Source organism: Styela clava, chromosome 5 (genome assembly GCF_964204865.1).
Source record: "Styela clava chromosome 5, kaStyClav1.hap1.2, whole genome shotgun sequence".
NCBI classification, from domain to species: domain Eukaryota; kingdom Metazoa; phylum Chordata; class Ascidiacea; order Stolidobranchia; family Styelidae; genus Styela; species Styela clava.
Genome location: NC_135254.1, coordinates 12658112 through 12783336, shown reverse-complemented (window position 1 = coordinate 12783336; position 125225 = coordinate 12658112). Strand labels below are relative to the sequence as shown.

The 125225-nt window shown below is 34.5% G+C and overlaps 8 protein-coding genes and 1 long non-coding RNA gene across 11 annotated transcripts; 5 read left to right on the top strand and 4 right to left on the bottom strand.

Annotated features, from left to right (window-relative positions):
* Positions 1 to 8732: 8732 nt before the first annotated feature.
* LOC120344187 (sodium-coupled monocarboxylate transporter 1-like) lies at positions 8733 to 18208 on the bottom strand. The gene is made up of 12 exons (XM_039413297.2): positions 18077 to 18208; positions 17636 to 17739; positions 17038 to 17226; positions 12816 to 13001; positions 12542 to 12696; positions 11158 to 11298; positions 10612 to 10830; positions 10170 to 10282; positions 9798 to 9955; positions 9516 to 9721; positions 8980 to 9083; positions 8733 to 8899 (listed from the first exon to the last, which is right to left on the bottom strand). The coding sequence occupies exons 1-12, from the start codon at positions 18138 to 18140 to the stop codon at positions 8733 to 8735; spliced, it is 1806 nt and encodes a 601-aa protein (XP_039269231.2). The 5' UTR covers positions 18141 to 18208.
* A 7346-nt stretch (positions 18209 to 25554) lies between these two features.
* On the top strand, positions 25555 to 29831 carry LOC120344213 (WD repeat-containing protein 5). Its single transcript, XM_039413329.2, has 8 exons — positions 25555 to 25870; positions 26351 to 26424; positions 26540 to 26719; positions 27304 to 27387; positions 27937 to 28115; positions 28267 to 28300; positions 28832 to 28994; positions 29562 to 29831. The coding sequence occupies exons 1-8, from the start codon at positions 25603 to 25605 to the stop codon at positions 29660 to 29662; spliced, it is 1083 nt and encodes a 360-aa protein (XP_039269263.2). The 5' UTR covers positions 25555 to 25602; the 3' UTR covers positions 29663 to 29831.
* A 2965-nt stretch (positions 29832 to 32796) lies between these two features.
* LOC120344228 (ras-related protein Rab-14) lies at positions 32797 to 42211 on the top strand. The gene is made up of 7 exons (XM_039413347.2): positions 32797 to 32916; positions 33609 to 33662; positions 34093 to 34207; positions 35350 to 35479; positions 38623 to 38741; positions 39018 to 39086; positions 40476 to 42211. Exons 1-7 carry the CDS (start codon positions 32865 to 32867, stop codon positions 40582 to 40584), a joined length of 648 nt encoding a protein of 215 aa, XP_039269281.1. The 5' UTR covers positions 32797 to 32864; the 3' UTR covers positions 40585 to 42211.
* A 339-nt stretch (positions 42212 to 42550) lies between these two features.
* On the bottom strand, positions 42551 to 46449 carry LOC120344205 (tektin-like protein 1). The gene is made up of 6 exons (XM_039413322.2): positions 45865 to 46449; positions 45303 to 45407; positions 45092 to 45234; positions 44624 to 44846; positions 43578 to 43787; positions 42551 to 43014 (listed from the first exon to the last, which is right to left on the bottom strand). The coding sequence occupies exons 1-6, from the start codon at positions 46255 to 46257 to the stop codon at positions 42820 to 42822; spliced, it is 1269 nt and encodes a 422-aa protein (XP_039269256.1). The 5' UTR covers positions 46258 to 46449; the 3' UTR covers positions 42551 to 42819.
* A 6065-nt stretch (positions 46450 to 52514) lies between these two features.
* On the top strand, positions 52515 to 60269 carry LOC120344208 (nuclear receptor subfamily 2 group E member 1-like). The gene is made up of 9 exons (XM_039413324.2): positions 52515 to 52876; positions 52944 to 53077; positions 55891 to 56086; positions 56266 to 56431; positions 57181 to 57352; positions 57865 to 58018; positions 58582 to 58725; positions 58926 to 59010; positions 59686 to 60269. Exons 1-9 carry the CDS (start codon positions 52843 to 52845, stop codon positions 59816 to 59818), a joined length of 1218 nt encoding a protein of 405 aa, XP_039269258.2. The 5' UTR covers positions 52515 to 52842; the 3' UTR covers positions 59819 to 60269.
* A 361-nt stretch (positions 60270 to 60630) lies between these two features.
* LOC120344191 (kelch-like protein 23) lies at positions 60631 to 65244 on the top strand. The gene is made up of 7 exons (XM_039413305.2): positions 60631 to 61211; positions 61608 to 62258; positions 62985 to 63121; positions 63533 to 63685; positions 64106 to 64226; positions 64629 to 64720; positions 64969 to 65244. The coding sequence occupies exons 1-7, from the start codon at positions 60901 to 60903 to the stop codon at positions 65091 to 65093; spliced, it is 1590 nt and encodes a 529-aa protein (XP_039269239.2). The 5' UTR covers positions 60631 to 60900; the 3' UTR covers positions 65094 to 65244.
* Positions 65245 to 65824: 580 nt separating this feature from the next.
* LOC120344868 (phosphatidylinositol 4-kinase alpha-like) lies at positions 65825 to 99384 on the bottom strand. 2 transcript variants are annotated; one of them, XM_078112989.1, is made up of 47 exons: positions 99080 to 99384; positions 98609 to 98725; positions 97981 to 98071; positions 97071 to 97238; positions 96710 to 96928; positions 96012 to 96172; positions 94965 to 95130; positions 93886 to 94022; positions 91257 to 91415; positions 90374 to 90572; positions 89389 to 89497; positions 89199 to 89294; positions 88459 to 88549; positions 88283 to 88378; positions 87897 to 87988; positions 87309 to 87427; positions 87000 to 87187; positions 86554 to 86662; positions 85887 to 86032; positions 85417 to 85550; positions 84770 to 84911; positions 84253 to 84353; positions 83508 to 83613; positions 82237 to 82410; positions 81513 to 81686; positions 80657 to 80764; positions 79195 to 79295; positions 79017 to 79125; positions 78307 to 78435; positions 77570 to 77691; positions 77296 to 77436; positions 76780 to 76886; positions 75936 to 76043; positions 75603 to 75754; positions 75347 to 75505; positions 73936 to 74007; positions 72169 to 72312; positions 71588 to 71721; positions 71075 to 71182; positions 70601 to 70727; positions 69657 to 69851; positions 69062 to 69223; positions 68456 to 68590; positions 68025 to 68149; positions 67716 to 67836; positions 67194 to 67367; positions 65825 to 66749 (listed from the first exon to the last, which is right to left on the bottom strand). In XM_078112989.1, exons 1-47 carry the CDS (start codon positions 99155 to 99157, stop codon positions 66480 to 66482), a joined length of 6375 nt encoding a protein of 2124 aa, XP_077969115.1. In that variant the 5' UTR covers positions 99158 to 99384; the 3' UTR covers positions 65825 to 66479. The 2 variants fall into 2 exon arrangements, with proteins under 2 accessions (XP_077969115.1, XP_077969116.1); XM_078112990.1 differs by lacking the exon at positions 73936 to 74007 and having other exon boundaries at positions 99080 to 99383.
* A 12785-nt stretch (positions 99385 to 112169) lies between these two features.
* LOC120344233 (endothelial differentiation-related factor 1 homolog) lies at positions 112170 to 118659 on the top strand. The gene is made up of 6 exons (XM_039413353.2): positions 112170 to 112348; positions 116284 to 116335; positions 116802 to 116879; positions 117409 to 117491; positions 117577 to 117670; positions 118112 to 118659. The coding sequence occupies exons 1-6, from the start codon at positions 112268 to 112270 to the stop codon at positions 118171 to 118173; spliced, it is 450 nt and encodes a 149-aa protein (XP_039269287.1). The 5' UTR covers positions 112170 to 112267; the 3' UTR covers positions 118174 to 118659.
* Positions 118660 to 121824: 3165 nt separating this feature from the next.
* LOC120342988 (uncharacterized) lies at positions 121825 to 124126 on the bottom strand. 2 transcript variants are annotated; one of them, XR_013475490.1, is made up of 4 exons: positions 123683 to 124126; positions 123182 to 123382; positions 122806 to 122881; positions 121827 to 122210 (listed from the first exon to the last, which is right to left on the bottom strand). It is a non-coding gene; the product is annotated as an uncharacterized LOC120342988 (long non-coding RNA). The 2 variants fall into 2 exon arrangements; XR_013475489.1 differs by having other exon boundaries at positions 121825 to 122210; positions 123182 to 124126.
* Between the last annotated feature and the right edge of the window lie 1099 nt (positions 124127 to 125225).

Sequence of the window (125225 nt, the reverse complement as noted above, 5' to 3'; positions counted from 1 at the left end):
ACCATGCAATCAACTAACAGTCTAAACAGACATTGAAAGTAAAAATGAAAGTTGTTACTATGAGCATAGTTTAAATATTTTCAAAACTACTTTTATTGGATATAGAACATTCAGGCAAACAAATGAGAGAGAGTCTTAACATAGGTAAGCACATATCACGAAAAATATTGCAAATAATATTGAGTTGTTCTCGAATGGGATATTATGTCAAAAAAAAAAAACGAAATCCATGTTTTTTGTACACTTATATTCATTCCAAATACTTTCTAAAATGATTATCTCCGGCAGAGTATATTTTGAAATTTGGTCATTTTAAACTGAAAATCTGCACGAAACACTGGGTAATATAAAATTCACCTATTTTCTTAAGAAATAAATAAGGTATGCGAGGTAGATAAGGCATGAGTAAGGAAGTCTACGAATCTTCAATTCTGGAAAATATCTTAAATCAACTTTATACAATATCTATACAAATGTATTTTCGTATTTAGGGCAATTTAACCAACTGAAAACCCCCTGACATATTTTTATTCTATGCAGCATGACCTTGTATGATAATAATATTCCACACTTCATTCACAAAGCATATCCGTTCTTACATGATAGTTGAGAAGTATGCGTCTAGCTGGCAGATGTAAAAACTTAATAAGGATATTGTTGACTAAAAAAAAACAGTAACAAAACACCAATAGAAATGTCCAATTTATTTTAAACAGCAAAATAGACAGATGAATTGAAGTGAATCCACCAAATCATTCATAAAAACTCTTATCATGACTTTACTTCTTAGATAGCTGAGCAACTTAAAAAATTTTTTATTCAGATTTCTCTGTCAAAGCAAATAAATGGCTGGGTAACACAACAACAAGCTTTCACTATTAACAGTGGTATATATAGAGCAATTTACATATATAAGGCTCAATGACTGCGACAAAATCATCATAATTGTGAACATTGGTGATGGTACTGCGCTTTTAAAATAATGAAAACTATAAGAAATGGAAAATATTGTGCTGTTTAATCTAGAATACATTCCACATTCGAAATTGTTTTTAGATTGTTTCGGTAAAGGGAATTGCTGTCTGTGGTCAATACTCACAATCTGTGATTGGAACAACTGTAGAAATAGTCTTTCAGTGTTGCCATTTCTGAAGTCTTACTGGGTTTATAACCACATAATACAATGTAAAAATTTTACTCATCCTAATCAGTAATTTTGTCAGCGCACTATTTCCCCACTCAGAAAATAAACACACATAAAATTTTATTCATTTCAGTTAGATAAATACAAATAGATCAAGGCTTTAGCTTTTCAGACACTGCACATATGACGAGATTTATTAACAGTCTGAATAGTTTTTGATAGAGTGGGTCGAATACACACACCGCAGGACTAGCAATACAGACACTGTTATAGCTTTTCCGCTCAACATCAGACATTTCAACAACAAATGTCATTTTGTCTATTTATTACATAGTTCACAAAAAGTTTTTAATATAGTAAAAGTTGAAATTTGGCATTGCTTCAGGACTGCTTTAAGAAATTTAAGGCCACTCATATTCAAAACTTGTACCTTTTGCCAGGGATGGCCATAATCAAATAGACTATTTCGAATCTGGAATTCCGAATACATCCTAAAATGCCCCACATCATTTTCTAGAATCCAGGAACATAGGAATTAGGCTTTAATAATATTATCATTGTAAAGCAGTCATAAATACAAATGGCATGTGTGATATGATTGAAATTGGTGATTTTCTTGCTTCTAAGAAAAGAGATATTTCAGTGTTCAGTGTTTAAGTACCTACAATTAGTGGTGTATCTTGACAAGCACAGAAAATAAGCAGCAACTAGGTGCCCAGTGAAATGTTTGAAATCATACAGTAAAATCAAAGTCCTAACAGCATACTGACACAGCTAATTTTTGTTATAAGTTCTGACTGTTTATCGTCAGCATGAGCGTCATTTAATCCATCAACATAGATATTAAGTGTTGTAATACAACAGGCATTCATTTTTATTCTGATCACAAAACTATACGTTAGTTCAGAAAGACGCAAATGTTATAACGCGATCATCGTCATAATCAAATGAGTAAACCCGATTTGCCAATGAATGCGTATCAAGACTGAATATTGTGTTTTATTTTTCAAGCCAGCGCTGATTTAAATATTTCATATATGTCAGCTGGTATGCTTTTATTTTCGCCTATAAATTAATACCCCCAACCTAAACTGAACGATATTATCATTAGTAACGACGCCAGTCTAACGATGAAATCTGCGATAGATACTAAAAAATATTTAGGAGCTATTATATACGCTGTAAATTGCAAAAAAAATAAGGTTATGCTCGCTCACTATCAAAACTGAGAAAAAAACAATTAAATACGACGCGATTTTTTCACAGATTTATTGTTGTGGCAGCGCAGACTATCACCAAATATGCGATAATAATTGAAAAATATTTTTTGTTGTGTTATAAATACTTCTAGTCAGCGCTGATTGAAATCCTTTCATTTAGGCTGTAATTTATTGCCGCGGCCCGCGACGCAAGATTGCGATAAAACATGAACTAATTGTAAAATGTTTTCAATCAAAACTTGGACGGATATTCTTATAAACTATAAAGACGATATTCGAAAGTCGCGATATTCGAATACTAAATTCAAATTGGACATCCCTGCAATTTGCATTATAATATTTTTTTTCAATCTCAATAAACTCATACTTCTCAGATATTTAAATACATAGGTAAAACTGTTCTTTAGATATTGAGGTGTACTCCGACATAAGTTCTATTTGTCAGGAAAATTAACAGATACATGACATATCTTGAATAATGGAAGTTCAAACATGAAGATTTTTATTTGGTGTATGCATGTTCGTGTAACATTCGTTGCAGTCTAAATAAAATATCCTAAATCAAATAAATTCAACTACGCTTCTGAAAATCAGACTGTTTGAAGATTATAACAAATGGCTTCCAAAATAAATGACGGATGTGCTCTGTTTGGAAAAGTTCCCATTAAGTGAATATGACACTGAAAACATATAGAAGTAAAAAGAATGATTTCGTCGATTGATGTAACAAATGTCGAACAATATACCTTATCAAGTTTTGAATGGATGGTTTAATTTTAACCAATATATCTTATTGTGTCTCAGATAAAAAGTTATGTTTCATAATTTCACACATTCACGAAGATAGGAGACAAGAAATCAGATGAACCAGTGACAGAAAAATAGTAAATTCCAAAGATGGTACAGAATTTCAACTGTTCAACCACTTTACCCAGGTACGGTACTAAGTTAAGAATGACAATGTTGTGGAAGTCATTTGTCATTACACTCCATCCTGCCTTGAGATAAACAATTCACCGAAATCCAGATATCTGTACAATCCATATGTTTGCAGTCTATCTAGATTCATTCATTTTCGTGACATTTTATCCTTATTTACATGTCTCATGCAACAAAATATGCAAACTGACATAACAGCATACAGGCATAAGCAGGGCAGCAGGTTTGCTTTCTTTCAAGTCCTTGGCTGTTATACTTTCGTACCTGCATCCCACAGTGAAAGCAACAAACTTAAATTACACTAGCAAAGATTCAAAAATGTTCCTCTACTTTATCTGAAAATATTAAAATAAAATTATGAGACCAATGTTCATATTGGCATACAACCTGACAGAAGGGCAGATTACACACAGACACAAGAAAATCTTAAACATGTTTTGTATTTCATGTACAAGTGTACGATGTAAATCATCATAAATTCCTTATTAATTCCAGAATACTGGAATAGTTGCAGTCATATTTCAGTATTTCAAATTGCCAAAATAAAACTGACATGTTAACCCTACCAGAAGTTTATTACAGTCTGACAGTAATATTTTATTTCTGTGTTTTATCAGTTGATACAGTACGAGCAACTTATAGCCCACAATGTTGGTATAAAATTGCTGGAATTTTTAGGTGCGGTCCCGAACATACAAACGCCCACTCTGCACCTGAAATTACATAATTTACGGAAAAACTAAACTAGGCTCATCTGCCTATATTTGAAAAGAATATGAAAAACGGGTAGCCTTTTGATTTTGGCAATTAGCAGATTGCCAATAATGATCCCTTAGGTTATATATAACATTCCTGGCGACATCTGCCATACCTTCTGAAAAGCGAAAAAGCGCGCCGCTATTTGAGAAGCGAGCGTAATGGTCTAGTGATCGCGAGAACGCAGTATCGATTCCAGCTACAAGCCAAGCTGACGCTGAGAACTTACTACTCTGAATAAACTTTACCACATCCGATTTTTGTCGTAAAAAATAGCACAATCCATGTATAAGTTTTATTAGAATCATTTGATATAACTCAAATACGACGATGATTAACTAATTCCTCTAATCAAACGGATAACACCAAGCCTTTTTAATTTGTTGCGGCCGCGTACGAGAAAACGACCGAAGCGAAGCTCTATTTATACTGTCTCAAAAATCATTCGCGCGTGATTGGTGAAAAATAATCACGTGATGTAAAGCGCGTCACGAGATTGTTTTTCTCTCGAGTTCGATAACACGTCGCGTCATGATAGTGCGCGTAGCTTTTTTTGCGTAATACCTCCGCTCAAGCCAGATTGCGTGCCCGAACGATTATAAATTTTCTTTGAAAGCTCTTCAGTGCAACCAAACGACGCAAAGGTATATTCGCAACGTGAGCGAGAGCGGACGCGCTCACGTTTACGTTATTGCGTGTCTGAAGGACATTTGTAGTAGGAGAGTTACAACAATAACTAGCGCAAAGGTAAACGACATAATTAACTTAATCATAAGTTGGGAATCATTGTAATAGCGATTGATGATTTAGGCACGCGACATGCGCTTGCCCACTTAAAAATGCACATATTTGTTCATTAATTGCAGTGAGGGCCGATATTAGTGCATCGCAGATAAATATGAATTGCTCGTGGCAAAATTGTCATATACTAATTTACCGTTGCCAATCGTCTGCTACAGTTGCTCTCCATTCCAAGTGAGACTGGATATTTTGTACTGTCGAATACTCTTTTAATGTTCGTACCAGGTCAAGATAGGCTGAAGGTCAGGGCCCCCGACATTCAATATTGATTAATTTTAAGGGCGGTTTTAACTTTTAAGTCTTGTTCTTGACTAGATCTGTTAAAGTTTTTTAAAACAGATATTTGTTCGAATTTTTGATCAATTAAGTAAGTCTTTACCCCATTTACCCTTAAAAAGTATGCAAATTAATTAACAGTTTTATTTACCATAATAATATTGCTTCTTTTTTTTTAAGAAAAGGATCGATATATCCTATGTATATGGTATATATTATAGCTATGCTAATTTATCTATAAGCAATAACGAATCTGAAAATTATTACATTTTTTACTATGTTCGGATGTTTAATCGTAGACCCGTGTATTTAAAACAAATGGAATGGTAATTTTTATTCTATTCATCACTAATTGGGCCATGTCCCTCACCTCTCGCGACTAGAAACGGGTATTATAGGGTTTTGACTATCCTCTCTACTTGGATGATTAGCGTACGTAACTTTCTCGTAACTACAATTTCGTCTTTCGCGCTATTTAAAAAAAATATTTATGGCGTGAATACGAGAGACGTTACGAGTAGTAGTAGTAAGGGTGCGCTTTGGCTACCGAAATAAATGTAAATGGCAACCATTTCACTATAGAGAAACTAATATATGATTTACTTGGGTGAATAGCGTATGACGTATGATCTTGCACGTAACTATAACTTTGTATTTCACGCACACAATACGTAAAAACACATTTTATATAATCGCGAAAGATCCACTGTGACGTCATATTAGATTTCACGGATCGTCATTGTTAGGTGGGGCGGTTACAAATGGCATAGCCTAGGCCAGAGCTAGGCCCTATGGACGACCTCTGAAAGATTCTCCCTACACTCTATCATTGCAAAAATTTGGCGCTAACAAACATTAAACCACGCACCGCTTACTAGAGATGTACCGATACCACTTTTGTCGCCGATACCGATACCGATCCGATACCAGCTAAAAACGCCGATACCGATACTACAAAAAGGCCGATATTACCGATATTCCGATGCTATGTAATTATTACTTAATTAGGGGTGCTGTGTAGGGCAGACGGGTTAAAACAATGGTCTTTGAGCGTTGTTCATAGTACACATTATTTCAGATCGAAAAAAAGGATATATCACATAATATGAAATTAATATTTGGTGTTTGCTTTAACTGATTAATTTACATTGTACAGTAACGCTAGTAATCTCGGTGTTCAATTAGAAAACTCATAAGCCGGGATGTCCAATTTGAATTTAATGAATGTTAATATCGCGACCTTCGAATATCGTTATTCGTGTTTAAAAGAATATCGAATATCACCCACACATTCTAGCGCCGCCGTCCTACGTTCAAATTAAAAGCATTTTACAAATATTTTATTTCGTGGCTAATCGTAATCGTCGACGCAATAAGTCAAAGCCAACAGGAAAGAATATCAATCAGCACCGACAAAAAGAAGGCCTACCTATAACCGTCGAGGATGTTTTTTTACTTTATTATTTTATAATATTTTACAATTGCTATCATATATTTTGAGACAGTCTAGGGCTAGGCGGTCATATCAATATATCTATAAAGTAATTGTGTAGTTAAACAAAATTAAAATTAATACCTGCGTAGAGGGATAATTGTGTCGGAATTTAGTTTATCGATGTCGACGGCCTAAATGACACTCGGACTTGACGACAAACAGTCAGAATTTATACCCATGCCAAAAGTCTATGTGCCGTTAATAAGGACCCCAATTCCACTGTATGATTTAAAACTGGGCGCCTAATTGCTTTTCGTTATGTGCTGTGTTGATATATTTCTTCATAATTACTATGTAATATTAAAAATGTCAATATAAAAATTTGACAGCGAAAATAGCTAAATTAGTTGAGCTAGTTTGGCTGATAAATAGCTAAAAACACGTGATTCCTATTCTCTCGCGGGGGTGGGGACATGTATGACTCATAGCTCACGATCTCTCCAGACAAAAAATAAATTAAAAAGTAGCATTTCAACAAATTTTTTAAAACATTCTGAACCATATCAAAAAGTAAATATATCGGAAATATCGGCCTTAATCTAACCGATACCGATACATGACCGATACCGAAAAATGGCCGATATTACCGATACCCGATACATCTCTACCGCTTACGGGTACTGATAACGAAAGAAGTATCCAAGCGACGGCATGGATTGCAATTGTTACGTCATTACTGACTTATTGTGGATTTGTAATGTTACGGAAATAAACAACGAAATCGATGCTCGGGAAAACGTTCATTATTTTATATTTTCGGCCCTGTAGCCAAACAGAATGAAACACTCAACTTCCAACAAAGTTTTTTTGATTATAATCGTATGAAAAATAGTCGCATGCATATTCTTTGCCCCACCCAGGACAAAGCGTCCTACAACCAGTGCGGCAACCAATAACAGTTAGTGCGAAAGAGAATGTTACTTTATTATAGCGTTTATCGATCGACATTCTATTGGGCACCCAAAACTATAAAATTGTAGCATATTTTCTTCAATTTAAACTATGTTGATCTATAGCTTTACATGTTCTGCAACACGCCACCAGAAAATAGAATCAATATATATATAACTTTGTCAGAGGTTTGAGTTAAATTGAATTGTTGCGCGCAGTGGGTACTAACGTAACCGAACCAGAAATGCATCCATAATCAAAAATGAAACAGAACAAACCACGATTTCTCTTCCTGTATTCCATAATTGAATTCCAGATATTACTATCACATAAAATCCAACGCTGATGTATATCCTGACATATTATTTCCAAGAAATTGCCATCAAATGACTGCTTATGCATTGCGGTACTATACCGCATAGGGAGTTAAAACAACCAACTGTTGCGTAATTATTAAGATGTAGAAATGCTCATTTGGATTTGTTTACGTCAATTATAGCTTGAGTAGACCGAATAATCGGAACAACAATTTATAATTATACAACAGGTGCGCTCCGTGAGAAATATTATGCGGGAAATGCGCGCCCGTAGGACCTCATTACCACATCTACTGAGTCAATGGAAATTGCAATATAAACTTACCTCTTTGACTAGACGAGGAGTGCAAGAATCCTTAGAAAAGCAAAAGTCAAAATATTGCTCCACGTAAGACACTATATATATGTAATTTGTACAGACGTGTACAATAAGTTACAAGAAATACATTGGGAACATTTCAGAAACATGTAGATCAAATTTTGACAAGCTCTTTAGGCATTTCAATTAGATTTGCATATCCGTCCTTGCATTTCTAATACTGGATAAGACTTGTAATATTTTTTAGTTCAAAAAATAGGACAGACAGTTTCCACTCCAGTCAATACCGAGTGGCAAGCCTATCTGTAGAAAGATTTCAGTCGGAGCCCACTGACATGACAAGCCGGAGATATATGTTACTCCAACACAGCAGCAACGCGTACGAGTCGCAACTCAAGCACTATGTTGTTATTGATCATTTCTAATATAGTGACTAACTATTACGCAATGGTTTTCTTAATTAAAGCAGTAAGAACACACAGAAGAATTTCACTGATTGTAAGGGTTGCATGGTATTGAATGGCTCAAACAATAGTCGAATCAGGGGTGCATTGACCAATATTTTGTCCTTCTTCTAATCATCTACCACGCCATTCTTCTGTGACAATGAAATGTTCGCTTCATCACGTGAAAGTTCAGGTACACCGAAACGAAAGAATTTTCTAACTTTTATTGGCAGACATTTGTTGTCAACAATTGGGATAAAGTAATTAGGGTTCGCTTCACTTCCTGATGTGTGGCCTAAAATATATATTTTGAATTGTTGAAGAAAGTTTGTAATGAACGAATTTGTAAAATATTTGAATGTATAAAATACTTGCCCGTCAGAAATGACACCGACAACCCAACAACAAGAGAAACAAAACAGCCTACGAACATATGAATATTGAAATTTAGATTCAGTATATCCGAAAGAATGGAACGTCTGAAGATGAACAGGTTACAGATTAATAAAAAGAGGAATACCTTGAATAGATTAGTTTCAAATTTTTCAGATCTAAGAACTTATTGCTATTCATTCAATGTACATTGTTTTTGAATTCAATGGACACTTTATCCGTGAAATGTATTACTTTGTCGACTTATAAAATAATATGAAATATGAAGATACTATGAACTTATGAAATAATAAGAAATAAAGCAGAAAGATAAAGAAGAAAAAGTATTTGATATAATCGAGGTGAGTATCAGTACCAAAACACATACAAAAATAATTCAAAGATATAAATTTTAGAGTCAATTTAGACTTGAACGCTGTAATATCATTTCATAATTATAAGAATCAACTAACTTTTTTTATACAATTGTTTGTTAATAAATCTTACAGGATACATAAGAATGCTTGTGTTTTACTTACCCCTCTTCTGCATTTACCGAAATTGTCCCTGGCATCGCCATAGTGGTGAAGTTTAAAAGTTGTTGTTGATTCGTATTATTTGCTGAACACAGCTCAATAGTTCGAGGAGGAATATTCGCTGTGTATGGATCAATATTCCAAATATGGTTCCCGAAGAAAATAAAAGAAAGCAACGCAACTCCCGAAAATACACCAGCAAATGCTCCCTAGAAAAAAGTATAAAATAGTAATTGGCAAATGAGGTTGTTATAAGACTCATGCACAAGAATAAACAAATATTACGTATTTGTTCGCCCACGGAAAGAAAAATCCTAGAATATAAGCCCCATCCAGTGGTCCCTGTATCAGTCCTGAAAATCCATAGACCAGTTCTAGTGCGTTCGATCGTACAATTGAGATTAAAAGAGCTGTGATGATGCTGACAATGCCGATAGCCAAAACTAAAAAACAACAGAATATAGTGAAAATCAATAACTAAATCATCTGCGCTTATTTGCGAAAAGATGTAGTTAGAATGGTGGCATCGAAATTTGAAGATCTTGGTTCGAGCTAAAGACAGTCTACGACACACAGTCACAAGTGTGTTGTAAAATATCGTGTGTGCAAATCAGATATATTAAAAACAATCACCCACTCAAAAATGTACCATAATACCAATTGTTTTTCCGATTATTAATTTGATGGACTCTGATAGATTCGGCCATCGTTTTACAAAACAGTCTTCCAGTAAAACAACAGACAACGAGTTGAGGCAAGAAGAAACGGTGCTGTAGAATAAAATGTTTAAATTAGCAATCAGGACTACAGAATCGGAAAAACAATTCCATTTCACGAATAACTCAGGCTAACAATTTTGATAAATTTGGTGGTATGCAAGCTTTCTCATTTAAAATTGACTTCGGACTATAGTCTAATTTTTGTTTTATTCCATGTTAGAAAACTATCCAAGAGTCATCACTACCTATAACATATGAGTATATTAATACATGAAATTATCTATAATTTAGTATCTAGTATTTCACGTGCGCCGAATTCAAAAAAACTTTCTTGTTTCCAAATTGACTTGATTGATGCCTATTAAACCATTAAAATGTACCTGAGACTCGCGCTGAATATTGCTGATATGAAAAGTCCAGTCAACCCTGGGATATTTTCAAATAATTTCAACACCAGGTACGGTATACCTTGGTCAATTTTTTGAAGTATTCCCGACATTACAGGATCACAACCTTCAAAGTATGCGTACATTATAAATCCATTTACTGACATCAGCAAAGATATCAATATTGTTGGGAAGATGTAGATCAGCAAAGACCTTCAAACATAATTTTAAAATTTTCCAAGTACAATCTGGTATAGGCATTCCAATTTCCAAGACAACGAAACTACATTTATGCTATGTTTGCGGAGACCGGCTCTCCTGCTTACTAAATATTTTAACATTATAATATGGTTCATAGCATATAAATACCTTTTTATGATCATCTTTTATGATAAATCTAAGAGATAAATGACAATATCAAATCCTACAAATGTTCCTATCTTAAATGCTTCTATTTGTAATTTTTCTTTCGCACTCTTCCGGAGGTAATTTATTAAACAAAAGAACAACTATTTATACTAGCATCAAATTGTAACTTACAATTGTGCTTGTGTAGTACTTCTACAAGATAAATATCTTTGCATCACGGGCTGTGAAAAACACAATGTGTCCAAAGCAAAAACAAAATTGCCGACGAGTACAGCAGTTGGAGATATTCGGCTAAATATGCCATAATCAAATCTGTGAATAAAATGCATGCAACATCAAACATCCAAGAACTGTATTTTAAACCACAAACCACATGACCCTGATACAAGAGAGCGATGTTTAAATATACGGATACCAAGACCAAATAGAAGCAGTGATCTACCTTCCCTTTTAAATGATCGGTACCGACAAAAATTTCCGACTTTTACGTTGCAAGAGGTCGAAATACCGCTACAAATAATTTGTAACAATTTTCAATAGGTCATCAGTCATCACACGTTTTCGAATACATCACAAAATTTCGAATTAAAAACGGAACACATGGAGCCCCCAGAAAGTTTTGAAATAAGTAATAGCCTTCTAGAAAAAAATACAATCTTATACCACTAAAAATTGATTGTTCCGGTAACAACAACAATAAAAATACCATCAACATAATAACAAAACAAGAGAGCTATGCTCAATATATGGACACGTAGCGCCACCCAATGGCAATAATTTTGATGACGTCATAGCGAAAAAAAAGTAATAGCCTTCTGGAGAAAAAGTTTATCTTTATCCACTGAAAATTTCAAAGCAATTGGTCCAGTATTCGAAGAGAAAAGCGATTTTTTAAAATGATGGAGACAAATAATAACAATAACAACACAAGAGAGCTACGCCCAAATATATGGACACGTCTGGTCGCAGTACAGTACGGTTTACCGTACCGTCAGATCACAGTCTACAAATATATTCACACCAAGCAAAGAAGTACAGTAGGACACAAAATGGCGTCCGATGTCCGCAGAACGTTTAATGACGTCATAGCAAACAAAAACAAATCTCACAGAGCTAACAGAAATATTTAAAATGAATAAAAGTAATAGCCTTCTGGGGAAAATTTTATCTTCAACCACTAAAAATTTCAAAGCAATTGGTCCAGTATTCGAAGAGAAAAGCGATTTTTTTAAAAATGATGGAGACAAATAATGAAAATAACAATAACAACAAAATTTTGAAACGATCGTTATGTCCACTACGTGTCCAAAAATGATCCATAGGTCCACAAGAGAGCAATGGTCAAATGCATGTCATAGAACAATAACGCCAAAGGTCATATAAAGATATTTTTGCAGATATCACATGAGTGTATCATATAAGTGTTCCCACAAATTAAAATATATCGGGCCCCGTAAGTCTTCTTGTCAGTGGTCAAAAGCGCTACTGATAATAACAAAACGTAATTTAGCAAAATGATAAATATGTACACCTTGTGTCCAATAATGCTACTCACCTCAATTCAGTGTAACGTTCACCCCTTTCCAACGCAGCTCCCATTTCTCCAAACCCACCAATAGTTATTAATCCTTGAATTGTGACAGCAAACATTCCAATAAGCATAATGCTGGACTGGAACACATCACTCCATACGACGGCTTTCATTCCACCCTGAGAGTTGAATTTTCTTCTTTTAACTCGTTTCAAACTTTTTAGTGGTTATCAGGTTGCATTGAAAAGTTAAATATTTGTATAAAACTTGTCGAGAAAAATTCACAAAAGCCACATACCAGAGTCGTGTAAAGCGTGCAAATTCCTCCAGTTAATACGATGCTCAATGTCAATGGGATTGCAGTCACTGCGTTTAACGAAACAGCCGGAAGATATATTATCGTTCCCATGTAAAATACTGTAGCGATGCTATACATGAAACCAGCCAGTCTTGCCAGTTCAGCACTGAACCGAAATTCAAGATACTAGAAAATTAGACAAAAATAGATATTTGGGTAAACTTCTGAATAATAAAATATAGATGCTTGTACCAAATCAAACCCGCCGTCTATATCAGTGGTTCTCAACCACCGGTCCGCTTAATATATTCCAATACAAGAGAGCTATGCTCAAATATATGGACACGTAGCGCCACCCAATGGCAATAATTTTGATGACGTCATAGCGAAAAAAAAGTAATATTTTTCTGGAGAAAAATTTTATCTTTAACCACTGAAAATTTCAAAGCAATTAGTCCAGTATTCGAAGAGAAAAAGCAATTTTTTAAAAATGATGGATACAAATAACAATAACAACAAAATTTTGAAACGATCGTTATGTCCACTAAACGTGTCCAATAATATTCACTCATTGAGTATATATATATATATGTTGGTTTTCCCGCAAAAAAAATCATACACAAAACACAAACAATGAAAACACAGAAGATTGGGAAAATCGGGGAAACTGACAAAACCTTTATAAAGGTTTAATGCATGTAAATATACATGCGCCAGTTTACTCACAATATTAATATATTATAAGCAAATGGCAAAATACAAAGTATTGACGGCATGTCAATTTTGTGACTTTTTTGACTCGTAGTACCGATAGTCGTCTAACAACCAAACTTGGTGAGAGGTCCTCTGCCCATTTCAATCCCTGAACGGCTGGATGTCCGTTAAGTCCATGGCCCATAACGGCGATTAACGTTATAACGTAGGAGTTTGATAGCACATAGTACGGTACCTGATCGAGATCTTCGCAATTTGCACGTTCCGTAATTTGACAGTAGGCCTATAATTTAGCGAGGTTTGATAGTAAAATGAAGGCAAACAAACAGCAAAGTATTATCCAGTTCTTTCAAAAAAAAAAAACAGCGGTGAAACTGAAAACCAAGCTAGAGGTGTTAAAATGACAGAGGAAGAGACTGTTACTTCAACTTTACAACATGCCCCGAAACGACCTTGCAGCAAAGTTGATGTTCAAGTCAAGTTTATTTTATCCAACCAGCAAAAAACAAACACATACAATATTAAAAAAAAATAGTAATCATACAATTTTGCTTTGGAAGGGAAGTCGCGGGGAACCAATCCGGTTATCAAGCAGCGACACCCAAGGTTTTAATATCTAGTTGGACACGTAGTGGACATAGCGATCGTATCAATATTATGTTGTTGTTGTTCTTTGACACTATTTGGACACCTACGCTCTCATCTTTTTGTTACAGTTCTGATGTAAACAACATGAATTTTGTAGCCTACCTTATTTTTTTGTTTGATAAGAGGAAATGAATTGAGTTCTTATATGACAAGGAAGAACCGTTCTGCGAACAAATTTTAGGTAGGCCTACTGGTAAGTTACCGTACCGCATATGATTATCGGGGAATCGATATTTTCTTATTTTGCCCTGGTACCGTAATTGATAAGTGACTTGGATCACTTGGTATTTCAATTCACGTTGAAATTGGTAGCGGGACAAAACAGACTTCTAGTGGCCCGGAGTAGGCTACCTGTCAATCAAGTCATCGATCTAGTCACACTAGAGTGATTTTGGCGTTTAGAGGCCGTTAATATCCGTTCTCGGAGCGGGAAAGCGTTTGCCCGGGTAATGGGAATGTGTTCAAGTGGCATTGGGTGTGGGGGCAGTGCCTCCGCCCCCTCAGTGGTGAGAAAACGTGTGGAAAGCCACGCCTACTTGTTACATAATTCTAAAAAGTCGCTTTTCTCTTTAATTACTGGACCAATTGCTCTGAAATTTTCAGTGCTTGAAGATAAAAGTTTTCTTATAAGGCCATTCATTCACTTCAAACGTGTCCATATATTTGAGCATAGCTCTCTTGTTAAAAGATCAGGTAAATTAATTATAGAAATACTGTTATTGGCGCGAGTACCGTGAGGTTTTGCCGAATTATATAACTAAAATATCTCATTAGAAATAGATAATTATTAGATGCGAGATCCACAGATCGCAGACGAACGGGAAATTCCCCGTTGCGGCTGAATTACTTGGAACCAAAGTGACTACCGGTAGAAGTTTATAGTCACTTTGGAACAAACGTGCTTCATTCCTGAATAGTACCGGTTCTGAGGGGAATTTTGAAGATGACCTAGCCAGCCACTTGGTTACAATATGAAGTTTTGGCGATGCTCAGTGACGAAGAAGGCCAAGTAAAAAAATTCAGTTGACAATATACAATTAAAAATGTAAAAAAAAATTTCTACCGGTACATGACAACGGTGGCCCAGATAGGCTATCATCATGTACACGTCTGACATGTGCAGGTCTTTTAAAATGTGTTTATGCATAAAACAGTGTAACAGGTATCGGAATAAACCCACATTGTATTGATCAGCCCCCAAGCAGGCGCACAGTATGCAAATAGTCATAGATCAAGAAAGTGAATGACATGCCGAAAATATACAATGTACACACTATGGGTTGGAAATTAATAAGAGCATAGATATCCCCAAAACAAGTAAATGAACTGGTAAAGTAGGGCTAAAGTATCAGTAATAGAAGATCATCGATTAGGTGCAGTTAGAAATGAACAAAGCAAAAAACGAAAGGGAGATCCTATTAGGCAGTATGATAAGAAATATGTGGAGCTAGGTTTCACTATTGCTCCTAGCAGCGAAAAAGTACTTCCCATGTGCCTAGCCTACTTCAAAATTCTTTCAAACGACGCAATGCAACCCGAAATGCTAACAGGACATTTTCACTCACAGTATAGCAACCTCGTGGGAGAGCCTCTAGTAATGTATTTCATTGTACTTTAACTTTTGTCGTAATTGCATTCTTTTGATTATGTTTTGTGTTCATGACATTTTTAGTTAATTTTGAAGGTCCGCCGGTCCGCAAAATTTGTTTTGAAATTTTAACCGTCCTTGAACTGAAAAAGGTTGAGAACCAATGGTCTATATCAGTGTTTTCCAAACTGTGGGTCGCGACCCCGTCGCCTAATTTCTGTCAAACATGAGCACAGAAGTGAATGGGGTTTGAAATTGGAAAGTGGAATTTGTGCTGGTCGGCAAGTACCGTAAAATTATCCAACTTCGGCAATAACGCGACCATATATTGTCCAAACGGCGCCAAAATTGCTCGATTCCTAATATAGCTTTTTTGATCATGTTATTGACCCGCTGGTATGCGAATTGGATTTTTTGCCAGTCTGCAAGAAATTATGTTGGTTTGGTATTTTGTATCAGTGTAGCCGCTTGGTTATGGAATATACAAAGCAAAGTTGCTTTATTTGGCGATCGGTCCTTAATTAGGTGTTTGACAAGTTTGGTATTGATTACCAGGCAGTGTCTTTGCACTTAGGTTTTGATCCGTTGCGAAAGCGCTTCGTTAATTTGCGCACGTGTCCAAAATTTACGAGTCGGCTGACACTGATGGAATATACTGAATAAGATTTAAAATTTATGCATATTTAGAAGCATCTTACTATCTCCGAATTTTACTATTTCCGAAGTATCTTACGCTTCCTTACAATCTACCACATTTTATCAAGTCCGTCTATGTTTTGCCGAAGAACCGTTATAATTCTGATCGAAGAGATTTATAAACTGTGGTTTTCATACGATGCCATGTGTTATCAAATCGTCCGAGGTTTCCCCGTTTTCCCGCGCATTGCCGGACTCGTTCGTATATTTTTGGGCCAGTGCTTACCCTCAACGTCCATTTGCAGTCGATATACAAGTACATTGTTCCCATTGAGGTAATTAAACTGATACACAGTACTGATTTCTGAAGTTGCACAACGTTTCTAGTTGTGGGGTCGCGAGTATCTGTGGGCTTTGATTTTATGAAAATTGGGGTCGCGGAAAAGAAGTTTGGGAACCACTGGTCTATATGACAATCAATAGACTTCTACGGAATAGGCCATTCAAATGGAGCTTGGGGCCATATATCCAAATCCATCCCTACTGCAACTCAGCATGTGACAATCGCGACAAAAGCCAAGCCCTTTATTATTACAGATACAATACATTTACAGCCCCGGATCGGAAATATCCTACCTGAAAAATAGTATTCAGTTGCATCCTACGAAACGCAGGTATGAAGTATATCATGGTGATAAAAGATGTGAATATAGTCAAGAATTCCTCCCACAACACTGCAGTACCGGTAATGTATGCTTCTGCAGGACTGGCGATTACCGTTACGGCTGAACGGAAGGTAACGGCAATTGAAAGACCAACCGCAACCTGGATTATTTTTTTGTATTAGATTATATATATATATATATCTTTATTTTAAGTTAACTAAAATCTTCTTAATTTAAATACATCATCTCTAAGGGTAATTCATCTGTGAATACAATTCATATATGTTTCTACTGTTAGGATAGTATTTATACTTCCCACGTTATAAATTGTCTAAAATAAGTATCCACATTTCATTCGCATTAATAAAACGATAAAAATTGGATTGTTCCACCATACCCTGCCTTCATAGCATTGGCAAATCATTCATTATCATTGTAGTGCCACCCTGAATGTCGAATTCAAGCTAGCGAGTTGTAGGCTACACAATCAAACGTAGAGCACTTCTAGCTATCACTCTACCGTGGCAGTAGAATACACCCGACCACATATAAAAATTGACTTAGAATACCGCGTTCATTTTCCCTCCTCCATAATAATAATTATCTGTTGTAGAATTCTTTCTATCTTTGTATGCATAGTAAATTCCAATAGCACAAGACACAACAATTGAAACTGAAATAAAAATACCAATTAATAGAGGCGGGTGATCAGCTATTTGAGACGGGCAATATTCAGACAAAGGTAGGTGGCTGGAAATGCACTTGCATCTTTTTGTTTTGATGTTTCTAGATGCAATTTGGGCAATAAAATCAGGATATTAATAAAATAAACCTTAAACGTATTTTATTTCTCAATTCATTTGACCTATTTTATGGTATCAATGAAGAATTATTGGAAGATATCACAACCGTGTTACCAATACGACTATGGGTTGGCTATGAAGCCATTTTACTGATTTTCGTAATAGACCAAGCAAATATAAGCAATGTTGTGGTACGGATATACCTACATGCAAAGGTTGCAAGATCAGCCACTCCTAGCATATTCTTTGGGGTATAATCTTCATTATCCATTCGTAAATGCGGGTCTCATATGCCCTCAAAGCGCAAACTTGGTGCAGACAACAATGCTTATAAGTAGCCTACCTAGTACCTACCTACCGATATATATTAAAATGAATGTATATCGCTAATGTTTCGCAGAGAATGTTTATAAAAACAGACGTTGTTATATCTATAGGGAGTACTTTATTATTGTTCTGTTGTGTGGGAACGGCACGGCTTTCTCCACCATCCAAGTACATTCTCTTGAACCGATTAACTAATCTGGTTATCACATGAAAACTGGGTTCAGACCAGGCTTCACGTACCCATAACTACATAGTAAAAAAAAAACTAGAATGTGGCGAGTGCATTGGAACGTCACATCTTTAATATTGTTTCAGATTATAAGTTACGTTTCTTTAAATAACATAGGCGATACTAAAAATCCTTCTATTGCAAGTTCACAGCAATCGAAATTTCACAAAAACGCCCATATGACCGAATACATTGCAAATGAAAAGTATATTTTAGCACTTCATAAACACTACCATGCCCTTGCCGCCGCTCCGTGTTTTTACTGATTTACTGATTGAAAAAGAATTCCGTTGACTATTACGGTAGTTATTAGGGCACGTATAAGCAAAACAACCAACACATATATATATATATGTAGGGCGACTTGAAAGATTGATATCCGCGGTGACGAAATATACACGTGTGCCGGGACTGATTTCTACTTTTACCTATTGTTTTATTTGAATATATTATGTTGTATGGTAATATGAGAGGTTAGAGCCATGGTTTCGACTGACTGACTCACCTAAACAAACTTTTGTTAGAACCGATTCGGAAAAAATATTTAATAATACAGTATATTAATTTATATGCGACGGAAGAACACATTTCATACACTAATTCGACAAATTAGTTTATCACTGCAAACGTTTCAGCACTTCAAGTTTTCTAATTTAAGTGTTACATTGCAGAACTCTTTCTTGTTGTGTACTACTTATGAATTTATTCAGTATCTTTAGTGAATTGAAGAATCATAGCAGTGCGCCTACACATACAACAGAGTGTGTTCTTAAGTCGATGCTGCCAACATAGGAAAGTTTGTTAACTGAATATTTGCAGTAGTACTTTTGAATATGACACTGCAAGATATTCAATATTCTGTATTCAACTGGCTTTCGAAAATTACCGACAAGCACGAATCGCTTTTTCACGAGCATTCATCAAAGCCCTTCTAAAAGCAATAAAAAGTCTATATGAGGCGTTGATATATGCTGACTACAAACCTAAACTCATCACATTTTCTTTTTTAAAATCTTTAATTCAAATCCTTTCTAGTCTGTTACATCTTGATAAGCTTTAAACAGCTGCGAGCTTGTTACTGGAGATATTACGTAACACGATAGCTGGAACCTATCCAATCATGTTGCAACCAGTGGTGGGATTCAGCCGGTTTGCATCGGTTCTGTAGAACCGTCTCACGGAATTTTATGAGATTAGCGAACTGGTTAGCATTACCGGTAGATGAAAATACCAAGTGGCAAGCCTATTTGTAGAAAGATCTTAGTCGAAACCCACGGGCATGACGGGCCAGAGATATAGGTTAACCCAACACAGTTGCAACCCGTACAAGTCGCAACTCAAGAAGTAGGTTGTTTCTCACCATTTCTCATATAGTGACACAACTTTTACGCAATGGTTTGCTTAAAGCAGTAAAAACACACTAAAGATTTGCACTGATTGTAACGGTTGCATGGAATTGAACTGCTCAAACAATAGTTGTAGCCAAGAGTACGTTGGCCAATATTTTGTCTTTCTTCTAATCATCTACCACGCCATTCCTCTGTGACGATGAAGTTTTCGCTTCAGAACGTGAAAGTTCAGGCACATCGAAACGGAAGAATTTTCTAATTTTTTATTGGCAGACATTTGTTGTCTAAAATTGGGATAAAGTAATTTGAGTCCGTTTGCTGGTGTGTGGCTTAAAATATATATTTTAAATTGTTGAATAAAGTTTGTAACAAACAAATTATACGACCTTGTAAAATTTTTGAATGTATAACATACTTGCCTGTCAGAAATATCACCGCCAACCCAGCAGCAAGAGAAACAAAATAGCCTACGAACATATGAATATTGAAATTTAGATTCAGTATATCCGAAAGAATGGAACGTCTGAAGATGAACAGGTTACAGATTATTGAAAATAGGAATACGCTAAATAAATTAGATTTGAATTTTTCAGATCTAAGAACTAATTGATATTCATTGAAATGTACACTGTTTTTGAATTCATTAAATACTTTATCTTTGAAACTAGGTGGTAGGTTTCTTAGGAAATATCTTGCACAAAATCCATATTCTTCTGAGATGAAAAAGCGCTACGAAGCCTGGTATGCTCCAATTTTAACTGAAGGCAAGCTTGTGTACTACTGTGTTGATTTTAAGAAAAAAATGTTTTATTATTTTTGATAGGTAGAAAAATAATGAAGAAAAATCCTATATATATACACAGTTATACAGGTTTTTGATACACAGTTTGAGGATATAAATTATGAAATCAATTTAGACTCGAACGCTGGAAAATCATTAAAAGTATCAACTAACCCTTCGTGTACAATTGTTTGTTATTAATCTTCACAGAATACATAAAAATGCTTATGTTATACTCACCCTTCTTCTGCATTTACCGAAATTGTCTCTGGCATCGCCATAGTGATGAAGTTTAAAAATTGTTCTGGATTCGTATTATTTGCTGAACACAGCTCACTAGTTCGAGGAGGAATATTTTCTGAGTATGAATCAACATTCCAAATATGGTTCCCAAAGAAAAGAAAAAAGCTAATCCAGAAAGTACGCCAGCAAATGCTCCCTATAAAAAAAGTATAAAATGGTGATTGGCAAATGAGGTTGTTACAAGACTCATGCACAAGTATAAATAAATAATACGTATTTGTTCGCCCACGAAAAGAAAAATCCTAGAATATAAGCCCCATCCAGTGGTCCGTTTATTAGTCCCAAAAATCCATAGACCGGTTCAAGTGCGTTCGATCGTACAATTGAAATCAAAAGAGCTGTGATGATGCTGACAATGCCGATAGCCAAAACTAAAAAACAACAGAATATAGTGAAAATCAATGCCTGAATAATCTGCGCTTGTTTGCGAAAATATGTACTGTAGTTAGAATGGTGGCACCAGAATTTGAAGATCTTGGTTCGAGCTAAATACAGTGTATGACCCACAGAGAGAGAGAGAGAGAGAGAGAGATTTTTTCGTCAACCAAAAATAACAGTCATCGACCTCATCGTAATAATAATAAAAATAATAATAAAAAATGAATTAGTTTGGTATAGACAGAAGGGAGTGATATGACCAGACGGTCATCAAAGTCAACTCCCCCCTTTCAAGCTATTATGTTTTAGATCCACAGTCACAAGTGTGTTGTAAAATATCGTGTGGGCAAATCAGATATATATATTAAAAATTGTCATCCACTCAAAAATGTACCGTAAATCCAATTGTTTTTCCGATTATTAATTTGATGGACTCTGATAGATTCGGCCATCGTTTTACAAAACAGTCTTTCAGTAACACAACAGACAACGAGTTCAGGCAGGGTGCTCCCGAAGTATGCGAACCAAGATGGCGGACATCGGAACGTAACATAGGTAACAGGTTAGGGTTAGGCAATAATTTTTTTCCAATTTTCCTTATTTTAGTCCTATTATCAGTTCGAAGACTAACCAAGCGCCACCCGTAGTATTTATACCTGAAATTATGGCCTAACCCTAACCTAGTACACATATTACATTCCGATGTCCGCCATCTTGGTTCGCATGCTTCGGGAGCCCCCAGGCAAGAAGTACGGTGCTGTAGAATAAAATGTTTAAATTAGCGATCAAAACTATAGAATTGGATAAACAATTCCATTTCACAAATAACTCAGGCTGACGTCTGCAAAACAATTTCGATCGCGAAAATTTGGGCGTGTGCAAGCTTTCTTATTTAAAATTGACTTCGGACTATGGCCTAATTTTTGTTTTATTTCATGTTAGAAACTATCCAAGAGTCATAATTTCCTATAACATATGAGAATGCATGTGTGTTGCACGAGAAATTATGTATATATAATTTAGTAGAGAGTATTTCACGTGCGCCGAATTAAAAAAAAACTTCATTGTTTCCAAATTGACTTGATGCCCATTAACCGTTCCGAGCCTGTCAAACCCCTGTGCTACTCGGCATGCTCTAACCGAACCCCATCGTACTGAACGATTGAAATTTGGACCCCAATACTAACTTTATAAATGAGAAGCTAATTTCGTGCAAGGTTTTAGAAAATTACATTATGGTCTAACTATAGATACCAATACCCCGTGTGTAAATAGCTCTTGTTTTGTCACAATAGTGCCGTCGGCAGGGAAAGCTGATGTTTTTGTTGTATAAGTTATGCGTGTGAAAAGGCGCAAACCGGATAAAAAAATAGCAATTTTAAAAATCCAAAAGACGATAATATGCCTCAAAAACGTTGGTAGTTCAAGTCATTCGATTCTCAAACTTCAAACTGCATTGAAATGCAGATAAAAAATTTGCCAATTGTTTTATTTTACAGAAATAGAGATACGATATGACTCGGCGCCATATCGAGGATGTCTGGAACGGATGATGATAATTTCAAGCAAAGCTCTGCAATGAAGTATTCTTTGTCGCAAATTTACCACCTAGTGAAATTCAAACGCACCCTGATTTTGCATTCATTAACCGCCAATCTTTGATTTTTTCGTAAAACTGATTATAAATTTATTAGTACGTTATAATAGATAATCATAGATAAGTACAAACACTAAAGCGCGCGACATCTGTGAAAATATGAGTTTCCAATAAAACATACTAGAATCTAAAAACATCGACGGGTCTACTAAAACTTATATATGCGCGAAGCTTTACACACAGCTAAGCTAATTTATTGGATGTTGAACGTTTAAGTTTTATTATCTGCGATCAACTATAGTTATTTTTGTATAATTAGTGGACGAGGTAATGTAAAAGTTCCATAATATAAAATGTTTCCGAGGACCTTCGTCGAACCTCAGGAACAGCTCCACCGAACCCCATGGGTTCCATCGAACCCAAGTCAAGAACCACTGCATTAGTTGGACACATTCCAAGGAGTGGTAAGCGTCTAATTGAACTACTTCGCTGTTCAATCCGCATCGTCATACAAAGCTAACGCAGAGGCCAAGATTGTAGTTTATGTCAACAAAAACACGAACGACTCAAACGGCTAGTGACTGTCTCAATCCGCAACTTTGTGTAACATAAGCTGCTTGACCAGCGGATCGTATGACCCGTACATTCAACAGGTCAATGTAAAGTTCCGAATCGCCGTGAACACTGCCTTGTTGCCGTCAGAATTTTCAGCTGAGCCTAGAATGGGGAAATGCAGTAACCGACACCCAACAGGGGTCAACGTAACAATTTCAGCTCCCACTCAGACCGTGTTTTTGTTGGGGCAGATTTTCAATCGTGACTGTAAACATTAACTCGTTTTCGGAGTTTTGACGCTCATTTGTCAGTTTCTAGTTATGCGCCATAAATTTAGGTGAAACTAAAAGAGCATATTTTTAATTTTGTTTCTGATAAAGACTTCGTTTGATTACAAACAGGCCTCAATAAACTGAGATAGACAATGTTAATGTTAGCTGTCGGTAATTTTCCTTAGAAGTGGTTAAATATTTCAATCGAAGTAGCTTTTTTGAACATCGGGTTGATACGCTTACAAAAGCAGCAAATTTCTGAAAAACATCCAAACGTCATATTAAAATGCAAATTTTCAAATTTATACGGTCAGTAGCAAATGATAAATCTAACTTTATTCAATATTTGAAGATCAGAAAAGGCCGATTTGGTTCTTCAGATAGGATTTCCAACCTTGATGCATAAGTTCACTTCACAATTGCAATTTTAGACTCAATGCAACGCTACCCTACTTTGCTGACCGATGGCGCTGTTTTTATGAGATTTGTAGAAGTTAGGATAGGATAGGATAGGATTTACATATTTATCCCGGGGGAGAGGAAAGCCGATGAGACGGCTTATCCATATGGCGAACCACGGCCTCTCGTCCGGTTACCATTCCAAGTCGGGTATGGGATTAGTTTTTACTGTATTGTTTGTTTTCGAAAGCATGGACTTGGTGATGGAGGAAGCCGTAACCGACCAGCGGTTACGTGAACCACCCAACGACGGCGAGGAGTCCAGCAATCCTCTCGCACATAACCATCCCTACATGGGATTCGAACCTGCGAACCCACGCAGAGTAATTAGAGGTGCGGTGGCGAGCGTATTCCTAACGCTTAGCCCGTTGAGCCACACCGCCGCGCCCTTGAGCCACACCGCCTACGCGTGTTGATTGTCGTTTTTTGTGTGGCGCTTGTCAGTTTGTTACCGCATATCGTCGGATAATCTGTATCATTTGTGTACGTGAAATTAGGTGTAACTGAACTTTTTAACTGCTGCCTGCTGACCTAGAAAGTTGCAGCATATCGTTTGTTTTTGTACTGCTGTACTGGGAGGGTTGGAGAAGTTACGAATGCTGAAATGTGATCTCTTCTTGCAACACTGACTCGGCTCTATCACAATGCTGCCATTCAAGATTATTTTCAAAATGATAGTTTCCACATTCAGACCTCGTCAGTTCGTTCTAATATTACTGTATTAAGCGCTTAGCAAAGCAAAAAAGTAACCAAAAAGCTCACTAAGCTAAAAATTCATTTTTAAACTTTTTATTTTGTTCAGCAATTCATTCGTTTGATGTTCATTTCTGTTAATGAAAATCTGCTAACTGCTGGAAGGTTTCATGCATAACTGTATATCATAATGAAACATGATATCATTTTGGCCATTCTCCTAAATTCTGAAATTTGCTAGAATTTCTAGCTAACAACAGAACAGGGAATTAACTTACAGCTAGTACTGTAGTAGCATATGTCTGTATGTTGGAATCGCGTACCAGAGATTAGAGATAAATATTTCTATAATACTGTAATATTTTTTAATATCTAAGAGATGTCATAATTCTGTTTCATTGATTCCACATTTGCAAATTCAATTCCATTTCTTCCAACTCATTTTTTACAAAGCCAAACTCTTCTGACTGTCTGATGATTCTTTAAATGAATTTACTATCATCAACTAATATGAATACTGGAATACCTATAATTTTTGTTGTAATTTGATAGATACTTGTAAAATGCCTACTGCTCTAAATGTAACGGCGATGTGTGTTATGCCATATGCCCTATATTATTTTTTTTTCTTCTGAGTACAGGAGTAATTTACAGATGACTTTTCAAGAGATTTATTCATAGTCTGATAGGGATAGCAGGATAGTGTTTCATTAATAATCTTATCTTTGAAATTTTTAAATATGCTTTGTTTTTAAATAGTTTTTAATAGTATTGCTAACGTTTATATACAATGCCTGAGAATACCCCATCTGGCGATAACAACTCCAACCAGCCAAAGACTGAATCAACTTCAGTTCCACCTGCACCAAGCAACAATGCACCCGCAGAAGAAAACAGTGCTGTAAAAGCTTCTACAGCTCCCAAACCAGCATCAACAAGTTCATCGAAGTCTGTACAACCCAAGCCAAACTATACACTCAAATTTACACTTGCTGGTCATACCAAAGCAGTATCTTCTGTTAAATTCAGTCCAGATGGACAATGGCTTGCAAGCTCATGTGAGTTGGTAGTGGGTGTATAGTTGATGTGAACATACAGACTATATCTATTATTTTTAATAGTAACAATACCACCTCAATTTATATCTGATATTTGCCTTGTTTTACACTGTTATAGGTTTGCAATTGTTCGCTATTTCAGTTGACAACAGTGTTTTTATCCGAACATTCATTGACAAATTTAAAAATGTATGATTCAGCTAGAAATTGGAAATTTATTGTCTCTCAGTCTCAACTTGGATTCATCCTTTGATAAAAACTTTGACATCCTTTGACAGTTTAAGACTTGTCTTCTCTTTTTTAAAGATAGATTTGGTGGGATATCATACGCACTGTGTTTAAGCTTTTATATGTTTTCGACTCAGATGTTGGTATGAACTAAAGTATACCGTATTGATTGTTCCAATTCTTGTTGTCTTATAGTGCAAATTTGATTCATATATTATTTATATTTGACATGTTATATACTTTTTATCACAGCTGCAGACAAATTGATCAAAATATGGGGAGCATATGATGGTAAATTTGAAAAGACAATTTCTGGACATAAATTGGTAGGCATGTTTTCTATGTTTCAAATAAGACCTCTTTTAAAATATCTAATTTTTGGAAATTTTAAGATTTTTTCATTGTTGGATTATTGTATCAGTACCCTCTGTTTTGTTTCAGGGAATATCAGACGTTGCGTGGTCGTCAGATTCTCATTTACTTTGTTCAGCATCGGATGATAAATCATTAAAGATTTGGGACGCTGCCACAGGAAAATGTTCTAAAACTCTCAAAGGACACAGCAATTACGTATTTTGCTGTAATTTTAACCCTCAGTCAAATTTAATCGTATCAGGATCGGTGAGAAGTTTTCGAAAATTTCATTTATATTTGTGTCTTGTGGACCACAGCTAAGATATCCGAAATCTTGGTCATGCCAAATTCAAGAATGAATCAAACTGCAGTTTATGAATGTGAAGCTCATCTATTGAGTTTTGTTTATGAAACAAGTAATTAGAAGAAATTTTACTAAATGAGTAAAAGGCTGGTAGAACAGAATATTTTTACTGTCCTGCTTTCATCATTACTTATCGATCTTAAGATCGGTAAGTATGTTGATAGGTATTTGTCTGTCTGTCTGTTTGTATGTTTGTCTGTTAGATGAACGCGATATCTCACGAACGCGTGGTTGAATCTGCTCCAAATTGTGCATGTGCATGCATCTTACCTCGGACCAGAAGCCTATAGATTTTGGGTTAATTATGTCGTATAATTAGCGAGTTATTAACTAATTACCGATCTAAGATCGATAAGTCTTCGGTCTCCGACCGATATTCTCGTTCCGATTTTGGGATAAATTATTATTAATTACATATTTTGAAGTAGGGGTAATTGTAAAACTTGTAATTTTTATTTTCTGACATTAATTTATAAATTTTTTGCAGTTTGATGAAAGTGTGAGAATATGGGACGTAAAAACAGGAAAATGTTTGAAGACGTTACCAGCACATTCTGATCCTGTATCAGCAGTAAGTATTACGAGGTATTAATTCAACTCAATCAAATTGAATAAGAAATATGTATGAAAGTAATTTTGTCCAGGTTTCTGATTGCATTATGATTTAGTGAGATATGTATGTATGTTTATTCGTCTCGTAATAGTGATAAAAAAATAAATGAACGATTATTATTATGTAAGACGGGATGCATGCACAAGACCGTACTGGCCTAAAACACAAATGTGCGGCATGCACCCTTTTTAACAAATATAAAACAAAAAACATTAGATTAAATATGTATATTATGGTCCCTTATATAGACAGTTGTGCAAGGTGGGGCAATGGGTCGTTTGGTGTGGTGAAAGTGGTAAGGGTGGAGTATACAAAACTGTTTATACTGTTTATATACTTTTTGTGAAGCACATATATTAAATGTTTTAGCATAAGACAGTTAACTGTTATTCATTCAACTAATATAACATAAAATACACGGTTGAAACATATTCATTGCTGAGGATATTTGGGCATTTATTGTTTTATCTTTGTTAGAGGTCAATGTTAATACTGTTCCATACTCAGGTTCATTTTAATCGTGATGGTGCTTTGATTGTGTCCAGTAGTTATGATGGACTTTGCAGAATATGGGACACTGCATCTGGCCAATGCTTAAAAACTTTGATAGATGATGACAACCCACCAGTCTCCTTTGTTAAATTCTCACCAAATGGAAAATACATTCTTGCTGCAACTTTGGATAAGTATGATAGCTTGAAAGCAAAATTTTACATTCCTTTACAAATCAAATTCAGTATTTGAACTCTGTCAATTAATAAATCAGTCAACACATGGAATTACTTTCGATATGCAATTGTGTCATTTGTTTAATTTTTCCTTTGTTTTTAATTCCAGCACTTTAAAATTATGGGACTACACTAAAGGAAAGGTAAGTTGGTTCACTTTTATTAGTGTGTCAGTTCAGTGCCACTGTTTTAATAATAGCTGAAATGAATGGGTCTTTGTTCCTTATCAAATATACAAGCACAATAAGTTACCTTTAAATATCAACAAATTCTCCCTGTGAAGATTCACAAAGAAAACTCACCCATGAATGGCAGATTTCCTCTTGCGATGTTTAATTGCCTATCTTACCATATCTCATATCAAAAAAATAAAAAACCGTCTTGCTGCACACTAACACAAATATATATCTTTAACGATTCTTCTTCAGACATACATAACAACTACATATGTCTGAAGAAGTCTGACCTTGGTCAGACAAAACGTTACAGAAATATATTTGTGTTGGTGTGCAGCAAGACTCTTGAATCACTTAGGATAGTTATCTTTACTCTTGCTACAGCATCCTTGCAGTATATGCATACGGATCCACCGGCACAATACCATTGAAAAAAGATGAGTAGTTATTCTCGCAGAAACTAAATCATTAGCACACTTTACATATTTTTATTTTTAGTGCTTAAAAACATACACTGGTCACAAGAATGAGAAATATTGTATATTTGCAAACTTCTCGGTAACTGGTGGAAAATGGATCGTCAGTGGATCAGAGGATAATTTGATATATATATGGAACTTACAGACCAAGGAAATAGTACAGAAGTTACAGGGTCATACAGGTAACCAGTAGACTAGTGAGATGCTAGAATCGATTATCACCTTAAACATATCTATTCTACAAACAATTTTAGTAACAATAGTTTATCCAAAGTTTTGATATTCATCTGGGTTAACATATATCATAATACATAAACTATAATGCAAACACTGTCATATCTGCTTGACCTGAAAATTGATCAAGAGTTGCGAATCATGTTTCCAAAAAATATGTCTTTTGATGGAAAAAAATATAAAACTGGTTTTCAACTAGTTTTCTTGGCGTTGTGGAACATTGTGCTATACGTTAGCGTACCTCTGGTCACCTGCATCTTTTTGCCGCTGTAGGGTGGTTCACGTAAACGCTAGTTGGTTACAACTTTCTCCACCATCGAGGTCATGCATTTGAAACAAATCACTGGCTAGCTAATCCCATACCTGACATGGACTACGGGAGGTCATGGTTCGCCATATGATTAAGCCGTCTCATCAACTTTCCACTCTCCCGGGATAAATATGTAAATCTTATCCTATTCTAAATATGTTTATCACTAAACAGCTAGGATAAAAAAAATTTTTTTTTTATCTAGATGTTGTGCTGTGTACGGCTTGTCATCCGACTGAAAATATAATTGCCTCAGCAGCTTTGGAAGGAGATAAAACAATCAAATTATGGAAAAGTGACTTCTGAACAACCTCAAAACTTATTTCATGATGAATTTGCATTGGTTAAAGCTCATCGACATAATGATAGCCTGACTTTCTCTACAGTTTACAGCTGCATGGACGAGAATGAACTGCCTTTTATTGCAGCCTTTTTATTTTAGCGCCAGTAATATTGAACTTTTTATAATGTACAATCGTTTCTTTTTTTGATACAAGGAGGGTTTTTTTCTGAGAAAATGTGGCAATGAAAATAGTTTTTTAAATTATGATAAGGGCTGAGGCATATAATTATTTCAGTAGAGTAAGTTGCAAATATTCCATGAACTCTTCTGTGTGTGGTGTAAGATGTGTTTTCGCACGGTTAAAGTTAGACATGACACAGTTTCTTTTTAAGACTCGTGATGTGGAGACTGAATATTATAAGAATTAAATCTTCGTCCGGGTTAAAGGAAACACATTCTGGTTAGGATTTCTTTCTACACCTTTTTCTTGTGGCCGTACCTCTCTCAATTTTGTTGAGTTTCCGCGAATACATGCCAGTTAAGGTGATCAAAGGAGAGGAGCGATCAAGAACTTGCTTGGAGAGCAAAGCAGGAATCCTTCGATTCCGATTGAGCCAGCATTGAAGGAGAACGTAACGAAATGTATATAGAAAGGCGCGTGGATAAAACAAACACTGCGATGTCACTCACGATCACGTGGTAGAGATTGTTAAAATAAATTTCCATTGAGAGAGCCCAAACCTCGCAAAATCTAAAACGAAGGTCGCCATGCCAGATGGAATAAAAACCGTGTTCCGTGAATACAAGTAAAACAAGACTAAACCGGATTGCGGATGACAGCCTCGACATAGGCCGTCAAGCTGGGCGGTGATCCCATGAACATTTAGATGAAATGTATTTCATATGAACTTTAGGAACAAATAAAAGCAATAATATACTTCTAGAGACAACAACAATTTTTAACCTATGAAAATTTAAAAAAATAATTGGTTCAGTAGTTGAAGGTCGATTCTACATAACTTCAACGCATTGATAATAAAACGATCCATTGGTTGACTTGAATTGATTTCGTGTCCAAAAACGATTTTAGGTTTATTTCTGGTCCAAGAAGCTTTTTTTCGGATGATAAAATATGAGATGCATTGTTCCGAAGTGACTAAACAATCATATTACGTAATCCAAAGTGCATTTTACTTTCTGGCAAATAATATACTGTATTACACTTTCCGGACTGAGTCGTGTTAGACAAAAATAGATGCCACACGCATATTTTGAAAAATATGTTTTTGGAACAATATTAGAAACTTACATTCAAATCCCTACACTCTGCCGGATAATATCCGAAATATGACAAAGCGTTTTGTGAGTTCATTCAAAAGGCGAAGCCATCTTGGTTAAGAGCGTACCGGTATCAGTCAGTCAGTAGTTTATTTTATCACATACCAAAAGTACACAATAGACAAAAATAACTACGAATCACATATAAAACAATACTTTCAGTGTGAAGGGAGGCGCGATAAACCAGAAGAGGTTATCGAGCAGCGTCACCCTGGAATCGGTACCGTAGCCGTTGTTTTGTTGTTCGGTTGAGCTTATTGGGGTGGGATGGGATTTTTTTTTCGTTGTTAGTTAGTCGCATGGGATATTTAGTTGAGCAATCCACTAAACGAAAATAGCTCACCGTAATCGGCCAACATTTACGGTACCGGTACCGTATCCGACTTCTGAACAATGAAAATGTTTTTGTTTCGTCACCCCACAGTCCTATTACAGTATTAATTACGGTACCGTATGGTTCGTTTTTTGCATTGCTGGTACTGGTTGTGTATAACTCCTGTCTCAGGTTATCATGTAACAAACAAATAGCCAGGCAAATTTTCCATTTCTGTATTCTGAAAACATTCTAAAATAAAAATACAGTAATATTTTCAATTTTATAATATTGAATTTGTTGTAATACTTGAAAATACATCATGTTTGACGAAGTGATTTACACAAAGACTAGTAAATCGAATGAATTTTGTAATACATATTTCAGTATTCCAGTTCGGCACAGTTCTTCGATTCCAAAAATAGCCCCCAGCCCCCCACATTGAAAGACATCAATTATAACAGTGACTGCAAAACTCTTCTTGGCACAGTTTTTTTTATACGTCATGATTGAATTCATTGAAAAAATAATCCGATTTACATCAGGAAAAAAATGTTACCGTAGCATTCGAAAGTTTTTATCAAAAAAATCGCAATTGTGGTCACTTGACGGCTGACAACTGTCACGATTGATTAAATTTATTATCGCAGTATCGAGACAAAATGCCACAATCTGACTCATCTGCTGTAGTGCCAGATGCTCTTGTTTCAGAGACAAATAGAATGTTTGTGTTATTGCCGGGTCGCAGTAAATATTTGTCGACACCACTTATGTTAAAACAAAATAGGCTACTGATCAAATTTGGAGCCAGTACTGAGACCACCATCACTGGAATGGAGCCAAGATTTGATCTTTTGTGCGAAAAGCACATCGATCTCATTAAAAATGTTGTCAGTTTTATCGTTTTTTTTTAAATATCTTCTGTATTATTAAATTTTTATTTTAGTTCCTTTGGGTTGTGGAAAAAATTGGCCGTGCCAAATGGGTCACGATGAAAAATGTTCAAAGAACAATGTTTTGGACAATCTTAAATCTCATTGACAAGTGTAAATGATTTTTAGGTTAGATCTTTCCAGATAGGTCTGATTAACCGACTTCTAGAAAAAGTCTTCTAGCTTTCGAATGTGACCCTTAACCCAGAAATATACAAGGAATTTAGTTAGGCATCATTTTTTAATATTTAAGTTAGGTATCTGTCATAAAAACTTGTACTGTCCGCCATTTGAAAAAGAATGTTTATAAAAATGCCATTGATTAAAGTTGAAGATATGTTTTATTTTGGTAAATTTTTGTTGTTTTTGTAGTAAAATCATGTACTGTACTACTTATCTTCTTTAGAAGTTCGATTCTGGTTACCGTATATAACTGTTACATAAATTCATTCATCCAGTCATGTGGAGAATTCTGAGAGTCGCATCATATTCCATAATTAAATATCTCTTAGTTTCGCACTGTATTGTGTTGTCCTTCTTTGGTACTGCTGTATTGTATTATGTTGTCTTCATATGTTCAACATTCAATTTATATTATTTTCAGTAATTTTGTATAAATTAGAATAATTGAAGCAGTTCATTATGGCAGCAGGACCATACAATTATTCCTATATCTTCAAATACATTATTATAGGTAAGAGCTGGAAATTTTACATTTTTAAGTCTTTTTTACTGAAAATATTTGATTTGATATTGTTTATATAAAATTTGTTTGTTTTCTGGGTGGAGAGAAACATGTAAAAAACTACATACCCCCCCCCCCCCCCCCCCACCCCCTCTGCTTTCATACACCTGATATATGTTTAACTTATAAGAATACTGGAATGAGATGTACTGAGATATGATTTATAAATTCATCTTATTATCAATATTTCCGTATATCATATATATTGTTATGTCTAAAGATGCTAAGATTTGAAGGAAAGATCCATTTTTGTGCAATAGTAACATGATAACAATAGAGGCTCTAGTGGGATTTTTTAACTGTTCAAATACTACTAATCGAAATTACACTGTTGAATATCTTTCATGACAATGGTGTATACGTGGTCAAGTTTGTGTAGTTTTCAAATTTCATCGCTTTGTGTACCAAGTGAAATATTTTAAATAAATTGGGCACAATTACTTCATATGATACTTGAAATATTCTCTATTTTGATTCAAATGTGTCCTAATATATCAATTTCAATCGTCACTTATTATAAAATTTATTGCTTGTTTAACATTATCTCTATAATTTCCTTTCATGATAAATTTCCATAACATGTACATATGAATGAATATGATACTAAACATATACTAAAATTCATAATCCTATTTATACAGGTGATATGGGTGTTGGAAAGTCATGCTTACTGCATCAATTCACAGAGAAAAAATGTAAGATCCGCTTGTTTATTTTTAAGCACTGTGTTGTATGCTGTTTTGAATGATTTTATAGTCATACTAAATCCTATTGTATAATAGCACCTGCCCTAGACTGGAACATTGTATTGTGTATCTAACAGAATGATGTAATTATTGAAACTTTTTAGCTCAGACAATTTCGAATTCAATTGTGTCAAATTAGTTCTACCATTTTTAGTCTTTTGCTGCCTATTCATCATATTTAAAGTGTCTTGTAGGTTAATAATCAGAAAAATATCCAACTGTACTATTATTATTAGATGTGAGCCACATACCTCTGTAATCATTGTTTCAATAGAGGATAGAGATTGCATGGATTTCTATAAAATTTGTTCAGATGTTGACTTTGTTAAGATTACCACTGAACTATATAATTCAACATTTATTAACTCTTCATTTACAGTCATGGCTGATTGTCCACACACAATAGGTGTAGAGTTTGGAACAAGGATAATTGAAGTTTCCGGACAGAAAATAAAATTACAGATCTGGGACACGGCAGGACAAGAAAGATTCAGGTAAATCTATATAAATCCACTGCAAAGACCAAAATTTTAGAGCTCCAGAGGTTTATGCACTAATATGGAGGTAACTAAGTTTGTTCGCCTACTTTACATCAAGTTGTATAAAGGGACTGAAAACAATGGGAAGGAGATATATTCACTTGGCTCACAGTCTCGAAGTCATAATGAAACTAAAATAGTCTCAGTTCAACCGGAAAGCTCGTGGAAAATCAGAATAAAATTATGGCCTAACCCCAACCTGGTACATATACTACCGGAGTACCAAAATTGTTACGTTATTTTTTAATTAAGCAAAGAATATTCAGTTTTCTTTAGGAGACATCCCAGGTTTCCTATTTTAATATTTGTTGGCATTAGCATAATAATTTCTCTATTATGTAACTCTAAGGTTGGTGTTGAAAATGCAATTTATAAATGAGTTTAATATGTTTATGGTCTTCTTGCTATCTCTTTCATCAACTCTGGTTATAAAAATCAATACTATTGCAACTTGCAAGCATGCAGTGTCGCTTGATTATAGATTTTATGTGCCATGAAGGCAAGCCACATTCTCACTTATTGTGATTAGTTCAGCAATGTGTACTGTTTTATAAAGATAGATAAATTTATAACTAAAAACATACATTTGTTTCACCCTTAATTCCTAATGATTGCAAAACAATATCAAAATGTATGAAAAGCTAATGTTGAATAGGCATGAGTGGAACTGATTTAAATATCTTTGCCTCGGTTTCGAATTGGTTAGGATGTGAGAAATCATAGTTTTTCATATGATCTTGCTGCTCTTGTTAATAATGTTCAGATTATAGAGGTAATAACCCGGTCTAATTCTATGTAGGAATATAAAGTCAATGAACATTAGGCTGAGAGAGCTTATAGGAAGCTAAAAGAAAACTTGTTGGCTGTAATTCTGATCTATTTAGTTCAAGAATCTTTCCTTGCTCTATGCCTTTGCGCAGGTGGATCTGTGTGCGTATAACCTGCGCAAAGGCATAGAGCAAGCAAAGGTAGTTAGTTTCATGTAACCCCAACTGTTATTTGTAATACTGATGTGTACAATTTATAAACCAATCCAACACTCATTTTCGACATCGGTTTTTATATTTAAAATATTTTCACTGAATTTTTCTTTACAGAGCTGTTACAAGAAGTTATTATCGAGGTGCAGCAGGTGCATTGATGGTTTATGATATTACGCGTAGAAGCACTTATAATCATCTGAGCAGTTGGTTAACGGATGCAAGAAATTTGACAAACCCCAACACTGTAAGTTCTATGCTTCATTTGTTTTTATTTTCATTCTTTACTCAATGGTATAAAGCAGTTATTCTCAACCGCGCCTCAACTATCCTTTCTGCAGCTCTCATTATCCTTTTAAAATCAATCATTTTCAGTGAATTTTTTCATTGAAAATAAATCAATGACTTGAAATTGAAAGACTGAACTCCAATAGTTGAATTGATGTCATCATAGCTGTTAGGCCGTTTTGAGTGCAACTTTGCAACCTTTCATTGTGATTTCATAGTGTTTTTCCTCAATGTTGATCCTGCATTCCAGTACACTGAATTCAATGTTTCTTGTAATCACATTCAGGCTATTCCGTGCACTATGCAGATTAGGTATTTTCGAACATTCTGTTAGTTTGACAAAACAAAATGTCTAACACACCTTCAAAGAAGCTCCCACTCTTATAAAAATAATCGAGCATTTTAATTTAATTGGAAAGAGGTATTTTCAAATTGAATAGACTAGATAACATTATGAAAATATGAAGCTATTGTTATGTAGCTATGGATATTATTCTATATTGCTATTGAATGCTTCCACCACGATTGCAGCTCGGTTTTTCAGACTTCAGGATTAAAAGACAAAGCAAACGTCATGTTTAGCCCTAAATCAGTTTTTACCCTGAGTTTTGTTGATGTTGTCATTTTAAAATACATACTGTATTTGAGTTTTGTTTTGATGGTATTTATGCGTTGTTTTTTATAGCTCTGATCCCTCTGACATTGAAAAAGGTTGAGAACCACTGGTATAGAGTATGGACATTACTTTACTTTCTATTGTAGCCCAATGTTAAGTAGGTCTTGGACAATATCTAAATATCTTAAATTAAAAGTTTGGAAAAAATTTGTTATTGAAAACTATATTGATAGAGCTGAAAGAAACATCTTCTGTCTTATTGATATACCTGTAACAAGTGACTGAAAGCAACTGCATGATTGATTTATTTATCCTCACTTAACGCTTGCCTCGATGAATCAGAATTGAATATTTGCTCAAAGTGATGTGTCATGTCAAGTCTTGCACAGTAATCTATGTCGCATAATAATAATGATATAAATTTTAAAACATGTCTGTTGATCAGTGAAAGTCATTCTATGGTGATTTATTGTCAATCATATACCAGGGTTACCGTTTTGAAACCATTGATTTTTTTTAGACTTATTGAAGATTGACAGTGTTCATTAATATTAAAAGCTTAATTACCGTACTAATGCCTGAAGCCTAAAAGGAATGCAACAGGATTTAAATTTGTTTTTGGGACTTGTGAGTCGTTAATCCAAATATATATTGCTATAACTTATGGCATAAAAAATCATCTCATATATGTGGTCAAACACGCAAAGAGATTTATTTGACTGTATAAAGAGGTGTCGAGTTCTTCTTAATGGAAGTATTTGTTGTTTTTGGGTTGGCGGCTGGAACTGTGGACCATCTACGTTGCTTTTTTCTTAGCGGTATTGACGATGCCATACTCAACTAAACTCATAATTTGTTCAATATTTTGTGTTGTAATCTAAGCCAGTGCTTCCCAAACTTTTTGTACCATCGCCCCCCTACAGTAGTTTATACAACTTCATCGCCCCCCGGCACTGCAAAAAAAAATTGAAAGTCTGAAACGAATATATTACAGACCAAATAAGGAGACAACTCATGGTTTATAGTGTTTTTTAATTAGATGGATGAGCTTAGTGATCTTAAGCGAGTTTTTTATTATAAATAAAAATTACCTTGTTTACTGATAGAAAGGCGATTTCGTTGTTTTGATAGCAATAGCAGCACGACTGAAAACTCCTCTTTCACCATATCAGAGGTCGTAAATGGAAGAATCCAGGGTTCTAACTTCTCAAAGATTTGCTATTCTTTTTCTTTTGACTCAACTCAGTCGTCTTATTAAAAAATTATTACAATGACATTTAATGAGACACTGTCTTGTTGCTGAATCACGCTTGATATCTTTCGACGCTAAGATTAGAAGATTTTCTAAACGGGCATTACTAATCTCAGTTCTTTGCTCTTTCTTTATAATGTTCATTTTCAAAAATAATTGTTTGCACAAATATGTACTTCCAAACGTCGAAGTAAATATGTTTGCATACTTTCTGAAATTTTGATAAAGATATTCTCACAAAAATTAAGCAGCGATGAATCTGTCGAATAAAATACGAATTTTATTTCCTTATTGCATTGCAATATATTCGAATATTTACTGCGCTATTGAACCCCTGCACTCAGCATCAACTTTTCTGCGTGTTTCCATTTTCTAATCATAATTAAATTGTAGGCTCGTTGAACGAGTAGCTGTTCAATATAATTTGTAGGATATAATAAAATTTAGTTTAAACGTGTCTCACGATAAATTCTGTTTCGTAAAAAAATGTAATTTACTTCTCGAGCCGAGATAATAAATAAAGCTAATTCATCGTTAAATGCCCCCTTCCGCATCCGCTCAGACACATTCCTCACTCAGACAGACTTTCAGGCGTGGTCGTCAACATTACCTCATTTTCGCGATTTTGAATTATATTCGTTAGTTTATAGTTAAATAAGTCAATGACCATCCTAGTAGTTTCAGTTTAATTACAGTAATCAAAAATTAGTGTAGAAATAGCTGTGATAGACTAGGCTAAAATTCTTTATCGGTACGTTTAACAGATTGTTGAATGGTATGAATTAGAATGACATTTTGAAACAGATACCTCATTTTACACGCAACAACTCGCAAAACCACTCAAAAATATACATCAAAAAAATTAATTTTAGAATGGTAAAGTAAGGGAAGAATCTTCCGGGGTCAAAGGTTGGGGAAAGGTTCATTCAGTGAAGCGTTCCGGGCCAGATTACTATAGATTTCACGACCACTGGGATACGCAAACTACCGTACCTTACTGCGAAGACGAGTCCAGCAATCCTTTTGCGTGTGACATCGCCCACATGATTCAAACCTACGAAAGCATGCAGAGTACAGTAATCAAGTGCAAGATGCGCCGACCAAAAACAGGTTTCTCGAAATCGCCCCCCTTTCGACTTTTTCGCCCCCCTCTGTATCGTTTTCGCTCACCGGGGGGCGATATCGCCCACTTTGGGAATCACTGATCTAAACCAACTACTCTTTGTAATTCCAGGTCATATTTTTAATCGGAAACAAAGGGGATTTGGATGCTCAACGTGATGTAACATATGAAGAAGCAAAACAATTTGCAGATGAGAATGGACTTCTCTTTCTAGAAGCAAGTGCAAAAACGTACGCAACATTATTAAAACTAAATATGTTATTATGATCAATGTCATAAACTATCTTAGTCAATTTTGTCAGTTTTTGGATTTTACATTGGGATATGAATAGTTTCCCTCATATCTGTGGTAAGGCCCAGAATATTTATACAGAATCAAAATATTGGAAATCTTTTTATATTCAATGCCCCCTTCATCACGATGGTCTCTGTTGATATGCGTTATGGTCGTTGCTTGCTTGGTTTTCTTGTAACATATTAATGATCTTCACGTCTTTATTTATCAGAGGTGAAAATGTTGAAGATGCATTCCTTGAAACTGCCAAGAAGATTTATCAAAATATTCAAGATGGAAGGTATCTAATGATCATCTTATTTTATTGAGAGTTTTGTATTTTAGGATTTAGCGTTCTCGGTATTATCTAAGATTTATTGCCATGCTCATTTCTGGCTAATGTATTTTATTCTTATCTCCTTGATGTTCGAAATTTCTGTTTTTTACTTTCCTATTTATTTTAATTATGGTAGATCAATTTTTGAGGCCAAAATCATTGTATGTTTCCTGCGCAACTGCTTTTTATGGTTTTATCACAATTTTACTCAAACTTAAAAATTTCAACAAATATTGCACAAATGTCTACTATGTCAATATATTCACCTACATTCTAAATTGCTTTGTTATATAAACAAGAGAGCTATGCTCAAATATATAGACACGTAGCACCACCCAATGGCAATAATTTTGATGACGTCATAGCGAAAAAAAAAGTAATAGCCTTCTGGAGAAAATTTTTATCTTCAACCACTGAAAATTTCAAAGCAATTGGTCCAGTATTCGAAGAGAAAAGCGATTTTTTAAAAATGGAGACGGAGACAAATAACAATAACAATAAAAACAAAATTTTGAAACGATCGTTATGTCCACTTTGTGTCCAACAAGACAGCAATGTTTATATACTAAGATCAGAAAGTCAAATGACCAATATGGCCAATTTCAGCAAAATTCCAGCCAAATATCTACTATACTTAGTTTATTATAAATGTGCTTTGGGCTAGTTAGAAATAACAATGGCTCCAGCTGCAGCGCCGCAGTATAAATTTAGCTGTGGCTCCGGTTCCAAGGCCGGTTCAGCTGCGGCTCCATACCATCAATGTTTTTTGGTATTACCACTACGATGAAACATCATCCCAAGTTGTGAAATCTATTTTCAAAGTTTTAGATATACAAATTTAACTTTTGAATTTATAAGCTGAAAAAGATACATTTTATTATTTATATAGCGTATTACAAAATTATAAATTATGAAAAATAATTGGATGGTTAGGAGCTGCAACCACTAAAATTTCATTTGTTATAGTAAGCTTGGCGCCAGCTCCGTCTCTACCAAAATGTCACGGCTTGTGCCTTCGACTTCCTTGCCTGGGTTACAGTTACCAACTGTATACCAACAGATATTGGGGTGAAAATCGGACAGAACTAATAAAAATTTCAAAAATTACCAGCCTAATTCCATCTTTTATTATTGGAAATTTGAGATTGATCGATCCATATAGTTTACAGCGATATTCACACAACAAAAAGCAATTTTAACAGACGGTCTGGTTTGTGTTTGAAAATACAGTAGATATTAGCAAAGTAAAATGGTTTAATATACTGTAATTTCAATATTGGAATTGTCAGAAAACTTCTTCGTACAACATCGTTTTTAAATTCTTCTATATAAATCCATAATAATTTTTCATAGTTTGGACTTGAACGCTGCTGAATCAGGAGTTCAACATAAACCTACAAACCGACCTGGTCCAAACCTCGCCAATGATCAACAACAAAAAGATAACAACTGCAATTGTTAATGTACCTCTTTCAATATCCAACCAAAATAATAATGAGATGAACTCGCCCGTTTTCCAGATTTTATGTAATTGCTAAAGACAGATCTGCTGACTTCAGGGCTGAATGCCATTTGTGCAAAAAATTCTTATTCAATTTTTCTATGTATTTCTCTAAAATTGTTATGAAAATCTTATATGTGGTGGCTCTTTCAGTCAATACAGAGAAGCAATTTTGCTTTATTATCACATGGGTATAAATGAGCTTTATCGATAAGATATTCTCTGTGCATGGCAGGTATTGATTTTTTTGAAAACTGTTGTTAGGTTCATATATTAAATTACAATTGCGTGTTCTCAATCCGTTTTTTACAATATTTGAGTTAAAATGGCAACTCGGTTGGCGAATTTGAACTCAAATGATATCCTGACTGCTGTGTTTTATATGAAAATAATTTGGTTCATATAGTTTCTCTTTATTGAGAATCTTGTTCCAAAATATTACATCTATACCCAGTAATAGCCGTTGTGGGTTGGAATTGATAATAAATAATACAGTATACCTGCTTGAAAATTCCTATTGAATCATCAAATCTATTAATTACGGTAGCCTAGTTGATGCTTATCTTTTTTGCCCCTAGATGGGACTGCATATCTGTATATTTATATATGTGTACATAATATTATTATTGATAATCCGAACTTTATCAAGATTTTATAACAATAGGCTAAGATAATTGTGTTCTGCATTGTTGAGTCATAATCTCGTAAACGTATTGTTTGAATGAGATGTATAAGTGGTTGGAAGAAATGTTTTTTTTCACTATTAATTAACGAAGCGTAGTTTAGCTCATCAAGTGCATCGGTCTTTTTAGTGGTAATAGTCCATGGTACGTTGTTGTCTCTAAGTAACCTTTGTCCCAATATTTTTTGCTTCAAGGTTGGGGTTAGTTCCTTAGTGCATATGAGAAATGTAATAAGGATATTTATTTAATCATTTATTGCTATATTTCTGCTTGTTTTCCAGCTTGAATCAAAGTTATACTCATAATTATTGTAAGCATTATTGCAATTTTGGTTTGCCCAACTTAGATTGCTTATTTTCTGTGTAGATGCTTGTGGCACTTATCATTTTATCGAGTTAATATAGTTGAATTCCCATCGCTGAACATGCCATGAATTAATTTGATTGTTTATTGTTTCCATAGGGATTGCTACGACGCATTCAAGTTATATACTGAATAGGATAATTCTCCCATTTTTTGAGCAATCAATTGGTTGTCATTTATGCTCATTTTGTGGTATATAGAACATGATTTTTAGTATTCCTAATGCAATCTTATTTTGATCTGATTAAAAACTACAGGTAAAGTTAACTCACCTATTTCAAACTCTGTCAATTGATTTCTCTTCAATCTGCTATTCATAGGTTACTGAGGCATTTTATTGAGAGTAATTTACAAATTTCCTGTTTCGATCTGCTAAATCGGCCTATTACTCAATGTTAAACAATGATTATACTTGTATGTATTTTATCATAGGGCGTTTTCTTAAGCTTGCTTTTGGTTTGCATATTTAGATATGTTGTCTTTTCTACCACTATTTACCCTTGCGAGTGTTGTGTTAAACATCATAAAGAAATTACTACAGACATGTGCACAATTGTGATTCTCTATTTACGGTTATGAAACGCTGTGCAATATTTTACATAAAGCCACATGTTGACTGAAATCTGAACTTGCACTCATAATATGGCATAAAAATTTTTTGACTCTGATGCTTATGGTATTTGTGACATCATAATGCTGGTAATATTAGACTATTGTCTGAAAGCTTCTTATTAGCAATGTTATTTGGACTCAAATACGAAGATCTTTTCGTGCAGCTCAATATTAGTCTTTTGTCATCCTTTTCTGTGTTCATAAAATTCTATTCTATAAAAATCAACACCTCTCGCCTGATTGTTCCTGTTAAAAAATAAAACAATAAATTACGAACTTATTAAAAAATTGTTCGTTTTTGTGTTTATTTATTAAACAGTGTTTTTTTTCATCGTATTCTAGTTAAAAAACAGTGCATTTTAAACTCAAATTTGGCCGTAGCAGTGTGCTGAAAATATTATTTTTCTAAAAGCTAATGCACACATTAACACACAATGAAGAAGTCAAAGGCAGTCAGTGTAATTCATTTAAAATCTCTTCGCAATTTAGTTTTCTATTTTGTTCTTGTCATAAATTGTTAGTCGTGTTTTCTTCATCTTTATAAGCTGAGTTCCTTTCCTTCCATCACCCATCGGTAATTACTTCTTCGTCGTCTCAGTCTAACGATGGCACTGTCGATTCCAGTTGCTACGCGTTTGTCTCTAATATCATCACTCAGACGCAGTCTGGCCAAATGAAGAAGAGCGATGTTGCGGCTTGTTGCTTTCAGTGACTGCATCAATCCAACGTTTCCCTGTTAATGGACGATTTCAAGAACGGAGTTAGTATTTCAACATTAGCTACATTGTTTTTTATATGGCATGATTTTATGGGAATTTAAACACTTTAACTAACCGTTAGGTCATCGAGCCACCATAAATTTTTCATCTAAATTCCATGGCATGGCTATTGGCGCATTCACTGAACTTGCTTGATATTCAACGACTAATTAAGTTACTACATAGGATCAGAGGTAAAATTTAATGTTTTAATTGATTATGTGGTATCGAATTGCTAAACACTCGACTGTAGCAGAGTGGTTTATTGGTTTAAATTCCTAATATCCACTTGAGACTGGCGCGGTTTAATTAAACATTAGATTCAATGATACACGAGTAATTAGCTAAAAATAAGTTTAGCCATATACCGGTATCTCAAAATTGACAATTACATTCATCAACTCTGATTTTCATTTCACACAGATGATTTTTTGACAAAGAAAATAAGATCATATTGCGATTCCACAATATAACAGACCAATTGCTCGCAACCGATATTTGGAATTGTACAGTAAACTTGTAATATCTCGATATTTACATCTATCAAATTGTGAGCTTCTGGCAGTTGTGTTCCTGGATGGCGTTGATAAATTTTGACCATCGGACGGTCAAGACGTTCTCTGCACATCAGATCATTATGTGCTACAGGTCCGAGTGTGTATCCTTGTGCTTTGTCTGTCAAGTCATAATGTCTCTGGGATCGGTGGATTGATGCTCTGTTCTCTCCATGATTAACTTGTAGATGTTGCTGTAAGAGGTAGGAGTAAATTAAAAAAACATTTAAGGCAGGCATTAAATAAGTGTGAAACAGGGTTATCATTATGTATTATACAGGGGTGAATAAAGTTATAGAGAAGTGTTTCATATGCAATATCTCTATAGATAACATATTTTTTCGAGCTCCATTATGGTACAATAAATTTCAATACGAGAAGTTTTTGACATAACAATGTTAAGTACAAATAACATATAATGTCTATATGGAATGCTTCTATTTCTACAATTAGTGATTTTTTCTTAAATCTCTTGATTTGGGCATACGTGACATGACTGCTTTTCATTGATTTAAAAGTTTCCGGTTTCTACTACCTTTTCAAATTGCGTTCCTAATATATACTAGAAATTTTTTGGGGTCATAATTGATGTCAGTTGAACCATCAGCTTCACAAGTACAATTAATTCAGAACATTGAATGATAAAACATGACACGATGGAATAGCTAAAAAAAGACTTACTTGAAAAATGATAACCCCCTATCCATCCATAAAAAGATTTTGTTACAAATATGAACAACTGAATGAAATTTTTATGATATAAAGCCATCCTGACTATCAAAGTGTACAAGCGTCTCTATTATAAACACACTAGACGACTCCACCCGATTGTATACACAGCTATTGTTGTTAAATACTTTAAAATAACTATTGATACCATGTATTGGGTATTATGTTTCATCCCAAAAGCCATTATTCATTCACATTTAAATACCTAATATCACATTGTTATAAATGTGCACTTTGCAGCCAAATCTTGTAAGAGTGAGTGGGATTTTAGTAATCGTAATTAACGATGAGCTTTATATACCGTAAGTGTCGTTGTTTCAGCGATCTTCTGTGTCATTCCGTTATTTACAGTAAGATGCATATCCCTCTGCTCGGAAACACATCTGTCAATCGTATCCCTGATCTCACGACGAAGAGAAGCCGAACTTGCTCGAGCATCTTGAGCAGAGTGTACAGCCTCTGCCGATTCTGGTGTGTATGGCCCAATCGGATCGGGCTCTGGAGTTTCTGGTCGTTCGTAAGCTCTGAGTTTGATATAAATTAACATGTTATCAAGGTGAGCCTTGCCTGCAAATCAGCAGAAAAATCAGACAAACACAGCAACTTTTGCTCATGAAAGATATTATGAGACCTTTTATCTGGGATATATGTTTCAAGACGTTATTTCTGAGTATAGAAAAATTAGTTGATTGATGTCTTACCGAATCAAGGATATGATCACAATGCATTAGCGCGGAAAAACTATTCAATTTATTATTAAAAGACTTACGAAGTTCGGCCATTGTTGTCATCTGTTGTAGAAACTCTTCCTGATGATGGACGAGCAGATGACACAGCGTGTGTGATTAAATCAAGAACACGATTGCGTTCCATTATTGTGTCTGACAACCTTCGTCTAGCGCTTGCCAAAATCTAAAATATGTGACTGTGAATTTCATATACAACTCCAAATGTATTTCTGACACCAACCAATATCTTACTTGTAATTGTTTCTGTGTTGCTCTCAATTCACCTTCCAAGGTTCTTTTGATGTGTAATAGACATAATCTTTCTTTCATCAAAAGCTGATCAGCTCCATCAAAGTCCTAGAAAGAATAAGGTTTTATTGTTAACAGACAATTATGAATAGGCACAGCCCTTAGATAATTTTAATAATATTTGATTGGTATCAAGCAATTAGGTACATCTTAAATTTAACTTCTTTACTAATAATACTGTTTTCTGTTCAGAAACCTCCTATAAATCAGGGCATTTGTTTATTGCTTGCAAACTAAAACATTTGAGAAATATTTTTCAGGCAAATTAAATTTACGAAATTTCATTTTCTTGCGAAATAAGGCATTACTTTAGAGAGAGATATCAACATGTTTATATTTCAGATTCACAATGGATGAAATTGTTTTCATGCAACCAAAGCTTATCAATTTGAACAAAATTTTTTCATCCATTCCTCATCATCAAAATCTATCCGCTTCTTTGTCATTTTATACAAAAATTATCACAAGAATGTTGAAAAACTTTAAAATTTGTGTATAATATTACCTTCTCTCTGCTTGGTCGAGATTTCCTTATTGAAATGCTTTGCTTGTTTAGCAAGATATCTTTTCTAATGTGCTCTAAATTTTTCTCTAGTGCTTCTTTGCCTCTTAAGAGTGACTTAATTTCTTCATTTGTTTCAAGAAGGCTTTCACGGAGCTTTACAACTACTAGACGTGTTTGTCGGACATAACTATGGACTTTTGTGTTGCTCTGTTGAGCACAATTGTCACGCAGAGTTGGCAGAGGATCAAGCTGACGCCCAAGGTCAATTCCTTTATCACTCTTTTGCATAACGTTTTGCGACACTTTAATATTTTTGATTGCAGCATCTCGCCAGCAGTCTGGTCCAATTGTTGCTGTGGCCAGGGGCAGTGTTTCCCAAGTTCCTGTTGCCATTTCAACTGTTAGTGCTCAATCTTGTGTTTGAGGCAAAAATCATCCACGAAAAAAACGAGGAGGCTTGTATTTCACGTCTTTAGATTTCAAAGATATTATTTACATTACTGCAATACCTTTACCTAATTATCTGTTCCACAGTTCTAACTGTTGAAACGGCTTTGAAAAGAAAAATATTATATAAAAACATTATCAATTCGTAATTAAAGCCTATAATTTGAAAATCGTGACCAAACTGATTATCTGTAAATAATTCAGCAAAGTATTGAAAAACCCTGAATGCAATAACATATCATACTTTGTAGCATTGCTGTATTTTGTTTAACAGTTTACCTAAACCAGTTGTAAGCAAGTTACTTTAGCAGAAAATTAATTCTATAACTTGGTCATGTATTGGTACAACTTTCTGTGGTAACACTTACAGATATGATTACTGGGTCGATGCAACCTGAACTATTATTTGGTAATATGCTGATATATTCAGTCACGTAATTCTCTTCCATTGCTTGTATATTTCGAAATAATTCAGCTGTTAATTGATTCATTTTCTAATTCGCCTACTGACTGAATGAATTAAAATACCTTTACAAAGCTGTGTTTATCCATTCACATATGACGTTTAATGTCAACAGATGAATCGAATACACTATTTACATATATATTTAATTATGTTGATCAAATAAGCTTTCGAACTTAGCAATTAGAAAGAAAAAATTACACAAAAGAGTAAAGGGCAGAAGTTGCGCTGTGGGGGCATTGTTGCTAGCGTCTGTCCGTTGCTAGGAAACCTTGTTATTTTAAGAGATGCGAGTGCCTCGAGTGGTCGATCCGCTTCGATTCGAATGAATCGAGTGACACGTTGTTCGATGTTTTTGAATACACAAGAGTACATATAATAATGTAATTGAGTCAAGCCAAACTTGAATCAACCAATGTTTGCGAACAAAACAAAATAATTATTTTCTTGTCGGCCACCAAGCGCAGTTGCAATTTTGGGTAAAAACCAACAGGCATTTTCGTGTCCAGTTGAGTCGATTTGCAAAAATATACAAAAATCGCTTGAAAATAAGTTTTTTTTCATATTTATATCGGGGAGAAAAATAAAAAGACGGTTTGAAATTATGACTAACCACGATCTCGTTCGGTTACCAGTTCGCGTCGGGTGTGGGATTAGTTAGCGAGTTATTTGTTTCAGATAGGTTGATTTGATGGCGGGGGAAGCCGTAACCGACCAGTAGTTAGGTAAACCACCCTATGACAGCGAGAATTCTAGCAATTCTCTCGCACAAGATCATGCTGCAAGAGATTCGAACCTTCGAATCCCCGCATGGTAAGTAGAGGTACGCGCCAACCGCCCGGCCTGAAAAACTCATCACTGCAAGAGAGCTCGCCCTCGTAGATGAACTGCTCAATCTGTATTTGACACGTATATATAAATCATGTATACAATACACTCATATGAATATCTTTGCTATATATTCAACTGCACTACATATTTGAAAATGTTGGGAAAAAAATCAAGATCATGTGGTGTTTGTTTAATCTTAATATGGAAAATGGACAAAATGATTGAACAGCTTCCTATTCAAACTCTGGGCCATCTGGATAAGATGTTTCTAAATTCGAAATGCTTCAGAGCAGTGGTTCTCAAACGGAATGGCGCGACTCACAAAGGGGGCGTAGACAATTTGTGTGGGCGTGAAGCTAATTAAAAATAAAAATATTTGTTGGATTTGATTTTGCCCGCTCTATTTTGGATATTCAAATTTCAAAACTTTTCATTGATTTCATTATTCACTTTCCATCCACGTATTTTCAACATTTGAATAAAAAAACATACATTCGCCTTACTATCTGTTATTTGTAGCTTATTGTTAGCTAGATATTTTTCAGGTGGAGCGCGAAACTTGACAAATTCTAAAAATGGGGCGCGGCTTGAAAAGTTCTAGAGTTCTGCTCTAGAGCTTAGTGGTGTATGTAATGTCAAAATTACAATCAGTATCTGGAAAAGTACGTCAATGTAGGTAGTACCAGGGTAACCGAGACGTCATGACAAGAATATAGTTGTTGCCATATTTTGCTTGGTTATCAACATATTTCTAACTTAATACAACCCGACGACTTTTTATCGAAAAGAAACAAAAACGTGATAAAAATCGGAACTGCTATACAATTTAACATCTCAAACGCAGTACTTTCAATTTATGCATATTGGACTAGATCCCTGGTTTGCACCCAGTGGGCCATGACCCACTTCTGGGCCACAGAAACATTTTCAGGGGGCCCAAACCTATTGAAAATTGGGTGATTATTCCTATTTTACTTAATAAAGTGGAAGTGTCTATCTTTGCAAAAAGAATTTTTTTCCATTGCCTGAGAATATTTAATGGGCCACAGATTTTTGTGTGCAAAAGAGCGGGCCATGAAAGAAAAAAGTTTGACAACCACTGGACTAGATGTATAAGCATAGATGTATGGATAGATGTTCAATTACATTGTAAATATATCATTTAAAAAGATAAAGGCCTTTAACTTATGAGTTATTAGCAATATTTGTGATCCAAATGTAACTCAAGTCTTTCTGACCTATAGCTCAAAGGTGAATTCTGTCGTCATTTTGTCGTTTGTTGCGTTAATTGAATCTATAATAATTCGCTAATCTCTTCTGCTAAATTAGGCATAAATGAAATAACCTAAACCACTACTATTTCACTGTCATCATAAGTCAAAGGATTAAAATAATCCAGGAGTTATGGTTTCAATATTTCATAAATTCTGTCTGTGTTCCGAGTAACATCTATTTTCATATTACCATATGAGTGTTGATGGCAAAGAGACTATTTGGTTTAAACATTGTCGTCTGATCTCATCAGTCGGTGCCTCATCCGTCTTTACAACTACTTATGACAAAAATAGATTTTGATGACGTCAAAACTAGAAAGGTGAATAATGTACCAAAATATTAGTTTAATTGAACACTTCCAAAAAACGGGTATTCTTGTTACCAGAAAACGGCGCCTGTTTACATAAATAAAATTGTGAGTCAAGGTCAATAAACTAACTAATGAAACAGAACAAGTTGTCACTTGCCCCACCTTAAATAATAGTGGCGGCGTTAAAACAGATTTTGCACATGCCGCTTTGAAAAAATACAATGTCGCAGCACGTGCTGACGCACGTCAAAGTCAGTAAGCCCGCTGCGATAAACCGGTTGTTTGATACTAACGAACCTAAAGTCGCAATGAATAGGCTTAAATGAGCATTGGTAAATGTCAGGTAGACATTTATAGCGTCATAGGTTGCTTTTGATTTTCAAATAAACTGAATACTTATTTCAATGATACAAAATTAGCACACAAATGTACCCTAAAATAGATTACTTTTGGATGCTTCGCTTGAAGCAAAAATTTGAATAAAAATACATTTTCTTAAAAGTGATTATAACAAGTCAAAGGTCAATTTTGGACCAGCGTATCTGAATATTTAAATGACGTCTTTGCGCCTGATTAATGACGCATGCTAAATCTTATGTATAATTAAAAAACGACAAGATAAAAGATAAAGATATAGGCTACAAAATGTTCAATGTGAATTTCAATTATATATAGCAGTATTGAACCCTTTTTCAACATTAGAAATCTCTCTGCACCTCACACAGGTAGAGCAATTTTCTTCGAATTTTTATGGACAAAGGGTGCATTTATAGTTTTGGGATTGTATTATTGATTTTGCTTTCAAAAGACAATTTTTGATTATATTATTAAATATTGAAACGAAAAAAAAAATTGCCATCTAGACTTGTGTATTTTAACTCAAAATATTTTTAAATATCACAGAGATGGATGTCGGGTATCAATTTATTGTTTAATCAACTATAATTGCGATTTTTCGATTTAAATTTCAAATGGAAAAAGCTGATAAACGTCTCTTTCAGCATGACAGGCAGATATACATATCTTATTTAAAGCAGGCTGCCTTCCTTCAAAAAGTTCCTTTCTTATATTTATTGTATTTTGTGTCATGTCAAATCGTGCCCCCTAACATTTTAAATGTATCGGTAATGGTCGATTTTGATACGTGCTTCGTATTAACAGTAATTTCAAGACCAAATATTGTTTAATCCGAAAAAGCCTATTTTCTGACAGGCATATCAATATAAGTGACGCTCCACATTTCTTGTTGTTTTCGATTTTATATTATTCCATAAATAAGCTAGATTTATTCCGCCGACATTTTAAATTGTTTATATATTTGGTTTTACATTTGTCAGCTATTGACTCTCATGCTTATAATTTCCACGAAACCGCAACATTTTGAAATACAAGATCGTTTGTTATGTGTTTAGTAGTTGACTGTCTTGAACACTTTATTTTCATTATTTTTTATTAAAAATCGCTGTGGAAAAATAACCAACACTGCGATAAATTGCTGATTCATATACAGAATAGCAGAAATAGATAAAAATATGTTGTTTTGTTATCTTTCCATCGGTATTCGAGGGACCAGTCATACAACCCACACGGGTTGATATTTTGTTTCATGTCAGCATGCGGGTCATAAAAGTTTGATTTTCGTGATGTTTCTTTATTCGTTGTTCTGCGTTGTGCTTTCTTCGGTGGTATCACATAAATTAGCATGATCGTTAACTCGTTAAGGGATTAAAAATCATTAATAGGATTTCTTTGAATCTTGTTACTGATATACGTGTTCATGAGAGCGTTAAAACTAATACAAATCACTCCATGTTTGTTGTGGCCTCGACGATTTAAGCGAACGATAGCGATTGCTTCACGGTTTTGTTAGCAACAAATTGTGATAGTGACAAAGTTACCAGGGCCAAATAATATTACGGGTTTAGCCATGCCTGATTATTACATGATTACATGATTTACTCCAGAAAATACTATACCAACTAAACATACTATTGCTGTAAATAGATAATGGTAGAGTAGAGGTATCGAATAGTATCTTTATCATTCGCGATTTTTTGCGAAAAACAATTTGTTAACGAAATATTTTTCAGAATAATTTTTTTTTTGCGTGTATTGAGTATATCTGGACAAACATTTTTTAAAGTGACTTAAAATAAGATGTGTTGATACATATATGGTCATCCAGATATCCGGGGATTTGTTGACTCGGATGCAAATATTGTTTAACGGGAGACCTGGATGTATCCAAATTCACGCAAGATTACGTTTCATGTTGAGGTATCCATTTATGAACGATTATCAACTTTAACTTTTCATCGGACACCGACTGAACCCAACTCGGAATATTTACTATTTTGTGCTATTATTTTAAACCAATGGCTCATTATCCTACGTGGCATTTATATTCAAATGAATGATGTCTGACGACAATTTGATAATACCTCGTCAAAATGTTTATTCGGCTAAACAGCAGATTATGATCATTGACATGACCTCAAACTTTGATTGAAAATCTGATAAAGTTCGTTACGTGTCAAATACGTTGTCCAATTCATAATTAAACTTTGCAATGAGTTTTACCAAATGCCGTAGCTGCTGGGCACCAAAGGCAGAATTGGTAAAAGATTGTGGTGTAATTACAAAACTAATAAAGTCTTTATTCACGGGAATAAAAACCAGCGTAACCTACAGTCACATAAACCCGTTGTCGGTATTTCGAAATGCAAATTTTGAATATAAGTTACAATTGGAAAATACTGTGCCCGAAACATTATTCAATGTTGGACGAATTGCTGCTGTATGGCATCCATTTCCACACATGAAAGTGTTCATACAGTGAGAACTATCGTAACAGATATACATATATAATAATAAATGTTTTTGGGGTTGATTCAATCGCGATGTATCGCAAGCCTTTGTAGCTTGGTGCTTTTTGATCCTCTGAGCTGCAAAATCATTAGCGAAAATGTCATTTATTGTTTTACAGGCACGATATACAACTGAATACAGATCATCACAGAGCGGGACTATTTTTTTCGTTGAGCCCAAATTTTCTACCAGCATTATTTGTTGTTTAGATCAGAGCTGAGTTCGTAAGAACTAAGCATTGATTTCTATCTCGATTACCGCACATCATATAATATATATATTAATTTATTATGTTTATGTAACTTATTACAGATTAAAGCTTTTGTACAAACATGTATGTATATGATCCAATATTTTTATGCTAATCTTGCATGGCAGTTAGAAAATAAGTAAACTTGTTTAAAATCGATGAAAGTATGTAATTTGTTACAAATATAATGACTAAAATGCTTGTTGAATACCAGATTATCGTTGGATTATGACGTAAACCCGAGAGAAAGATTTCCAACTTGTTTTGCTCAATAAATATGTGAACTTACCCTAATCCGAACGAAATGGATTCAATTAAGGCGATGGTTGCTGAGTGGATTTTGATTTTTTTTCGACTAGTATAGCAACTTATAACCAACATCTCAACCGATTTTACCTTCCATTTGCGAACATGCTGTATCCTGAGCATATCATGCAATAACAAATATACAATAATAGCCGAAAGCATTATTGCCGACGACGCATGCCATATAAACGAAAAACAGTGGTGCGTGAGAAGCTGGAGTAATAATCTATGGAAGAATCACGTCACAAATCGATAGTTGCAGGTAAGTTAGGGAGAGGAATTCTGTTTAGTGTCGAAATTAAGGAAATTAATTTGGATTATAAATTTAGGTAGAATTCTGGATATTCTTTGTGAAGTATGCGGAGACAGGAGTTCTGGTAAACATTATGGAATATATGCATGTGATGGATGTAGCGGATTTTTTAAAAGGAGCATAAGAAAGAACAGAAATTATGAATGCAAGGTTCGTTTTGTGACTAGGGAATATTTCACCTTGGATATTTATAGACCCCAAGATCGGTCATGTTATGTATAGATAAGAATTTTGTTAAATGTCTAATTCACCATTGAAAGTATTGCATAAGATAATTTATCAGAGTCAAAATTAGAAAACACCTTTAGAAAAAAAGTTCTTATTTAGTTATGATATTGTTGAAAGTAAAAATTACTTGGTAAGTTCTGGTGTACAAAACCAGAAAAGGCATTTTTGTGGCATATTACATTTTACTCTGATTTTGTAATATCATCAAAGGAACTACCTGATAAGTATTGCCATTTTTGCGATATTTGTACGAATTTCGAAGAAATCACCATCCGCGTATATTTTCCGAAATTCTCCAGCAATCGCCCGCTATATTATATTAAACTTCGGTGTTCGCATGAACCGCCATTTTGTTCTAGACTGTGTAATTCAGTGAATGGCAATCATTGAAATAACTAACTTAAGGTAAATTTAGCAGTTGGCAGAGGCACGAAGAAGGAACGATATTGTATAATATAGTTTTGTATATAACATTATAAAGCATTCACTGATTTGAACCGAGAAAGCTTTAAACTTTATCCAACAGAGCGGGCTACGCGTGTCGCGTCTGAAAACGTGTCTCAAAATGCCGCGTCCCACTTGTCCAGTTTACCCGCTAGTTCCTCAAGTAACACGCTTGTACCACTTATACCCCGCTTTGTACCACATGTACAATTTGCACTGAATATGTGTCTCGTAGCTTTTGTACGAGTATGCAAAGTAGGGAGTGGAACAACTGGAACAAATCGTGGATGACATATTTTAGATACCTGTCTGAGTGAGTGATCTGATAACTTTTCTGTGTAATTGAATAAATGAAGAATATATCTTGGTTGATAATTTTCATTAGAGCAAATATTTGTATGTGATATGATCAATCGCTGTTTCGCTGTTTAACAAAAAACCTGATAGCAACAACGCCCGGTAGAATAAGAGTATTGAGAATTCGACATTCAGTTTTGCCAGCCCCATCGCGCATGATTTTATACAAATCAATAATGATACTTGTCATACGATGCCTGTGTATTTGCATAAGAAGTATATATGCAGAATGTTTTTGTTTAAAGTTCAGAGAATAGAAGAATATTTCAAATATTAAATAATAAACGATTTACACACTTTTGTTTTTTACCTATACTAGGATGGATTTTTATATTATGTAGAATATGGATTTAATTATTCTTATATATTTATCAAAATTCTTAGTCGATTTTTATTGGTGCGCTTTTCAAGGATTTATATCTCGAAAACGATGTCAATTTTATTCAAACCGCCAAACTCTGAAAATCTTAAAAAATTTTGGTAAAATCTAATTTCTTAAAATAAATTTTTTCGTTGCGACCCTGCTTTAAAGAGATTTGATGACGATGTTACTTTTTTTATTTATTTATGTATGGTAATAGTGAGTTCAAAGGTTAACCTGTTATCCCCAATTTATTTAAAGGGTCCCCGATTTATTTATTATTTAATTTATTTAAAAATTTATTTAAAAATTCATACTATATTCATATCTGCAATGTTTCCCTCGACTATTTTATGAATTTAAAAGTTGCCACTCCACAAAACTAACCAGTAGCGATTGCGATCTTTAATTTGAGCAGTGTTTACATATTTTGTCGACCTTGTTTTATTTCCTTGTATATGGTATAAACGTACCTACACACCACTATCAGCATTGTCGGATTGTTTGATAAAACAGGTATCTATGTATATCGAATCGGAAACATGGGATGGATAAATTTCAGAATGCCAATCGAAAATATTTTTCATTCGGGAAGTCAAACATTTCGTTTGTGGTGTTACACCTAGGATATAACGTTTATAAATTTGTAACCAATGCAATATATTGGGGGGGTCCGCTAAATGATTGTAACAGAATTATTCCGACATTATCCCCTAATTTTGATCCCAGAAATATTGGCATTGGTCCATTACGAACTCAGGACTTCTGCATTGTAAAGACTTAAAAAAAAGATAAGATAGCAGAAATGAATTGAATGTGGTATATGTTTGGAACATGCGACATCATTCAATTTGAATAGTTTCAATTCGCGTTTAAAGAATAAAACAATCATGGAGATTTTGAAATCAAAGATACATCTGTAGTATTTTTAGCAAAATGTAATTAAAAAGTGATTATAATATCGACAACAAATAATCGACCCGAAAACTATGAATTTGTCACGTTTTGGCGTTAATCAGCGCGGAAATCTGAAAACTTCACTCAATTTTTTGTCCGATATTTCCGTTGCGTTAATACAACGAAAATATACTGTAAAATGACTTATAAGTAAAATATCAAAGAAATATCTATATACATATCAGAGTAACGTTAGTTACAAACGGAGTGAAAGATTCCTATAAGTTCTATAATCTATGGCAACACAGAATAATAATAAATATCTTTATCGATGACAATATGTTAGTTGTGAGGATCGTCTTGACGATGAAGTCTTCTAAACCTTTTTATTATTATTTTCTATTCTGCTTTAGCCGTGAGTGTCAAAAATTGAATGCAAGTGTAGTTATTAGAGGAATTATAATGAACGAATCTAGATGATAGGTATACTTTTTTTGCCAAACAATATCCTAATTACATGAAGTCAGTTGGGGGCGTAAAATAACGAGGTTAAAATTTTGTTATTTTTCTGGTTCCGCACAATATCTCAATTTTTAATGTCCACCTGACCAGGATCAGAAAATTATATTAATAAATGGTATTTTGATTTATTCATCTTATTTTCTTACAAATAAAGGGACCGGAAAAAGGTCGTTGCGCAATAGACAAAATCCACAGGAACCAATGCCGTGCATGTCGTCTTCAAAGATGCCTCGGAGTTTCAATGAGAAAGGACGCAGTTCAAAATGAGAGGGGACCAAGGATGTCAAAAATGAAGCGAAAAACAACAGATCACGAATATTATTATTGCCAAGACACAGATTTTATCAGACGTAAGTCGACTGACTTTTTTATCCCACAAGTAATAAATATTTGTATGTTTACTGATACCGTGGTACGCGTTATACGCACGGCCGTGATGAAATTTTCTGATTAATTGCGCATTTTTCGAAGAATTAATATCCAAGTTTTTTATTTTATAATTGAAGCTAAATCTGTTTTTATTTATTAGATAACCCTAAGATTGGCAGGAATGAAAAATTGCGTGAAGAATTGACGACCGAATCTCTTTATCTCCGTTCTTCATCTTTGCAAAGTGACTTACATGAAAAAGTAAATGTCAACGACACGTTAACGTTATTGTCTGATGAATGTTGGGCTAAGTCTGACATTTCCAGGTACATTCAATTTCAATATATCTGATTGGCTTCTATATTGCATAACGCACGCTATTGAATAGAAAAAAGTCTTCCTCTGCGACTCCATGGATAGCGATACATTTACGGGATGAATATAATAAGCGAATTTATATCGCTACAAATATAAATTTTGCAAAAAACAACATAGCTTCGTATAACAAATCGGATATAATAAAAAAATTTAGTATCACAGACTTTTCATATTTCCAAACCAATATAACTAAATAATTGCTACATCCACAAATAAATTAACTGCTTTCTGCTAACTGTGTGCGACTATACCAGCGATTCGATAAGCCAAATTGTCTCGATGTTGGTGATTGGATTCAAATTTATATTTCGTTTTTTAATCGTTTACAAGAGTGACAAGTTGACCTCTACAAAATTTTTTGGCATTTCTGCCATTAACGATACAAAAATATACATAAGATAATATTTCATAAGCTGTGAAAGTAAATTTGTTTTTAGAAAATAATAATAGTTTTCTTCAACGCTGAACTCGAATTTTAAATAACATCAAGTTTCTAACCTCATGTTTTTCAATTCGAAATAGAATTTTGTCCTTTTCTTGCAATTTCTACTCTTATTTTATATAAAAATATTACGATATATAATGCTTTGTACTTGGAAGTTGTATTGTACTGTAATAATATGATGTACGTATATTTTAAGGAGCGTTTAAATTTATTTCATCTTGGTCAGCGCTTACATATATATTTATGTTTCAGACCAGGATTCTTTCTAATTCCATTTCAACGGCAAACTGGTGGTTATGACAGTACTAAAGCATCTTTTACTTTGCTACAACAGTCATCCATATCCTTATGCGAAATGGCTGCTCGCGCCCTATTTTCTACCGCTAAATCAATTAAGACACTGTTATCTCACAAAGAAAATGAGGTAAAAACTATGAAATTATCAATTTTGTAGGTGCTGGGAAAAGAAAGCTGTTGAAATGTAGACGTCAAAACTCGCAAAAAAAAAAAAAACGAAAGTCATATTATTGATATTCAAATAAAAAGGGATCTCTTGTACGAAGGCCCCGCCAAAAAAACACACCCGCTACACCTCAAAACGAAAAATTATTAATTATACAGTTAGAATGATGGTTGGGAATGAAGATTGCGTATAATTTTCAAATCATTTCTATCCCTAACTGAATAATTACTTATTTGTTAATTTGAAATGCGGCTGGGGTGTCTTTCTCAAATCTTTACATTTTCGCATTAGCAGGGTCTTTGTACGAAAGATTAAAAAAAAAATTGGAGTGAGCAAAAATTTTGTTCACTTTACATCTTTATCATGCGAATCAATTTCAAACTTGTAAAATTTGAGCCATCAGTAGTCAAAACAATCAATTTTTAAGTTATTGTTTAACTGAATAATGTTAAGTTAAATGTTACCATTTTCAGGTTATATTCAATCAAATAAAATGGCCGTCAATTCTGTTGCTTGAGCTCGGTCATAATTGCACGATGACTCATTTTCAGGAAGTGCTTGGAGCGGCGATGTTCAACGCGTCCGATTTGTTTGTAAAGCTGGCAAATCCGATAAATATGGATACTGGTAATCATCACATATCTTTATCCTTTGGTTAAATTCAAAATGTCATGTAGAAATTCTAAATTGGGAAAAACAACCAAATATCGAGCGGGATATTAATAGAAATATATTTTTGTGCAGCGTTATAAGTCTTATATAATTAAACCAAACGTTTTAAGTGTCCGCGTAAAGTATGGAACACAATATATAGTCCTAAGCAATAAACTATCGTCCGGTTACCAGTCCATGTCAGATAGGGGATTAGTTAGCCAGTTATTTGTTTCAGATGCGTGGGCTTGATGGTGGAGGAATCCGTAAACGAACAGCGGTTACGTGAACCCCCATACAGCGGCAAGGAGTCCCAGCAATATAATTATTCCCCGAACCCAAGCAGCGTAATCAGAGGTGCGATGGCGAGCGTATTCTTAACTCTTAGCACGAGGAGCCACATCGCCGAGATAACACTCAAATCTAACTCGTCTTATTTATATATCAATTGACTTTATTTCTCCCACATAGATTTTTAGGTGAGTTGAAAATTCAGAGTGAAGCGTTTATGATCAGCATAAAATTAGTATTTCTGACAGATTGTAAAGACTACAGATTAGAGGTTCAATCAATCCACGAAGCGTCGCTGCGCATTCATCGCGTGCTGACGGAAGTCTCAAAAACAAAATTAATTGAAAGTGAATTTGATCAACTTCGGGAATATTTACTGCGGGGATCGAAAGGTAAAAGTAAAGATATTTTGAAAATTTGGTTTTGAAGATGGCTATGCAGTATACTGACAAGAAGTTGTTGGCAAACCAGTATACAAAGTAAATTTTTAAATCGTGTAAACCGCCCTGGAGAATAAATTAAAATGAGTTGAAATTTGATAAAGCTTTCAAGTAGGCCAACATCCAGTAATAAATATTATTATTGCTACCAGAATTTCTCCGGGAGAAAAAGAAAAATGTGAGCCTATGTTGCGGATCATCCACATTTACAAAACAGGAAACATTCTACGGAAGAAGGTAAACATAATGAAATATTATTAATTTCGTTTGTAAATGTCAATCCACGTAAAGCCGCCAAGCTCAATAAATCAGGATTAAATACCAAAAAGTGGTTTAGCAGATTGAACGCCGAGCAAATATGAGAATTCAAACAATCGCTTCTCACAAGTCTAATAAATCAATGAAATTTCCAGTCGATTAATATGTATTATTATTTTACGCCTGGCAAGCAATTAATCTAAGATGATATTCGAGGTAATGGTATAGGTCAGGGCTACTCAACTATTTTTATCGGAGGTCCGCAAAAAAACTTCAAAATTATTTGGGTCCGGTCTTTCCAGAAATGATATTTCGGCATCCTTAAACGAGCACTTCCTCGACCGACTAATGATTAGTAGCAAATTAAAAGTGTTTATTATGGTGTTATAGTTCTTTTCGTATACATTCAAAACTATGAAAGTCATTTTATAATAGGAAATTCAAAAGGTTGGGCTAATGATCCAAAATAAATAATTAGGTGCGGTCCAAATCCAATACTCGAAAGGTCCGGATTCGGACCGCGGTCCGCCAGTTGAGTAGCCCTGGTAAAGGTAATGGGTCAATCGTCTCTAATGAAAAGGAAATAATAATACAATACAATCTAATTTAGAAAGTGTGAATATATAATGTAAAAATTACTTTGTTTCGTTTCAGAGAACTACTTTGCAATTTATCAAGAAGTCTCGAAAGCGTGAATCCAATTGATGCAGAGAAAGTGTTTTTTAGAAAAACAATCGGAATATCAAATGTTGCCCAAATTTTAACCGACATTTTGAAGGACAGTTAACTCAATTTCAAGCTTTCAGGGGTTCGCTGAAAATCTAACATTTTCATTTTGTTGATACAAGAGTCGTGAATTAGTTCACAAATTATAATTTTGTCAAGTAATTCTAGTCTGTACGTTATCGTAGATTGTGGAAAGTATCATCAGATTACATTGACGCTATAATGGAACGTAGCGACTCTTATCTGTTTTTATCGATGACGTAAAATACGCTGTGATGGGTCCCAGAGCGTCTAAACGCATGCCGTTGCATATTCTCATGAAGGGTGAATGCCAGACGTAAATGATAATCATGTTGAAGTGAGTTTGATAGGCATGTCATGTCAAAATACATTATTGGAGTCATGTAAGAGAGGATTATATTTATATGTTGCTTGGTTTTCTTTGAGTAGTGGAAAGATAGCTTAAATTCAGAGAATCAATTTTTATTAAATGTTGAGTATTTAAGTAAAGTTTACCTAACCATATGACCTTCAGTAACTATAATATTGGGTGGTAAGGTGTGGAATAGAATATTTGAAAATAGCTCAGATTGAAAATTTTTGCTGGCACGTGAAGGATCAAAATAAATGATCTTAAAAATATGTTGGTTCTAATATTCCATAAAACAGACTAAAGTTGTTTAATCTAAACGCATAACAAACACATTTTACCTAACATGTAGTGTCACGTACACACCTTTCTAACCTGCGAAACTCATCATATATCTGCGTAGTACCTGATAGCATGAGGTGTTAATTTCAGTTGATTACAAATGTAGATTTTGGTGTTAATAAAGGTCATAACCGTTTTGATACGTTGCTGTCATTAACGGTGTTTGAATATTGTCGATTCATTCATGTAATTTTATTCAAATTGAATCTACACCAGACGAGTAAATTATACCTCGAGGGAGGTTGTTTTTAGAAACTTGTGATTATGAATTTGCATTTCAAAGGAATTATTGTGTGGAGAAATATAAAGTTCATCGCCAAGTTTACCTCCACCTGAGTTTTTCAAAGTAAATTCTCATTTGTAATGAAGTTATTGTGACGTTTTTACATCCACAATTAGTTCAAAAACATCGATAGCAAAATTTAGCGGCAATGAAAGTCATTGCGAGCCAGCAGGGTAAAAGAAAAAATACAAATGATGAAATCAGGTCGCAGGCTATCGAAGCTTTTATATCTGAAATAGAACCCGCGGATATAGCGAGTTTGGAAGAAGTTAATATAATATGTGAAGATGATGTCATAATTCGGCAGAACCGCGAAAAACTTTCCGGTCTCAGCGATTACTTTCGAGCTCTTTTACTGGGAAACTTCCGAGAGACGACGCAAAAAAATATTTGCTTGAACTATGTGGATGCAGAACTCCTAAGACACCTGCTGGAATTTTATGAGAAGTATCAAAACAGGTAAATATATATACTATATCCAATGCACTATGAACTCCATCTGTACTCAATAATGTATCATGTAGGCTACATTAGTATAGGTTGATTTTATGTCAATATTATAGAAATACTCAAAACACAACCTGATGGCATCCAGGTTTATGACTGACTATTGATTGTAAACCTCTGCTAAATGAGTTCTAGTTATGCGAATGTGAGCATATTATTTACAAAACGAACTTAACTCACATCTATTCAGCAACGTATTTCAGTATCATTGAGTGTAAAAAAGAACTTTGATTGTGTTACATATTATCAATAATCTAGCAGTAACGTACGTAACAGTTTCCATATTGTAGATATCTATCAGGAAAACAAAACACATCCTTTAACATTTTCCATTACATTTAATATCAGAAAACAAAGGGAATACGATGACAACTTCTCTCGGGTTTTTATAAAGGATTTCCGAACAGCATGGTTACTTATAGAATTAGCAGATATGCTCGGGTTGGAAGAAGCAGCGATCGAATGTGATAAATACGTTATCCAAACATTGGAAACGAATACTTGCATCGAAGTCTGCAGTTTAGCGGAACAATTTTCAAGATTTAGCATTGAACTGGAGGCCGTTAGAAAATGGATAGTGGATGAGAGAATTACAAACAATCCGTTCACCAATGGAACGCATTGTAATGAAATATGCTCCAATAAATCTTGTATGTGCCAGTATGTTAAAAAATATCACCAAGTGCACACGTTTTACGTTTTGGGTGGGTATTTTTACGAACACTTCCGAGAATGTGATTCCATAGAAGCAAACGCACTTCTATCAGAAGGTGATACTCCGTATCATGGAGCACACCATTCGACTGAACTGAAAAGTGCATTCAGTGCGGGACAGTGCTTTCCAGGCCCTCACAATGAGGAATGCAGAGTTGCAGCTTTAGATACTGTTATCTACGTGACAGGAGGCTTTGACGAGAAAGCAAAAGCGCTAGCGCAAGTATGGAAATACAACACAAGACTGGATGAGTGGAAAAGAGTATCAGACTTGAGACATGCTAGGTAAGTAGACTAGTCATTCTTACTCTTCCCACCTTCGTAATGACGATTGCCAATGCGTAAAATGAACGTCCTAATCTTACTAAATCCGACTTAATCGGGTAGGTTTGATATAGCTCGATATATATCGATTGTCGATAGCTACAGAGTAACGTGTGATAATGACAATGATGCACACAATCACAATGGCGTTGAATAAAAGAACTGAATCCAAACTAGATTATAAATAGTACTAAAAACAACGCAGAAATCACCTCCGTGCAATCAGGGCCATTGCTTGATTGGACAAATATAGGCTTTATTTCAACTCCTGTGAATTAGAGATCCAAAAGTCTGTTGAAATGTTTTGAACGAAAGCCAAGTGCCAAAGAAAAAGTAAGCTGTTTTTCATCACATCGAATCATATCACAAAAAGAAAGGATTTATGTCGGAAACGACTGTATAAATTCTACATAATGGCGATTGAGCCTTTCTGGCAAAACGTAGGTAGATAAAAGGATCCAGTTATGACACAAATCCATGAATTAGTCATAGCTAGTCCTGGCCAGATTTTCCTTTGTTCAAATTGACATTATGGATTATTCTACGACCTCCCAAATACAAATATGTCTGATAAATGGACGAGTCAGGATTCATCACTAGTATACTATACAATCACTCCGATTCATTCAGTATAGACATGGTATATATGATAGTTTTGTCTCAAACCATTTTGCCTAATTTTGGCAGATTTTACCACTGTATTGCTTCTGTTGGAGAATATTTATATGTGTGTGGGGGATACGACGATAATTTTGTTTTGAGCAGTTTGGAAAGGTATCATCCACATTACAATGAATGGGTTGATATGTCTGATATGTTAACAGGTAAGCTTCTATTGTTTTATTTGTCAAGATCGGATAAGAATTGAGAATCCTTTTTTTTTCGACATGCCTGCCTATTCCAACGCGACGATACTCGCACGACAAAAAAATGATAAAATACAGTGCCACGTTCTTCTTGGTTTTTCGGAGTTCATGTCTCAATTTGAAATGTAATAAATATGTAATTAAAATGTAATACTGTAACAACTGGCGATCGTGATCACCTTCGATTACCTATAACTTTGAATTACGTAAATAAATGGTTTTGAAGATATAGGCCTACATTTTTTAAAATAAATTTGTGCCTTCGGCAACTAGTTTTTTTAGTCGCCATTCGTCAACAAATTTTCTTTGAACTTGAAACTAAAATTGCATGTTACATTACATATAGTGAAAACAATTCAACAATTGCAGGTGTTGGAAATGCAGCTTTTTCGAACGACGAGTACGGCATATATGTACTCTGTGGGCAATATGGATACAAGGAAGTTCAAACCACTAATATTGTCCAATATTATTCGATATCGGCAAATCAGTGGACGCTGTTGACGCGTTATGACTCACCAGGTAAATCTCGAGCTGCCCTTGATCACTATTTTAGTTCTTCTAATAATACATCCCAGTTCTTCTTTGTCTACGGTAATTGAAGTAAAGCTCAATCGCCGTTTCGCGCTCAGTCTAAAGTACGATTAATAATGTTACAGTGCAAACTAAATGTTTAAATTGACGTCTCGAGGCTAATAATAACTATTTCGTTTTCCATATAAAATTCTAGTTTTGTTCAATAGCGATTTTGCATCATTATATTTCATTGGTTGCTAGTAGTATAAGCAATTATCGATACTCGGCAATCACTCTGCAGTGATATTTCGCCGTTTTAGTACCACATGCATATATATGACTATGTGTGTTTGGTTCCATATAAAAACATTGGCGTCGTCATGAAAAGTTGGCGTGAAGTTCACCCGACTTTCTATTTTTGTTTAGTTTTCTACCCGCATTCTGAATATGGACTCTCAAGTCTGATGTTGGATGGTAAGATTCATGTTCTTGGAGGTCAAACCGAAAGATGCGATGTTTACGATGTGGATAAAGATGAATGGAAAAGGTAAAGTACGAAACCTAGATGTTGGCTCGAGCGGCTAGCTTATACACACCAGTCTCAGTTAGGGTCGTCAGTACGAATTAACTGATTTATATAGGTAATCACCATATCAATCAAGAACCAGTGTCAGGGTGAGCGCGGTATGAAGACTTTAAATTGTTTAAAGTGATTTCTCGATGCACTATGTCGTTTGTTGGTCTCATTGTGTATCACAAGAAATGAAAACTTGGTAATAATAAAAAGTAATTGGAGTAAAACAAACAAGATATACCGAGAAATGACTTGGAAATTGTAACGGGACTTTATGAACACTCTGGTATATTTTCACTTTTCTCTGTAGCGTTCCTCGGTGAAAGTTAAAAAGCTTGAATGGTAAAAGTTTTGACGCAATAATTGTTTTGGTAGGATTTCAGACATGATTTGTCGGCGAATGGAAGCTGCAGTTATCTCGTACAACGGAAGAATTTACGCAGCTGGCGGATACGATTACAAAACCGGTAAGAAATGATGATATTTTATTATGATAATCCAATTTTACATGCGAACAGAAAGTTCGGTTTAGCTTGTTCCTGGTGACCATTGAAAAGAGAAAATATATACTAGTAGGCCTACATGTGGGTTTCGATGTTTTCGTTGTGACCAAAATTATTGAAAAACGAAAAACTTTGTAATTCTTAAGTTAATTTCACATTACCAAAAATTCAGAAACTCGAAGTCATACTCTCACTACTTGACTTTGTTGCAGGACAATATCATGATACCATAGAAGAATACGACCCAGAGAAAAACAAATGGCGAACTCTTCAGCAAAGAATGCCAAGACCCGCACGTTCTATTGGATTCTGTCATGTATTTGACGTCAAAAAATAGCATAAAAACTTCACACATTTTTTTTATTGATCAATTTTATGCAATCCCCCTTAAATGCCTACACATACATATTATACTTTGTTGAAACATAAGATTTTTTGCACATTTGAAACAGGGTATTAAAGTTAGGGGAGTCGAGAAGAGCATTTCAGCAGTTATAGTTTAGGCCCGATGATGTTTCCCAGGTTATTCGAAATAATTAGCGGAAGCAGTAACTAAGGAGCAAATAGCTTCAATTGATATGTCACAACCACTTCTACGACAATAAACAAAGGGGAAACGTACTAAAATTAATATTTCTGACCGCTTGGCAAATCTCTAGTTAGGTATGGCAACTTTCACTCATTATGAAGTATACTAAAAACGAACTCCTTCGATACGTTGTGACACACTCAGAACTAGACACTCATGGCTAACGTGACAGGATTTTGATATTTATCCCGTTGGATCGGAAATCCCACAAGGCGGCTTTTAACACGAGGCGACACACCGCCTCTCGCCCGGTTACCGGTCCATGGTGGGTATGCAATTAGTTATCCACTTATTATTACTTGTGGTGGAGAAGGCCCTAACCCCCAAACGGTTACCATCTTATGGCGTGTGAAGTACAGCAATTCCCAGCACATTAAAATAGGAAAGTTGGACCACATATCAATCCTTTTCCTTACAAGCGAATGCATATAACTTTCCTGTGCCGTACAATAACCAATCCCAGAGTAAACGTCATACACTCTATTTATATCTGGATATATTGAAAAAAAAGATAAAACCAGAATAATATTACCGTGTACATATTGCACAAAATAAAAGAAGCATATACTTTTGAACTAAGTGTGTGACACAATTAATTAAATAAAATTGGTTAGATGTTGCAGTGGAGTAATGTATTGCAAATGATTAAACAGTTAGGTTTAGAAGCAGTTACGTGATTAAACTAAGCAATCAGACATATGCAACCTATTACATAGTCCATACACATCCGAGTTACATTTTACATATGTCATGTATAGTTTGATGACAAGGACTGGGCATTTTGAATCCAATAGTTAATTATTCGGATCGGTTTGGACGAAAAATTCGAAACGCTGCCATCTTGTTTTTTTGTCCACCATAGGAGAAAATTTCTCAGTCAATGCAATCCTGGCATACGACTTTTGAGTATTTAATAAAACGTGTTTTTCATTGTGTGTGAACACTCAGCAAACAGTACGAGTGATGGATTCTATGATTTTAGTAATTTATGTGTCTGGAGGATTCATTACAACAAAAAATCACATACAATGACATATCTCCTAAGTATTCAAGATTCGTTTCAAAAAAAATAATCAATTCCCTCCAGGTATTTGAAAATGCCCAGCCCTTTTGACGACGCTGTAAATGATACTGTTAATAGTAAGGTATTTGGTTCTGATAATACTGAATCATATCATAAGTTCTGCTCCATTTACTGAGGAAACAATCTCGAATAATTTTGACCATATATTGGGCAGCTTCTTTTGATGAGGCTGATGGTGCAAATCTTGTTCTAAGAAGTTTGATTGTATTACCTCGAAAGCAAGGTAGACTTGTATCAAGCATCAGTGCAACAAGAGATACAATGTCTTCACGATATGGACGAATCGTTAGATATGCTCGCACACAAAGTTCCATAAACCACTGGAAAAATGAATCATTATCGATATTATTTCTGGCTTTGTGACAACAAAACTCAAGATTCTTTAATGCTAGATGACTACCCATTGCACAGTTTACACAAAATTTCATGCATTTGAATAGCAGTACAATTTGAATAGAGCTCTTCTAGTATTTTGTCGAGTTGCCCCTTGGCTGTAAATGGTCAATGGATGTGGAAAGACAGAATAGTGCTGGCGGGTCTGACCCCAGATGGATAGTGTCGTGTGTCGGGTTTTAATAATTTGAGCCCAGAATCACCAATAAAAATGCATTTTCTTTCTATAACAATTTATTTCAACTATATATTATATATAAAATATAAATTTTATCTTAATTTTCAAAAAATAGAATTTTTCTATTTATAAGTCAGAAATGTTAGCAACACCAGAGAAAGTCAAGAATGGGGTAAAAGTAACAAAATATTACCTGGAATGGAGGAGCATCCATCTTTCCACCCATGATCATTACCATCTCTTCAGTCAATTTGATATCAGGTTCCCAACCTAAATTACCACCAGGACTACTTTCAAACATGAATCCAAAATCAATATGCAATAAATGTCCTTCTTTATCAAGCATGATGTTACCATTGTGTCGATCCTATATAAAAAATAATAAAAAGAAGTTTTAGCAACTGTTACCAGAGGGCCGACTACGACCACTTCCATTGGTTATCTATGATGTGGTGTAAAATGGATATTTATTCTGGAAAAGTGATTGAACATTGCTCAAATGTCAAAATGTTTAATACCAAATTTGATTTTCACAGAATTTGGAACTGCAGTCACAGAACTTAAAGTTGTTAGTCACATTTCCTTCCAACTTAAAATTTGGAGCCCGGTTTGAATTTTCCCTGATCCCATTGTCCTGTATTCATTGAGTGCTTCCATTCACATTCATTTTACCATCCCAGTATATTTAAAACTCCAAAACAAATACCCAACAAACCTTAATCTGAAGTAAAAATAAGACGACACTGTAAGCTGCAACACTTTTAATAAAATTTCTTCGAGCTCTCTGAAATTCTGCTGAATTTTCATTTCCATATTCATTACGGAAGTATTCATACCTAATAGTATGAAGCAAAATCAGAAAATAATCTATAGACTCATTAATCCATGGTAGAAAAAATAAATGAGAGGGCTTTAAGTTTTTTGCTATCATCAACACTTGTCAAGGTCCGTGCTTTACTTTTTATTTTAAATCGTTATATGGTGACAACCAGATGGATGCAAGACATTAAATACCAAAGCTTACATTCCAATTGCAGTTTGCCTTCCAAGTTGATCTCTGCTTTTACTATCGGGAATACATTCAATAACACCACATCCCGGTGACGTAGCTACAACTCGATAAGGAAACAAATACAAGTCCAAGCCAACCTATTGTAATAAAATTTAAAAAAATAAAATTATTTTCTCCATGAAGTGGAAGCACTAAGAGAAGTTATTAAATGGAATTAAAAGGCCTTGACTATATGAAATATTTTCTCCTTCACACTAAACCAGGTTTTAGAAAAGGAGGAGTGCATTCAACGCTCAAACTTACATCCTTATGTAATTATGATTTGAGAAGCTATTTCTTAATTAGCACAGAAGTCATTTAAGTAGGAAAATAAAAAATTCATAAACAAAAAATGGCCACCTTCAATTTTCAGCAAAAGCAATTTTATGAAAGCACCACAATACCTGTTTAAATATATTTTGAAAAAGTTCGATGATTTGTAAAGCGAGCATGTCTTGTCTACAATCATCACCAACTTTGAAAATAGCTGCTTTCCACACAAGATTCCCATCAGTTTTAGATTCCTTTTCTGTTTTATGCTAAAAATAGATTTCAAGAAGTCTCAATGTATGAATTTGTATATTGTCAATTCAAGAGAGCTATGCTCAAACATATTCACACGAAGGTCACACATCATCGGTACAGTAATGCCTTGGAGCACACTATTTGCTGATTTGCTGAAAAGGTCGATGTCAAGCAATACTGAATGAGTAATAAAAGGGTTTCCCTGTAAGTAAAATAGAACTTTAAAATTTAGATTTAAAAACAGATTTAATATCTTTCTAGCGACTTCTTTCTTCTGCAAATACTGAAACTTTAAAACCAATTGGCCAATTAATTGCGGAGAAAAGCGATTTTCACAATCACAACAACAATATGGATTGGGTAAGACGATCTTTGGTACACTTTGTGTCCAATAATAACTGATAATCACAATAATGATCATATTTCACAATTCGGTTTCAAAAATATAGATGAATATAATATGGAAGTATAGATAAATAACTCACCCCAAGGGCCTTTTTCTCAATTTCATTGATTCCACATTCTTTGACAAGAAACTTTGCTAAATAAGGTGCTTTTGCCGCACTTTGTAGAGGAATTCCAGATTTTCTGTCGATATCAACAACCAGTGCTTCTGGGTTACTTGGAAGATAACTTTCAGCTGACACCTGTATCGATAAATATAGTATTTATGGAAACAATCTATGAATATTTGACAAGTTAAACGCTTCCACTATTAATTGCTAGTTGATGAAGTGGTTAAATGTACAATTAAAATTCGAAATTAAACAGTTTCTCAATACCGAGATATTTATTTAACGCTGTGGTTCCCAAAGTTGATTGACCGTGGGCCAAAATTAGAAGCGGAATGATATTTGCGGGCCTGGAAAGTGGAGCCCGCTAGGGGCCAATACCGTTACCAGTACGTAGTATTGAGATACCGGTATAATTGAATCGTTACACGTGCCTAAACTGTGATAATGAAGTAACATTTGCCGGTTATTTCGAGTAACTTTTAAAAGGACTTCAAAAAAATTCATCTCTGTAGTTATATGCTGATACCACAGCTATTCAAAGTATTTATTTTAAAATTCATTTTACCTGAATATTAGCAAGTGCTTCGAGACAAGCTTGTTTTCTTTCTGGTCCTTTAGGATAAGGTTTAATAATTCCCGACACATTTGTAACTTCATCAAAAAAATTGAACTCATGATTGTAGAAATCACGAGCCGGTCCTGACAGATTATCGATGATTGTTCTGATCAATCCTTCAAGAGTGTCACCAATATCTGGATCCTAAAGATGTTGAAAAAATCCAGATAGAAGTGTTTATCTTTCATGTACGCAGTCTGGGACTCGTTCAATACTAGGAGCGTTCATTTCAAATAGTTTGGTAGTTTAGAACATGGGTGTGCAACCTTTAATACAGGAGGGTCAGATAGAAAATAACTGGGTAAAACCGCGGGTCGCACCTTAACATAGGCTATCTAGTAGTTGCAGGCACAAAAATTGTGGTTATTGATCTTGTGACATACGTGGTTCACACAAGCTCGCTGTTGAAAAAACTTGAATTACTCGCATGTACCAAATTAGATTAAAAACTCGTTTCGCCGGCGCTCAACATTCAAAATTGGCACTTCGCTGCGGGCCGCACAATTTTTCCTTGAAGGCCGGGGGCCGCAGGTTGCAAAGTTTAGAACAAGAGTCACCAAGACCTTCTTCTTTGAATGTGAAACACTAATCCAAATAGAAACAATTTTGATGTTTGTTCGAACAAATTATTTCAATATCAAAAATTAACAACATGATGCAAGCAACCTAATTGGTCAGCTGCGGCCGCTAAACAAGAAACTCTCAATGTGGTTTGACATATAAATCATAGCTAACCATGTATAATAAAGGCTGTAGCTCTCAGTACCTATATTTGAACCAACCATGAGAAAAAAATGTCAAGCCATCATTGCCTGTACACTGGTTATTATATAGTAAAACATGTTGCAACGATCTGTCGCCAACGGATTCTCAAATATGAGATAACGCAATACCTTATTTTGAGAGTCTTCATCCAGATAGACATTTGTTTTCATATTCCATATAATTTGATGAGCCAGTATCTGTGATTTCTTTGCAGCCCACACTAAGTATTCTTTGACATATCCCATGGTGTCATATCTGAAAATCATTCATTACAATAATATAATTAACTAGAAAACAATGATCAAATATAGGCGAATCAAATCACAGGCGAAATGTATGATACAGATAGAGTTCGAGGAAATTCCAGGCTAATGTCGAAACATTCATACCGGATGTCATGAAAAATTGTACCGAATGTCATATATGAATGTCGAATGTGCTGTGAATCAGAACCTTATACCAGTGTTAGAACTGAAAATTTGAAAATGACTGGCGCATTAGTTGCCGATAAAAACGATTCTCTACACCCAAACATGAGCAATAATTCATAGGTACGCATTGTGTTCAATAACATAATTATCTTTATAATGAAGTATTCTTACCTTACAGCTTGGACCAATTGAGGAATGTAGAATAAGATAGCTTCAGGTGGAAAACCTCTTAAAACCTTGACTGCGTACTGTGCTGTATAAGGATGTGGGCTGAATAATCTGCATAAGAAAATAGATGGACGAAAATTCTATATATGTTAATTAGTCAAATAAGGGCAGTTGAGATCTGCTTTGGCATTATTTTGGAGTCATATCTTCAAAATGCCCTAAATCGGGAGTCAAAATTTCAGACTTCAGATGATGACACTCGAAGTCAAACTTTCTGACGGAAATTCAAAGTGCATTATGTTGAATAAGCATTCCAAACAGACAAATATAGAAGACTTATGTTTTTGTAATCAAATTAATTAAGTTTTTGTGATCAAAATATGTTTTTCTTTGAATTGGAAGCCGGAATCAGTGCCAAATCTGGAGTCAGGAACCATAGTCGGAGTCAATTTTTTTTTCAAGGAGAAATTAAAGTTATTTCTTGAATGAGTTTGCAGTATGAGTGTCAAATCTCACCTTGAAAAATAAGATAGTGCTGTGCTAGGTGTTCCAAGCGACCATGTCAAAGCATGAACGAGTTCTTGAGAATCACTCTCCAACGACTGATTTGAGACTAGGTATTTCATACCTTCTGGACAACATTCTATCGTCTGAAATGTTGAAACATAATAAATTCAAGTGATATTGGGATTATACAAGACTTGAAAAATGCGAATATTTTTAATCTTAGTGAGCAAAGCTGGCTAAAACTTAATATTTACCATTGCAAATACCGTACATTTTGATATTTTTAAATATGAAATATATTCTACATTGGGTTATATTTATTGAGTTGGAATTCAAAAACATAGGACAGTTAGGATAACAATGACTTGATTGAATTTCTAATCTTTATAGTTTCCAGAAATTGAATGAATCCTTCTTAGTTATACCGGTAAACTTCAATTGCTCATGATGATAACCTAAATTATTACCAAAATCACGATACGAAAACATTCATTTTGCATTAAATTATTAATACTTGATTCATTTTGGACACCCCTAACAGTGAGTAAATACACTATCAATCAAATTAGACCGCAATAGATGTTACTTACGGCTGGATTTTTTCGAACCAAGTTTGTCACAGCACGAACAATAACTTCAGAATTCCTCAGTCTGTCTGGTAAATAAACAGCGAGTATAGGTGACACATGCCATGCATGTTGTACAAGATCTTTCAACTGTCTGTCAGAAATTTCCTAAAATGCATGTTAGAAATATTTTATTACAAAAATGATAGAAATAAGATATAGAGTGTATGATAACAGCAACTAAAGAAGAGACTTGAAAACATCCTAATCACAACCAGAGTAATCCAGATTACAGAAATAAATTGTTTGCAAACGTGTCCAAAGAGTCAAAGTTGGTTGGAAAAATTTTGGTATTGAAATACACCAAGGCAATAATTTCAGTATAAATCCGAGGTTCTTAAAATGCTCAAGCACACTATGCATTTATTTAATCACGGAGATTGCAAATACTCAAGCTTGTTCTAGACGTGGCCATATGAGAAATAAATTCACTTACACTTTGGGGAACACTGATCTAGGATATTCAGACTTAATAAGAGACTCATATCGCAAAACAAATGAGAGTTTGAGAGCCAAAGCAAAAAAGAGCAATATAGATATGTGGAGGTCAAAGTGCAATCGAAATTGAAAGATTGGAATATACTGTTCATAACAACACTTAAAGAAAAGTGGAAATAGAATGAAGATGTGAGTTTTTTTTTATTTCATTTAGCAATTATTTAGTGACTACGTAAAGACATTTTGAGTAGACGCATGTGTGATTAAATCATGCCAAGTTTGCAGACGTCCACCATGCTAGAATTAATGACATTGTAAAGTATGTTTACAAGTATAGATATTGAAACTACTTTATTATCGAAAAAAACTACTCAAACTAAAAAGTTAAGACATGGAACGTCATGATTTCGCTGCATAACAGGCTAACAGGAATTTAAATTTTTCATGTTAAATTTTTTTTATAAAATTGAGTCTACATTCTTCCAAAATACTACACTGAGTGAAAGAAATCATGCAGAATACACAGGAGAAAATTAATAGTGTTGTAATCATTTTAAGTCATTCCACTAAACACAGAAGCATTTTTCATCACACATGGATCAATATAACCTTAAAAAATGCACTATGAATTATGCCATCTGGAACAAGAAAAATGGTTGGATGGACGATATTGCACTTCCATTATGACTCCACCTAATTCTATATCTTATTTTGATACACCTTTGGAGGTAAAAATAGTTTATTTTTATATTGCAAACAAGGCTTTCGGAGCCCTGGCTCCAGTGAATCAAAGTGGTCAGCTCTTACAAGGCTAAAGGTCACCGACCTGTGCTCTATGTAAACAGTCATAATATAAAGGAGGCTACTATATTTTCGAGAGAACCGGGATTTTTCTTGTTCGGTATGTCTATCCAACATATAAAAACCTGGATAAAGTGGTAAGCATAGAGTTTGAACCTGCTATACCAGCACCAGCATATTCAACGGTTTAACCTTTTTGAAGATATCACAATCAGAAGTTGAAGTTAGAATTTTAAACATTCAAGATATAAAACTTATACTAAATAAAGTTGCAGGAATTTTCATGAATGCAAAACTGGACGTTTTACCAAGTCAGATTAGACATTTCTCCCACTCCTCAGCCCAATGAACATGCCGCGAGCAACTGAAAATGGTACGATAATAATAACAGCGAAGAGTGGAATAATTAAGTTTACAATGTTTAGATGTATTGTACAATACATTCCTCATGCAATATAGTACTATGTAATATGTGTGCATTCAACTACATACAACATTATTTAACGACGTCATCGGTCCCTCAAGTCGACGAGCAGCAGATTGTCTACGTAACATAGAAGCCCCCTGATATGAAATGCATAAGTATCAGTAATATTTTAAATCTTAGGAATATGTTTTTGCATAAAAGGAAAAACAGGTTATGGAAAGTGCAGTGAATGATTACATATGATCATAATAAGTTTTCAGCCAGTAAAAAAATCACAAAACTTTTTTTAAGGAAAAGTGATTATACAGTTTTGCTTGGAAAGGGAATCTGAGAAACGAAGCTAGTTACGAGCATCCACTCCCAAAATAAAGATGATTATAATATTTTTGAAAAATTTCAGGATACCTCTGCATAAAAATGTTTATTTTATTGATAACATACTAGTTAAAAAATTCATTGCAATATAATTTTAAAAAAAACTTATATTTCATACGCAACAAGAAGAATTAAAACAAGATTCAGCATAAAAAAAATTGTCTGTCTATTTATCATAGTGAAAAATGTCTTTTTACATTGGGCCTGGTACTGTACATCATATGAATCACAATAGAACCCATGATTTTTAGCTCTCTAACGAGTATTAGGTAAAAATTTAGTCCGTAATATTTTTGGGTTTCGAAACTATTCAGGTTATTCATTCAATCCAAGAAAACAAAATAAACTTAACAAATTAGTTTATGTTTTTGTGAACTTGCAAATATAAGTTGAACATGAAAACAGAACAAGTTTTGTGCTCAGATGAGGAGAAACAAGATGAAACAATTAAAAACATAAAAATTTGTATTAGTATTCAATTGGAATTATTGGATTTCTTGTAATTCTATTAATTTTATATTATTGCCAGGAAAATAGTTCCGTCTTAAACCAAAGCTGAGTATTTTTGCCACAGCCACAGCTAAATTCTCAAAGTTATAACAGTTATGCAAACATACCACATCATTACAATACAACCTTCCACCACCTAATGGATGTTTGCCCGAATATGGACCCCAAAAAAATCGTTCATATCTTTCTATACTTCATCAATGCAAAATATTTTAACGCTGATGTGGCTGTCATTAAAAAATACAGCTAATTTCGGGGGCCCCATTTTTTTGGGGTCCATTTTTCATTACCGCAACGAAACGAAAACCTCAACATAGTTAAAATGACAGCTGAGTTTTCTCATTTAAAACTAACAAATAACACGCAAAACTACGAAAACGAGTCATGTTCATGCTTAGAATTCATTAGAGTGAAAAAGTGTCAAAGCTGCTTAAATTTCAACTGTTACGTCACTTTGGGAAATATTACAGAAATAAACAATGGGGTCAATGCACAGGGAGACATCCATAACATTACATAACACATTCACAAAAAAAAACAAATTTAAAAAAAACTAACCATTAAACAACAACCATTAAACATAATATCTACCTGTGTTCTCCATGCTGACACAGTTGATTCCCATTCAATCATGCTATCAGGATTAGCAGTAGGATTGTACCATGTTATTAAATGTTCTAATTCAGCAGTTAAGAGATACATGAGCAGAGATCTTCGTTTAATATAATCTTTGGTTATTTGTTTGACATTCTGAAAATAAATGAAAAACATGTCAATGCATATTCCATATTTCCATTTTAGTAGAATTTCAACTTCCCATATAATATATATAGAGAAAGTAACAGACCTTCTTAGTCTTCTTTGACCCTTTTGCGCTTGGAGCTGCGACAGAACGTCTAGAAATAGAATTTCTATAACCAGGATAAGGTGTCCCATCCGTAGTTCCCCATCCTTGTGACACAGTCAAACTTGATAATGAAAGCACATCAGGAATGGAGTCTAAATGAAAACAATCGTCAGAAATATCATTTTTAAACCTGGGCCTTCAACGTGTATGTATGACAATGTAACTCTTCTCAAAGTACGTGTGTGAGATAGTTTAGAGCGTCGCCAAATATTAATTTATTTTTTTAAAGTTACTACTTATTATTAACCCACAAGGTCGCAATCAAGCTATTACCTGAAGCAGCACCTTTTCCAGAAAATGATGCAGATGGATGCATAGCAGCAAGTCCTGCACTGCTTCCCAGACTACCAGTACCAGCTCTTGCATCCATTATTGCATCACCTGAATAAAACATTTTTAATGAGCTGTTAATATTAAGTTAAACAAGAGAGCAAACCTCAGATATATGGATATGAAGGTGGAAACATTGAACGCTACCACAAGGTTTGTGGGGAAATGCAGCATTGTGATGCAATCAAAAAATACGGGGTGAAATATCAGGTGTCAAAGAATCAAAGACTAGAGAAATTGGAAAAAAAATGTGACATCTTTCTAGAGCAGTGGTTCTCAAATGGTGGGCGTGAAGCTAATTAAAAATAAAAATATTTGTTAGATTTGATCTTGCCCGCTTATGCGTTATTTATGTACCATCCAAGTGTTTTTTGAATAAAACATACTTTCGCCTCACTATCTGTTATTTGCAGCCCATTGTTAGCTAGCTATTTTGGAGGTGGGGCACGAGACTCGACAAATTCTAAAAACGGGGCACGGCTTAAAAAATTCTAGAGACGCCTTATAATGTTTAGGTACTCAAAATTTGAAATGGATTGGTCCATTAATTGGGGGGAAAAGATAATTATACAATACAATACAATTATACGATACAAAATAATTAAAAATCTTCTATTGAAAAGTTCCTGCCCAAGATATTTCTTACATTTACGCATGGAAAATTTGAAATTGGTTGATTTATTAGTCGTTCAAAGAGAGAATTTTTTTCACAACAACAAAACTACAGTTAGCAGAACGTTAACTTCGTTACTTCGGGTCTAATAAATATCTCACAAAAACAATTTACCGCCAAGGTATTTCTTATCTGCATGTACAGAATGCCATAACTTCATTGTATTGTTGATATCAGCCCTAAGTTGAGATGATTCTTGAGTTGGAAACTGACGTCGACAGCTGTAAAAGTTTATGATGATTTTGTTTTGAAGTGTATCCTTGAAGCTAAATATGCTAGAATCACACATAAATCTTCATAACAAGTTTAGTAACTCTATACGAATGTAATAATTTGGGCAGCTACTGGTGAAAGAATAAATTTTGTTCTTTTCTAAAACAGAGTTATCCTCGATACGGCTGCTCGTTCAAAGCCAATTTTATACTTCAAATACTTGATCATCATTTTTTGATTTTTTTATCTCTTAACATTTATCTATTAATATTTCGGAGACTTTATTCATTAACAGGTCTCCTTTGACCCTGCACAAGTGCAGTGCGTGTGAAAAATAGGAAATTGTGCATTTGAAAACTAAACACTACAAAACTATTTTTTACTCTTCATAACATTCGTAACACTCTATAAACTTACCAAAAATAGTCGAACATTGCACAATACACTCTCTCCCGAAGTATATTTCTTTCCAATACTCCTACAGTGACATCACTATTTTGCAAACTCGTAAATCCTAAAGTTAACAGACGACTCCTTGCCCCGACAGCAGCAATATGGCTATATACAAAAAAAAATATATTTCAAAATAGAAAGATTATTTTTCTTACAAAACAGGGCTTAATAAATTATATAGTGCATCATAACAAATCAATTTAGAATAAGTTTATTTTATATCTTAATAAATACTCACCGTGACATATTATTTTGTTTTCCTGGTATAAACATGGGAAGAGAATTATTCAACAACATGACGATGACTCTTGCTTGTGCGGTGCTACTGTATTTAACCATTTCAAATCTTTGCTGAAGAAACTATTACAGAAAAGCAAAGAACATGGTCGCATTAACAGAAAAATTATGTATAATACTTTAAAACCTGAATTTTTTTTTTGTCCAACTAGCTTCAACAGTACAAATTTAAGGACACTAAAAATAGGTGTTTACACAAGAATACAGAAAATTCCAAATATGATTTTTTTTCTCTTCAAGTATCTTACAGGATAACATTATGATCACAATAGATCACAATTTTATCACAAAATAAATTATTTCAATTACTCAATAAGCATATGATACAATGCAATGAGAGAAAATAATAAAGGCAAGATTTATAAAAAAATAAAACAAATTTATCACCACCTAACCCAAGGTGTAACAATTAAACAGTCGAATCAGAAAGATTCTGGCCTTCCAATGAATGGAAATAGCTTGTACAGAGCCTTCTTTGGAGCAAAAGCATACAGAACGGCGAGAAACTGACACAATACACCGTGAAACACTGGGTCCCAATAAGCTGGCGCTCTAACAGCTGTTTTAAATTGCGAAATGTTCCAATTTAAAACTATTCGCTTCTTATATAAATATATATTATAACAGGGCTACGTTACATGCTTACTTTTTTCTATGTATGATCAAGTTTTAAAATACCTCTATCCAGTGCAAATGTGGCAACACATAAGGTGGTCTGGGTTTGGGAACATTATCTTCAGAAACCGCCAGAGGATCTCCCTCATTTTCATCTTTGCAAAACATTCCAAGTTTTTGTTCTCTTGTTGCCTGTCAATATATTATTAAAAAGGTCACAAGCCGATACCGGTACATTGAGGACTGAGAAAGTTTGCTGAAAGATCGGTGAAAAAGCTGTACGGAGTTGGTCGAGTAATATGGGGGGAAATGTTCTCCATTGACTAAAATAAAATTTGTTCATTACTTCGATTTTAATCGGTAAGTATGTTGATAGGCATTTGTCTGTCTGTCTGTTAGATGCACGCGATATCTCACGAAAGCGAGATTGAATCTGCTCCAGATTTTGCATGTGCATTTATCATATGTCGGACCAGAAGCCTATTGATTTTGGGCAAATTATGTCGTATAATTAGCAAGTTATTAATTAATTAGTGATGGGACACAAGGTGTCACTATGGAGTGAGAGCGCTTATATGGGGGATCCCCCAACTTTCGCTCGATAAGTCTTCGGTCTCTGACCGATATTCTCGTTTTGAAATTTGAAACCTTCTGGTTTTGAGACCCACTGCCGTGGGTCTGACTGCATTTGGGCTGACACCAAAAAAACTACTTTGTGTCCAGCAACTTCACCGATATTTAATTATAAAATCCATGTATCACAATTTTCTTACCTCCCATGCTGATGCCATTTCTCCCATGAAATCCATTTCCAAATCAGATCTTGAAGAAAGAAGCCATTGCCAACAATCTATACACGTTTCCATTATGGAAGACAGAAATCTGAAATAATAGTGAATGAATTAACAAAAGCTATTTCTTTTAATAAATAAATGCATCAGCAATGTCTACCTGTCCACAGAAGCCCAGCATATGACATGTAACATTTTTCTGTCTCTGTATTTTTCATCTTTACAACTAACAAGAAGAGCTGTAGCTTGATGGACACTAATCTGAATGTCAAAAAAATATGAGCTGATGTTTATCTTTACATTATGTGTCACAGAAGTTGAACCCAAATAAAAAACTAATGACCAACGCTTGACCCTAAAAAAATTACAGGGAGTTCTCTGGTTGCGACTTACGCTGTTTCGAGGTTACGAATGCGCACTCCATAACGCTACTTCGAGGTTACAAACACGCACTCCATAACGCTGTTTCGGGGTTACGAACGCACTCCATAAAAAATATAAAAGATAATCCTGTACTGTACAGTATTTTCTTTTATTCGTGTGATATGGAATTGTTTTCTGTTTTTTTTAATGAAGTACTTTTTGCATTATTTGAGTAATTTATGTACTGTACAGTATAATGTTCCGACTTACACTGAAATTCGGGATACACTGCGTCTCGAGAACAGAACAATGTCATAAGTCGAGGAATCCCTGTATTTCTATAGCAAACTATTGCAAAGTTCAAGTGCATATAATTACAGTAACATAAGACAAATTTCCAACATAACTCTAGTTTTATTTCTTTTATTTTTAAAGTACCATTTTCCCAGCTACATTCAAATCAAGGTTCCGGAAAACCAAGTCACTGTTATGCAAGAAGCTACAAATTGTTGAAATTCATTCTATATTTTTTGATGAAAACATTAATCAAATTTAACCCTTTCCATGCGATTTTAATTTTTTATTAAATAATCGTATTTGCTACGCCAATTTTATGCATTTGTACCCGCACAACTAATCGATCGACTAACGAAAAACTAATGTTCCTCTGCTGCCCACTGACGACTCGTTGGAAAGCTTATTTAAAGAGCTTGCAATTGGCAATTAAAAAAAAAAAGTTTTTTCAAAAGTGGTGGTCTGAGTAACAAACCGGATAGAAAAAAGGCGTTTTGTTCTTGGGAGTTGAAACTTCGAACCGTGATGAAAAAAAAAATATAAATATTCGCTAAATTCTTTACTGTTACCGCTTCGTGGTTGGCAAACAATAGCATAATGTTGCTGTAGCAATTTCGTGATCTAACTCCAAATACTTTGGTAGATGGAAGGGATAATATGTCTTCTGTTACCACCCAAAAACACCGAAATTTGCATAAATTAAAACACTCCCTTGTTCCGCCGCAAATAAAATTCCCGTCGCAAACGAAAGCGAGATTTGCCGTCGCTTATGTTAATCTCGAAGAAGACTTCTTATCAATAAACTAAAACCCAGAAAAACTAGACCAACAGTTTGCGACCATTTGCTAAATAAAACAATGGGTAACTTAAAGTACCCGCAGCGATCTAGCGAGTTTTGTAGTTGGTACGTGTACGTGCCCACCGCACGGTAAGGGTTGAACAATACTATAACAAAAAAATTCTACCTTTATCTTTGCATCATCCATATTCTTGATTGCAGATTTATAATTGTTGAAGATAGTTTCAGATAACATTAACTTTGAATCTTTCTCATTCGATAACTTTCCCATCATCTGAATAATTGAAAAAATTGAGAATCATTGTCAGCAAAAATAGCATCGCCATGAGATATTGAAATAATCCTACTCCAAAAATGTAATCAAGTTATGTGCCTTCTGCATCCTGAGCCAATATCCAATTAAGTAGGAGTGATCATTATCAGATTAGTATAAAGTGAGTTCCAAAGTATTCAGGAAATCAAGTTCAGAATAGGAAATAATTTCTGCAACTAAACTGATCATTGAGTTATTTGAGTTTTAGGTGCTCCTGAAGTATGTGCACCAAGGTGTCGCATAACCTGAACCCTAACCTGGTACATATTCTATGTTCAGGTTGTGCACCAAGATGGCAGATGCGCCATCTTGGTGCACATACTTCAGAAGGTCCGAGTTTTACCTAAATTTTGGAAACACAACTAAAACTGACAAATAACTAGTGTTTACAACCATGCCTAAAAATCTATCTGAGTGAAATTTGTTTGAGCGGCTGATAAAATATTAATTTGACACCTTCGGCAGCTTTTTGCTTAGGCAATATTACAGAAGTAAAGAAGAAATTCAACGTTTGAGGAAACATCTATTCTGTAATGGCTACACCTTGGGCAAGATGTTTCAGAGCATTTGAGAATTTTGAATCAATGTTTGCGTTCATTTTTTATAGGTGTCTTACACGTTCGCTCCAATAAGACAAAATCGCACCTCGTCACATGAATCTATCACTTTGATAAACCTGAATTTTTCTAGTTTAGAGATCTGTACTGACCTCTCCATAATACTTGCTTCGTTTAATCATCGCTGTAGCAAACATAGAATTATGTTGTTTTCCAACAGCTGCTTCTGATAATGTTCTTATTGCTAATGAGAGACCAATGTGACTCGATGAATCTGCGTTACCATCAAAATCGATCAAACCAGAATCATAGTTGATAAGGTAGTCCTGAAAAATAGGAACAAAAAATGCAAAAATTTTGAAAATTTCTCAATAATAAGGTATGTTGATATTAATATCAACTATAACTATATCTTTTTTCGTCAATTTATTTAAATATCACGATTACTCGAACTGTGAAAAATTGTTAAATAATTACTTTTTGTTTGCATACAAGATTATTTTTGGTGATGTATCATTTATATCTCTCGTTGTTATCATCTCGGCCACGGCTCTAGACAAAAAGCTAGGAGGACACAAGAAGTTGTGAGGACTGAATATTTCAGTAAAATCCACATTGAAAATTTTTTGCCCAAATTAAGAAAAATTTATAATATTTCAGTTGGATGCTCCATCCATAATATTGTCCCATTCCAAGTTAAAAATTTTTTATCATAAAAACAAACTTAACACATTATAAGGATTCAAAAAAGAAAGTAAACAACGAGAAAGGACCTGAAGTTCATACACAATATCCTAACACCACTATAATTCTCAATGCACTGATATTAATCAATTCATTTTCAAAATTCTCGATAATATATCTTCAAAATCCCACCTGTAGATGACTGGTAGTTGATGATGGAGCCCATCTTACAGCTTCATTTAAGATTCCACCGCAATGTTGTTTAAAATCTTTGATAATTTTTTCTCGCAATTTCAATGAGTCTTGAAGTTGAAATGTGAATCTTGAACCAGGAATACAGAGAGGAGGAATTTCACTGAATAAATCCTGAATAGGAAAGAAGAAAATCAGATATAATGATTAACCTAATCCTCCCGGTTTGACGCATGCGCGACGTTTCAGACGTTTTGCAATGCTGTGTGTATACCATGAGGTCTGGAATGTTTGTTATGGTCTTGCTTGAAAGGAAATCTTATTCCCCACACAACGATATGAGAATGAACCTTATATGACATTTAGAAGTGATAAAATTTCGCTTACATATCACGCGTGTACTTCCCGCTGCGATATAAAAACGTCGCACAACAAGAAAATGATTCCATAAACCTTGGCGTTGCGCGCTAACCAATAACAAAAGCTAGTATGATAAGGTCTTATTTTGAAGGTCATTTTATATGCTACATAACATAGGAGAGTGGACATCTCACAACGTCAGGAAGTTATAAAAATATCGAGTCGTTTGATCGCAGCTGCCTCACCGAAAAAAAGTTAGGCGTTTTATCTCGCAAATTCTCCTTGTCTGACGATTATAAGCTTTTATGATTCATAATAAATGTTTTATTATGACTCACAAAAGCTTTCAGCGCGATAAAGCACAAACAAACAACCGATCGATCTATCAAGCTTAGCCTGGCCTGATTCGATGTGGTGACTTCTCAAACGGAAAATTTCCAAAACGATTGAACAACGCGCGCTATGGAAAAGCGTTTAGTATCATATGAAAGAGAAAACCAATGTGCAGTCAACTGTATAGTTACATTTCAGCTTTACAATAGGTATAGACGTCCAACAGCTGATAGAATGAGAGAGTGTAAATATTTTTGGTATTTTTTGACGTTACGAGAGACCTCTTGAAAGAGGTGTTTTAGTTTACGGTCCTCCAGTGACATCTAGCGTATAGTACTCTAAAATACCTTTCCAATGGTATATAATTATTGTATATTGGGTAAATTTTGGGGGTCGTATGACTTTAATAAAAATGTATTCAAAATTGGGCACGATTGGGCGTCTGAATCAGGTTAAATAGGGTACGAGTGACTATCGAGTGATTTATAGCATAAATTTAAAAGAGAGGTCAAGTTCAAAATATCTAAAAAAATATGATAAGGATTGAGTAAAATTGATGTACAAAATTAGTAACTCACATTTCCAGATGTTTGAGACAACAATTGCAGTAGGTCCAACATATAAAACAAAACTTTTTTGTTCCAAAGTACATGAGGAAATCTTTCAACCAAGAGAGACAAATACCTATATAAAACAAAAAGCATTGATTGTAGAGTTATATCTCGAATATAAAAAAGTTTAAATTTTGACGAGTGTCTCAAAAATGCTGTGTCCCACTTGTCCCATGTGTCCGCCCAGACACATGGGACAAGCGGGGCTCGACATTTTCGAGACACCGAATTTTGACTAATAAAAACAGGGTCTGGTATAGTTTAGTACCACATGCACTTCTAGTTGGCCTGGCTCAACAATTTTTGCATATGTCAATCCTAACCCTACCTGACTACGTCACCCAAAAATTACAACATTTCGACGTCACAGTGGCGTAATAATGCCCACCAAAATATGCGAAAGGTCGTCCAAAACGCGCAGACGAGCACCCGGAATCAAGCAAGCTATCTCTCTCGTTTTCTCGTCACAACGATCACGATAGGAGAGAGATCACCGGCTTTAGCGAGTTCGTTATCGGCGGCGCAGATGTCATTTCGGGCGATTGTAATTATACTTTGGCAAGACCTATGACGTGATGGCGACGTCGTAGTGATGTAATTTTTGGATGGCATAGTCAGGTGAGGGTTAGGAATAACATATTCAAAATTCGTTATGCTACGCCCACTGGAAGTACCTGTGGTACTAAACTATACTAGACCCTAAAACCATTACCTATCCGCTGTCCTTCTAATTCTTGTTTGTGGACTGTTGAATTTAACGAAAAGAAATTGAGCGTTGTCTACAAGAATATCTTCACATTCTTTATGTTTCCTCTGAAATCGAAATCTTAGTCACAAGAATTTGGATATTTAAATATTATTAATGAAGATGGAAAAGTATCAAAGTATTCATAAAATGAAATATTTAAAACATGCATAATTTTTCAGGTATTGATTGACCCTTACAAAGTAAATAATTTGCACTGGGTGAAAAAAAAAACCATAACATTTTTTCCAAAAGCATATTTTTTCAGATATTGACAGATATATCAGTAAAAAAAAATCCATAGGCTTCTTGGTATCTAATTATTAAAATGCTCGAAAGATCAACAAAAATCATTTCATATTGGCCACCTTCAGTTTCTGGTACCAGGAGAAACTACAAAGTTACCAAAGATTAATGATAATCAAGCTTGATATAATATAGTACAGAGGACTAATTTACAAATAATTGGTTTTAAACTGCTTACCAACTGGTCCAGATATAATTTGAACATGTAATCAGACACAGCATGAATACATTTAAACATTTCTGATTTATCTTTTCTGACTGTTGGATCTTCCAAATATTGAAATAAACAATCAATTGTGTACGTTGCTGCATTTTTAACTCTAAATAACACAAAAAGTACAGTATTAAATACAAGTAATGCAATATCATGGGTCGATATTAAGATGCATGTTGTAAAATACTTCATATCTGTCCGCATTTAGAACTAACATTTTTATATGCCTATCACTTCGAACACGGATGCATACAAATAGCCACTGTTATGTATACAGAGTCACCTTCTTATGAAAGGGACGCAATCTATCTGCTTCACCTAATTTATATCGCCCTAGATGAGGTGGTGTCCATGGGATTTGAACCCAGGGTTTGTAAGATGTGATGCCAACATATATAATAACATATAAAATGATCAAATCTGTCACACTTATCATTGAGGGATGGGTGCAACTGGGGATATCAGACAAATCTTAGCAGTTAGCACATGTATTAAATGTGTACAACAGTACATATTGTAATAAAATTGCCATTGTTTGAACACTAATACATTCAAATTATCTTCCTGATGCATCATAATCTAATTACAGAAAATAAAAGTGCAGAACTTACCTCAACCTTTCAAGTTTAAACACAGATAGAAGATAAGCACAATATCCAAATTCCATTTGATTCACCAGAGCTGTGATATCAGTTGGATTTCCAAGTAATTTTAAAATCTGTGCACGAATCTCTATTAATTCATTCTGAAAAATAAATAGGAATAGACTATTGAGATATTGATTTGAGCTATGGTAGGAAAAATGACAGCAAGACAAAAACTCAATCACAAGGTGAAGCACGGACTCTCGACTGGCGTAAATATTCTCGTAAATTTATCTGTTTAACATGACATAATTCAGAATCTATTCAATATTTCATTTTTCTTTAAAGTATTCGAAAGAATGCATTCTTCGGTATCAACCACCAGTTGTCCCCAGTACATTATCATCTCTGACATGATTCAATGAAGAAAAACCAAAATATGGCAAGAGATGTGTTTCTGCTAACTAGACCAAAAATAAATATAAAATTTCTATTACCTGAGTAACAGCATAATTTTTCAGTGCTGAATTATACTTGAGTTCTGAACGTAACGGATCTCCACCAGGAAATGTGAGTAATGGTGACTTTGTTGATATAAGACAAACTGCTTGAAACCAATCCAATGGCCAATAATTTGATGTCACTGAGTGAGAAAATAGAATAAATATAAACAAAAAATGATCACCAAAAGAAAAAAAATTAAGTACAAAAACCGATGCAAGAACTGGGTTTATAAAATAGGCAAGGGAGACAAACATTGAGCTAAACCGTGTATGCCCAATTCAGACTTATTTTTTGGCAAAAATTCTACTGGAACACAGGATTTTAAAATCTATCTACCTTAAAGATGAACTTCACCTTGAAATTACAAATAAATGCAACAAAAGAATAAAATTTCATTCTATATAATACAAGTTCTACAAAATCGTGGGCATTCTAGTTATTTACAAAATTGTTTAAATTCAAATTTTTACCATAAAATATTTTACAGCACACAAATACGCCCCCACTTCGACACATCTGTTTGGTAACGATTGGCCCACCAATTAAAGCAGTCTTCTACAAAGTTCAATATAAATATTAGAGTAAAATATATTCATGTGGATTCTAAGCAATCACACAATTTGAAACAACAAAAAAATAATATCATAACATGAAAAGTACCAGCATGTTCATCTGTAAATTCGAAGACAACACAATATAGCCAGAAGTCACGGAATAGTTTGGATAATCTTGGTTTTGGTGATGTAATAGGTGGAAGACGACTCATCAACTGAATGAAAAATATCACCATTATTGGATATGACGGAGTTTTGGTTTTAGTAAAAATTTTCCTGATAAATTATTGTCATTTGAGCTGGGTGTTTAATAAAAGCATAAGATTAATGAGTCTGACAGTATAATATTTGAATATTCTATTATACTTAGTAAAATACGAAATTATGCATTTACCGCAAAAATTATCTAAATTCTCAAAATGGGCAAATTCAGTTTAAGGCAAATTCTCATAACATTCTGCATATATCATAATATTCTGATCTATTGTAATGCTTTATAGACCAATCAATTCCTATTTACTTTTAAAAGATGTTACAAAGCTAGATACTCACCACTGCAATCACAGGCAACAACATGCCAAGGTTATCAGCGTTCTGTATTCTCCAGTTTGATTCAGAATAACTTGCTGTTGTTGAATATTTATCTTTAGTGGGTTGGATATTTTTCTTTCTTTCCAGACCAGTTTGAACAAAGAGTTGAAGAAGATGGACCAATAGATCTTGTAATACATTACTGATTCCTATAAAAAGATAATGTAATTTGAGAAAATGATTTAAAATAAAGAAAATAGAGACTTTGAGTAGAGCTATGCAAATTGATTAAAATAAAAACTGTATTATCAAATGGGAAAGTAGACTAACCATTGTCTTGTGCAGATTTTGCAGTCTCCTTTGTATCACAGATTGCATTCCTTGGTCCAGATTTACCAATGTGAAAAGCAATGTTGGCCAATGCATTTGTAATTGCAGGAGAAATATGCCTAAATCAAAGCAATACAGACAGAAGAAGCTTTTTTAGGAAAATTCACTCACGCACTCACTCAAAAGTAATCACTGAAAAAAGCTATGCGATATCACTGAAATAAAAAAAGCTACTGAAATTATATAGAATTAGGTTGGTGCATTAGTTGCCAGTAAATCCCTATTAATCTGAAACTTGAAGCTGTTTAAGTCACTAAAATAAGAGAAAAGGCTCTGAGGTAGCAAAATATTAGTTTGAAGATTTAGGAAGAATCTTTATCTGGAGGGTACCCTGACAACCAACAGAGTACGACAGCGGAAAACTTTTCTCAGAAGGACAATTTCATTATTAGTTTGAGTTCTTTTTAAAATTATTGATGTCTGAAAAAGATGTAAATCAAAGCTCAACTGAAACGATTCAAAATCAACATTGATTGCCAGTAAAAATCAATGACAGCTCAAAATGATTTTCGTAAATATACAACTTACTTTACTTCTCCAGGACTGCCTGGTGATTCTGGGACGTTATCGAGAACACATAGCTGCAATAGCATGTTGAGGATTTCTTCATATTGCTTATCCTGAAGGTAATTTTAATCTGATCAGAAATACAACATTTGCTTGATAGACCACAATGTCCAAAGTATTGAGTTTGACAAAAAATTAATTTTATATCACAAAAAACTGTTATCACGAAGTTAAACATACATTATGTTAAAATAAGCTGAACTCGAAATTTTCAGTTAACGCAACCAAAATGAAAGAGATTGGAGAAAAAGATATTATAATCTATTATATAACATTGAAAAATATTTGAACATATATTCGTTTACAACAGTATTTGAAACAAAATGCAAATCACTATTCATTCATACTTCCCCTAGAACAGCAATACATGCGAATTGATCGACAATTAAATCATCTAATGATGAAGGAGGTGAATGTAGCCGACGTTGAAGAGTCGCAACAACCTGATATGTAAGACAAACCAATTATTACTCGAGAGATGAAGAAAAACTTTTTCTAGTCTAGCATTGAAATAGAAATTCACCTGTGGAGTGATGTTAGTTATCCATTCTCTTGATGCAACTGCAACTCGGCTCATTACTTCCACACAATGCATACTGACAATTTGTGAGGTGCTGAAAACAGAAAAAAACTTTGATAATTGTAACAGAAATTTTGAATGCTAAATAATCATATACCATCTAATAGAAACCTGAATCCTGGTGTAGTGTAACAATTTTTTTGTCATACAATTTAACAGATTCCATTATTACAGAATAATAAATTTCAATTGAGAAAAATCTTAATCCTGATAGCAATAAATTCAAATTTTGATTAGATCAAAATTTGAGTGGTGGCTATTTTGATAAAACTGCTTACGGTAATTTTCTTTTTATTTTATAATTGTTTGGCAAGGTTGATTATGAAGCAAGATTTCGTACAAGTGTATGTGAGGTAATTGTATAATGTTTATGTTTCATGCGTGACAATAATAAAAAATAACCAGCAAATTTGCAAAGACTAATATATAACTCAAACATAAGAATACAGGGTGCAACCTACTACTTTTTGGAATAGCTTCTTCACCATTCATAATATGTGACAGTGAACACGGAAAGGTCAAAAATATAATTTTTGAGAAAGTTTTGGCTACAGCACACCAAACATAGTTCGCTTCAGCTACTAAGCGTAAAATCTACCTCAAGGTAGTACTATCGCGAGAGGTATTAGGCACAATATAGTGATAAACGAATGGCATGTAAAAAGATTGAGCAAAATGTATACCTGCTGTTGACGTCCAGAGAAAATATCTTATTTGATAGCGCTGATATGAAAGCAGGAACACATTCTGGATCGTCTTTTATGCCAACTGCAAGAGCTCTGAATACGAAAGAATATGATAAAAATCAAACCCCCTCAAATTACATTGACAACAAAAGGCTAGGTAATGTCACACTTCATTTCAACAGCTTACCGACATACACTCTGAATTGCAACATCCTTGATCAATGTATAAGGATCTTCATTGTGTTCGATATTTGATATTTTTGTGAAAACTTTGTTGGCAGATGTGAGACTTGATACTGTTGATAACATAAAGAACCAAGTTTATTACAACACGAAAATCCTAAAAAAAAATTCAAATTTTTCAGATCAAAGTTACCCCAAAGACAAATACTACAAAATTAGGGCTGAGGGTGCTATAAATAAAAAAAAAATATATTTATAATTAATAAAATCACGTAATCAAAGTAAATTCTGTTATGGCAAATAAAGCTATAGAAGGATTTGTATTCTACGCCATGCAAAATTCACTTAAATGAATTTGGGCCTTTTCATGATAACAATATCTCAAACAAGCTTGGATATTGCATAGAGTCATACATGAAATAAATGGCATTGTAATTATATTTATAAAAGAAATTTTATATTCAGATCTCTCATAAAATCTATTTGTGGTCATCACAGATTTTAATTTTGAGATATCACCCAGTGGTTTCCAACCTTTTTGGTGGAGCGGAACCCCAATAAAACATTCCAGATGCTCGAGAAACCCCTGTGCAATTGATATATTTGATTATATTTGTTATCATGAAATATGCCGATCAAAAAATGTTATATAACAAATCAACGCGGAGCACCTGATGTTTTTTTAGAGGACACAAGCGAACACACAGTTATTAGACTGATTATATTATACCTGTGTACTCGATTATATTAAAACAATATACATATATTAATATAGACTCTTTGATTCGAATGTGTAAACTTGAGGAAACCCTCGATTGTACATGAGGAACCCTAGGGGTCCATGGAACCCCGGCTAAAAATGACCGCTCTAACTGAATTTTAATTTTGTTGGATACCCCAAACACTCAAATGAATCATAGCTTGGCAACCAGTAATGTAAGAAAATGCCCATCGGCAAAATTCGATATATAGTAGAGTAAAATACATACCAGGCGACAGTGGATCTTTTTTCTTCTTTCTTGGAATAGTACCGGATACACCAGTAACCGATGTGATTCCAGAATCTACGGAATCTTTGAGTTTCTTTAATTTAATTAGCACAGGTGCAGGGTTGACAAAAAATTCTCTCAAAGTATCAATAACCTGTTTGAAATGTTGATTGGAAGCCTCCACTACATCACCGAGGCCCTAAAAAGATTTTCTATATTTAGACATTCAAAATTACAAGTTACTTATTAACGGAATAGTAATACATATATATATTTGATAGTTTATCATTTTTTGGAGTGGAATTTGATGTTTATAAAATGTTTTATAGCTTTTATTCAGAAGAGAACTCTGGACAAGTGGTCCAGGCATGAAATGGTTCTGCCTTGGTAAGCCCTGTTTGATTAAGCCCTGTAAGCCCCATTATATTAATACACCCTCAGTGAAGTCTACAACATGGAGTCTGACCCCATATGGTAAATTTTGAAACTTTCACCCCAAATTTCAATGGCATACATAATGTACTGGCAAATCTTCATAATATTTGTGTTAACATCCAGCTGGAATTTAACTGACATTGTGGTGAAAATATCAGTCATTTGACCGTCATGTCCATAAAATTTGAGCATTATGGTTGAAATTACCCCACTTGCAAGGCAGATATAATTTTGTCATTCCTTCCAACAAGCAATTCGTTCCGATATAGTTATATGAAGTAAAAACATGTCAATTAGCCGAATATGAGCAATGATGTTGAGAAGCACCTACAGGTACTCCTGAAGTATGCCACCAAGATGTCGCATAACCTGAACCCTAACCTAGTACACAACCTGAGTTCAGGTTGTGCGCCATCTTGATGCGCATACTTCAGGAGGTCCCACCTACCTCTAGGCATCTCAGTAACAAAGGAACATGAGCTAGGAACAACCTCGTTGATTCAGAAGTTTGTAGACGATCAGTCATTTTTACGAATATCCTCTGACATTGTTTGTATTCTTTACATCCTAATAATATTACATCAAGACATGCTGCACACGCTCGACACTGAAAAAAAGACTCAAATTTGAATTGTGGAAACTCGTTCAAACTATAAAAGATCCATAAGAAGGTGGAATGATTGTCACAAATTCAGACAGCAGTTGTTCACTTAATTTGAATTGATTGAAATTTTTAATGAGGAATATAGATTTTCTGTTCCTGCTTTCACTCAGAACAAAGCCTTGTACAAGAAAGCATTGATGATATTTTGGAAACGGTTTTGAAACGAACAGAAATTTTCGGGTTCGGCATTGCCTACTTAATTTATTATTCCTGAGTAAGGTGGCACAGAATATGAACCCGATATTTATTACTTGTGTCCTTGGCAAATTAGGTCCTAGGTCAAATGCTTTAACTACTAAAGAAGCCATCCCACCCATAGAGTGTGTACCAGGTTAGTGTTAGGCCATAATTTGATTTTGATTTTCCTCATTTTAGTTCTATTACGAGTTCGGGGACTGTCTGTGTTAGCCAAGTTAACATACCCCCTGCTCATAGATTTTAGTCCCTTGGCCTTTACACAACTTGATGTAAAGTAGGCGAACAAAACTAGTTACCTCCATATTGGTACACACACTTCTGGAGCGCCAAAAGTACAATATGCCAACTATCATAACTACGCCACATAGGAGGAGTTTCAGTCTATAATTTAATTCTGTCTTAAAATTGTCTTAACTTGTTATCTTGGTTGAACTTGATACAATATATAGGGGGGGGGGGGGGGGGGGGTATATTGAGCATATGGGGTTAATTGAGTACAAGGTATAAAAACCTCGCTAACTTTTTTGTATGTTGAGTGAATGGTTTGTACTTTGTAGCAACAATAGTTCATATCCTATGCTTCCATTTCATTGCGTATAATTCACTTGCCTACTAATGATAAAATTGTTTTAGATGTTTGTATGTGAAATTTTTTTTGTTCACGAAAAAAATTGTTTTGAAAACTTTCATGTGACACTTTTCTGATAGTATATTTTAAACTTTTTGTGATGCCTTTTAGTACCTTAGTAAAGACTCTCTTTGCCCCAGTAGATAATTTTTGTGTAACTCATTGACTTTTTGTTTCATTGATGTTTGAAAAAATCGAGGTAAATTGAGTCTGTCGGAAATTTACCGTGGGGTAAATCGGGTATATGCATAAATGGCCTCTCCCACTGCTATAACACAGAAATATGAGGTTCTGTGTGACTGTTTTGAACCCTAACACTTTTTTGTAGCCTTTATCATGTCAATCTTTCAATATAGGCTTCTATTTTTCATGAATATGAGTGTAAATCCACAATGGGCAATCGTAGGATTTTGAGAAAGCAGTTCTTTTCTTGTAACTAAAAAAAATAGTAAAAAAGAAAGCTGTGGACAAGCCAAGCACAGAGTCCTACTCCACCAGTAAGCTTAGTGCATTAACAAAGGCTTTAGTTGACGTAATCACACTCACTGTCATCTCCGAAGACAGTAATAATAAAAAAACAGCCGCCCCAGAAAAAGAATTCAGGCGAAAACTATATAACGTCAGTTGAAAGTATATACCGTTATACTGATAGGAGAGACTTAAACGGATATGATTGGTAGAAAAAAGAAAAGCAGCAAAGAGAAAGATCATACTATTAGTTCAGAAAAGTAGTAACAGAGTCAGAATTAGATTGGGCTTTATTGACGATGAGACAGAATATGAAACAGAATTCTCACATTGTACAGCTGATTATAACAGAGGACTAACTATAAGTAGCCTATTCTGACATTAATGAAATCAAGACCTTGACTGGCTGGTTGAAATACGGAGAAAGGGAATTCCTTGGCCAAGTTGTCCTCACCAATGTATATAAAATGAACTTTGTATGATACCAGTGTATGAAAGAGCTCAAAGATTTTGTGTTAGATTTAACCCAAAATAGGAACATAAAAAGTATCTCTATCAAGGAAGTTGTTGGCCAAGTCAAACCACCCATTTCTAGTCCATAGTGAACTCGTATTTAAACTGAAAGCCTATTTGTGGTAAAAAGTTTATGAAAACCATAATCGCGATCTATCATACCAAGTTTAAAGTGATGTCAGATAATTATGTTCCAAGGTTTTTGTAATTACTTTTTTTTAAAATAAACTATATGTACCCAAGTTTCTCATGAAGGTCTTTGATTTGGTTCTAGGGCTTTCTTAGATTTGATTTAACTGGTAGATGTCAGTATACTCAATTATCCTCGAAAAATGAGGTAAATTGAGTATACTGACTTCCAAAAAAAAATTGCATTTTAAGGTGACTTGAATACATTGAATAAGACTCAAACTGTTATGCAAGGAAGTTCAAGGTCAGAATGTTATAATGAAACCATAATTTCACGGAGAATCGATTTCACTCAGATTTTACATCAGTTCAAATGTCAAAAACTACTCAAATAGCCCCACCCCCCCCTAGTCCTATTTGATCCATATGACCCACCTTATATCCCTCACAATGCTACAATGATAAATTGAAACTTACCATTAAGACAAGAAGGTCTAGTTTTTTAGCAGAAAGCGTTTCTTTCTCTTTAAGCAGGAAGACAATTTTGGAATAGGTACTAGTGAAAACACTCTCTGATAGTTTTGAAGCTTCTTCATGCAGTGGTGATCCTTGCACTGGCAAAAAAAGTATAAACTGTAAATGTAATATTGTGATTGAAAATAATTTCTAAAACTGAATTTGATTCAAAAGTTTTAAATTCAAGATCTAGTTAATATACAGGAGTCAGCACACCAGTTTTGGTCATTTCCAAAATATAGGCCTTCAAATTATGGGTAATTTTAATGCTTTGTCTAGGTCAGAAGCGTTAAAATCTCATAAAAATCATTCTATCCGGTTTGATAGAATTGCCAGCTATTATTTTGCAATTCAGCACGTATTGGACATTGCATTTCAGCTAGATGTCAAGATGAAACGGATATTTTCAATACACGCATGGTTTGAAATTAAAAATTATTTTGCAATTTTAAAATTTGATATGATGATACAGCTTTTTCATTTAGGTGCAAGTCTTGACTTGAGACCAAAAATTCATTATGATATTTTTTTTCGAGATATTCCAGTTGTTGAATTGACCTAAAGATGGCATTTATAGAATTAGAATAATTGAGATCCCATCCATGACAATCAATTAAGAATTCAATAAAATTGCCTGGGGTGGTGAAAACCAATGAGAGGCATGCAAGAAGTTGCTTCAAAGCAATGTACCGGTAAGTTTCTCTGACACACAAAAATATTTTATCATTGATCATTTTTTATTGCTTATATGATATCCAGAGGGTTTTCGTGAAAACTAAACTTCATAGGCATTGATCATTGATTTAGGTATATCAAAAGTTTAGAAACACAGCTTAAAAAGGACAAATAGCTAACGAAACTACAAAAACGTGCCAATATTTGCAACCATGCATGAAAATCTATCTGAGTGAAATAAGGTGTCTGAGAGGCTGCCGAAATATCAATTGTCAAGTCATCTTTGACATCTTTCTGATAGCCAACATTACGAAATTAAACAAGAAAATCAATGCTCAGGAAAATATTCATTAACATCTACCAACCTGATATTAAATTCAAGAAATCCCTCGTAAAATTCATTGAAGATAAAATTAACACTTGAGAGAAAGATTCATAAATATATCCAGAAGTTCCATCGTCATGACTAAATACATGTTTTGCAATGGAATCCAAATGTGATAAACACTCGGGCTTCAAGATTGTGGAAATCTATGAACGGAAAAGTGAAACAGACTGTTTAATATTGAGATTTTGAAAACATTATCATCTGCATTTAACCAAGATATACAATCCCCCCACCAAAAAAAAACATTATTCCCCTTATTTTTGGCAGAGATTTATGAAACTTTAAAAATAAATTTCAGTCAAACTTCTTTGGCCAAAGAATAAAAAAAAATGAAATAGCATTCAATCTCATATAAACATAATATGATTACCGTATATTTACTTCAGCAGGGACTGACATAGACAACTAATAAGAATACAAAAATATTGATTTGACCAGGTCCAACCAAAACATAAATAAAAAAAAATCCTTGAAAATTTATCTATTTATTAATAAGTAAGGAACCATATTACCTTATGAATATTACAACAGTTGTCACTTTACAGGCAATAAAGTAGACACAGAACAGAAGTGTTTATTAATTATTGATTAATATGGGAAATATTCCTGAGAGATTTTATGAGATGCTACATTATGATTAATCAATAAATTTTCATAAGAGGTGATACAAAAGCATATTATGGGATGAATGTTTACACTATAGGGCAGCAGTTTCATTTTCTATGAATTATTCTTATTGAAATCACTTTATCACAGAATATATCATAAGTCAAAACAAAGTCCATAAATATACGACCCACAAATATAAACCCTGAATTTTTGTGTGGTCGAATCTCATGCCACATCATCCGAGTGTAATATATATATCTGGGCAATGCAGAACCGAAACATTTCCAGCCCTTCAAATGCCCATTTACATATTAGTGACTGTGAAGAGCCTTGCACAGAGTGTGAAAAACGCTGTATGAAATATCCATCAATGAATTGCTTTACGATTAGGTCTTTTCAATTTGACAATACTTACCATAGATAACAACTCGTTTTGTTGTTCATCATTGAACCATGATTCCAGTTTTTCATCTTTTGAGTTTTTATTTCTGTTTACACTTTGGTTGTTGTGTTGTTTGTATAAATCACCTACTGTTGCTCCCATTTGATTAGAAATATCAATCGCCAACTGACATCCTAAAATTTGAAAAAAAAAATTTACCCTTCGAATCTTTTTTTGGTACAGCATTATACAGCTCTATACTACAATTTTGAACGAGTTCAAAAACAATTTTGTTACGGAAAGAAGGCACATGTTGTATTCTTTTTAATACTAGAAATTGATTTTTAAGGTTGCTAGAGAGCCACAAAACATAGCAATTTTGTTATCATAATTCTTTTAAAAATATTTGAAGAATCATATAAAGATTGATGTATTTGAATGAATATTTCTCTTTAAATTTGTTATCACTTTTGCTAAGTAACAGATGTAAAATATCTTGTTGGTATTGTTTAAAATTAGTTTTTGCAATTTTCAAAACAATAAAACTTCGATATCGATAATTCTTTTAAAAAGATTTGAAGAATGATATAAAGATTAATGATAACTTTATGTATTAAATTGAAAAAGCCATTACGTTCACTACAATTTTAAATCAACCATTCATAATTCATAGCTGTTTGTTCAAAATGAATCAGAAAAATTGGATCCACTCTATTCTAGGTGACACTCACCACTTTTCACACATTGTTTAGAGTCTGACATAATATCACGAAATCCGTTGAAAGAAAAACTCGATGTTTTGTTGCCTTTCACTAATATGTTTTGTTTGGGTTTTCTTGATGAGGGTAAAACAGCAGTAAGCAAAGGTTCATTTTCAAATATGGGTCGACCAAAACCACGAAGCAATCCGACCAAAGTGGGAATTGTTACAATGGAGAGTACATTAGCATCTGCAAAATATCAGTACAAAATTTATTGGTAATAAATTACAATGTAATTTTTTTTTGTAACAGTATTTGTTCATGGCTAAGTCAAGTGTACAAATGTTTGATAGCACAATAAAACAAAATGTGTCATTCAAAATTATATTACCTTTATTACTTTGTGTATTGATTTTCTTTGTCAATGTTTTTACCGTAGATAGAATAGCTTTTAATAATTCATCTTTGTATTTCTCATCATTTACACATGAATATGTAATTATGTCAGAAACAATGACACTCAAAAAGAAAGCATACCGCTCAGGCATAGGCAAATTCCCTTTAAACAAAAAAGAGTTTTGTTGACATATATTTTCATTCACTAAATAATGGTTAAGGCAGAATAAGAATTTTCACTAAAGAAATATATTGAAATGCCTATTGAAAAGTACCCATATTATTAATCTTCTAAGAACTTAGATTTGCCTGAAGTAAACACAAGAATATCGGTCAGAGACCGAAGACTTATCGATCGCAAGTTAGGGGATCGCCCAAAACAGCGCTCTTACTCCATAGTGACACCTTGTGTCCCATCACTAATCAATTAATAATTCGCTAATTATACGACATAATTCATCCAATATCAATAGGCTTCTGGTCTGACATATGATGAATGCACATGCAAAATCTGGAGCAGATTCAATCTCGCTTTCGTGAGATATCGCGTGCATCTAACAGACAGACAAACAGACAAATACCTATCAACATACCTACCGATTAAAATCGATAAGTAAAAAGCTATTTTTGTGAGAAATTTTGATCGCATTATTGTCATTGTCTATTGAAATCGGAAAGCCAGATTCATATGTCCCAAAAACATCAACATATCAATTCCAATATGCAATTTCTATGGCTAATAAGAGATATTTAAATAGATAAAAGGGTAGAGATGAATATAGGCTACGCACAGGAATTTGAATGGCTTCTTCTGTAGAAGGTAAATGTGCCGCTATATTGACATGGATTCTTAAAACAGTTAAAATGCATGTCTGCCAATTACAATTAACAAGGAATATAATTACCTTCTGTATTGCCATATTCAGCTAAAGACCAAACTATTGATGGTAGATTTTCCATAAGTTGAATGAAATATGGAACAATGATGTCTTTATGCTGTAATTTGAAAATAGAGCATTGTTACTGCTGAGTAGTGGGACCACAGGAATTACTTCAGGGTGATGTAGCAAATGCAAAATCAATGCAATGAAGAAACATAATATTCATTAGTTGTAATGAAAAAAACTCAGTGATTGAATGGGGATATGACTACAGTTAATAAGAATATTTCTCTTTGAATTTGTTATCACTTTTGCTAAGTAACACATGTAACTTGCTGGTATTGTTTAAAATTAGATTTTAGCAATTTTCAAAAGAACAAAACTTGAAACAAGTTTGGTCCAGAGGAGGCATAACAGTTTCATACAAAACTAGAAAGTACTGCACAAATATATGGAAATGGAAGCAACAACAGTGTTAAAAATATGCATAGCGCACAAACTTTCTAAAAAAATCGGCAGAAAATCCATGAGAGGTGAATTTTATTGAACCTTTGAAAGAGACCGAACTAACAGTAATTGAATAGAACTTTGGTTTTGGTTCCCAACAACAAAACGGCAACATTTTTGATTTCAATAAATTCCTTCAAGTTACCTTCATGTTAGAATGGATCAAAAATACACCAAGAGCAACAATTGAGTTCCAATTTCTTTGGTTCAATCGTAGAATGCCTTTCTCAATTTGAGGGCACATTGACAGCAATTTCCGAACCTTTACAAAGAAAAGAAGACCATAATAATTGAATAACTCATTAAATTCTTAGATTCAAAAGACTGAATAAGGCATTTCAATAAACAAACATAGGTGAGCTGGATATAAGTCTTTACATATATCTGTATATACATACTTTACAGACTTTTGGATATTAGCATGATTGAAAATCAACTTACATAAAAAACAAGAAAGCAGATAAGAGTAGCCCTAAAGTTTGCTAGATATAATGAGGATATGAGATTATTCGAAATGATTAAGGTCAATACTGAAGTGGGTCATACACAGTAATATAACTGAATAATCTATAGTCCATTGCTACCAGCTTTATATAATATATTGAATGAATTTCACCTGTTGTGCAGTCACATTATCCAGCTTGACTAAGCCCCAGGACAACTTGAAAACTGCTTCTGAGAAAAAGTTGCTCATTGTTTTTGCATGGATAAAAGCAGTCAGTGAGCTAAATATTCACAACTTTGTACAGTTATAATCCCAATCCGGAACAATTGAACATAAACTGCTGCATAGTCTGATAGTCCAGCAGTCTGACAGTACTTGTATTTACACAAGATTTGTATTATCCTGGTTGCAAATGCTGGTCAATTTAAACCAAGTTATTTACTATTCCTATACATTCTAAATAATACCATCGAATATGAAATAGAGAATATTCAATCTGTCAATCAGTCAATACAGCAATAGAGAAAAATGAAGTCATTTAACCATTGGAAATTGATAGCCTGGAAATTAAATTTGTTAGTGCAGAATTAGTGGTGAATAATTTAGACAAACATTTTAATGATTTTCTATTTTGCACAATGTTAGAAAATGAATGCAGTTTATTTATCTTCTATCCACCAAAGGTCAATATTGTTAAAGTCAATTGACTGATAAATTTTCAAATTGATACATTATAAATTTTTTTTTGAAATTTCATATTTCAGTATTTACTACCATCAGACCAGTACGGTATAGTTTAGTACCACATGCACTTCTAGTTGGCCTGGCTCAACAATTTTTGCATATGTCAATCCTAACCCCCAGCTGACTACGTCACCGAACAATTACGTCATTTCGACTTCACAGTGGCGTAATAAGGCCCACCAAAGTGTGCGGATGGTCGTCCAAAACGCGCAGACGATCACCCGAAATCGAGCAGGCTATTTCTCTCGTTTTCTCGTCACAACGATCGCGATTGAAGAGAGACCGTCGGCGCAGATGCCATTTCGGGCGATCGTAATTATACTTTTGCAAGCCTATGACGTGATTTTGACGTCGTACTGACGTACATTTTGGATGGCATATTCAGGTGGGGGTTAGGAATAACATATGCAAAATTCGTTATGCTACACCCACTGGAAGTACTTGTGGTACTAAACTATACTAGACCCCACTTCTAGTTGGCCTGGCTCAACAATTTTACCTAGTGGGCGTAGCATGACAATTTTTTCGCAACTGTCATATAAGCAAAATGCTAGCAAAATCCCGCAGCAAAATATACGATGTCATAAAAACGTGTTTCAACTTTACGAAACATTGAAGATGAAGATTTGTAAATTGAACGTTATTATGTAGCATTTAATCACACAAAGCATTTAGGATCAAGGGAGAAGTTCAACAAACTAACCTTTGGGGCCCAAAAAATATTTTGGGTATGAATTTATATCTCAGACATCTTTCCAATCAAATAAAGAAATTCGAAAAAAAATTGATCAGTTCTCCAACAAAATACTTTTAATACAACGCAATACCGTCAATTCCCAAAAATCCGAAACAGCGTTAAATTGACTCAAGATTTGAACAAGATCTGCTTTTGGGGCACAAAAAAGATTTTGGGTATGGATATCTGAATTCATCATCTTTCCAATCAAATAAACAAATTGAAAAAAAAATCAGTAAATTTTCTAACAAAATACATTTAATACAACGCAATACCGTAAATTTCTCAAAAATCCGAAATATCGTTAAATTGACCCAAAATTTGAACAAGATCTGCCTTTTGGGCTCAAAAAATATTTTGAGTATGGAAATATACCTCAGACATCTTTGCAATCAAATAGAGGAATTCTAAAAAAATTGATCAGTTTTTTAACAAAATAATTTTTAAACAACGCAATAACGTAAATTTCCTAAAAATCATTAAATTGACCCAAAATTTGAACAAGATCTGCTTTTGGGGCTCAAAAAATAATTGGAGTATGAATTTATACCTTAGACATCTTTCCAATCGAAAAGAGAAATTGGAAAAAATCTCGATCAGTTTTCTAACAAAATACATTTAATACAACGCAATAAAGTAAATTTCTCAAAAATCCGAAATATCGTTAAATTGACCCGAAATTTAAACAAGATCTGCCTTTGGGGCTCAAAAAATATTTTGAGAATGGAAATATACCTCAGACATATTCGCAATCAAATAGAGAAATTCTAAAAAAATTGATCAGTTCTTTAACAAAATAATTTTATTACAACGCAATCACGTTTATTTCCTAAAAATCTGAAAAATCGTTAAATTGACCCAAAATTTGAACAAGATCTGCCCTTGGGGATCAAAAAATATTTTGGATATGGATTTATACCTCAGACATCTTTCTAATCAAATAAAGAAATTCGAAAAAAAAATGATCAGTTCTCTAACAAAATACTTTCAATACAACGCAAAAACGTAAATTTCTTAAAAATCGGAAATATCGTTAAATTGACCCAAAATTTGAACAAGATCTGCCTTTGGGGCTCAAAAAATATTTTGAGTATGGAAATATACCTCAGAAATCTTTGCAATTAAATAGAGAAATTCTAAAAAAAATTGATCAGTTTTCTAACAAAATAATTTCAATACAACGCAATAACGTAAATTTCCTAAAAATTCGAAAAATCGGTGAATTGACCCAAAATTTGAGAACAAGATCTACCAATGGGGATCAAAAAATATTTTGGGTATAGATTTATACCTCAGACATCTTTCTAATAAAATAAAGAAATTCGAAAAAAATGATCAGTTTTCTAACGAAATACTTTTAATATACCGCAATAGCGTAAATTTCTTAGAAATTCGAAAAATCGTTAAAGTGACCCAAAATTTGAACAAAATCTGCCTTTGGGGCTTAGAAAATATTTTGAGTATGGATATCTGAATTCATCATCTTTCCAATAAAATAAAGAAATTGGAAAAAAAATTCGATCAGTTTTCTAACAAAACACTTCCAATATAACGCAATAACGTAGATAGATATCTTAGAAATTCGAAAAATCGTTAAATTGACCCAAAATTTGAACAGGATCTGCCTTTGGGGCTTAAAAAATATCTTGAGTATGGATATCTGAATTCATCATCTTTCCAATGAAATAAAGAAATTGGAAAAAAATCTGGATAAGTTTTCTAACAAAATACTTTTAATATAACGCAATAACGTAAATTTCTTAGAAATTCGAAAAATCGCTAAATTGACCCAAAATTTGAACAAGATCTGCCTTTGGGACTTAAAAAATATTTTGAGTATGGATATCTGAATTCATCATCTTTCCAATGAAATAAAGAAATTGGAAAAAACTCGATCAGTTTCCTAACAAAACACTTTTAATATAACGCAATAGCGTAGATATCTTAGAAATTCGAAAAATCGTTAAATTGACCCAAAATTTGAACAAGATCTGCCTTTGGGGCTTAAAAATATTTTGAGTATGGATATCTGAATTTATCATCTTCCCGATGAAATAAAGAAATTTGAAAAAATCTCGATTAGTTTTCTAACAAAATACTTTTAATACAGCGCAATAAATTTCCTAAAAATCTGAAAAATCGTTGAATTCATCCAAAAATTTTAACAAGAAATGCCTTTGGGGCTCAAAAAATATTTTGGGTATGGATTTATACTTTATACATCTTTCCAATCAACATTTAGAAATTGGAAAAAAAACTTTCTGTTTTCTAGCCAAATACCTTTAATACACCTCAATAACGTAAATTTCTTAAAAATCTTACGTGTCACGTGACCGGAGAAAGAAAACATCAAATTCATTGTGTTAAAAGTCGTTATGTTCAAAAAAATGAAAGAACAAAATTGAAAAATGAGATGGATTTGAAATCAGCTGAAATTCAGAAGAGAGAACTGCAATCAAAAATGGAAGACAAAGAAAGAATTCTGGGTGCATACACTTATTCTCCAAGCGCGAGCGCATTGGGGAACATTAAGTCAGAAAATAAAGAATACAGATTCAGCGCGATATTTTGTTGTTACTGGCAGCATTATGAAAGCAAGAGGTGGACAAAAAGATTTTTACTATATTTACTCTCTGCTAGTGAGGAACCCTTATCAAGGACACTTGCCATTGCCAGTGGCGACAACTGTTACAAATGATCGAAAGTATCAAACAATTAAAAACTCTAACGTACAATCGGCTCACCAGAATAATAAAACGCAAGGCATAATTGAAGAGCATTTTGGGCAATTGAAACGAAACCATTTATACGGAAAACGCCCGAGTCATCTCGACGAATTCGTTTGGATGTATCGAACTGAAGTCAAAGAAGGACGCGGATTGTGTCCTACATCGAGGATACATCTAAACTTCAGACAGAATCTCTGCTTGTCAAAAAAAAGTTTAAAAAAAGAAAAACACGAGGTAAAGGATTTTATACTACAGGTACCGCCTCATATAAAATTCATTTTGATTACGGGAAAAATCACCACAAACAATGCATCGCGCATATTGAAACCAATTCGACTGCATCTTTAGAAACGCTTGAATTGACTCAGAATGTGCGACATCCGGTATTCTTCTCAGAACATCAGTTGAATATTGAACTTCATATACAGTTTTCTAGAGATGTGTGGGGTAGTATTCCAACTGATTCGATGCTGAGTGCGGCTGCTGTGACGGAAAATGGTAAAATTGTTCGATGGCTAGATATTTATACTCTGTGTCCTGCGCCATCTATAGTTTTGGATTTGGCTGGGAAATGTCTGTTGGATAGATCGCATCAAGCAGGATGGCTGAACGAAAGTATAGTAAAGACATATATGTGTTCAACAATTGTAATAATAACAATTCAGGCGACGTCATTCGTTTTGGATATGTTGATTGTCTTCTAATACAGCATATTTTAGCAGGTAAACCGATTAGAAATAAATAACTCAGCTCTTGAAAATCCGAACCAACCTGGGATTTTGAGAGAAAATCTTTTTTTCCACAACCATCATTTTATTTTGATTTGGATCTCTATTCCTATGCTTACCGCGTTCATTATAGACTCGGCTGAAAGTAAAATAAACACCACGAATGAGAATAATGCCTCATATCTTCTCCCATTTTTATTGAGTCTCGAAAAATATGAAGGAAACATTTCCATTCTTCAAAAATGCTTTATTAGGCAAACGGATGTGACAACCTGTGGCGTATGTGTCTGTATGGCAGTGGACAAATGACCTTGGCCTCGTCTCTCCAGACATATTTCGAAGTTGGATGATGTATGCAATTTGTCTTGGATCTAAAAAACTACATCCGAAAGTACATGCCATATTCAATACTGTATTTGGTAGAGATAATTGGCTAAGTAGTGAAACAAATAAACGTTTTGGTTCAATTTATACATATCTTTGAAAACTAAAGAAGTTGACGTAATTTTTGTGGATTTTTTTTTATTAGGTTACATTTTTTTGCCAATATTCATAGGTATTTCGTTAAATATATATGCCAATTTGTAGAATACAATTTATTCGCGTGTTTCAATACTTACTTAGTAGGAATTCGGCATGTTCTCATTGGATCTGGAAGCTTAATATTAAACTGTAAGATTTCGAATTCGATCGTTAATATCATAATTTCAGACATTCAATGGTGATAACAGAAGTCAAAAAAGCATCAAGCTTCTCAAGCGTTCACTAACAATCAATTATTGAAGGCTAACATGCGCTAAAAATTTTGTTATCAAAATTTGATTTCCCTAGAGTTCGGAGCTGTAGTCGGGGTCAGAATTGTTTGCAACCCCCAGTTTAGAGTCGGAGTCAATTTATTTTCAATTCGGATTCGAATGTATATTGCCGTGGAGTGGAACGCGGCAACTATTTCACTGTTACAAAAGCCCATGGGTTATTTCTTCTAATACTGTTCATCTCTACTAATCAATTATTTGTACTTCTTTTTCGTTCAGGTTGCATATACACCGGAACAACGTAACAATTTTTGAGCGCAGCCATTTTGCGAAAATAAAATCACCAGTTCAGCTTATAGTGCAATGCTACAGAATTCCTATTTTGTCTCACCTGAAAGTAAATCGAATTGTAAATTATCTATGACTATTTAAATTTTAAATAAATTTAACCATGAAAAAGCGAAGACATTATCCAGTATATAAAAATAGTATTACAACGCAATCAAACATAATGGAGAGATTGTTCCTCAACGTGTGGGGTTGCACGTAACTAAGCTGATAAAAAGAACAGTGATTAGAGTTTCACCCAGACAAACATAAAAGCTCATGGATTTGCATAGAATTTCGCTTATAGACTACTTTCAGCTAATATATACTATATAGGCGAGTATCGGTGATGGGTCGATTTATAACATGGCATGCATGTCTCTCACTAAAAAACTATTCTGTTGAGGAAATGTTATATTAATCAGTATTTTGTTACGGCACCGATCGAGTATCTTTTCAAACTTCATTGCTTGATAGAACAGATGTTCAAACAATTCATTCATAACCAGGAGTATACTTAGTCCCAAAATCAGATTTTGGTTGAATTTTAGTTATTACTTATCGATGTTAAGATCGGTAAGTATGTTGATAGGTATTTGCCTGTTTGTTTGTCTGTCTGTCAGATGCACGCGATATCCCAAGAAAGCGTGGTTGAATCTGTTCCAAATTTTGCATGTGCATTCACCATAGCTTGGACCAGAAGCCTATTGATTTTGGATGAATTATATCGTATAATTAGCGAGTTATTAATTAATTAGTGATGGAACACACGGTGTAACTATGGAGAAAGAGCGCTGTTTTGAAGGATCCCCTAACTTTCGATCGATAAGTCTTCGGTCTCCGACCGATATTCTCGTTTTACCGTTTATTTATATTTTTGTGAAAATGACATTATTGCGTTGGATTAAAAGAATTTTGTTATAAAAATCATCGATTTTTTTTTTCAATTTCTTTATTTGATTGGAAAGATGTCTGAGGTATAAATTCATACCCAAAATATTTTTTGAGCCCCAAAGGCGGATCTCGTTCAATTTTTGGGTCAATTCAACGATTTTTCGAATTTTTAAGAAATAAACGTTATTGCGTTGTATTAAAATTTTGTTAGAAATCTGATCAATTTTTTTTAGAATTTCTCTATTTGATCGCAAAGATGTCTGAGATATATTTCCACCCAAAATATTTTTTGAGCCCCGAAGGCAGATCTTGTTATAATTTTGGGTCATTTTAACGATATTTCGGAATTTTAAGAAATTTCCGTTATTACGTTGTATTGAATGTATTTTGTTAGAAAACTGATCGAGTTTTTTTTCCAATTTGTTTACTTGATTGGAGAGATGAAGAATTCAGATATCCATACTCAAAATATTTTTTGAGCCTCAAAGGCAGATCTTGTTCAAATTTTGGATCAATTTAACGATTTTTCAGATTTTTAGGAAATTTACGTTATTGCGTTGTATTAAATGTATTTTGTTAGAAAACCGATCTAGTTTTTGTCCAATTTCTTTATTTAATTGAAAAGATGTCTAAGATATAAATCCATGCTTCAAATATTTTTTGAGCCCCAAAGGCGGGTCTTGTTCAAATTTTGGGTCAATTTACGATTTTTCTGATTTTTAAGAAATTTACGTTATTGCGTTGTATGTACGTTGTATTGAATGTATTTTTTTAGAAAACTGATCGTGTTCTTCCCCAATTTGTTTATTTGATTGGAAAGATGATTACTTCATATATCCATACTCATAATATTTTTTGAGTCCCGAAGATCTTGTTCAAATTTTGGGTCAATTTAACGATTTTTGGTATTTCTGTGAAATATACGTTAATGCGTTGTAATAAATGTATTTTGTTAGAAAATTGATCGAGTTTTTTCCCTATTTCTTTATTTGTTTGAAAACATGTCAAAGGTATCAATTCATACCCAAAATATTTTCTGAGCCCCAAAGGCGGATCTTGCTCAAATTTTGGGGCAATTTATTTGTTAGAAAATTCATCGAATTTTTTCTCAATTTCTTTATTTGTTTAAAAACAGGGTGAAGGTATCAATCCATACCCAAAATATTTTTTGAGCCCCAAAGATAGTTCTTGTACAAATTTTGGGTCAATTTACCGATTTTTCGGAATTTTTAAGAAATTTACGTTATTGCGTTGTATTAAATGTATTTTGTTAGAAAACTGATAGAGTTTTTGTCCAATTTTTTTATTTGATTGGGAAGATGTCTAGGGTATAAATCTATAGTACAAATATTTTTTGAGCCGCAAAGGCGGATCTTGTTCAAATTTTAGGTCAATTCAACGATTTTTCAGATTTTTAGGAAATTTCTGTTATTGCGTTGTATTAAATGGATTTTGTTAGAAAACTGATCCAGTTTGTGTTCAATTTCTTTAATTGATTTGAAAGATGTCTAAGGTATAAATTCATAATCCAAATATTTTTTAAGCCCCAAAGCTGCTCTTGTTTAAATTTCGCGACAACTATTAATTTTTTTGGGAACTTTATTGTTATTCACGTATACATGTTTTTGACATGTATACATTATGTTATTGCAATACTTACATAATATTATCATATCAAAGTATACAATCTTATTTTATTCACATGAGACTGGATACTGGTACTGTTTTTATACACAAAAATGTTAGACTGCATTTGCTGAGTTCGATTAAACCAGTGATTCCCAAACTAGGGTCCGCGGACCTTTTGGGGTCCGTGAAGTACTTTTCGAGGGTCCGCGAAAGAAATCTGTTGGATGGCTCAAAGTTTGATAATGCAAAAATTAACTGCTTAAATTTGGAAAGACACATTTATCGCATTATGATGCTTTACATACAATCTCTGCTAAGGACACTGATTCTTCACTTTCTGTTTCGATTAGGTTTTCCCGATTGTGACGTCACAAAGCTATGGCAGCTCCTGCCACGAACAAACCGCGGCGTCTCATGCCATGTTAATGGCGCTATAATTTAGTAATCAGTATTATCGGCATATTAACAAAGTCATGTGCCGTATTTTTGTTTAATATACAGAATTATATCTACTTAAATCTGGAACCAAACATCAAATCCATTAAAACTGTATCTATAAAAAAAAAGTACCAACCTACTCATTGGTTGTCACCAACAGGGGCAGCCCTGCCAATACATTCGACATGCCTTGGTTACGGCATCAAAATTTTACCCGACATGATTTTTTATTTTGCTGCCGTGGTACCGGTTTGGGGCAGCTAAAAAGTCAGTCGCCGTGATTTGACCGGAGCTCCAGAGGTAATCTATGTGCACCAAGATGGCGCACAACCTGAACATGGTATTGTGTACCGGTTAGGGTTCAGGTCGTGCGACATCTTGGTACATATGCTTCTGGAGCGCCGTTCAGCCATAGCGGCCATTGTTTGGAAATCCCGCTAAATACTTAAAACTGCACTGGGAGGTGTAGACGACGCTGCCTTTTTGCATGCTTGTTGTTATAGGAGAGAATTACAGTAGGTAGTTGATAAAGTATGCCACTCCGTTTCTATATGCTGTTTTACGCTTTTGATTTGAAAGGTAGATAGCGTTAAGTATAGCGCAGTCAGAAAGGCACTACGTTTTGGTTTTTAGATGTCAAATTTAGTCTTTGACACACGGTAACGGTAGGCATATATTTTTACGTTTTCAACTCTGTATTATCAATTTCAAAATGTCTTCTAAAATTTAAATTGAGATAATCGTATGTAATTTTATCATGATAAACGCAGGTGAAGATATGTTTTGCACTACACCGTGTGGAGCATTTATTTTTGTTGTGACCTTGTTTTATGTGATATCTTTCTGTCTTTCTTCGATAATGTTTTATTTTAGTCAACTAGTGCACAGGGCCGCGAAACAAAAACAAAATTGCAAGGGGTCCGTCGGACAATTTTTTTGAAAAAGTTTGGGAACCACTGGATTAAACTAATTTGTAATCATAAATTTTATAATGAAACACGGTTTATGACTTCTTGTTTTCGAGCAGCAAGATTTTGCTAGCATAACAGAGGTATTATTTCACGTATCAATCCTAACTCCCACCTGACTACACCATCCAAAAATTACGTCAACGCGACGTCACAGTGACGTAATAGAGCCCTTCAAACGGGTCTCGTGTAGTTTCGTACCTAACGTACTTAAACCAGTAAAGGTTGACGTACAACTGGACGAAATGGACAACTCGACTACCGGTACGGTACCCTATCGATCTCTTTTTTTATACATATTAAAACTTTTAGACATGATATTAACGCATATATATTCACGAATGTGAGCTAGGTAAGACACCTACGGCCGCATGACTACATGAGTACCGGTATCAGCACGCCTACCGAATAATCTCTCTGTGAAGATACGATGCCGAGAGGCAGACAACACGGCTGACGGAAAACTCGACATCGACTAACATGAGCAAAATAAGCCACTATACAAATAATAATGCTTTTCAGAAAATATTTATGTATTTTTCTCGACATTTGAGCCCTTAAATTATTAAAATCACATTTCTATAGACCTAAAACACCGCCGTAGAAAATGCGAAAAGATGGAAAACTCACCAGGTCTCTCTGTAGTCGAGTTGTCTCTGGTGAGTTGTCCGTGTAGTCGAGTTGTCCGCCTCCCGACAACACGACTACCGAGCAATGAGAGGCTGACAACTCACCCTCCCGAGCAGCCGCTTTGTGAAGTTACCAATAAAACCTACGGATACTCTCGATAAAAAAGTAGTTACGAAACTGAACCTCCCGATCTTTTTAATTAGATATTAGATCCGCTGTCGTGTCGCTGCTCGACAACCAGCTTTGATTCCTCGCGGCTTGCCGTCCCCAGTTGGAATGTGTTATCCAGGGCTGCCACTTTTGCCTGACTGAAAACATCTAGATTGACCTCGGGAAACATCCGGATTGAAAAATAAAACATCTAGAAAATACATCTAGATATGAAGTCATTGAATTTAATGAAAAGTAATCACAATACAGTATTATTAGATGTCGAAGAAGCTAACATCATAACATAGAATTCAATTCCCACCTGCAGAACTTACAAAAAGCCTTGTTCTTATCATCTGAAGAGGCAAACCATCCCTTAAGCTAGGGGCCGGCAACCTTCACTGAAGTATAGTATTTTTTAAAAATGGTTATCATGCCAACAATATTTGACATTTGAGAAAAAAGGCAAAATTTATTTAAACGGGGACAATATTGAGGTTTGAGTCGTCAGACCAACTCTAATTATTGGACACGTCAGTGTACATAGCGATGTTGTTGTTCTTGCTTTCTTCTCCTCCGTCATGATAAAATCGCTCGATTCAAATATTGGACAAATTGCTTGGAAATTTTCAGTGGTTAAAGATTTTCGCAAGAAAGCTATTACTTTTACTTATTTCAAAAATTTCTGTGGACTTCAAGAGATTCGTTTTATATGTGTCAGAATAAAAAATAGCAACACCTTGTAACGTGTCCATATATTTGAGCATAGCTCTCTTGTTTCATTAAAATTTGAAGCGCAATTGGAAATTCAACCATAAAAATTTCTATGGTGCCCCCTTTTTCTTGGTACCATGAGCGCGCCATAGGCAGGTCTAGGAAGTCAGGAAAAATTTACAATTGACTCCCGATTCTAGCTCACTGGAACTTTCGACTCCGACACCGCTTACGAACTTCCAAGTAAAACAAGCTTAGATATAAATACTGACGGTATTGAAGTTACGATGAGATGTTATTTAAACGTTCAACGACTAGTGCTTTTTAACCTCATTACTGTTAAAAGTCATCTTACTATTTCTGAAATCAATCAAGCGAAGTTACCAACATTTACTAACGCAAACATTTCCCAATATAAATGACCTATGCCTCTTATGTAAGAATCGTGAAGATCGCTGACGTCACGTCGATAGTCATAAATATAATTCACCAAACCATCGTTTTCTCGAACAAAGTAAGATAAGACATCACTGAACTTGAACAAAAATTTTCAGAAAAATGTCCAATGGCTGCAGTGTTTGCATTGTTTATATTAAACAGTATGATACACGGTCATTTAATGAACGTTTACCTCACTAAATTTGAACTTCAACGTCGCGAAATAGAGTGAATGAAGTTGTTTGTTCTGGTAAAATTCATTGTCTTATGCTTATAAAACTCTCCAGTCCTGAGTTGCGAGTGAAGTTGACAGTGAGATGTAATTTGGCGCAACCAAATCTTTATGATGGAGAACATAAATTTCAACAACAGAAATATTAAACCCACATAGTCACCAAACTAAGTGCTTTTTTTGGTTAAAATAATTCTCAAAAATCTCCTCGAAATGCAATTGCTCGGAGTCTACCGTGACGTAACTTCAAATAAAATACACTCCATCGAAATAACAATTGGTGTGTCACAATTGCGCCACCGCGTGGATTTGTTGGCAGAAGGATGTTTTATAACTTGTGTGGATAGAAAAGACAAAAAATGCAACTTTGGTGATCCGAAAACTGGAACAATACCCCGAGAACTTTAACGGCTCTTGTTATTTCTTTCTCAAACTTGAAATATTTAGCATGAATTCACAACAACTCATATATTTCGAATCAATAAGCGAAAAGGAAATGTAAAAAGGTAACCATGCAGAAAACGCCCAAACGTGCGACATATTCGACGTAGTGTACTAAGATCAATCATTGTCAGTCATCATTGTCTACAGAAACTTATATCTGTGTGTTTTTATATATGTTTGTTCACTTGCGGTACACAATATATTTTTATTTATATTTAATTTATTTATTATTTACATATTGAATAACCCACATTGTGGATCCATTTAAAAAAATAAAAAAAAAACTTATATCTGTGTGAAACGACACATAGCTAAGATATTTATGAGTTGAAGTTTGAATATCTGCTGTAAAATAAGGTTATTTTCACATAGCCAGGATAATAGAAATACTTTATGATTTATACAAATTTCTTTACAAGTCGTTATTGCATCATACTATAGTATTTTACGCACAGCTGAATATATTGTTGTCATTGTCATAGGTCAGTGGACACGATGCAATTCGCACACGTTTTAAACCACATTTTTGTTTTGTGAATTTTACCAATACTTTTATTATATGTATATTTGTTATTTATTTAATAAATTCCAAAAGGATCCTGATAGCTTTCTTTTCATTTGCTTTTGAGTAAATGTGATATATTCTAATTATGTACCCAAAATATGGGGGTATATTATCTTCCGTATGGGATGGGATACGGTTGGAAAGCTATCATAGTGGTGTCATTTTTGTGGTTTCAATAGTCAGCTTGAATAACTCTCCATTTTGTACATAAGTAGATCATTGATTATAGTCAGCCAGGATGCAAAGCAATACGGATTGGGATTCGGTTACTTACCTCAGAAAATCAAAACCTAAACCTGGCGCTGCAAAGTCAAACCAGGTAAGTTTCACAAGCACATGGATTTGCGTAATAGTCTACCATGGGGCGTAGGTATTATTGGCATTAAAGTTGGAACGCCAGGGCATGGAATTTTCTCGCTACATTTTATTTTATTTTTTGTTACTTTTAATAGTTTTATTTAGCGTACAGTAAATTATGCATATTGCAGTATTGTGCACCTCTTGTTTGTTTAGGTGTACTTCAACTTTAACTAGGGTGGTGTAGCCAGTCGTTTTAACCCGTTAACTTTTTCACCGTAGGTGCATTGGCATTTATTCTACTCGCTAAACCTCGAATTAACTTTCTACGACCAGGGGTTAAAGCCTTGAACATCGTTTCTGCTGCGTCGTGACTAGGGCATACGGTACGCAGCCATGCGTGAAAAAAATGGGCTTCTTGTTGCATTTTTGACCGTCATATATTTTAAGAACACGATTATTTCGAACAAAATTTGTCTAATTATAAACAAAGCACCGCATCACAGCAACCAAACAGACAAAAACACGGTGGTCGCAAATTGGTCGACAAAGATATTATCGACGTATTGGAAATGCGCACCCCCTGTTCCCCCTCCTTCAAATGTAGAAACGCGAAACTTTAATGATGGGTAAAAGAAACACAACTCTACCCACCTGCCAATTTTCATTTCTTTATCTCTTATATTTGTATGGATTTTTAAGTTTTTTTAAAGGAACAATGGGTAGTTGGCGACATGGAAAAATGGTCCTTTTTTTTCTTCGGTCGGGTTTTCGGTCGTAACTTTTTTGTTTGTGGCCGCATTTTAGTGTAATTTTGCAGAGCTACGAGGGATAAGTGGACGATGACGCGTGAGAGATATCGTCGCGGTTTGTTAATTTTTTTAGGCATTAATTTAATCGATGAAGTTGATGGTCGCAAATAGGTCGTGGCCGCTAAGTGGGTAAGCCACCCTACTGAACTGAGCAAACAAATCTTCAATTGCATTGTATAACAAAATACAAAATCAATGCTCAATGTAACGATTGATAACGGTACGATCTTCTATAACAAGGCTGTTGTTGTCATCAAATTATTGTCCCAAATTTTTTTTCCTTCTTTAGGCATATTTTATAATAAGGAAAAAAATTACAATCTACCAAACATATTCAGTTTTTAAGAAGTTTCTGTTGCGTGTAATTACTGAATTAAGGTTTTCGTCTGAACGGAAGGGAACCGGTAGCATAATGAAATTTGGGGTTTCATGAAGTACACGTCGCAAGTACTACTAGTTGGCCTGGCTCGACACGTTTTGGGGTCTAGTATAGTTTAGTACAGTGTTTCTCAAACTGTGTGCCGTGAGAGATTCTCAAGTGTGCCGCGCAGCTTTTTAGAATTCTAGAAAATAAGCTGTTTGTATTAAACATATTACACATATTGTATTAGACATGCCTGCAACTTGGGAGATTTGAATATCCATAATTAATAATTAGACTGATAATATTATTGCATTTACCTTGTCGTTGTAGTAAGGGGTATTGTTCCAGTTTAATTGCATTGTGATGTCATAATGTTTTGTAAAAAAGTCATCCACTTTCCACCATATTCATTTGCGTATTCAGTTAGGCCAGTGGTCGGCAAAATCTATGTACTTGCGGGCCGGATATACACATTTCTTTCGCTTACGAACAATCGCCACAATTAATATATTATCCAACAATATATTGTTTTTATTTTCTTATTCTCAATATGAAAGATGATGTGGTTATGGAAACTTGGCTGCCTGCAGTACGTCGTTCAAATGACGATCTGGCGAAGTTTTCCGACCCCTGATTTAGGCTAACAGGAAAGCAAGTTTGGTCGAGGTTTGGCTTTCTGCTTACAAATTCTATTCAATCATCGGTGCAAAAGCCATCAAAATAATCTATCCATTTGCATCTACATGGCTCTGTTGAAGCGTCAACCCGTATTTTCTGCTCTGGCTGTAATCAAGAGCAAAAAAGGGAGCAACGGACCCTCGTTCTTAAAACAGGCACAAACATTGCATTAGCATTTGTAGAATAATTTGCCCAAGTCTGGCTTAAATTTTTCACAAGTGTGCCGCGAGATTCCTCCTATTTGCTTAGTGTGCAGCGAGCAAAAAAAGTTTGAAAACCACTCGTTTAGTACCACAAGTACTTCCAGTGGGAGTAGCATAGCGAATTTTGCATATGTTATTCCTGACCCTCACCTGACTATGTCATCCAAAAATTACATCACTATGGCGTCACAATCATATCATAGAGCTTGTCGAAGTATACCTATGACATCTGCGCCGGCGATAAAGAACTCACCAACGGCAACAATCTCTCTCATATCGGGATCGTTGCGATGAGAAAACGAGAGAAATAGAAACGTAGCCACTGTGTCGTCGCAATGACAGAAGTTTTCAGTGGCATGGTCAGGTGGGGGTTAGGAATGACATATGCAAAAATTGTTGAGCCAGGCCAACTAGAATTGCATGTGGTACTAAACTATACCAGACCGGAACGGACTTCCAAGTTTATTTTTGAAACAATGGCTGAACAGCAAAATGTTAACAGAAACGTAACAATTGAAATGTAGTCAGATTGTTGTATGTTTTCAGAATTTAGATTTGAATCAAACAGTCATTTTGTCTCACTTTAAAGAAATGCTTAAAGCTGGGTCACTCGTGGGAACTTTGGTTAAATTGAACTACCCTCACATGAAATGGTTGTTCATTTATAAAATGTCTAAATTTTAGAGACACTCATAAAAAATGACAAATGGCACTTGAAACAGAGCCAATAGGTCTAAGCAGCCGCCCAAGCCCCAAATTTCATTTCTAACATATTGCTGATTGGGCATCAATACGTAACAAACAAATCGATGCTCAGGGAAATAATAACGTCCATTCAGTTAGTTAAATCGATGCAGTTTATCAACGTTATTCATAATGCATACCGCATGTTATATCATACTGATAAGAAATCGACAACCTTTGAAAAAGAACTATGTGTTTGTTTTCCCTACCGTAAATCCCGGCTAAAATAGAGGATTCCGTGCTCCTCTAAACAAGCTCATATATCATATTAATATTAACGGCTACTAACAGCCAGTTTAAAATATTTTTCATTGGTACTCCAGAGTACTTTTGTTATCTGTAGTAATGGATTTGAGTTTGTTACGTCTTTTTACAACTTGAGTGTTAAGCCATTGGGTTGTTGTTATTTTCAATCAAGATTATTGGTTATTCGGATAGTTTCCAACAAATTGGAAATTTTCGTTTGGTTTTCCGCGGTTCGAAAAAGGTTGAAAACACTGGTCTAGCTGATTACTGACAGCCTCCTAGGACACAAAAAAAAAATATTTCCAGCAACTCAGATCGTCTTTAGGACTGAAAATTTCGAGTACATTAGCTGCGGAGGAAGGCAATTTTTCTGAGCAACAGTAAGATAAACCACAATACTTTGAGCAAAACGATTCATAAGTCAACTTTGCGTCCCATAACAAAGTTATTTGTATGTTGTTAGTGGGGAAATTATATTTCTTTGTTTTTGCCAAGTATTTTAATCGTGGTTCTATAGGTAGAGAGAGTATACTGTACAACTGTTAGAGATTTTGCAAAATGGAGTTATTTGATGTATATTTAAATTTGGAAAATACAGCTTAAAATTGGTAAATAGCAAGCAAAGCCACAAAAACGAGCTAATGTTGACACCGTGTCTAAGAATCTGTGAAAAAGTGTGTCTGCATGCCCTCTAAACTTCAATTTTTATTGACATCTTGCTGAAATGCTAGTGAGTCGATGAGACATACCGTATATTGCTATGATGTCACAATTATTTTTCAGTCGTTTGGTGCAAAATGTTGTGTACCTCACAACTGTGATGCTGAAATGCTAAGACATCATGACAGAAAATTTCCAGCAGTATTGAATTGGGCTTATTATTGAATTGATAAATGTCTTTTATTCACAGGCGGTTAATGCTGCTATGAGACGAGGTGAAGAGGTTGAGACACGTCAAAAATGTATGTTGTAATGTAAGACAGTGTAATGCAACAATTTTTCGACCAGACTAAATAAGGATTTTATTTTTTTTGTATCGGATAGTTGGGGAAATTTTAAAATAATATTTGGTGTGCAGCTCTCTTGCATTAAAAGTACATCTAAGACGTACTAGAATGATAATTTACCTTGGTAAATTACTACTACCACTATACTGACAATGGTATTGTTACCACTTTCAGAGTACAATTTTAACTGATTAAGTTTTCGCTCAAGGATGTTTTAAATATCTGACCAAAACAGTGTTTCCATTGTGGAAAATCAATGACTGGTCTTAGTTTCTACACAGTTATGGTACATGCATTTTTAAATCTGCAAGATTAGCTTGTGGTTTTAATTTATTATTTGATTACTAATCAGATATATTTGTTTTTTAATTTTGTAACCTGGTAATCGATCTTCGAACAAATCTTCCATCTTGTATTTCAGTCGGAGCATCACAAAACAAAAAAGCAGTCACAACAAAAAACACAGCCAAATTAGACAGAGAAACGGAAGAACTACACCGTAAGTGAATTAATAGAATAAAAGGATTAAAAAATAAAACATAAATTGTCATCTACTAAATGAACCTGTTAATTACAGTTCAGTATTTTAGGTTAAGATAACCTAGAATATTATCTTAGGTAGAAAAAATAATTGGGAAGTTATACTAGGAAGATACATACAAATTGAAAAAATTCTCTTATATGATTATATTAATATGAAGAAATGTTATTATGAAAGGTCTACATAGCAAGATGAGAACACCTGCAAAACATGATATCATCATACCTCTTTATTTAAAATTGATTTTGTTAGTAAATCTATCCTTTCGTTTATGGCTATAGCTTTGCACAAATAGCATTGATATGCTTGAAATATTGTTAATGTGGTGTAATTAAACATATCCTATTTATATATACCGTAATTATAGTTGTTTAACAATAATAGCCGATAATTCATCACACTAGCATTTGTGACTAATCCAATATGAAGTAGAGTTTGCTGGTTTCATTATTCAAATACCACTATTAAAATGACGTTTATTCAACAGATGACACAGTTTCTCTTGACGTTGGTCGTCTAATCCAACAAGGAAGACAGCAAAAGGGTTGGACACAAAAAGAACTGGCAACAGTATTTGATCTAACATATTATATTTATATTTTGTTATGTAACAACAACTTTGTTAATTTTAGTTATATTATGTATTTGTTTGCAGAAAATCAATGAAAAACCACAAGTTATTAATGAGTATGAAAGAGGACAAGCTATTCCCAATAATCAAGTAATGGGAAAGATAGAAAGACAAATTGGTATGTAATATCAGAAACTGGTTTAGAATAAATTTTGTGAGCAATATCTGTGTATTCATTATCTAATTGATTTTTCTTATGTTCTGTTCGATTGAGAGTATGTGACCTTGGTGGTAATGTTGTATGTTATTCTTAATATTGTGTCACTTGGTGCCTCGTTCCTAGAAAAACATTGCACGCAAGCTGTACAACAATAGGCCAGAATTTTATAGCAATGTTACTAGGTACTACTAAGAAGGTAATCACCTTCCTATTATGTTGATAATATTTCAGAAGGGGGTGGCATGGCCCGACGATGACACCTTCATATAAATTAGTAGTCATACTCATCGATATTTTTATGCATTGTATGCATCCAGATCCATCTGTGTATAAAATTACACTTTGACTGGTTAAGTCTGTGCAAAAAGTATCATCACAAATACCTAACTTTTATTTTAGGTTTAAAGCTTCGAGGTAAAGATAAAGGAAAACCGATGCAACCAGGAACAAGTAAAAAGTGATCACTAAGAAATGATACAGGAACCGTCTCACATTTTAGACTTACGTTTTGGCAATTTTATTGACTTTAGCATCTCCCATGCAATATAACGAAAATTAGCATTCATTTGCTGTGTTAAGTTAGGGAAGACTCATTAATGTGAATAATATCACTCTTACCATTTACCAAACGTAAGATAAATTGTACATTTTTTGCCAAGTTTTATCCCTTTTTATTAATATAAACCCAATGCCCCGCACAATATACAGGTATTAAATTAAAAAAATCTGCAAAGCATTATAGTCTTCACTCGAACCTTTCATATAATACGCTATCGTTCTGAATCATAATTTGTTATCTTGCTGCTAAGTGCCATTCTTATTGTTCTCTGACCCCTAAAGTTTATTAGAGAAACAGTGTTTTGTTTGCAGTTAATGTGGACCTAGAGTGGTGAAATATGAGATACATTAATGTGTTCAATGATGTTATTATAAAGAAACAAATTTTTTGACCAGAGTTTGGCATAAAGGCTTCAGATAATCCCAGGTCTTTTTATGTGGGCAGTGACGGGCCAGCTTGTTTTCCCTAGATATTGAACCAGGCTGGGCTAGTTCCAGAAAGAAGGCATGTCTATAAAACAAGCAAGCTCGAACCAGCACCTTCGACTGACAATTGGTGACTATGCCGTTGAGCTATTATAATTTTCTTCGTCTAAAAATACCGAACCCATTGCAAATCTATAGTGATGATGCTATACTTTGGTATGAGTTTATTCTCCTAAATTTCAGTTCTGAACCCTAACTAAAATTACTGAGATCACACAACCTCGGAAATCGCTTACCAAAGTGGCATCTTCTTCACGCTGTGTGGGTTCGAGTTGTGATACGTGATGGATTTGCAGACCATGAAGGAGTATCTAGGAGTGGTGGTAGCATAAAGGTCATATTGGGGACAACGAAATACGGTGGAATGGTGGCAGATTAGGGATTCGTATGGTACTATCCATGTCTGTTATGGGATTAGTTAGTCAACGGCGGAGGCGCGCAACACCAGGGTGGGACTGAGTGTTCGAATCTGATAAAAGACTGGTGAATTGTGCAAGATGAAGAACCGGATGGGAACACGGCAAGACAGCTCGAAGTAAAGAATGAAACGTGTCAGAAATCGAGGTGAGTGAGGAGGGATAAAGATACAAATTCAAGAAGGTTGTTCGGACCAATGACATATAACAATATCTTATATGTCATTTAGTCCAGCGGATAAGAGGTAAAATCATGCACTTTTGAATGCAAGCATGAAACTTGGCACACATGTACAGTAACATCCCCTGATCAATTTTGGATATGGTGCCATCCAAGAAAATAGCTCGTTGCCATGGAAACGAGGCATCATCCGTATTGCTATTAAAGGAAAATAAACATTACTTTAGGAGAGGATATTTTCAAGATAAGTAAACCGATGTGTATATAAGAAGTAAAGAATATGATCAGAAGTACATTTTGACAATTTCCCTTGATAACAGAATACCTGTTACCATGGAAACGAGCTATCGTTATCGACCAAACACGATTATAAGTCGCATTCCTGTAATTGTCAAGGATCACAAATTAAGCTACATTCACTTTCAAAATGTAATTCCTTTTGTACTTAATCAACTGCCATCGCCAATGGTATACTTTCGAACTCATAGCCACGTAAAGCTGGTGAAAATATATATATCTCATAACTGACGGATTACTGTTATCTTGGGAGCTATCATATTTATTAATAAAAAATATTCCTTCTCTTAGCTCTGGCATTAGTATATCAGTCAGATAAAACAGAAAACTTGCATTACATTTCAGCTCAAACTCAGCTGGAATCGTTGATTATTCTAATCTATATCTAACGTCGCCCTGGCGCGGCGGTGTGGCTCAACGGGCTAAGCGTTGGGAATACGCTCGCCACCGCACCTCTAATTACTCTGCGTGGGTTCGCAGGTTCGAATCCCATGCAGGGATGGTTATGTGCAAGAGGATTGCGGTCGACCACTCCCCCCCCCCTCTTTTGAAATGTGTAAAAACGACGAATAATAGGCGCGACTTGCCACGCGCCGAATAAGCGCATAAAACTCCGGGGGATCCGGATGTCGTCAAGTAGAAGCGACGCGATTGTGACTGAATAAGGCGATTTGAGGACCTTTTTCCGACCTTTGACCCTCGTAAATTTCTTCTCATACTTTACCATTTCAAAATTTTTGGTGCTCATTTAAAGAGTGGTCTTGCAAGTTGGCGCCTGTAAAATGGGGTATTTTTGCTTCAAACCATTATTCTGATTCATAGCATTCAACAATCTGTTTTTTAAAAAGTACCGGTGAAAAATTTTAGCCTAGTCCAGCGTTTCCCAAACTGTGTTCCGCGGAACACTAGTGTTCCGCGAGGATCTTCGAAGTGTTCCGTGGAAAAGGAATCTTAAATACGTCTAAAATGGTCGCCATGACGATCTAAGGTTGGAGATCAAAAACCTCACTTAACTTAAACTTGGATTAAGACTAATCTCGGGTTAGTTGAACTCGGTTTAATTTCGATAGTTAACCGGAGATCAAAAACCTAGTTTAGCGGTTACTTAACTAATTCTGGTTTAAGTCCGACGCCACGAGGCATTTTATCAAAACGTCGTGGCATGTTGCTCTTTGACCCCGTATTCCCATGGCGATGACAACGCGAACCCAATTTTGTTGTAATTTGCTGTCTTTGCAAAGTCAGTTTTTGATGTATTTCGTTGATTTTGCCGAAGCTAAACAAGCTGGGCGGTAGAACTACGAAGAGCTGACGCGCATTACACGAAATATCGAAATAATAACAATTTATCATAAATAGAATTCTTCCCACTACTGGTACAGTCTACAACTACAACAGGGTCGGCCAACCTTTTTGGTCGAAGGGCCACATGTAATTCATTGATAATTGCGCGGGCCAATTAGACATGGTAGTTATGATCTAGTTTTGCTACACTACTACAGGTTAATAATAAAAAAAAAATACCCTCATCAAACTTTCACAATTATTAGAACAATAAAACTGTTGTTTTCCCGACCATTGACGGGTCGCCATCAGTGGTTATTCCCAAAAGTTTAGCCTAAGACAAGACAAGACGCTTAATCATTTTTATCACAGCTCTCGAAAAATCAATGCCTCTAGTCGTACCCTTAACAGGCTGCGGTCTCCACGGTAATTTCATATCATCATTAACTTCTCGCAAAAACATAGCAAGTCACCAACTGAGCAGTAAACTTAATGTCAGCGCTTCCTCAAGCGCCAAGGAATACAATAAAAAATTTCCCGCTTTTGCAATTAAAATTCTCGCAATAGAATTCTCAAGCTCTTCAACAAGACGAGTTATGGTCTGTCTTGACAGGCTATTTTTGCAAACACCTAGAAATGCTTCTACATATGAGTTGGACGACCCTGGTCTACAACACCAATTGAATCTAATACTTTTCTCCTAAAACCTCAGCGTAACAACAAACAGACTTAAATTATAGAACCCGCATCCTACTTAGAGTGAAAACAGGCGAAATGAACACACTTCAGCTGAGAGCCTATCCCTGGCAAGTTCTGGGCCACAGGCTTCTACATATTTAACATTTTATTATTTTGAAAAACAGTATTGCAAAAATAACTAATATTCATTTGTTCAAATGACTGCTAAAATTTACTGACATTCAAGAAATGGAAAAAGTATAGAATCAATTCGGAAGAGGTGCTGAATTTTATCCTGGCTCTACAGCTTTGAGACAGATGCACACAGACACAGGTGCAATCATAGTTGTTGCTTTCATTGCTATTTAAAAGTTTTATTTATTTCTTCTGCGGAAGACTCGCCAAGTGACGAAAAATGACATAACTACGTTTGCTTCAAATGTTTTAGCATGCAGGAATTATTTGTTTGTTAAGCTTAAGTTAACCGGGTTCCACATATTTGTTGGACACGAAGTCGTAAAATAAAGCACTGCTGCAACCTTGACTTGACAACACTTTCACTATAATCCTATCCATAACAGTTGTTTGTCTTCATGACCTGAACAATATAAATGAAAATACAGGGTTAAAGATAGTATATTGATGAAGTGCGCTAGATATTAGAGAAGCAAATTCGACCTAGGCAATGACTAAAACCGAATAATTTGTATTCGAATTTGTACAGCTTTTTTTGTATTCTGAAATGATATTTTTGAATTACATAAAATCCAGTGTATATTTAATTATATGAATTTGGAAAAGTAAAACAGTAGAGTATTTTTAGTTTTCAGATATTAAACGAAGGCTCTTTTGTCTTCGATTGTGATTGCATGTCGAACAACTTTGCTCTACTCTAAAATCATGTGACACTAGTTTTGTCTGCATGTAACAAGAAATGACTAATGGGAATGATTTTGAAAAGTTTGTCACATCTCGGTTACTTGAACAGATCTTGGACAATACCAATAAGAAATTTCCCTTGATAAAAGTATCCTCACATTATACGAATAATACAGATTATACGCACAAACCAAAATTTATTTTCATTTAACAGCTGATACTAAAGAGGCTACTATTTTTACTGAAAATTGCGAACATAAATTTAGGACAGTTTACATACAAATAATATGACATTTAAATAGTGACAAACTCACAAATTTGCTCTTCCAATAAAGCTGATGAAATTGATCATCATCGTGGCACTCAGACAGTTTACTTGATTTGAAACAGCTGTAGAAATGAATGAAAAATCAGAAAACAATATTACATTGAAGAAATAGTTATGATAGCATGAACCATTGCATTCATGATAAGTTATTGGCAATATATACCGGTAGTTATCAATATACTCATTCCTGCATTCTAGCATTTGGTGAAATTCATGGGCATGGTACTACAATATTCTAGTTTCATTTTATATAGCAAGAGTCAGAATCATTGATACCATAAATATCGTACATCTGTGCATACAGCATACGAATAACATGCAATATGATTTTACATTGGTATATATCAAAATATCCAGCCAACCTTCTGCTATCTATTCGCTTCTTGCCTATTTTTTTGATCCAACTTCGGGAACTTGCAGACTTGTGAATTAGCCGATGACAAGATACATACACCGGGGCTCAGTGCAGAAGTGATACATGGATATCGTAGGTAAATCTCAGTTCTGCTCATACACAAAATATAACCAAAAGGAATCCTTCGGGCACTGGTAGATCTAAATATCTGAAAATATTTATCATTTTTGGTAAAACATTTTGAAGTTTATATTACTGTATTACAGTATTAGGACTAGGAGTATCTGTTCGACGGTACCACTGCGCAACTGTTTACCAACGAAACTATACTAAAATACTGGGCCCTATGTCTGTTTATGACAAGAACCCATATAGCAATAGACTACGGTACTGGTACAACTGTAGTCTGCTATCTAAGCTAAAATAAATCTTCACAAAAACTGCTAATAAATTTAAAAAAAACGCAAATACAGAAATATATCAATACGCCAGGTAGGTATGTATTTACCTTACTAGATTTATTATAGTATAGCCCAATTCTACGTTGTAAATAATTTTGTTCGGGCGTAGTACGTTAGGTACGGTACCGGTACCGTACAAGCACAGGTACCTACCACCGCAAATGCTACATATCGCAGCCTCGTGGTACAGGTATACAATTATTTATTCGTCGTGACGCTTGTACAGAGCTCCCTGCTACTCCTTTTGTCGCCCCAGAATACAATATAGATTGTACGGTAAGCGATAACATCCAACGCGACAAGCGCCGCAATCCAAATGCACTCGACAAACCAAGTTAAACCACCTCCAGACCAGGTTTAAAAAATCGCCGATTTTGAGTCGAGATTTACGTCACAGAAAGTTAAACCACCTTTTTGATCCGGACTTAAACCGCCGATCCAAAGTTAAACTCCGATTCGAGGTTAAACTACCTTTTTGATCTCCACCCTAAGAATCGTGAAGTTGTCGCCCAACTGACCGTTCTATATCGCGTCATCGTCGGCCTAAAGTGGACTAACTGTAGACAAATACTAATACGAACTTACTAGGGCGAAGTAGTGGCATTTTCGTTAACCGTCGGCCTAGATCAGGGGTGGGCAACATACGGCCCGCGGGCCGGGTCCGGCCCGCGACGAGATTTTGACCGGCCCGCCGACTGTATCCAACCTCACTCTGTAATGTGGTACGACGCGTCATTCCTGAAAGTTGCCGATCACTCTACTCTCACCACACTGTCAGTGCGAGCTGGGGAAACAAACAATTGTCTTAGTGAACAAACAATTGACCTCTCTCTCCCGACCTTCGACCCCCGAAAAGTCTTCTCATACTTTACCATTGTGCAAAATTGTCGGGGCTTATTTTAAAAGTGGTTTCGCGAGTTGGCGCTTGTAAAATGGGGTATGTGTTTGAAACTATCATTATTATTCATCGCATACAACAATATGTTTTTTAAAAATACCGGTAAAGAATTTTGGCCTAGTCTATCACAGTTATTTCTACACTAATTTTTTTATTACTGCAATTAAATCAAAAACTCTTAAGACAGAGTAATCATTGACTTATCTCATTTTTATTTAAATTTCCGAAACACAACTGAAAACTAACGAATAGAGTTCAAAAACGCGAAAACGAGGTAATGTTTACGACCACGCCTGAAAATCTGTCTGAGCAGATGCGGAAAGGGAACATTGTTACGTCACTTTTTGCATCTTGCTGATTGGCGAATGTCACGAAGTAAACAAGGAAGTCGATGCTCGGAGAAAGGTCCATTGCCTTAGCGCACTTGGTAAACAAACAATATAAGGTCAAAGCAGAGAGCGTTGTAAACATTCCCCACTACTGTTATCAGTTATATTTATATTCTCAATATAAATAGATTTTAGGAATTAGATTTTATATTAATATTAGATTTTATTAACCATTAAATATCCCAAGAAACGTAAAATTGACAGAGACTGTCGAGCATTTAACAAAGATTGGATACCGAAGTATTTTTTGTAATAATCCGGCCCGCCGAGGACTTAATTTTCCCACATCTGGCCCGCCGACTA

Coding starts and splice junctions, on each gene's coding strand:
- LOC120344187 (XM_039413297.2), bottom strand. CDS start 18,140: ATGGATAATGAAGATTATACCCCAAAGAATATGCTAGGAGTGGCTGAT. Junction 17,227..17,635: donor GAGGAGGGAAAATGAACGCG/GTATTCTAAGTC, acceptor AAAATAATCCAG/GTTGCGGTTGGTCTTTCAAT. Junction 8,900..8,979: donor GTCGGTGTCATTTCTGACGG/GCAAGTATTTTA, acceptor TATATATTTTAG/GCCACACATCAGGAAGTGAA.
- LOC120344868 (XM_078112989.1), bottom strand. CDS start 99,157: ATGAGCAACTTTTTCTCAGAAGCAGTTTTCAAGTTGTCCTGGGGCTTA. Junction 96,929..97,070: donor CAATACACAAAGTAATAAAG/GTAATATAATTT, acceptor GATATTTTGCAG/ATGCTAATGTACTCTCCATT. Junction 71,183..71,587: donor GCACTATCTTATTTTTCAAG/GTGAGATTTGAC, acceptor TTTCTTATGCAG/ATTATTCAGCCCACATCCTT.
- LOC120344205 (XM_039413322.2), bottom strand. CDS start 46,257: ATGGCAACAGGAACTTGGGAAACACTGCCCCTGGCCACAGCAACAATT. Junction 45,235..45,302: donor CAACACAGAAACAATTACAA/GTAAGATATTGG, acceptor CACATATTTTAG/ATTTTGGCAAGCGCTAGACG. Junction 44,847..45,091: donor GACAACAATGGCCGAACTTC/GTAAGTCTTTTA, acceptor TATCAAACTCAG/AGCTTACGAACGACCAGAAA.
- LOC120344208 (XM_039413324.2), top strand. CDS start 52,843: ATGGAAGAATCACGTCACAAATCGATAGTTGCAG. Junction 56,087..56,265: donor AGACACAGATTTTATCAGAC/GTAAGTCGACTG, acceptor TTTATTTATTAG/ATAACCCTAAGATTGGCAGG. Junction 59,011..59,685: donor GAAACATTCTACGGAAGAAG/GTAAACATAATG, acceptor GTTTCGTTTCAG/AGAACTACTTTGCAATTTAT.
- LOC120344233 (XM_039413353.2), top strand. CDS start 112,268: ATGCAAAGCAATACGGATTGGGATTCGGTTACTTACCTCAGAAAATCA. Junction 116,880..117,408: donor AGAAACGGAAGAACTACACC/GTAAGTGAATTA, acceptor TTTATTCAACAG/ATGACACAGTTTCTCTTGAC. Junction 117,671..118,111: donor AAAGATAGAAAGACAAATTG/GTATGTAATATC, acceptor CTTTTATTTTAG/GTTTAAAGCTTCGAGGTAAA.
- LOC120344213 (XM_039413329.2), top strand. CDS start 25,603: ATGCCTGAGAATACCCCATCTGGCGATAACAACTCCAACCAGCCAAAG. Junction 26,720..27,303: donor ATTTAATCGTATCAGGATCG/GTGAGAAGTTTT, acceptor AATTTTTTGCAG/TTTGATGAAAGTGTGAGAAT. Junction 27,388..27,936: donor ATTCTGATCCTGTATCAGCA/GTAAGTATTACG, acceptor TTCCATACTCAG/GTTCATTTTAATCGTGATGG.
- LOC120344191 (XM_039413305.2), top strand. CDS start 60,901: ATGAAAGTCATTGCGAGCCAGCAGGGTAAAAGAAAAAATACAAATGAT. Junction 61,212..61,607: donor TATGAGAAGTATCAAAACAG/GTAAATATATAT, acceptor ATTTAATATCAG/AAAACAAAGGGAATACGATG. Junction 63,686..64,105: donor GACGCGTTATGACTCACCAG/GTAAATCTCGAG, acceptor ATTTTTGTTTAG/TTTTCTACCCGCATTCTGAA.
- LOC120344228 (XM_039413347.2), top strand. CDS start 32,865: ATGGCAGCAGGACCATACAATTATTCCTATATCTTCAAATACATTATT. Junction 32,917..33,608: donor CTTCAAATACATTATTATAG/GTAAGAGCTGGA, acceptor CTATTTATACAG/GTGATATGGGTGTTGGAAAG. Junction 39,087..40,475: donor CAAAATATTCAAGATGGAAG/GTATCTAATGAT, acceptor AATTTTTCATAG/TTTGGACTTGAACGCTGCTG.